This window comes from Gobius niger, assembly GCF_951799975.1.
Source record: "Gobius niger genome assembly, chromosome: 12".
Taxonomy (NCBI): domain Eukaryota; kingdom Metazoa; phylum Chordata; class Actinopteri; order Gobiiformes; family Gobiidae; genus Gobius; species Gobius niger.
The window spans coordinates 403501-547036 of NC_136863.1; the positions used below are offsets into that span (position 1 = coordinate 403501).

At 45.5% G+C, this 143536-nt stretch overlaps 5 protein-coding genes and 1 long non-coding RNA gene across 9 annotated transcripts in view; 5 read left to right on the forward strand and 1 right to left on the reverse strand.

The window, feature by feature from the left end:
- The window catches only part of LOC306971647 (poly(A) polymerase gamma-like), a gene marked incomplete at its 3' end in the record, with an annotated part of 19430 nt that extends 1572 nt beyond the window's left edge, over positions 1-17858 (forward strand). The window contains exons 2-9 of the mRNA XM_079567988.1: positions 3806-3964; positions 13109-13175; positions 13244-13325; positions 15440-15549; positions 15953-16006; positions 16072-16183; positions 16400-16489; positions 17716-17858. Coding sequence (XP_079424114.1) covers positions 3806-3964; positions 13109-13175; positions 13244-13325; positions 15440-15549; positions 15953-16006; positions 16072-16183; positions 16400-16489; positions 17716-17858 — 817 coding nt within the window. The remainder of the gene's footprint in view (positions 1-3805; positions 3965-13108; positions 13176-13243; positions 13326-15439; positions 15550-15952; positions 16007-16071; positions 16184-16399; positions 16490-17715) is intronic.
- Positions 17859-21269: 3411 nt separating this feature from the next.
- LOC306971646 (poly(A) polymerase gamma-like) lies at positions 21270-36412 on the forward strand. Its single transcript, XM_079567987.1, has 12 exons — positions 21270-21291; positions 22661-22770; positions 22841-22962; positions 24011-24165; positions 24232-24326; positions 25609-25805; positions 25883-26002; positions 35054-35157; positions 35893-35968; positions 36002-36032; positions 36102-36122; positions 36255-36412. The coding sequence occupies exons 2-12, from the start codon at positions 22671-22673 to the stop codon at positions 36407-36409; spliced, it is 1176 nt and encodes a 391-aa protein (XP_079424113.1). The 5' UTR covers positions 21270-21291; positions 22661-22670; the 3' UTR covers positions 36410-36412.
- Positions 36413-53836: 17424 nt separating this feature from the next.
- Positions 53837-118519, forward strand: LOC306971960 (uncharacterized protein; the record flags this gene model as incomplete). The annotated part of the gene is made up of 27 exons (XM_079568403.1): positions 53837-55807; positions 59823-59999; positions 61491-61667; positions 61731-61898; positions 63994-64040; positions 65224-65293; positions 65341-65750; positions 69038-69323; positions 73547-73627; positions 74472-74523; positions 74674-74773; positions 77200-77597; positions 77904-78212; positions 78807-79639; positions 79778-79954; positions 81738-81905; positions 82576-82622; positions 89397-89438; positions 93097-93236; positions 95858-96006; positions 101749-101840; positions 105699-105839; positions 111010-111114; positions 113260-113478; positions 113833-113901; positions 115804-115857; positions 117387-118519. Exons 1-27 carry the CDS (start codon positions 53910-53912, stop codon positions 118517-118519), a joined length of 7542 nt encoding a protein of 2513 aa, XP_079424529.1. The 5' UTR covers positions 53837-53909.
- LOC306971085 lies at positions 71732-72444 on the forward strand. The gene is made up of 3 exons (XR_013793437.1): positions 71732-71804; positions 71926-71996; positions 72382-72444. It is a non-coding gene; the product is annotated as an uncharacterized lncRNA (long non-coding RNA).
- A 4673-nt stretch (positions 118520-123192) lies between the features above and the next one.
- Positions 123193-128561, reverse strand: LOC306971961 (uncharacterized protein; the record flags this gene model as incomplete). The annotated part of the gene is made up of 3 exons (XM_079568404.1): positions 128521-128561; positions 126475-127629; positions 123193-124781 (listed from the first exon to the last, which is right to left on the reverse strand). Coding segments are annotated over exons 1-3 (2745 nt in total). The 5' UTR covers positions 128522-128561.
- An 8391-nt stretch (positions 128562-136952) lies between these two features.
- Positions 136953-143536, forward strand: part of LOC306971531 (stromal membrane-associated protein 1-like) — a 46982-nt gene continuing 40398 nt past the window's right edge. For all 4 annotated transcript variants that reach the window (XM_079567844.1, XM_079567845.1, XM_079567846.1 and 1 more), the window contains exon 1: positions 136953-137088. In XM_079567844.1, coding sequence (XP_079423970.1) covers positions 136971-137088 — 118 coding nt within the window. In that variant the 5' untranslated portion in view covers positions 136953-136970. The remainder of the gene's footprint in view (positions 137089-143536) is intronic.

The following is a 143536-nucleotide window of genomic DNA, read 5'->3' on the forward strand; positions in this document are numbered from 1 at the left end:
TTTTTTTCATCACTTTTTTTTGTCGGGCAGTCGTCTCATTTTTGTCAAAGTTTCGTCCATTTTTTTTCACTTTTTTTGTCAATTTTTGTCACTTTTTGTCAACATTTTCTCATTTTTTTGTAAATTTTTTCTCAATTTTTTTCTCATTTTTTTGTCAAATTTGTGTCATTTTTTGTCAATTTTTGTCATTTTTTCTACATTTTTTGTGACTTTTTCCCCCCAATTATTCGCATTTAGAATTTGACATTTTTTTGACATTTTTTTGTCAAATTCTTATCACTTTTTCGTCCATTTCTTCATCAATTTTTCCACAAATTTTTTTCACTTTTTTGTCAAATTTTTCTCCGTTTTTTGTCAATTTTTGCCATTTTTTTCTCACTTTTTTGTCAATTTTTTCGTCCATTTTTTTCACTTTTTGTCAAATTTTTGTCATTTTTCGTCAAATTATTCGCATTTTTTGGTCAAATTCTTATCACTTTTTCGTCCATTTCTTCTCAATTTTTCCACAAATTTTTCTCACTTTTTTGTCAAATTTTTCTCCGTTTTTTGTCAAATTTTTGTCATTTTTTTCTCACTTTTTTGTCCATTTTTTCGTCCATTTTTTTCTCACTTTTTTGTCAAATTTTTGTCAATATTTGTCAAATTTTTCTCCATTTTTTGTCAGATTTTTGTCATTTTTCGTCACTTCTTCGTCAAATTATTCGCATTTTTTTTAGTCAATTTCTTATCCCTTTTTCGTCCATTCATGTTTAATGTTGTTCCTCTGCTTCATGTTTCTGCTCCACATGAACAAAGCTCAGAGCTGATCCTTTAAACATGATCTGAGGCTCTTTCAGACGCTCAATACAAGTTTGGATGATTTTAGTCTCTCCTTTTCATTTTTATTTAGTCTGATTTTAGTCGACTCAAATATCTGGACATTTTAGTCACAGTTTTAGTCTCATGAGAAACTTTTAATTTAGTTTTAGTCCAATTTTAGTCACGAAAATATCACTTTGACTAAAATTAAGACTGAATATTTTAGTCGACGACATTAACACTGACGCTAACCCTACAGAACAAACAGCCTAAACAGATCTTTTTCCTCACATTGTCGTCACTTTTTGGACTTTTTTTCTCCATCAGTTCCTTGTTGGGTTTTCATCCTCGTTTTCATCTCATTTTGTTGTTATTTTGACACTTTGTGCTCTGTTCAGGCGGGTTATTCAAGGTTTGATCATTTCAAGGCCATCTCCACTTGCTCCTGCAGACACTTTACAGACTCCACTCGACCACATCTGGAAGGTTCTTCACACAAGGATGTTCCAGATTCTGATTCTGACACATTTATATTGAGCTTTGAGTCTTTCCATTCATAAATAGCTTATTGAGCAAATCTTTCAAACCAATATAAAATAATAATCACGATTATTTTTGTCATAATTGAAATCACGATTATTCAAACGATTATTTGTTGCCTTTAAAAAAAAAAAAGTGACAAAAATCCATAAAAAAAAGACAAAAATCCATCAAAAAAAGACAAAAATCCATCAAAAAAAGACAAAAATCCATCAAAAAAAGACAAAAATCCATCAAAAAAGACAAAAATCCATCAAAAAAAGACAAAAATCCATCAAAAAAAGACAAAAATCCATCAAAAAAGACAAAAATCCATCAAAAAAAAGACAAAAATCCATCAAAAAAGACAAAAATCCATTAAAAAAAAAAGACAAAAATCCATTAAAAAAAAGACAAAAATCCATCAAAAAAGTGACAAAAATCCATCAAAAAAAGACAAAAATCCATTAAAAAAAAAAAGACAAAAATCCATCAAAAAGTGACAAAATCCATTAAAAAAAAAGACAAAAATCCATAAAAAAAGACAAAAATCAATATAAACACATTTATTACCAAAGGGACTGGACAGAGATTGATTCTGCCTCTTTCATCGCTTTTTAGTTCTGTTTCGTAACGTTCATTGTGTCGACTTGTGTTTCTAGTATCACTTTTTAGGTTGGTTTTGCCAGACACTAAGGTTAGAGGTGTTAAAGATCTTTCACCTTTACTGATGACGGCCTGCAGAGGGCGCTGAAACATGTAAAGGTAGAAGATCTTTAACATCTCTAACCTTAGTGTCTGGGAAAACGAACCGAAAAAGTGATTTTAGTTTTGTTGTTGTTGCTTTTCCGGCACGTTTTTGTCTCATTTGTTGCCGCTTCGATGGTTTTTTTGTAGGACTGAAACTAATTGATTAATCGACAACTAATCGATTACTAAAATAGTTGTCAACTATTTCAGTAATCGATTAATCGTTTTCTAGTGAACACAGACTAAAATGGAGCAAAAATGACATGACGATTGTGTGTTTTGGATGAAAACCTACTTTGTTTTTAAAGTTCGGGTCTGCAGTGTTTTGTACATTGTAAATTTCATAAATATCCGTCGTTTGTCTCGTCCAATCAAAGCAGAATTAGCACAAAGAGCCTCCTGCAAATGTTTACTTTAAGTTTGCTCCATCCACGTGTCCTCAAGCGGCGCCACTTTAGCTTCATGTGGTCAAAGAATCGTAAACATTCAATTTCCATCACCTTTCAGAGCCAAGCGATTAATCGTGAAAATAATCGGTAGATGAATCGATTATCACAATAGTCGTGAGCTGCAGCCCTAGTTTTTTGTCACTTTTTCGTTGTTGCTTTTCCGGCGTGTTTTTATAACTTTTTTGTTGCTCTTTTGTGGCTTGTTTGGTCACATTGTAAGTTAGGGCGGCTCGATTATTGAAAAAATAATAATCACGATTATTTTTGTCATAATTGAAATCACGATTATTCAAACGATTATTTGTTGCCTTTAAAAAAAAAAGACAAAAGTCCAGCAAAAAAGTGACAAAAATCCAGCAAAAAAGTGACAAAAATCCAGCAGAAAAAAGACAAAAATCCAGAAAAAAAATGACAAAAATCCATCAAAAAAAGTGACAAAAATTCATCAAAAAAAGACAAAAATCCAGCAAAAAAATGACAAAAATCCATAAAAAAGTGACAAAAATCCATAAAAAAGTGACAAAAATCCAGCAGAAAAAAGACAAAAATCCATCAAAAAAGTGACAAAAATCCATCAAAAAAAGACAAAAATCCAGCAAAAAAAGACAAAAATCCAGCAAAAAAAGACAAAAATCCAGCAAAAAAAGACAAAAATCCAGCAAAAAAAAAAAAGACAAAAATCCAGCAAAAAAGTGACAAAATTAAAAATTTGAAGAAAAAAAAGCATTAAAAAAGTAAATAAATTGAAGAAAAAAAAATATAATCGATTTTTTGCGATTATGCTAATTTTGTAATCGTTTACTGTTGTAATCGAAATCGTAATCGAATTTCGATTAATTGCACAGCCCTACTGTAAGTTAAATCTCACTTTTTCTCGTTCATTTGTCGTGTTTTTCGTCCTCGTCGTCTCCGTGTTGACGCTCTGATCCAGGAGCTTGAGGAGAAAAGGTTCAGACAGAAGTTCAGAAGTTTATCTGCAGCTCAACAGTGAATTCCTAACGTTCCTCCAGCGCTGACCTTGTTTTGTTTTGGGCTCAGTTCATCGTATCAGGCTCTGTTTTTATGTAGCTGATTATTTACACTTTAGTTTCTTCTTCTGTCTTCGTGTATTAGGTTGAAATGGAACAGGGTCATTTTGATGCTCCAGGATTATGTTCTAACGCCGCTAAAGCAGGAACAAAAACAGTGGGAAGACGAGTGACAAAACGGGAAACTTCAGCAAATAAAATGTTGAGCAGTGTTATAATTTCACAGATTCCAAAGCTAACCCTCCTCCTTGTTGTGCCCAGTCCTGTGCCTAGTGGGCAGCAGCCTCCCAAACACTATGGCATCACCTCCGCCATCAGCCTGGCGCCGCCGCGGGACATCGACCACCAGTACACCAACAAACTGTGCGACGCCATGAAGCCTTTCGGGGTGTTCGAGGACGAGGAGGAGCTCAACCACAGGTGCTCTTTAAAGGAACAGGTTTTTCCATTCTGAGATCTGTGCTTACCTTAGACGAGTTCATGTGTACCTGTCTGGTCTTCACGCGTGTCCTCAGTCACGTAAACACAGACGGCCGTTAGCATTTAGCCTCTCCCCCTCTCCTCTATAGTGTTAGCATTTAGCCTCTCCCTCTCTCCTCTATAGCGTTAGCATTTAGCCTCTCCCTCTCTCCTCTATAGTGTTAGCATTTAGCCTCTCCCTCTCTCCTCTATAGCGTTAGCATTTAGCCTCTCTCTCTCTCCTCTATAGTGTTAGCATTTAGCCTCTCCCCCTCTCCTCTGTAGTGTTAGCATTTAGCCTCTCCCTCTCTCCACTATAGTGTTAGCATTCAGCCCCTCCCTCTCTCCTCTATAGCGTTAGCATTTAGCCTCTCCCCTCTCCTCTATAGCGTTAGCATTTAGCCTCTCCCTCTCTCCTCTATAGTGTTAGCATTTAGCCTCTCCCCCTCTCCTCTATAGTGTTAGCATTTAGCCTCTCCCTCTCTCCTCTATAGCGTTAGCATTTAGCCTCTCCCTCTCTCCTCTATAGTGTTAGCATTTAGCCTCTCCCTCTCTCCTCTATAGTGTTAGCATTTAGCCTCTCCCCCTCTCCTCTATAGTGTTAGCATTTAGCCTCTCCCTCTCTCCTCTATAGCGTTAGCATTTAGCCTCTCCCTCTCTCCTCTATAGTGTTAGCATTTAGCCTCTCCCTCTCTCCTCTATAGCGTTAGCATTTAGCCTCTCCCCCTCTCCTCTATAGTGTTAGCATTTAGCCTCTCCCCCTCTCCTCTATAGTGTTAGCATTTAGCCTCTCCCTCTCTCCTCTATAGTGTTAGCATTTAGCCTCTCCCTCTCTCCTCTATAGCGTTAGCATTTAGCCTCTCCCCCCTCCTCTATAGTGTTAGCATTTAGCCTCTCCCTCTCTCCTCTATAGTGTTAGCATTTAGCCTCTCCCTCTCTCCTCTATAGCGTTAGCATTTAGCCTCTCCCCCCTCCTCTATAGTGTTAGCATTTAGCCTCTCCCTCTCCCCCTCTATAGTGTTAGCATTTAGCCTCTCCCTCTCTCCTCTATAGCGTTAGCATTTAGCCTCTCCCTCTCTCCTCTATAGCGTTAGCATTTAGCCTCTCCCCCTCTCCTCTATAGTGTTAGCATTTAGCCTCTCCCCCTCTCCTCTATAGTGTTAGCATTTAGCCTCTCCCCCTCTCCTCTATAGTGTTAGCATTTAGCCTCTCTCCTCTATAGTGTTAGCATTTAGCCTCTCCCCCTCTCCTCTATAGTGTTAGCATTTAGCCTCTCCCTCTCTCCTCTATAGCGTTAGCATTTAGCCTCTCCCCCTCTCCTCTATAGTGTTAGCATTTAGCCTCTCCCTCTCTCCTCTATAGCGTTAGCATTTAGCCTCTCCCTCTCTCCTCTATAGCGTTAGCATTTAGCCTCTCCCTCTCTCCTCTATAGCGTTAGCATTTAGCCTCTCCCCCCTCCTCTATAGTGTTAGCATTTAGCCTCTCCCTCTCTCCTCTATAGCGTTAGCATTTAGCCTCTCCCTCTCTCCTCTATAGCGTTAGCATTTAGCCTCTCCCCCTCTCCTCTATAGTGTTAGCATTTAGCCTCTCCCCCTCTCCTCTATAGTGTTAGCATTTAGCCTCTCCCTCTCTCCTCTATAGCGTTAGCATTTAGCCTCTCCCTCTCTCCTCTATAGCGTTAGCATTTAGCCTCTCCCTCTCTCCTCTATAGTGTTAGCATTTAGCCTCTCCCTCTCTCCTCTATAGTGTTAGCATTTAGCCTCTCCCTCTCTCCTCTATAGTGTTAGCATTTAGCCTCTCTCCCTCTCCTCTATAGTGTTAGCATTTAGCCTCTCCCCCTCTCCTCTATAGTGTTAGCATTTAGCCTCTCCCTCTCTCCTCTATAGTGTTAGCATTAAGCCTCTCCCTCTCTCCTCTATAGCGTTAGCATTTAGCCTCTCCCTCTCTCCTCTATAGCGTTAGCATTTAGCCTCTCCCCCTCTCCTCTATAGTGTTAGCATTTAGCCTCTCCCCCTCTCCTCTATAGTGTTAGCATTTAGCCCCTCCCTCTCTCCTCTATAGTGTTAGCATTTAGCCTCTCTCCTCTATAGTGTTAGCATTTAGCCTCTCCCCCTCTCCTCTATAGTGTTAGCATTTAGCCTCTCCCTCTCTCCTCTATAGCGTTAGCATTTAGCCTCTCCCCCTCTCCTCTATAGTGTTAGCATTTAGCCTCTCCCTCTCTCCTCTATAGCGTTAGCATTTAGCCTCTCCCTCTCTCCTCTATAGCGTTAGCATTTAGCCTCTCCCTCTCTCCTCTATAGCGTTAGCATTTAGCCTCTCCCTCTCTCCTCTATAGCGTTAGCATTTAGCCTCTCCCCCCCTCCTCTATAGTGTTAGCATTTAGCCTCTCCCTCTCTCCTCTATAGCGTTAGCATTTAGCCTCTCCCCCCTCCTCTATAGTGTTAGCATTTAGCCTCTCCCTCTCTCCTCTATAGTGTTAGCATTTAGCCTCTCCCCTCTCCTGTATAGCGTTAGCATTTAGCCTCTCCCCCTCTCCTCTATAGCGTTAGCATTTAGCCTCTCCCCCTCTCCTCTATAGTGTTAGCATTTAGCCTCTCCCCCTCTCCTGTATAGCGTTAGCATTTAGCCTCTCCCCCTCTCCTCTATAGCGTTAGCATTTAGCCTCTCCCCCTCTCCTCTATAGTGTTAGCATTTAGCCTCTCCCCCCTCCTCTATAGTGTTAGCATTTAGCCTCTCCCTCTCTCCTCTATAGCGTTAGCATTTAGCCTCTCCCCCTCTCCTCTATAGTGTTAGCATTTAGCCTCTCCCCCTCTCCTCTATAGCGTTAGCATTTAGCCTCTCCCTCTCTCCTCTATAGTGTTAGCATTTAGCCTCTCCCCCTCTCCTCTATAGTGTTAGCATTTAGCCTCTCCCCCTCTCCTCTATAGCGTTAGCATTTAGCCTCTCCCTCTCTCCTCTATAGTGTTAGCATTTAGCCTCTCCCTCTCTCCTCTATAGTGTTAGCATTTAGCCTGTCCCCCTCTCCTCTATAGTGTTAGCATTTAGCCTCTCCCCCTCTCCTCTATAGTGTTAGCATTTAGCCTCTCCCCCTCTCCTCTATAGCGTTAGCATTTAGCCTCTCCCTCTCTCCTCTATAGTGTTAGCATTTAGCCTCTCCCTCTCTCCTCTATAGTGTTAGCATTCAGCCTCTCCCCCTCTCCTCTATAGCGTTAGCATTTAGCCTCTCCCCCTCTCCCCCTCTATAGCGTTAGCATTTAGCCTCTCCCCCTCTCCTCTATAGCGTTAGCATTTAGCCTCTCCCCCTCTCCTCTATAGTGTTAGCATTTAGCCTCTCCCTCTCTCCTCTATAGCGTTAGCATTTAGCCTCTCCCTCTCTCCTCTATAGTGTTAGCATTTAGCCTCTCCCCCTCTCCTCTATAGCGTTAGCATTTAGCCTCTCCCTCTCTCCTCTATAGCGTTAGCATTTAGCCCCTCCCTCTCTCCTCTATAGTGTTAGCATTTAGCCTCTCCCTCTCTCCTCTATAGTGTTAGCATTTAGCCTCTCCCCCTCTCCTCTATAGTGTTAGCATTCAGCCTCTCCCCCTCTCCTCTATAGCGTTAGCATTTAGCCTCTCCCTCTCTCCTCTATAGCGTTAGCATTTAGCCTCTCCCCCTCTCCTCTATAGTGTTAGCATTCAGCCTCTCCCTCTCTCCTCTATAGTGTTAGCATTTAGCCTCTCCCTCTCTCCTCTATAGTGTTAGCATTTAGCCTCTCCCCCTCTCCTCTATAGTGTTAGCATTTAGCCTCTCCCCCTCTCCTCTATAGCGTTAGCATTTAGCCTCTCCCCCTCTCCTCTATAGTGTTAGCATTTAGCCTCTCTCCTCTATAGTGTTAGCATTCAGCCCCTCCCTCTCTCCTCTATAGTGTTAGCATTTAGCCTCTCCCCCTCTCCTCTATAGCGTTAGCATTTAGCCTCTCCCCCTCTATAGCGTTAGCATTTAGCCTCTCCCCCTCTCCTCTATAGTGTTAGCATTTAGCCTCTCCCTCTCTCCTCTATAGCGTTAGCATTTAGCCTCTCCCTCTCTCCTCTATAGTGTTAGCATTTAGCCTCTCCCTCTCTCCTCTATAGTGTTAGCATTTAGCCTCTCCCTCTCTCCTCTATAGTGTTAGCATTTAGCCTCTCCTCCTCTCCTCTATAGCGTTAGCATTTAGCCTCTCCTCCTCTCCTCTATAGCGTTAGCATTTAGCCTGTCCCTCTCTCCTCTATAGCGTTAGCATTTAGCCTCTCCCCCTCTCCCCCTCTATAGCGTTAGCATTTAGCCTCTCCCCCTCTCCCCCTCTATAGCGTTAGCATTTAGCCTCTCCCCCTCTCCTCTATAGCGTTAGCATTTAGCCTCTCCCTCTCTCCTCTATAGTGTTAGCATTTAGCCTCTCCCCCTCTCCCCCTCTATAGCGTTAGCATTTAGCCTCTCCCCCTCTCCTCTATAGCGTTAGCATTTAGCCTCTCCCTCTCTCCTCTATAGCGTTAGCATTTAGCCTCTCCCCCTCTCCCCCTCTATAGCGTTAGCATTTAGCCTCTCCCTCTCTCCTCTATAGCGTTAGCATTTAGCCTCTCCCTCTCTCCTCTATAGCGTTAGCATTTAGCCTGTCCCCCTCTCCTCTGTAGCGTTAGCATTTAGCCTCTCCCTCTCTCCTCTATAGCGTTAGCATTTAGCCTCTCCCCCTCTCCTCTATAGCGTTAGCATTTAGCCTCTCCCCCTCTCCTCTATAGTGTTAGCATTTAGCCTCTCCCTCTCTCCTCTATAGTGTTAGCATTTAGCCTCTCCCCCTCTCCTCTATAGTGTTAGCATTTAGCCTGTCCCCCTCTCCTCTATAGTGTTAGCATTTAGCCTCTCCCCCTCTATAGCGTTAGCATTTAGCCTCTCCCCCCTCCTCTATAGTGTTAGCATTTAGCCTCTCCTCCTCTCCTCTATAGCGTTAGCATTTAGTCTCTCCCTCTCTCCTCTATAGTGTTAGCATTTAGCCTCTCCCCCTCTATAGCGTTAGCATTTAGTCTCTCCCTCTCTCCTCTATAGCGTTAGCATTTAGTCTCTCCCCCTCTCCTCTATAGCGTTAGCATTTAGCCTCTCCCTCTCTCCCCCTCTATAGCGTTAGCATTTAACCTCTCCCCCTCTCCTCTATAGCGTTAGCATTTAGCCTCTCCCCCTCTCCTCTATAGCGTTAGCATTTAGCCTCTCCCCCTCTCCTCTATAGCGTTAGCATTTAGCCTCTCCCCCTCTCCCCCTCTATAGCGTTAGCATTTAGCCTCTCCCCCTCTCCTCTATAGCGTTAGCATTTAGCCTCTCCCCCTCTCCTCTATAGTGTTAGCATTTAGCCTCTCCCCCTCTCCTCTATAGTGTTAGCATTTAGCCTCTCCCTCTCTCCTCTATAGTGTTAGCATTTAGCCTCTCCCTTTCTCCTCTATAGTGTTAGCATTTAGCCTCTCCCCCTCTCCTCTATAGCGTTAGCATTTAGCCTCTCCCCCTCTCCCCCTCTATAGCGTTAGCATTTAGCCTCTCCCCCTCTCCTCTATAGCGTTAGCATTTAGCCTCTCCCTTTCTCCTCTATAGCGTTAGCATTTAGCCTCTCCCCCTCTCCTCTATAGCGTTAGCATTTAGCCTCTCCCCCTCTCCTCTATAGCGTTAGCATTTAGCCTCTCCCCCTCTCCCCCTCTATAGCGTTAGCATTTAGCCTCTCCCTCTCTCCTCTATAGTGTTAGCATTTAGCCTCTCCCTCTCTCCTCTATAGTGTTAGCATTTAGCCTCTCCCCCTCTCCTCTATAGCGTTAGCATTTAGCCTCTCCCCCTCTCCTCTATAGTGTTAGCATTTAGCCTCTCCCTCTCTCCTCTATAGCGTTAGCATTTAGCCTCTCCCCCTCTCCTCTATAGTGTTAGCATTTAGCCTCTCCCCCTCTCCTCTATAGTGTTAGCATTTAGCCTCTCCCCCTCTCCTCTATAGTGTTAGCATTTAGCCTCTCCCCCTCTCCTCTATAGTGTTAGCATTTAGCCTCTCCCCCTCTCCTCTATAGTGTTAGCATTTAGCCTCTCCCCCTCTATAGCGTTAGCATTTAGCCTCTCCCCCTCTCCTCTATAGTGTTAGCATTTAGCCTCTCCCCCTCTCCTCTATAGTGTTAGCATTTAGCCTCTCCCCCTCTCCTCTATAGCGTTAGCATTTAGCCTCTCCCCCTCTCCTCTATAGTGTTAGCATTTAGCCTCTCCCTCTCTCCTCTATAGCGTTAGCATTTAGCCTCTCCCCCTCTCCTCTATAGTGTTAGCATTTAGCCTCTCCCCCTCTCCTCTATAGTGTTAGCATTTAGCCTCTCCCCCTCTCCTCTATAGTGTTAGCATTTAGCCTCTCCCCCTCTCCTCTATAGTGTTAGCATTTAGCCTCTCCCCCTCTCCTCTATAGTGTTAGCATTTAGCCTCTCCCCCTCTATAGCGTTAGCATTTAGCCTCTCCCCCTCTCCTCTATAGTGTTAGCATTTAGCCTCTCCCCCTCTCCTCTATAGCGTTAGCATTTAGCCTCTCCCTCTCTCCTCTATAGCGTTAGCATTTAGCCTCTCCCTCTCTCCTCTATAGCGTTAGCATTTAGCCTCTCCCTCTCTCCTCTATAGTGTTAGCATTTAGCCTCTCCCTCTCTCCTCTATAGCGTTAGCATTTAGCCTCTTCTCCTCTATAGCTCCAAACCAGGTGAAGATAGAAGCTACCGAGCTCTTCCACGTTTTCCCTATTTAAGGCGAGACACTTTAGGTGAAAGTATTGATGTTTCCCGCAGTGGTGGAAGTGGAGATTTGTATCTGTTTTCCTCCCTTTACATCTTAGTTTTCATGTCAGATATAAAAATGATGATGTTTATTTGATGATGTTTTGTCTGCGAGGTGGGGGCGACCCGGAAGTAGAAAGGCCGTCTTTCCCGCGGGTTTTCATTCATAAATATTGACAGATTTGACATCCACGTGTCCTGCTAAGGGGCCCCGTGATGACGCTTTCACCCAAATATGGTGTTTTTCCTCCTACGAGACGCTGGAGCGGAAAAGTGGAAGAACGGGCCGAGCATGCGCACTCGCTACAAAACTTCAGGGCTGGTTTTCTCTGAATGAGAGAAGCCGCACTCGGGCAGAGCCTGAGCCCTTATAGAAGCTCCCACAGACTCCACACTTTACAGGCTGAGACACAACAACATTCTGAAGCTTTTTTCAGAGGGATTTTTTAATCTCTAATTCCAAACCTGATTTATTCAGCTTTGAAACCAAAAAAACAGGCGGAATTAAAATTTGACAAAAAAACGACAAAAAATTGACAAAAAATTGACAAAAAATGACCAAAAAATGACAAAAAATTGACAAAAAATGACAAAAAATTGACAAAAAAATGACAAAAAATTGACAAAAAATTGACAAAAAATTGACAAAAAAATGACAAAAAATGACAAAAAATTGACAAAAAATGACAAAAAAAATGACTAAAAATTGACAAAAAAATGACAAAAAAATGACAAAAAATTGACAAAAAATGACAAAAAAATGACAAAAAAATGACAATAAAATAACAAACAAATTTACAAAAAAATGATGAAAAAACGATGAAAAAATGATGAACATGTGACAAAAAGTGACAAAAAATGCACTATTTGACCAAAAAAATTACAAAAATGAGTTGAAACCCCCCCCCCCAAAAATGATCTGATTTTTTACAGATTTTTTCACTGATGATTAGTTTATTGAAAAACTAAACAAAATATCCAAAATCCCCTCTGAAAAAATCTTAGTCACTAATATGTCAATAAAATAAAACCATTTAATCTGGATCAATTCATTATTTTGATTTCGTTGCCCAAAATATAGGCAATTTTGGCCATTTTAATGCTGAAAATGCCTTATTTTTATGTGAAAACATAAAATGACAGAAAAAATGCAACACATTTGTTTCTCATATTTATATCTGTGATGTTCAGCAAAAGCTTCAAATTGACGTCTCTACATTTATTTATTTCCCTTTTCTTCACCTGCAGTGTCTCGCCTTAAAGGGGCTAGATGCAAATTAGCCATTTTATACTCACTCCTGCCCCCTCAGGTCATATGTGTAACTGCAGCTTCTATATTAAGCTCGTGCTTGACGGCACTTCAGACCCGAAGTAACAGCTTTCTGAGTGACAGGATGTTAGAGGCAGTTGTGGTGAAGCCTGAGCTCATTCTACACATGAGGACATGGAGGAACGTGAAGGGGAGGGAAAATACATCATTTTAACATTTTTAAACTAGTCCCTTTAAATATGGTTACGCGAAGTGTTACATGATAAAGTATAATTACACTAAATTAAACAGTGTGGATTTATAAAAAGGTGGGACTATATTGTGAGGCGTAATAATACCGGGAGTAGTTTGGCGTCCGCGCAGTAATATCTTCACTTTAATGTGAACTTTTCTGGTACCCGGGTCGCCAAAATCTTGCTCTTTTAATGCACAGACCAGGACACACTGAAATGTACTCACAGATGACAAATATTTAAGGCACATGAGAAGGAAACCATATGTTTATATATGCACGTACTGTCCATGTACAGGTGTATATAAATATAGCAATGATGGTTCTATGTGGGGCAGCATCAGACGGCAGCAACAACCTGTCACCATTCCATTCCATACTTAAGAATGTACAATAAGACAGTTTTCCAAACCTGATTCTGTACCAAAGACTATGTAAACTTATTTCCTATGTGTTGATTATGGTCAGGTATCTATATCCAAATCCATGTGTTGATTATGGTTATGTATATCTTAATTGTCCCATAATGAGCTGGTCTCAGAGAACAAACCGGAATGTAAAAGAACGGCAGCTCTAAAGTTTATAAATACGTTTAAAGGGTCGGCTTAAATAAGCACTGTTTGCTTCAGCCGACTCCCTTTTGGGCATTATTGTGTTTCTTTTCTTTTCTAGGAACTTGGAATTGCTCAAATAAACTAAACTAAACTAAATGTGCGGACGCTGAAGTTCTCCTGTTTTGATTTTGCCGTGGTGTAAAAGCCCGTGTGGAGTTTGAAACTTTGGCGCCGTGACTTCACTAACCCGTGTTCTTCTCCTTCACAGACTCGCAGTTCTTGGGAAGTTAAATAACTTTGTGAAAGAGTGGATCGCAGAGATCAGTGAAGCCAAGGTTCGTTTCTGAAAGCCTGTTTTGTCTGTATCGTGTTCTTGTGTTTAATGAAGTTCCGATCTCTGCAGAACCTTCCTCCTTCAGCCATCAGCTGCGTGGGAGGAAAGATCTTCACGTTTGGGTCATATCGCCTCGGAGTCCACACGAAAGGTATTTCAATCCTCCTTTAGTCTGTTCTTCACACTTTAATACGGTTAGTTTAAATCTGAGTGAAAGTCTCGGCAGCGTCGTCTCCAAACGGAGCTGTTATTGTTGTTGAGCGTCTGACGGCCTGGACACTGTTATCAGATTATTCAGTTTTGAATGGGTTTATTCCCTGTTATTACACGGCTCTTCACAGCGTCAGTAGAAGCTCCGTTGATTTGACGTCTGAGTTGGTGCTTTCATATCACTCCGCACGTTCGTAGCAGCGACACTATCTGTCCCGTCACTGAGAGAGAAGTCGGGGAATCGTGAGTCTGACTTTCAACTTACCCAGAGATTCACCACCTCCTCCAACTGCACCTTCAGCTAAGTAGCTAGGCTAGCTGTTAGCCTAGCTGCTTCTAGCCTAGCAAAACGTTACCGAGCAACGTGCAAACTTTTGGGAACTATTTGTGGCGTCATTAAATAAACCTTTGACCTTCATAAAAGTGTACGAAGTTTATGTTGTGTGTGTTCAGTTGGAAAATGGACGAATAATAAGCGGGATAATGTAAAGAACGCTGGTCATTATCGGGAAAATAAGCACCGACAGGGAGAAACAAGACCAAGTCCGGTTCGCCCTGAAGGAGCTTATTTTCCCGATAGTGACCAGCGTTCTTTACATTATAGGGCTGTGCAATTAATCTAAATTCGATGACGATTTCGATTATTACACTAGACGATCATAAAAACAGCATAATGGAGAACAAAGGATTATTAAGGATGCCCTCCCGCTCGTCCCGCTCGTCCTGTGCGGTTTGTGTGACGCGTCTGAAACACCAGCCTGACAGAACTGTGAATAACATCTACTAATATGTCTTAAACCAAACTCTTAGATAAACCTCTGTTCAGAGCTCACCTTGTGCTGAAGGAACAGCTGTTCAGAAGCCTCCACATCCTTTACTCTGGTTTAGTTTAGTAGAAAGGTCTAAAACAGGAGCAGATCAAGGAGCTCAAACAAACTCTGATTACTTCATGATTGTTTCTGTTTCCTTCGTATTTCACTAAAGGCTCAGGCTTTGGTTTGACATAAAAACATTGTCGCTGTGTGATGATGTCATCAGGCCGCGCCGCTCTGTTGGACAGGTGTGAGGGCTGGCCAGCAGGGGGCAGGTGTGAGGGCTGGCCAGCAGGGGGCAGGTGTGATTTCAATTATTACTAAAATAATCGTGATTATTATTTTTTCTATAATCGAGCAGCCCTAATACATTATCCTTAACTTAAATGGCTGTTTTGTGGCTGTAATGAGAGCAGTGTTTCGGTTTGGCCACACGTGCACGAGCGTGGTTTGATGATGAAGAAACAACACTATGTTCTTCAGATATATTATTGTTAGGTAGTTTTAGGTCCTACTGTGTAGACCTGCACCGGCTTATGCAGAACACAGACCTGCCACATGTGTCTGATCATAAACTCTGGAAGTCCCTGATGAACATTAAACATGAATCTGAGGAAAATGAGAAGGTTAAATAATGGATTTTCTACAAGTCAGAGCTCACTTCAGTGACTGATGTGAAACCGATTAAACTCACAAACTCCATTTCCGTATTTCCGAAGTGCCAAAAGGCTTTGATGTAAATCTTCCTGTCGTCTCATCGCTCTGGTTAAACTCGCTCCAGTCTCTGTTTCTCTGAGGTTTTCCCCAAATAAACACGACAGCGTTGAGTCACCGAGCGCTAAACTCGCTCTAGTATAAAACAAACTCTGGAAAGGATTAGCGGAACGGATTTGGTAAAGACGCTCGTGATTCCAGTCCTGACAGGCAGGGGGCGCTGTCAGAGTAATGGTCGGGGAAACACTGATTAGAGACTTGGGGTTTGTTGAGTAAATGTTCCTTTAAGATCCCGACACATTTGGACGTTCAGAACAAGCGAGGTTCCGAAGCGGCGCCGTCAGAGCTGAAGCAGGAGGTCAAGTCGAGGTCACGCTTTAGGAACGTTGCTTTAAAAACCGCCGGAGAAGTTTAAAGTGTGAATCCAGAGGGAGTTATGTCTGGCCTGTTCTGGGTCCGGGTGAAAGAAGAAGATATGGGATTGTTGTAACGTGTTTTCTCGTGTTTTCTCATGTCTTCTCGTGTCCAGGAGCCGACATTGACGCTCTGTGTGTGGCGCCGCGTCACGTGGAGAGGACAGACTTTTTCCTGTCGTTCTTTGAGAAACTGAAGCAGCTGGAGGAGATCAAGGACCTGCGGGTGAGCCCTGGTTAAAGCAGTGATTCTTTAGTTCTAAGGATGTTTGTGGAGCTCTCGGTCTTTAATGTCACCTGTAAGGCTGCAGCTGATGGTTATTTTTCTATCGATTCATCTATAGATTATTTCTTCGATTAATCGATTAATTTTTTCATTTAAAATGAAGAACATTGATGTTTCCAAATGGCATGGCTTTCATTTATTTATTTACAACTATATTTTCCCAACTTTTAAAAATGGAAAATGGGCCCGTATTTACGTAATCGATGACGTCGACGCATCGTTGCACCCTTACTCTCCTGCACTGGGTCCGTGGAGTCGTGGACGCTGAGCTCGTGTTTCCAAACGACTCGATGGACCCGGTCCAGACGACAGTAGTTTGGTGTTAACCGTGTTTTCTCCTCAGGCGGTTGAAGACGCCTTCGTGCCTGTGATTAAGTTCAAGTTCGATGGGATCGAGGTAAACACTTTTATTTCCTGCTCTGGCTCCTGGTTTCAGATGAAAAGATCCTGTGTTTGTTTCAGATCGACCTGTTGTTCGCCCGACTCGCTCTCCAGTCCATCCCCGACAACCTGGACCTGAGAGGGGACTCTTTACTGAGGAACCTGGACATCCGCTGCATCCGGAGCCTCAACGGTAACTTTAATACTTCCAGAATACAGCTTTAATACTTTAAACCTCTGCTACAGTGTTTATCATCACTTGAAACCAAACCAAACAGTCTTTTACCCGGGTGTAACTCACTGCTCTGACCTGGAGCGGCTTCAGTTCGTCAGATCCAGGTTCAGGAACTCTCTGACCACCTGACCCGGGAGAACAACAGGCTCTCACTGCTCTGTGTTGTGTTCACAGGCTGCAGAGTGACGGATGAAATCCTGTATTTGGTGCCAAACAAAGAAAACTTCCGGCTGACGCTGCGGGCGATCAAACTCTGGGCCAAACGTGAGTCGAGAGGAAACGGTTCTTCAGCTTTTAGAGTCGTCAGGGTGAAGCTTCTGCTGTAGAAACATTATGAAAGGGGGGTATTCTGCAAAATGGACTTTTTCCAGCTTTCCATCATGTTATTCTGTCACTCCCTCATTAAAAACATGGCTGAAGTGTTGCCTTGGCACATTCACGTATTTCTGAGTAATCTGTAAAAACTCTGATGGCGGCCATTTTAGGGATAGGTTTGCCTGAGTCCTCCTAGGAACGCCCCCACCTCCTGGAGACGCCTCCGAGCTTTGGTCACCAGCCGAGTAACCAACCACTGCTCCTCAGCAGAACCCCCTCCCCACTGATGCCACAGACAGCGTGTGGAGGGGGCGTGTCTAAAGGCTCAGAGGTTCTTAAAGAGACAGAGGCCTATTTCAAGACATTCACTACAGCCATTTTGAGAGAGACATTTTATACAAGGCAGTTATTCTAATTTACTGCATTTACAGACCAACAGAAGGTTTGTCATCATTGTAGTGAGATATAGACTGGTGCTATGGGGCTGACAAAAGCAGAACACCCCCTCTTTAAAGCAGAACACCCCCTCTTTAAAGCAGAACACGCCCTCTTTAAAGCAGAACACCCCCTCTTTAACCTCTTAACTCCCGCCTGAACCGAGAGGATCTTTTTCCTCACGTCATCAGATTTTTTTTTTCCATCATTTTTTGTTGGGTTTTCAACTCATTTTTGTAACTTTTTTGTCATTTTTTTCTGTAAATTTTTTATCTCATGTTTGTCATTTTTTCGTCAAATTTTTATCAATTTTTTGTCTTTTTTTTTTTAACATTTTTGTTTTTTGTTAAATTTTTTAGCATTTTTTTGGTCAAATTTTCCTCCAATTTTTGACGTTTTTTGTCACATTTTTGTTGTTTTTTTGTTAATTTTTTTATCACATTTTTGTCACATTTTTCCTCCATTTTTATTTGATTTTTATTGTCATTTTTTGTAATTTTTTTTGCATTTTTTTAGGTCAAATTTTTATCCAATTTTTTGTAATTTTTGTTCACATTTTGTCACATTTCCATCATTGTTTTCGTCTCATTTTATAAAAGGCAGTTATTCTAATTTGAATGTGTTTTATGGTTCGATGTGACATCATTTAGTATCGGTATTGATCTTTTTCCGATAACGATACTAAAGCATGGATCAGGTATGGTGAAAGTCCCGGCTCTGATTCCCCGTCTCCTCCTCAGGCCGTGGGATCTACTCCAACATGCTGGGCTTCCTGGGGGGCGTGTCGTGGGCGATGCTGGTGGCCAGGACGTGTCAGCTTTACCCCAACGCCGTGGCCGCGACGCTCGTCCACAAGTTCTTCCTGGTCTTCTCCAAATGGTGAGACTTTTGTGTTGGTGACGGCCTGAGATGAAGCTAACCTGCGGTTCCTCTGTCTCGTTCCTCAGGGAGTGGCCGAACCCGGTGCTTTTGAAACAGCCCGAGGACAGTAACCTGAACTTACCGGTGTGGGACCCTCGAGTGAGTATAACGGGTAATTTACGGGTGTTCACGCGTCTTTGTCCTCACATGGTGTCTCTCCCAATAAACTCCTCCTCCTCGTGTGGTCATTTCCAAAGCCTGAAGATCTGTCCTTTTCACATTAAAGACATGGAAAGAAATGTCCCTCGTGCTGTTTTTGTCCGTGTGGTTTGGTGTAACGAGTTTTGGAAACTACACAGTTTGGAAACACTTTTAATGACCATGTCTGATTCTCACTGAAGGCCTGAGTCCTTCTTTTTGCTATTTTCAAATTCTGAAATCCAAAAATGAAGTCGTAGAATCAAAAACATCGGTTCAGACGTACATCAAGTTGGATGTCGGCCATTTTGGATGACCCCCATTATCCCGGTCCTAGGGCGTTTATCGGAATGAGCTCATTTTGGGGAAAATAACCGAGAAGTCGAACTGCAAAAGTTACTTTTCTCAGTTTTATGGTTTTTATGTGGAGAAGAATTTTGTGATTTTTTTTGTAAACAAAAAGTGTCTCCCATTCTTAATTATTGAATCGAGTTCAGAATGTGGAATCGTGAGAAAAACTTAGAGACTCCGAAGGTCAAATTAAAAGTCCTTTATAGGGCTTTTCCACCAAGGTGCTGGTTCTGGGCTGGTTCTGGTGCCGGGTTGGTTCCAGACTGACTTGGTTTTCCACCAAAATGAGAGCTGTGCCTGTTGTCATAGCAACGCTTTGGGAAGTCAACATCAAACATGGATAGTAACATCTTACTACAGCCACTTCTGGTTATAAAATACAGAAAAATAAGTTTATGTTTCAGTCACAGCAGCCGTTAACATTTTGGTTTCTTCTTTCTAACTCTTGTTTTAGCTAAAGAGCAAAACAACAGTTTCCTCCACAGAGACTGTTTCTCCAGGAAGTTCTAAGCACAAACTAACTGATATTGATTGTTTGTTGGAGGAGAGAGCCACGCCCCCAGCCGCTGACATCACTGGTGCTCGTTTCTTGGTCCAGCTTTTAATTGGTTCCCGACCGGCACCAGATTTTGGAACCAAGAGCCAGCGTTTTTTCAGTGGAAAACGAAAGAACCGGTTCTGAAACCGGAACTGGCCCAGAACCAGCACCGGCACCAGCCTGGTGGAAAAGGGCTATTAGTGAAGTTGAGCGCTTACTTACTTACTTACTTATTTATTTATTTAAGTAGGGACAGTACATATTAATGAACATATAAAATATGTAAATATGTCAGATTTTAGCCATAGGCTAATTTCCATCTGTTGTCCCTAGACAGGCTGATGTGAAACTTCACATTGAACATTTAACAATGACACACAACAAAGTCACAAGACAGTACAGGAACAGACGTGTTTCGATCCCACAGCAGGATCTTTATCAGGGCATCTGCCTTTAACCTCCCCTCCTCAGCCTCCCCGGTGAGGTCTGCTCTCCTGCTGGGGAGGAGGATCCGGCCGATGGTCGGACCTCGGATCCAGGAGGAACAATACGGTTTCCGTCCTGGTCGTGGCACACTTGACCAGCTCTATACCCTTCATCGGGGAGTTCGCCCAACCAGTCCACACGTGTCTTGTGGATCTGGAGAAACCGGTGCGTGTTGGTCTCCTCAGGGCTGCCCTTTGTCACCGGTTCTGTTCATTACTTTTATGGACAGAACTTCTCGGCGCAGCCAGGGGCCGGAGGGCGTCCGGTTTGGGAGCCTCAGAGTCTCATCTCTGCTGTTTGCGGATGATGTTGTTCTGTTGGACCTTCAGCTGCTCTGGTTTGCAGCCGAGTGTGTAGCGGCCGGGATGAGGATCAGCACCTCCACATCTGAGGCCATGGTTCTCATTAGGGTGGGTGGTTGGATGGGTAAAGCCGAACTGTAGAAAATGCACTCTGTTAAGGTTAGAGGTTAAACATAAAAGACAAAACATAAAAAGTGTTTCCAAACTTGTGACTAATGCTGTTAAATAAACGGTTTCCTTTAGATGTTAAGACGATGCTTTAGTTGTAGTTTCAGAGGAGCCTCTGCTTTGTCCTGGATGAAAACAGAACACCTTGTTAGTTCAGGGTTAATTAAACGTGCCTGTGCGTGTGGCGCCTGTGCCGTATTCCAGGTGAACCCCTCGGACAGATACCACCTCATGCCCATCATCACGCCCGCCTACCCCCAGCAGAACTCCACCTACAACGTGTCCACCTCCACGCGCACCATCATGAGCGAGGAGTTCAAATACGGTAGGTCCACCACGCCTTCGCCGCCGAGCCCAGCCCGGTTTCATTAAAACGTGTCTTTGTGGCAGGTCTGAGCGTCACCGACGAGATCCTCCAGGGCAAAGCCGAGTGGCCCAAACTGTTCGAGCCGCCCAGCTTCTTCCAGAAGTACAAGTGAGTCACCGAGGCATCGCTTTTTACATTTCAGTGTTTCCCATTGGTCTTTTTAGGAAAGAACATTGTCATGATTAATAATTGCTTTAAGCGGCTCTTAAAGCGAAGGGTTCGATCCAGATCTCGATTGTGAAAAGAGTTCAGCTCAAGCTGAAAGGAGAAAAGGCCCAGGAGCAGCGTGAATCCCCTGTCCCGTTTAGGGGATCACGCTGAAAACCGAATACGTGACCATGATGCTCCATGGGACTCCATGGAGCATCATGGTCAGGGTAAACTTACCAAGATCTATGTCATACTTGCTTTGAGCAGAAGTTCAGTGGGGGAAGCAAAGAATTAACTTGAATGTTGTGAGAAAGGGAGTTTAAAGAGGGGCTCGTTAGCGCCCCCTTCAGAGCACCTAATAAAAATGAACTTTGTTTGGTATCCACGTGTAGCACGAAAGGCTGTGATTCACATATGGTCATTTCCTTTGTCGTGTCTAAAGATGGTTTGTCTCATTCACAGACATTACATCGTCCTCAGCGCCAGCGCGTCCACAGAAGAAAACCACTTAGAATGGTGGGTGTGTTAAAGTGTAGATTAACTTTATTTGATCCTGGTGTTTGTAACGAAGCTTCTCGTCCAGGATCGGTTTGGTGGAGTCGAAGATCCGAGTGTTAGTGGGAAACCTGGAGAGAAACGAGTACATCAACCTGGCCCACGTCAATCCACAGTCTTTCCCCGGCTCCAAGGACACCCGCAGCGAGTGAGTCCCGCTATATACAGATATATATATATATATATATACACATATACACATATATATACACATATATATATACCTCAATCCACAGCTCCAAGGACACCCGCAGCGAGTGAGTCCCGCTATATACAGATATACACATATATATACATATATATATACCTCAATCCCCGGCTCCAAGGACACCCGCAGCGAGTGAGTCCCGCTCTGCACTCACACATGCACTGATCTTAGTTACCGGTGTTGGAGCCGCTCAGAGAGTAGCCGGGTTTAGGGGCGCTTCCCTCGGTCAGTCTGCGCAGACGCCTCGGCTCAGAGAGTGGCCGGGTTTAGAGGCGCTTCCCTCGGTCAGTCTGCGCAGACGCCTCGGCTCAGAGAGTGGCCGGGTTTAGAGGCGCTTCCCTCGGTCAGTCTGCGCAGACGCCTCGGCTCAGTTACCGGTGTTGGAGCCGCTCTAAAGCGCAGCAGAGCTGGGTCCGTTTTGAATCTCTCGAGACTGACTTTTGTGACTTTAGTGCTGTCGATTTGTCTCTCCACAATATTTCCGTGCTGAGGGACTTAATCACTATTTTACACCTGAAGCCACGTAAAAGCGTGGAAGGGCATCTACAGCCCCGCCCTCGCTGTGCAGCTGGTCAGACCTGGATAAGGACAGCGTTAGGGTCGTAGATATCGGCTACTTTCTGTCTGAGTTGAAGTGCATATGAGTGGTGTATATCAGTGTGACACCTGCTGCTCCACCGTCTCCACGCGCACAACTTCATGTGTGGATTTTCGCTGTTGCTACATTTTTCTCACGTCAGTCTTTGATTAGAAATCGCCGTGTTTTGGGAGCAACTAAAGCACTTGTGTAGCTCTGTCTAAATGTAGATTGTTATTGATAATAAGCCACGTTCATAATGTATATATTTTTTAATTACCGGTAATTCTTGCATTTTACGACCCAGCCGGCCAAAGTGGCCGACACAAAAAAAGTCTAGCGGAACCTCTGATAAAGATATACTGACATACAGATATATACCGATGTTTCCATATATACAGATACTGTATATACAGACGTATACAGACGTATACAGATGTACTGATGTATACAGATATGCACAGATCCTGTGAAGCCTCTAAATGTGTCCGTGTTGTGACGGTAAATCTCAGTCTCTGATGGTTCTGAAATCATGAGCAAAAGTCTGCAACATAAAACATACACAATAGGTACAAACCTGAGACAGAGGCTCATCATGAAGCTCTTTCCAAAGCAAAAAATGGGGTGTTTCTATCTCTTTCAGTTCCGGGGAAATCGGCCTTCGGCCAATCCCTGATATTGTAAAACACCCAAATATCGGTTTCTCGATACATCGGTCTGATCGATACATCGGTCTGATCGATACATCGGTCTGATCGATACATCGGTCTGATTGATACATCGGTCTGATTGATACATCGGTCTGATTGATACATCGGTCTGATCGATACATCGGTCTGATCGATATATCGGTCTGATCGATATATCGGTCTGATCGATGGCGTGAGAGCATCTGTAACCCAGGTCTAAACGTCTCCTTTACAGAAACGACTTCATGTCCATGTGGTTCATCGGGATCCTGTTTAAGAAAGTGGAGAACGCGGAGAGCGTGAACATCGACCTGACGTACGACATCCAGTCATTCACCGACACGGGTGAGACTCCGCCCCCTCTCACGCTCGCCGCTCTAACCTTTAACACTTCCTCACGGCGTTTCCTCTGCAGTTTACAGACAGGCCAATAACATCAACATGCTGAAGGACGGCATGAAGATCGAGGCCACGCACGTCAAGAAGAAGCAGCTGCACCAGTACCTGCCGGCCGAGCTGGTGCAGAAGAAGAAGAGGGTAAGACCAGCTTTCAATAACCCTCCAGTAAGGCCGGTTTACCCGAGTACTTCCTGTTGTTAACCTGAGTACTTCCTGTTTACCCGAGTCCTCCCTGTTTACCCGAGTCCTCCCTGTTAACCTGAGTCCTCCCTGTTTACCTGAGTACTTCCTGTTTACCCGAGTCCTCCCTGTTTACCTGAGTCCTCCCTGTTTACCCGAGTCCTCCCTGTTTACCTGAGTCCTCCCTGTTTACCTGAGTCCTCCCTGTTTACCTGAGTCCTCCCTGTTTACCTGAGTCCTCCCTGTTTACCTGAGTCCTCCCTGTTTACCTGAGTCCTCCCTGTTTACCTGAGTCCTCCCTGTTGTTTACCTGAGTCCTCCCTGTTTACCCGTGTACTTCCTGCTTACCTGAGTACTTCCTGTTTACCCGAGTCCTCCCTGTTTACCCGAGTCCTCCCTGTTTACCCGAGTCCTCCCTGTTTACCCGAGTCCTCCCTGTTTACCCGAGTCCTCCCTGTTTACCCGAGTCCTCCCTGTTTACCCGAGTCCTCCCTGTTTACCCGAGTCCTCCCTGTTATTAACCCGAGTCCTCCCTGTTTACCTGAGTCCTCCCTGTTATTAACCCGAGTACTTCCTGTTATTAGACCGAGTACTTCCTGTTATTAGACCGAGTACTTCCTGTTATTAGACCGAGTACTTCCTGTTATTAGACCGAGTACTTCCTGTTATTAACCTGAGTACTTCCTGTTATTAACCTGAGTCCTCCCTGTTGTTTACCCATGTACTTCCTGTTTACCCGTGTACTTCCTGCTTACCCGTGTACTTCCTGTTTACCCGTGTAATTCCTGTTTACCCGTGTACTTCCTGTTTACCCGTGTACTTCCTGTTCACCCATGTACTTCCTGTTTACCCGTGTACTTCCTGTTTACCCGTGTACTTCCTGTTTACCCGTGCACTTCCTGTTTACCCGTGCACTTCCTGTTTACCCATGTACTTCCTGTTTACCCATGTACTTCCTGTTTACCCATGTACTTCCTGTTTACCCGAGTACTTCCTGTCCCCTCAGAGCCTGGCGGAGCTGAGCCGCAGCTCTAACGGCAGCAGCTCGAAGCGCCTCTCTCTGGACAGCAGTCACTTGGACAGTTCCACAAACACAGACTCGGGGACGCCCATCAGCTCGCCGCCCGCCAAGACGCTCGCCAAGACGGACACGGACGACGGGTGAGGCTCCGACCTGGAGGAGCTCCTGTCGTTCTGGCTCAGTGTTTGATGAGAACTGTGTTTCAGAGCGACGCCTCCGAAGCAGCTGTTCCTAGAGGGCGCTCCCGCGGCGCCGTCTGAGGCCAAGGACCCGGCCACGCCCATCGCCGTCCTCGCGGCCGGTCAGTCTCTCCCGGAACTTTACAGACAGACATTTTGGTCTGTTTTTAAAGTATGAATGAATCCAGTGAATTAGATTTATCTCCCAGCCCTGCTTTACACGTTAGTTCCTCATATTTATGTCCGTCTCTACAGCAGAAGTTTGAAATGATTTTCCGTGTAGTAACCCTCATGAGCAGGAGGTGGCGCTGCTCACATATGGTTGCTGTATTAACCTCTTAACTCCCGCCTGAACCGAGAGGATCTCTTTCCTCACGTCATCAGATTTTTTTTTCCACCATTTTTTTGTTGGGTATTCAACTCATTTTTGTAACTTTATTGTCATATTTTGTCACATTTTTGTTATTTTTTTTGTCTTTTTTTCGTCCTTTTTTTAATCAATTTTTTGTCATTTTTTTGTCAAATTTTTATCACATTTTTGTCATTTTTTAAATCACATTTTTGTCATATTTTCGTCAATTTTGTATCACATTTTTCGTCATTTTTGTCAAGTTTTTGTCATTTTTTTTGTCGTTTTTTTCATCCATTTTTATCACATTTTTATCATTTTTTCGTCAATTTTTTATCACATTTTTTGTCACATTTTTGTTATTTTTTGTCATTTTTTTGTCATTTTTTCGTCAATTTTTTATTTTTCGTCAATATCTTTTGACATTTTTGCCACTCATTCATCAATTCTTAGCACATTTTCGTCACTTTTTTGTCACATTTTTGTCCTTTTTTTTATTTTTTTGTCATTTTTTTGTCAATTTTTTCGTCCATTTTTGTCATTTTTTTGTCAAATTTTTGTCATTTTTTAAATCAAATTTGTCATATTTTGTCATATTTTTGTCAATTTTTCATCACATTTTTTGTCATTTTTGTCACGTTTTTGTCAATTTTTTTGGTCATATTTTCGTCAATTTTTCATCACATTTTTTGTCATTTTTTGTCACATTTTTGTCATTTTTTTCCTAGTTTTTTCATCCATTTTTATCACATTTTTTGTCATTTTTTGTCACATTTTTGTTATTTTTTTGTGTTTTTTTCGTCAATTTTTATCAATTTTTTTGTCCTTTTTTCGTCAATTTTTTATTTTTTTGTCAATTTCTTGTGACATTTTTGCCACTCATTCATCAATTCGTAGCACATTTTCGTCACTTTTTTGTCACATCTTCATTGTTTTCGTCTCAGTTTTGTTATTATTGTCACAGCTTGTTTCCAGAAGCTTTTGGATTGGGGTAAAGCCTCAGGTGGGAGTTAAGGGGTTAAAGTGAGTAAAGTGGGTGTGGTCTCCTCCAGCAGACGCCTCTCCTCTGGCCGCCAGCGACGTTAAGCCCAACGCCACCAGCAGCCCCAAAGAGGAGGAGTCTAACGGTGCCGCGGGCGACGAGCCTGCGGGGGAGGAGCCAGCGCAGGAGGAGGAGGAGTCTGTGAACGGCGCCGCCAAACGACCGCACTCTCCCACGCCAGACGAGGTCAGCAAGAGGCACAAGGACGAGGTAACGGTAACCACCACGAGCCGCTGCAGCGTTCTGTGGCAGCTGCTCTTTAGCGCCCCCTGTCTGTGTCTCTGCAGGCCGTGTCCAACGACGACGCCGCGTTCAAAGAGCCGTATCCTCCCGCAGACTCCGCCCCCTCGGACGCCACGGGGTCAAAGCTCAAGCCCATTCCAACCATCGACACCTCGCGGACGCAGGTCACATGTCCTCATTATCTACACCAGGCTCCACGTATTACACCAGAAACTTAAAGGGATGTTTCATGTATACGTCACATACCAGAAACTTTAAAGATGTTTCATGTATACGTCACATACCAGAAACTTAAAGGGATGTTTCATGTATACGTCACATACCAGAAACTTAAAGGGATGTTTCATGTATACGCCACATACCAGAAACTTTAAAGATGTTTCATGTACACGTCACATACCAGAAACTTAAAGGGATGTTTCATGTATACGTCACATACCAGAAACTTAAAGGGATGTTTCATGTACACGTCACATACCAGAAACTTTAAAGGGATGTTTCATGTACACGTCACATACCAGAAACTTTAAAGGGATGTTTCATGTACACGTCACATACCAGACACTTAAAGGGATGTTTCATGTATACGTCACATACCAGAAACTTTAAAGATGTTTCATGTACACGTCACATACCAAAAACTTAAAGGGATGTTTCATGTATACGTCACATACCAGAAACTTAAAGGGATGTTTCATGTACACGTCACATACCAGAAACTTTAAAGGGATGTTTCATGTATACGTCACATACCAGAAACTTTAAAGGGATGTTTCATGTTTACGTCACATACCAGAAACTTAAAGGGATGTTTCATGTATACGTCACATACCAGAACTTTAAAGGGATGTTTCATGTATACGTCACATACCAGAAACTTTAAAGATGTTTCATGTATACGTCACATACCAGAAACTTTAAAGGGATGTTTCATGTACACGTCACATACCAGAAACTTAAAGGGATGTTTCATGTATACGTCACATACCAGAAACTTAAAGGGATGTTTCATGTATACGTCACATACCAGAAACTTAAAGGGATGTTTCATGTATACGTCACATACCAGAAACTTAAAGGGATGTTTCATGTATACGTCACATACCAGAAACTTAAAGGGATGTTTCATGTATACGTCACATACCAGAAACTTAAAGGGATGTTTCATGTATACGTCACATACCAGAAACTTAAAGGGATGTTTCATGTATACGTCACATACCAGAAACTTTAAAGGGATGTTTCATGTACACGTCACATACCAGAAACTTAAAGGGATGTTTCATGTATACGTCACATACCAGAAACTTAAAGGGATGTTTCATGTATATGTCACATACCAGAAACTTAAAGGGATGTTTCATGTACACGTCACATACCAGAAACTTTAAAGATGTTTCATGTATACGCCACATACCAGACACTTTAAAGATGTTTCATGTATACGTCACATACCAGAAACTTAAAGGGATGTTTCATGTACACGTCACATACCAGAAACTTTAAAGGGATGTTTCATGTATATGTCACATACCAGAAACTTTAAAGATGTTTCATGTATACGTCACATACCAGAAACTTAAAGGGATGTTTCATGTATACGTCACATACCAGAAACTTTAAAGGGATGTTTCATGTATACGTCACATACCAGAAACTTTAAAGGGATGTTTCATGTATACGTCACATACCAGAAACTTAAAGGGATGTTTCATGTATACGTCACATACCAGAAACTTAAAGGGATGTTTCATGTATACGTCACATACCAGAAACTTAAAGGGATGTTTCATGTATACGTCACATACCAGAAACTTTAAAGGGATGTTTCATGTATACGTCACATACCAGAAACTTTAAAGGGATGTTTCATGTATACGTCACATACCAGAAACTTAAAGGGATGTTTCATGTATACGTCACATACCAGAAACTTAAAGGGATGTTTCATGTATACGTCACATACCAGAAACTTAAAGGGATGTTTCATGTACACGTCACATACCAGAAACTTTAAGGATGTTTCATGTATATGTCACATACCAGAAACTTAAAGGGATGTTTCATGTACACGTCACATACCAGAAACTTAAAGGGATGTTTCATGTATACGTCACATACCAGAAACTTTAAAGATGTTTCATGTACACGTCACATACCAGAAACTTAAAGGGATGTTTCATGTATACGTCACATACCAGAAACTTAAAGGGATGTTTCATGTATACGTCACATACTAGAAACTTAAGGGGATGTTTCATGTATATGTCACATACCAGAAACTTTAAAGATGTTTCATGTATACGTCACATACCAGAAACTTTAAAGATGTTTCATGTATACGTCACATACCAGAAGCTTAAAGGGATGTTTCATGTATACGCCACATACCAGAAACTTAAAGGGATGTTTCATGTATACGCCACATACCAGAAACTTTAAAGGATGTTTCATGTATACGTCACATACCAGAAACTTTAAAGGGATGTTTCATGTATACGTCACATACCAGAAACTTAAAGGGATGTTTCATGTACATGTCACATACCAGAAACTTAAAGGGATGTTTCATGTATACGCCACATACCAGAAACTTTAAAGGGATGTTTCATGTATACGTCACATACCAGAAACTTTAAAGGGATGTTTCATGTACACGTCACATACCAGAAACTTTAAAGGGATGTTTCATGTATACGTCACATACCAGAAACTTAAAGGGATGTTTCATGTAAACGTCACATACCAGAAACTTAAAGGGATGTTTCATGTACATGTCACATACCAGAAACTTAAAGGGATGTTTCATGTATACGCCACATACCAGAAACTTTAAAGGGATGTTTCATGTATACGTCACATACCAGAAACTTTAAAGGGATGTTTCATGTACACGTCACATACCAGAAACTTTAAAGGGATGTTTCATGTATACGTCACATACCAGAAACTTTAAAGGGATGTTTCATGTACACGTCACATACCAGAAACTTAAAGGGATGTTTCATGTATACGTCACATACCAGAAACTTAAAGGGATGTTTCATGTATACGTCACATACCAGAAACTTAAAGGGATGTTTCATGTACATGTCACATACCAGAAACTTAAAGGGATGTTTCATGTATACGCCACATACCAGAAACTTTAAAGGGATGTTTCATGTACACGTCACATACCAGAAACTTTAAAGGGATGTTTCATGTACACGTCACATACCAGAAACTTAAAGGGATGTTTCATGTATACGTCACATACCAGAAACTTAAAGGGATGTTTCATGTACATGTCACATACCAGAAACTTAAAGGGATGTTTCATGTACATGTCACATACCAGAAACTTTAAAGGGATGTTTCATGTACACGTCACATACCAGAAACTTAAAGGGATGTTTCATGTATACGCCACATACCAGAAACTTTAAAGATGTTTCATGTATATGACACATACCAGAAACTTTAAAGGGATGTTTCATGTTTACGTCTCATACCAGAAACTTTAAAGATGTTTCATGTATATGACACATACCAGAAACTTTAAAGATGTTTCATGTACACGTCACATACCAGAAACTTAAAGGGATGTTTCATGTATACGTCACATACCAGAAACTTAAAGGGATGTTTCATGTATACGTCACATACCAGAAACTTAAGGGATGTTTCATGTATACGCCACATACCAGAAACTTTAAAGGGATGTTTCATGTATACGCCACATACCAGAAACTTAAAGGGATGTTTCATGTATACGTCACATACCAGAAACTTAAAGGGATGTTTCATGTATACGTCACATACCAGAAACTTAAAGGGATGTTTCATGTACACGTCACATACCAGAAACTTTAAAGATGTTTCATGTATACGTCACATACCAGAAACTTAAAGGGATGTTTCATGTACACGTCACATACCAGAAACTTTAAAGATGTTTCATGTATACGCCACATACCAGAAACTTAAAGGGATGTTTCATGTACACGTCACATACCAGAAACTTAAAGGGATGTTTCATGTACACGTCACATACCAGAAACTTAAAGGGATTTTTCATGTACACGTCACATACCAGAAACTTAAAGGGATGTTTCATGTATACGTCACATACCAGAAACTTAAAGGGATGTTTCATGTATACGTCACATACCAGAAACTTAAAGGGATGTTTCATGTACACGTCACATACCAGAAACTTTAAAGGATGTTTCATGTACACGTCACATACCAGAAACTTTAAAGGATGTTTCATGTACACGTCACATACCAGAAACTTAAAGGGATGTTTCATGTATATGTCACATACCAGAAACTTAAAGGGATGTTTCATGTATACGTCACATACCAGAAACTTAAAGGGATGTTTCATGTATACGTCACATACCAGAAACTTTAAAGATGTTTCATGTACACGTCACATACCAGAAACTTAAAGGGATGTTTCATGTATATGTCACATACCAGAAACTTAAAGGGATGTTTCATGTATATGTCACATACCAGAAACTTAAAGGGATGTTTCATGTACATGTCACATACCAGAAACTTAAAGGGATGTTTCATGTATACGTCACATACCAGAAACTTTAAAGATGTTTCATGTACACGTCACATACCAGAAACTTTAAAGGGATGTTTCATGTATATGTCACATACCAGAAACTTAAAGGGATGTTTCATGTATATGTCACATACCAGAAACTTAAAGGGATGTTTCATGTACACGTCACATACCAGAAACTTAAAGGGATGTTTCATGTATACGTCACATACCAGAAACTTAAAGGGATGTTTCATGTACACGTCACATACCAGAAACTTAAAGGGATGTTTCATGTACACGTCACATACCAGAAACTTAAAGGGATGTTTCTTGTATACGTCACATACCAGAAACTTTAAAGATGTTTCATGTATACGTCACATACCAGAAACTTTAAAGGGATGTTTCATGTATACGTCACATACCAGAAACTTGAAGGGATGTTTCATGTATACGTCACATACCAGAAACTTAAAGGGATGTTTCACGTATATGTCACATACCAGAAACTTAAAGGGATGTTTCATGTATATGTCACATACCAGAAACTTAAAGGGATGTTTCATGTATACGTCACATACCAGAAACTTAAAGGGATGTTTCATGTATACGTCACATACCAGAAACTTAAAGGGATGTTTCATGTACACGTCACATACCAGAAACTTAAAGGGATGCTTCATGTATACGTCACATACCAGAAACTTTAAAGATGTTTCATGTATACGTCACATACCAGAAACTTTAAAGGGATGTTTCATGTATACGTCACATACCAGAAACTTAAAGGGATGTTTCATGTATACGTCACATACCAGAAACTTAAAGGGATGTTTCATGTACACGTCACATACCAGAAACTTTAAAGATGTTTCATGTATACGCCACATACCAGAAACTTTAAAGATGTTTCATGTATACGTCACATACCAGAAACTTTAAAGGGATGTTTCATGTACACGTCACATACCAGAAACTTAAAGGGATGTTTCATGTATACGCCACATACCAGAAACTTTAAAGGGATGTTTCATGTACACGTCACATACCAGAAACTTTAAAGGGATGTTTCATGTACACGTCACATACCAGAAACTTAAAGGGATGTTTCATGTACACGTCACATACCAGAAACTTAAAGGGATGTTTCATGTACACGTCACATACCAGAAACTTTAAAGATGTTTCATGTACACATCACATACCAGAAACTTAAAGGGATGTTTCATGTATACGTCACATACCAGAAACTTTAAAGGGATAGTTCATGTATATGTCACATACCAGAAACTTAAAGGTATGTTTCATGTATACGTCACATACCAGAAACTTAAAGGGATGTTTCATGTATACGTCACATACCAGAAACTTAAAGGGATGTTTCATGTACACGTCACATACCAGAAACTTAAAGGGATGTTTCATGTACACGTCACATACCAGAAACTTTAAAGATGTTTCATGTACACGTCACATACCAGAAACTTAAAGGGATGTTTCATGTATACGTCACATACCAGAAACTTAAAGGGATGTTTCATGTTTACGTCACACACCAGAAACTTTAAAGATGTTTCATGTATACGTCACATACTAGAAACTTAAAGGGATGTTTCATGTATATGTCACATACCAGAAAATTTAAAGATGTTTCATGTATACGTCGCATACCAGAAACTTAAAGGGATGTTTCATGTATACGCCACATACCAGAAACTTAAAGGGATGTTTCATGTATACGCCACATACCAGAAACTTAAAGGGATGTTTCATGTATACGCCACATACCAGAAACTTAAAGGGATGTTTCATGTATACGTCACATACCAGAAACTTAAAGGGATGTTTCATGTACACGTCACATACCAGAAACTTAAAGGGATGTTTCATGTACACGTCACATACCAGAAACTTTAAAGGGATGTTTCATGTATACGTCACATACCAGAAACTTAAAGGGATGTTTCATGTACACGTCACATACCAGAAACTTTAAAGATGTTTCATGTATATGTCACATACCAGAAACTTAAAGGGATGTTTCATGTACACGTCACATACCAGAAACTTAAAGGGATGTTTCATGTACACGTCACATACCAGAAACTTTAAAGGGATGTTTCATGTATACGTCACATGCCAGAAACTTTAAAGGGATGTTTCATGTATACGTCACATACCAGAAACTTAAAGGGATGTTTCATGTATACGTCACATACCAGAAACTTAAAGGGATGTTTCATGTTTACGTCACATACCAGAAACTTTAAAGGGATGTTTCATGTATACGCCACATACCAGAAACTTTAAAGGGATGTTTCATGTATACGTCACATACCAGAAACTTAAAGGGATGTTTCCGGATGTTTGACATAAGGCTTCGCTTCCTCGGTGTCCAGAGTGCTGCTGATTTCTGGAGTTAGATTTAGTTTTTCCATTCATGCCGTTCTTATATTTGGAGAGTTTAGTGGCGCTAGTGCTAGGCCAGTGCTAGGCTAGAGCTAGGCTAGAGCTAGGCTAGAGCTAGGCCAGTGCTAGGCTAGAGCTAGGCTAGAGCTAGGCCAGTGCTAGGCCAGTGCTAGGCCAGTGCTAGGCCAGTGCTAGGCCAGTGCTAGGCCAGTGCTAGGCCAGTGCTAGGCTAGAGCTAGGCTAGAGCTAGGTCAGTGCTAAGCCAGTGCTAGGCCAGTGCTAGGCCAGTGCTAGGCCAGTGCTAGGCCAGTGCTAGGTCAGTGCTAGGCTAGAGCTAGGCCAGTGCTAGGCCAGTGCTAGGCTAGAGCTAGACCAGTGCTAGGCCAGTGCTAGGCCAGTGCTAGGCCAGTGCTAGGCCAATGCTAGGCCAGTGCTAGGCCAGTATTAGGCCAGTGCTAGGCGAGTGCTAGGCCAGTGCTTGGCCAGTGCTTGGCCAGAGCTAGGCCAGTGCTTGGCCAGTGCTAGGCCAGTGCTAGGCCAGTGCTAGGCCAGTGCTTGGCCAGTGCTTGGCCAGTGCTTGGCCAGAGCTAGGCGAGTGCTAGGCCAGTGCTAGGCCAGTGCTTGGCCAGAGCTAGGCCAGTGCTTGGCCAGTGCTAGGCGAGTGCTAGGCCAGTGCTTGGCCAGTGCTTGGCCAGTGCTAGGCCAGTGCTAGGCGAGTGCTAGGCCAGTGCTTGGCCAGAGCTAGGCCAGTGCTTGGCCAGTGCTAGGCCAGTGCTAGGCCAGTGCTAGGCCAGTGCTTGGCCAGAGCTAGGCCAGTGCTTGGCCAGTGCTAGGCGAGTGCTAGGCCAGTGCTTGGCCAGTGCTAGGCGAGTGCTAGGCCAGTGCTTGGCCAGAGCTAGGCCAGAGCTAGGCCAGTGCTAGGCCAGAGCTAGGCCAGTGCTTGGCCAGAGCTAGGCCAGAGCTAGGCCAGTGTTAGGCCAGTGCTAAGCCAGTGCTAGGCCAGAGCTAGGCCAGTGCTAGGCCAGTGCTTGGCCAGTGCTAGGCCAGTGCTTGGCCAGTGCTTGGCCAGTGCTTGGCCAGTGCTTGGCCAGAGCTAGGCCAGAGCTAGGCCAGTGCTAGGCCAGAGCTAGGCCAGAGCTTGGCCAGAGCTTGGCCAGTGCTAGGCCAGTGCTTGGCCAGTGCTTGGCCAGTGCTTGGCCAGTGCTTGGCCAGTGCTTGGCCAGTGCTTGGCCAGAGCTAGGCCAGAGCTAGGCCAGTGCTTGGCCAGAGCTAGGCCAGAGCTAGGCCAGTGTTAGGCCAGTGCTAAGCCAGTGCTAGGCCAGTGCTAGGCCAGTGCTAGGCCAGTGCTAGGCCAGAGCTAGGCCAGTGCTAGGCCAGAGCTAGGCCAGAGCTAGGCCAGTGCTAGGCCAGTGCTAGGCCAGTGCTAGGCCAGTGCTAGGCCAGAGCTAGGCCAGTGCTAGACCAGTGCTAGGCCAGTGCTAGGCCAGTGCTAGGCCAGTGCTAGGCCAGTGCTAGGCCAGTGCTAGGCCAGTGCTAGGCCAGAGCTAGGCCAGTGCTAGGCCAGTGCTAGGCCAGAGCTAGGCCAGTGCTAGACCAGTGCTAGGCCAGTGCTAGGCCAGTGCTAAGCCAGTGCTAGACCAGTGCTAGACCAGTGCTAGGTCAGTGCTAGGCCAGTGCTAGGCCAGTGCTAGCCCAGTGCTAGGCCAGTGCTAGGCCAGTGTTAGGCCTGTGCTAGGTCAGTGCTAGGCCAGTATTAGGCCAGTGCATGTCTATGGTAGCTAGTATCCTGCATTAAAAACCTCGTCCTCCAAACGTTGCCATGTCTGATTTGTAAAAAGCTCCTTAGTGAATTCCTCGTGTGGTGAAGCGGCCGCAGGTAAACAAACGACTGTAGATCCGGTCACCGAGCAGATCACTCCGCCGCCGCAGAGCTGCAACCAGGAAGCTGCTCAGATACAAGTTCTTTTAAAACACTGTTCAGTCACACAGACATGTATACGGTGAGTTGGTTTATAAGTGATGTGCCTCAGGTGCTCTGTGCTCGGGTCAGACTGTTTTTAATAAAGGCTACTAGTTACCATAGACGTGCACTAGCGCTGCAGCTAATGCAACGTTCAGGATGTTCTTCAGGAAAACAGCAGCTCTTCCTCCTTCGGGACTTTAACATTTCAAACATGTTTGTCTCACAGTAATGAGACTCTGACTTTAGAGAAGCTTCGACCTGATCTCTGACGGTTCCCGTTGTACATGTTTTCCTCAGAGGCTGCCCAGTATGGAGCTGCCCGACGCCTCGTCTCCTCTTCCGGCCAGTAACAGCTGCAGAGTCGTCAAGAACTCCATCAAGCTGGCTCTGAACCGCCACAAGTGAGACTCCGCCCCCTCTATGTGTTACTCCGCCCCCTCCACGTGTTACTCCGCCCCCTCCATGTGTTACTCCGCCCCCTCCATGTGTTACTCCGCCCCTCCACGTGTTACTCCGCCCCCTCCACATGTTACTCCGCCCCCTCCACGTGTTACTCCGCCTCCTCCACGTGTTACTCCGCCCCCTCCACATGTTACTCCGCCCCCTCCACATGTTACTCCCTCCCCCTCCACGTGTTACTCCGCCCCCTCCACGTGTTACTCCGCCCCCTCCATGTGTTACTCCGCCCCTCCACGTGTTACTCCGCCCCCTCCACATGTTACTCCGCCCCCTCCACCTGTTACTCCGCCTCCTCCACGTGTTACTCCGCCCCCTCCACGTGTTACTCCGCCCCCTCCACGTGTTACTCCGCCCCTCCACATGTTACTCCGCCCCCTCCACGTGTTACTCCGCCCCTCCACGTGTTACTCCGCCCCCTCCACATGTTACTCCGCCCCCTCCACATGTTACTCCGCCCCCTCCACATGTTACTCCGCCCCCTCCATGTGTTACTCCGCCCCTTCCACATGTTACTCCACCCCCTCCACATGTTACTCCGCCCCCTCCACATGTTACTCCGCCCCCTCCACATGTTACTCCGCCCCCTCCACATGTTACTCCGCCCCTTCCACATGTTACTCCGCCCCCTCCACATGTTACTCCCAGACCTTCTCCCTGACGTTCTCCTGTGTCCGCAGTGTGACGCCTCCGAAGCCCCCGGTCTTCGAGGTCAGCTCCTCCTCAGAGGCGGCGTCCGTGGCGTCCGTGGCGTCCGTGGCGGCGGCGTCTGTGGCGGCGGCGGAGGAGAAGGGCATGTCCATCCCGGTCATCGGCTCCAGTACGACCTCACCTTTGCTCCTCCTCCCCGGACGCTAAAGTAACGGTTTCTCCTTCTCTCTCTCGGCAGCGCACGTGTCCAAGCCCGCGGTGGCGCCCCCTGTGGGCAGCTCCATCCCCACGCTGGCGCCCCCCGTGGGCAGCTCCATCCCCACGCTGGCGCCCCCCGTGGGCAGCTCCATCCCCACGCTGGCGCCCCCCGTGGGCAGCTCCATCCCCGCGCTGGCGCCCCCTGTGGGCAGCTCCATCCCCACGCTGGTGAGCCGCGACCCGCTGAACGGCGCGGCGTCCAAGCGGGCGCTGTCGCCGCCGGCCGACGAGCAGGCCAAGCGTCTGAAGGAGACGGAGAAGACCCGCCTCCACGTCCAGTCCACCTGAAGCTGCTCCACCCAGAACTTTACACGCACTATCTCAGCGGGCGTCACCGCGGCGACCGGGGACGCCACGGGACGTCACCGCGGCGACCGGTGACCATCATGTTCCCCCGCAGGCCTTTTCTACTGGACAGACAGCGGTTCCTTTGGTTTTTGTACAGAACTTTGTCTTAAAAACATCGTGGTGTTTTGGAAAAGTCTTTTTGCTCTGATGTCGTTTTATCCGAAAAAAAAAAAAAAACTGTAAAAAATGTAACGATCTTTTTTTCCTCCTGAGCGTCTCCTGAGGCCACGCCCAGGGGGAGGAGCTTCTGTCACCTCTCAGACAGATGCCACGCCCAGGGGGAGGAGCTTCTGTCACCTCTCAGACAGATGCACGCCCAGGGGGAGGAGCTTCTGTCACCTCTCAGACAGATGCCACGCCCAGGGGGAGGAGCTTCTGTCACCTCTCAGACGCTGCAGGGGGCGCCGCTGAGGTCACGAGTTCAGACGCGAGTTTAGCGAGAGGCGTTTGGTTTCTCCATCAGGCCCGAGATAAACGAGAGGCGTTTGGTTTCTCCATCAGGCCCGAGATAAACGAGAGGCGTTTGGTTTCTCCATCAGGTCTGAGATAAACGAGAGGCGTTTGGTTTCTCCATCAGGCCTGAGATAAACGAGAGGCGTTTGGTTTCTCCGTCAGGTCTGAGATAAACGAGAGGCGTTTGGTTTCTCCGTCAGGCCTGAGATAAACGAGAGGCGTTTGGTTTCTCCGTCAGGCCTGAGATAAACGAGAGGCGTTTGGTTTCTCCGTCAGGCCTGAGATAAACGAGAGGCGTTTGGTTTCTCCGTCAGGTCTGAGATAAACGAGAGGCGTTTGGTTTCTCCATCAGGTCTGAGATAAACGAGAGGCGTTTGGTTTCTCCGTCAGGCCTGAGATAAACGAGAGGCGTTTGGTTTCTCCATCAGGCCCGAGATAAACGAGAGGCGTTTGGTTTCTCCGTCAGGCCTGAGATAAACGAGAGGCGTTTGGTTTCTCCGTCAGGCCTGAGATAAACGAGAGGCGTTTGGTTTCTCCATCAGGTCTGAGATAAACGAGAGGCGTTTGGTTTCTCCACCTCCCTGAGATAAACGAGAGGCGTTTGGTTTCTCCACCTCCCTGAGATAAACGAGAGGCGTTTGGTTTCTCCACCTCCCTGAGATAAACCGGCTCCTCTTTATTTTGCGAGACTAAAACGTTAATAATCTCGAAACCGTTTGTTTGTCTTGTGGTTTGTGAATCTGTCCTTGGCCGAGTTCTTCTTCTCTCAGACTGAGATGATCAGAATCATCGACTAAAGAGCGTTGTTTAAATCTCACCTCATGGACGGAGTTTCTCAAATCAAGGACAAACAAACGAACTTATTTGAGCGACTCTGAGTCAGGAGGAAATGAGGGAAACGTGTTTGGTTTGAGACGTTCAGTGATTTTCACTTTCAGACGTTTCTTCACAGAAGTCGTTCGTCTCGTTCGTCTTCGAGACAGTTTTCGCCTCGTCTCTGTTTGTGCAGGACAATGATTAAAGCTCTTGTTCTTCGCCGCCTCTCGCCGCCTCAGACGCCTCAGACTCAGGCGCCTCTCGCGCCTCTCGCGCCTCTCGCGCCTCTCGCGCCTCTCGCGCCTCAGACGCCTCTCGCGCCTCTCGCTCCCACAGAACTCGTCACCAGATTCTTCACCGTCGCCCTGAACACGAGGAGGAAACGCTCGTCCTCGTCTTCCTCTCGCGCCGCGTTAACACGAGCGTCTGATGAAAGCCTGATTCTGCGGCGGCTTGTCCTGGGGGCGTGGCTTGTCCTGGGGGCGTGGCTTGTCCTAGGGGCGTGGCTTGTCCTGGGGGCGTGGCTTGTCCTGGGGGCGTGGCTTGTCCTGGGGGCGTGGCTTATCGTCATCGTGGCTTGTCAGGCGTCAGCTTGTCCTGGGGGCGTCGCCGCCGCTGCGCCTCCTGTGGAGGTTCTTAAACGGCGCCTCTTTGAGGATCCGGAGACGACTCGACTTAGTTTCCTGTTTCCGTCAGAGTTTGAGGCCAGTGCGACGGAGCCGCGGCGCCTCCTGTCGCGGCGCCTCCTGTCGGTCTGTCGCGGCGCCTCCTGTCGCGGCGCCTCCTGTCGCGGCGCCTCCTGTCGCGGCGCCTCCTGTCGCGGCGCCTCCTGTCGCGGCGCCTCCTGTCGGCCGAGCGCGAGGTTCAGTCGAGGACCTTCTTTTCCGTGGTTCACGTTTCGGATCTTTTCTTTTTATTCCTTTTTACCCGGATCATCTGCTTCTGCCGGAGCCTCCGCTGACTGACAGGGGGCGGAGCCTCCGCTGACTGACAGGGGGCGGGGCCTCCAGGCCTTAAAGCCACGCCCCCACGGGAACCACGCCCAGCTCTTTCTTTGTACAGTTTGGACTAAAGGCATATTCTTCATCGAGGGGTTTTCTTATCACTTTATTTATATTTGCATATTTGTACCATGTGATCTTTTTTTAATGCCATCATAGCCGTAGGTTTGTATTTCATTCTCACCGTTAAACACAGAACAAAAAGAGTTGGTTTCTAAATTGTAACGAAAGGTATTTTTCTATGTGTTTATCGACTTCCTTTAACCGATCCGTAAAAAACATTAAACCCCTGAAAAAAAGTCTCTTTGTGTTTTTGTTACTGAAGGTTCAAGGTTTGTTTAGTCTGAGGAGCTGCAGCGGGAAACGGGTTTAATTTAGTGTTTAGTACTATATTACTGTAGTATTAAATACTATGTTAATGTAGTATTAAATACTACAGTAATGTAGTATTAAACACTATATTACTGCAGTACTGCTCAGTCACAGTATGTAGTATTTAATACTGCAGTAATGTAGTATTTAACAGTCAAAGTATGTAGTATTTAATACTACATTAATATAGTATTAAACACTACATTACTGCAGTACTGCACAGCCACAGTGTGTAGTATTAAATACTACATTACTGCAGTACTACAGTCACAGTACCATGTGTGCAGCTGCTAATCTAACACACTGCGGTTCCGCTGGTCGAGCTCCAGCCCGGAGTCTGAACCACTGAGACCATTTAAAGTCTCTGAACCTTTGTTTGACAATGTTTAATTTAATTATCCCATTTCAACCAAAAGTATTTAAATGTTGTCCTTGTTCTACTTCATGAACCTAAAAGTTTGCAGTTTCTCCAAAAGGTTCAGCACAAAAGAAAATGTCTCTAAAAAGTGAGTTTTCAGCTGTCGGGTTTGGACTGAAATGTTCCGTCCGTAATCACTGCTTTAAATGTGATTCATGTTGGATAATTATTAATTATATTCATGTCTAATAATTATATTATAGAAAAAAATGAACTGCGATTAATCACGATTAAAACAATCCATTGACAGCCTTAATATTTACACAATATTCTAATGTAAAGAGATTTTACATGAAGTTTTTACAAACTGAGCCACAATAATCCAAATCACAAACACTCAACCTGAGTCTGTGTCACATGTTACTGTCGCACTCATGAATGAACTTTTTCACAATACTTTTATTTTCCGAGTTTCTCTACACCGCGTTCCAGATGATTCTGAAAATCATTTTTCAGGGACAAAAAGGTAAAACGAAACTCATGGATGGTTTTGTGTCTCTTTAATCACTGACTTTAACCTCAGTCTGGGAGGATCAGGTTCAGGTTAAATCCAGTTAATGAAAAACTACTGAAAAAGGATGTTCCACTTTATTAAGCAGATCATCATTTTCAAGCAATAAGGGAAAGAAAAAGGATCTGCTGATGGAAAGCGTGAAATAGTTGAATGTCTTGGTCTCGGTGTGAAAACCTTTGATATTTCATGAAAGATGAAGCGTAATCATCGTTTTGTGGATGATTCAGACACACTCGGGTTTGTGCAGATAAAGGCACAATGAGGACGGTTTCTGCCAGACAAACACATCAGATTAAGAGAACAGCTGCTACAAAGCCGACCCTCCAGAGGCTGCAGTTTCCGGCCTCCCCTGAACTGTTCACTGAAGCTGAAGCAGAAACGGCTGCAGTGGCTCAGAAATACATGAGACTCATTTTCAAACAGTCTTGTTCACTGATGAGGCCGTGTGACCCTGGATGGTCAGATGGATGGAGGAGTGGATGGAGGTGAATGGCCTCCATGTCCCAACAAGGCTGTGACGTCAGTAAGGAGGGGGCGGAGTCATGAGGAGAGAGCTGGTCGGCCCCTTTAGGATCCCTGAAGGTGTGAAAATGACCTCTTTCTGACTGACCTCTGTCTTCTATGCTACAAAAAGAACAAGATCCTCTTCATCATGACACCATGTCCTGCTGTAAAGAAAACCTCTGCATCACTGGCTGCTATGGGCATAAAAGGAGAGAAACTCATGATGTGGACCCCCTCCTCCCCTGACCTCAGCCCTATTGAGAACCTTTGGAGCCTCAAGCAAAACATCTCTGAGGGTGGGAGGCAGTTTTCATTCAAACAGCAGCTCTGAGGTTATTCTAACATCCTGCAAACAAATCCAAGCAGAAACTGTCCAAAAACTCACAAGTTTAATGGATTACCTCGAGGCGAATCTGCCCTGATTACAAAATGATCCAACAGATATTGTGTAAAGTCCAAGAGCATCTCTTTCATAGATATAGGGCAGTAGGTCTGTGAGGAGCACGGCCGGTTAAAGCAGAGGTCAAGGATGAGCTCCTTAATAATATATCACATAGATGTAGATACTTTCCTTTGGAATGTTCTCATTGTCCTCGCAGTTGTTAAGCAGGTCAATCCTGACGATCTGGTTCATGTGGGAGGACGTCCAGGTAAGAACATCTCTCACAATGTCACACAAACATGTTAGTTTGAAATGAATGTTTATTATGATTATAAATCAGGATGTGTCTCTGACGTTTGTCCCTGAAAAGGTCGTTGATCCGTCAGTGACTTCACCTCATGTTTGTTTAAAGTCACTTATTTATTTAACCTCTTTAACCTCACGCTTAACCGAGCACATGTTCTCTCGTTCAGCTTTACCCAAATCTGACGCTTCCTTCATTCACCTGGAACTGACGTCATGTGTTTTTATTCACACGTCCTGTAATGTTTGAGACATGATGGAAACTGTTCTGTTAGTGATGCTTAAATCAAACCCTCAGCTCCTCCTGCTGGTCATGTGGCCTCACAGCTCCTCCTGCTGGTCATGTGACCTCAGCTCCTCCTGCTGGTCATGTGACCTCAGCTCCTCCTGCTGGTCATGTGGCCTCACAGCTCCTCCTGCTGGTCTTGTGACCTCAGCTCCTCCTGCTGGTCATGTGACCTCAGCTCCTCCTGCTGGTCATGTGACCTCAGCTCCCCCTGCTGGTCATGTGGCCTCAGCTCCCCCTGCTGGTCATGTGACCTCACAGCTCCCCCTGCTGGTCATGTGGCCTCACAGCTCCTCCTGCTGGTCATGTGACCTCACAGCTCCTCCTGCTGGTCATGTGGCCTCAGCTCCTCCTGCTGGTCATGTGACCTCAGCTCCTCCTGCTGGTCATGTGACCTCAGCTCCTCCTGCTGGTCATGTGACTCAGCTCCTCCTGCTGGTCATGTGACCTCAGCTCCTCCTGCTGGTCTTGTGGCCTCAGCTCCTCCTGCTGGTCATGTGACTCAGCTCCTCCTGCTGGTCATGTGACCTCAGCTCCTCCTGCTGGTCTTGTGACCTCAGCTCCTCCTGCTGGTCTTGTGGCCTCAGCTCCTCCTGCTGGTCATGTGGCCTCACAGCTCCTCCTGCTGGTCATGTGACCTCACAGCTCCTCCTGCTGGTCATGTGACCTCAGCTCCCCCTGCTGGTCATGTGGCCTCACAGCTCCTCCTGCTGGTCATGTGACCTCAGCTCCTCCTGCTGGTCATGTGGCCTCACAGCTCCTCCTGCTGGTCATGTGGCCTCACAGCTCCTCCTGCTGGTCATGTGGCCTCACAGCTCCTCCTGCTGGTCATGTGGCCTCACAGCTCCTCCTGCTGGTCATGTGACCTCACAGCTCCTCCTGCTGGTCATGTGACCTCAGCTCCTCCTGCTGGTCATGTGGCCTCACAGCTCCTCCTGCTGGTCATGTGACCTCAGCTCCTCCTGCTGGTCATGTGACCTCACAGCTCCTCCTGCTGGTCATGTGACCTCAGCTCCCCCTGCTGGTCATGTGACCTCAGCTCCCCCTGCTGGTCATGTGACCTCAGCTCCCCCTGCTGGTCATGTGGCCTCAGCTCCCCCTGCTGGTCATGTGACCTCAGCTCCTCCTGCTGGTCATGTGGCCTCAGCTCCTCCTGCTGGTCATGTGACCTCAGCTCCCCCTGCTGGTCATGTGACCTCAGCTCCCCCTGCTGGTCATGTGACCTCAGCTCCTCCTGCTGGTCATGTGACCTCAGCTCCCCCTGCTGGTCATGTGACCTCAGCTCCCCCTGCTGGTCATGTGACCTCAGCTCCCCCTGCTGGTCATGTGGCCTCAGCTCCCCCTGCTGGTCATGTGGCCTCACAGCACTTTGGATGAGCTCATGTCTAAAGGAAACGCCTTCAGGCTGAAACTTCTGTCTCTACGACGACAAAGCAACAACTACAGTAACTGAGGCTCCGCTCGTTTTCACTTGTTTGTTTTATGTTTGAAAGTCTGAATTTACGAGCTGCATTTGAACGCCTCGTGTAACGGCTCACTTCCTGTTTCCCTGAGCCTGGGGGGGACGTCCCGCTGCAGCACGGGGAGAACCCGGACCAGACGCAGCTTTCAGGCACGAGCCTCAGGGAAACGTCCAGGTCTGTGACTGAAAAAGTACTTTACTGTAGAAGTACTTTACGGTTCATGTACTTTACTGGTCATGTACTTTACGGTTCATGTACTTTACTGGTCATGTACTTTACGGTTCATGTACTTTACTGTTCATGTACTTTGTGGATCTGATGATACTCAGTCGTAAACAGGAAGCAGCCGTTAAAGGACCGGCCAGTGTGTTCTTACCTTAGACGAGTTGATGTGTACCTGTGTACCTGTGTGTGCGCTCAGTCACGCAAAAAGACCAAAGACGTTGTTAGCATGTGCCTCTCCCAGTGTGTTCCTATGGCTCCAAACGGGGTGAAGTCAGAAGTGACCGAGCTCCTCCACAAAGACCAGACGGGATGAAGAAACCCGTCAGTGAGAACAGATGAACTTTCCTTCAACCACAAAAACTAAACGTGGTCAAACCTTCATCGTGATCATTGTTTGTGTCGTAGTTTATCACTAAAACACACACAATGGTTAAAGAGCAGAAGAGCAGATGGTTTGGTGGTGAAAGATGATGTAACATGTGATGATCTCAGGTTAGGACTTGTTACTTCATAGATGTGTTTTTTTCTCCTCATATTATTCCTCACTCACTTATAAACAAACATAAATCAGATTAAAGTTTAAACATGTGAAGTATTTCCTCCCCTACACGTTCCTCCAGACAGATAGACTGAGCCCAGACCTGATCACCATAACGGCCTCTATAGGCTTGTTGCACAATGTGGCTACGCTAGTTCCTCTGAGCTGAAGCTGTGGGCGCTAGTACTTCCTGTTCGTGTTCATTTCCATTAGGATGAGCTCAGACCAGTGAGTTCCTGGTAGAAATATTTCCATAGACGAGACGTTTATGTTTGTGAGGATCAGGGAGTTTGTCTTGAAGCTAATTTAACCTCTTAACTCCCGCCTGAACCGAGAGGATCTTTTTTCCTCACGTCATCACATTTTTTTTTTCATTTTTTGGTCACTTTTTATTTTATTTTTTTCATTTTTTCGTCAAATTTTTATCACATTTTTGTCATTTTTCGTCAATTTCTTGTGACATTTTTGTGACATTTTTGCCACTTTTTGTCAATTTTTTGTCACATTTTTGCCATTTTTTTGTCACATTTTTATCAAATTTTTGCCATTTTTTTGTCACATTTTTATCACATTTTTGTCATTTTTTGTCAATTTTTTGTCAATTTCTTGTGACATTTTTGTGACATTTTTGCCACTTTTCCATCATTGTTTTCGTCGAGAAAATGTGCTCGGTTCAGGTGGGAGTTAAGGGGTTAATGCTTTACACAACTTGAAATAGTGCCTTTATATATATTTTCATAGCATGTTAGCCTTTAGCTTCAAGACAAACTCTCAATCCTTCATGATCACAGGCGTCTCCTCTGAACTCGTTACATCATGATTTGAACACAGTAAATGATCATCTACCGGGAACTCACCGCCCACAACGTAATCTTTAGAAAATATGATTATTATTCCAGGAAAAGAAAACAGACAGGAAGTCCTGGCGCTCACACCTTCAGGTCAGAGGAACTAGCATAGCCACACCGCGCAACAAGCCAATAATCACTCACACCGGGCTTAAAGGTACACTGCGTAACATTCTGAACTACACTGAAAAACAAAACGTGCTCCTCATGACCAGCTCAACACAGAACATGCTGTAAGGAGCAATAAAAGAATGGATTTGATGAGAACCTGACCTTTCGTCACATCTCCATGGAGACGAGCTGGAGACGTCCCCCCTCCCAGTAAAGTCTACAGTCACATCTGAGGGGGGGTGAGCCTCATAAATGTTCTGAGGTTTCAATGGTGCAAATATCTGTCAGAAAATAAATGTGTTCAATTGTATTTATTGGGTAAAGTTCTACGTGGAGAGGCTTTAACCCCTTAACTCCCGCCCGAACCGAGCACATTTTCTCCAGTTTGGCTTTACCCCAATCCAAAAGCTTCTGGTGTAAAAATGGCGACAAAACTGAGACGAAAACAAGGATGGAAATGTCACAAAAATGTCACAAGAAAATGATTTTTTTTTTTTACAAAAATGTGACAAAAAATTCATTAAAAATGTATGAAAAAAATGACAAAAAATTAAAATGTGGCAAAAAAAACAAAAAAAAAGTGACGAAAAATTTGGCAAAAATGTGATGACAAATTTACAAAAAAATGACAAAATGTGACAAAAATGTGATAAAGATTTGACAAAAAATTGAAGAAAAAAAATGACAAAAAAAATGACAAAAATGTGACAAAAAATTTATGAAAAAAATGACAACAAAAGTAAAATGTGACAAAAAAAACAACAAAAAAGTGACGAAAAATTTGGCGAAAATGTGACAAAAATTTAAAAAAAAATAGCAAAAAATTGAAGAAAAAAAAATGACCAAAATTTGACAAAAAAGTGATAAACATGAGTTGAATATCAGACAAAAAAATGATGGAAAAACAATGTGATGACGTGAGGAAAAAGATCCTCTCGGTTCAGGCGGGAGCTAAGAGGTTAATATAGAAGGTGCAGTTACACATGTGGCCTGAAGTGGCAGTAGTGAGTATAACATCACGTTACAGTATTATTTATTCCTCCATTGTTCTGACACATCCTGGCCCTTTGTCTCACCCACAGTTAGAAGAACCTTTAGATGTTTATTATTCTCCATCACCTCTTCAGAGTCACACATGTCGATAAACTTTAGATGTTTAGTATTTTTATTATCACACATTTTATATCCTGGTCTGTGGAAGAGCTTCGAACGTCAGCCCGTTTGGAGCCAGAGGAATACATGGCCACATCAGCCCCTCCCTCGGTGGTCTTTTATATACAGATGTTTTCTCCTGTAGGTGAAGCTGGAGCCATGGCCTCATCAGCCCCTCCCTCGGTGGTCACGGCCCTCACTCATGCTCTGAAGGATCTCGTTACTGAAGAAATGAGCGACTTCAAGCTCCACCTGAGGGACCGGACTCTGTTGGGGAAGCTTCAGGTCATCAGGAGAAGTAAACTAGAGAGAAAGTCCAGGGCTGAGATGGTGGAGGTCATGCTGGACACGTATGGGATCTACGCCTTCCAAGTCCTGAAGAAAGTCCTGAGGACCATGGGCAAAAACAACGAAGCCAAAGAGCTGAGTAAATGTCCCTATAAACCCGAGGGTAAGAATGAGCTGTTATTAGTTTTTATTTTCTCTTGATTTGAGAGTCACGATGTGGTTTTAGGGTCAGGGGTTAGAAGTGGGAGAAGGTTCGGGTCTGACATGTGTAACTGTGTTTGTTCCTCAGAAACCCTGAACATGTGTAACTGTGTGTGTTCCTCAGAAACCCTGAACATGAGTAACTGTGTGTGTTCCTCACAAACCCTGAACATGAGTAACTGTGTGTGTTCCTCACAAACCCTGAACATGAGTAACTGTGTGTGTTCCTCAGAAACTCTGAACATGAGTAACTGTGTGTGTTCCTCACAAACCCTGAACATGAGTAACTGTGTGTGTTCCTCACAAACCCTGAACATGAGTAACTGTGTGTGTTCCTCACAAACCCTGAACATGAGTAACTGTGTGTGTTCCTCAGAAACTCTGAACATGAGTAACTGTGTGTGTTCCTCACAAACCCTGAACATGAGTAACTGTGTGTGTTCCTCAGAAACCCTGAACATGAGTAACTGTGTGTGTTCCTCAGAAACCCTGAACATGAGTAACTGTGTGTGTTCCTCAGAAACCCTGAACATGAGTAACTGTGTGTGTTCCTCAGAAACCCTGAACATGTGTAACTGTGTGTGTTCCTCACAAACCCTGAACATGAGTAACTGTGTGTGTTCCTCAGAAACCCTGAACATGTGTAACTGTGTGTGTTCCTCACAAACCCTGAACATGAGTAACTGTGTGTGTTCCTCACAAACCCTGAACATGAGTAACTGTGTGTGTCCTCAGAAACCCTGAACATGACAAAGTGCATTCTCTCCTCTTTGCAATGGTCGTCACTTTTTATTTCCCATATGTATTTTCGCCATTTTTGAATTACTTTTTTGCTGGATTTTTGTCTTTTTTTTTGTTGGATTTTTGTCACTTTTTTATGGATTTTTGTCTTTTTTTTTTTGTTTGTCACTTTTTTGCTGGATTTTTGTCATTTTTTTGCTGGATTTTTGTCTTTTTTTTTGCTGGATTTTTGTCTTTTTTTTGCTGGATTTTTGTCATTTTTTGTTGGATTTTTGTCTTTTTTTTTGCTGGATTTTTGTCTTTTTTTTGCTGGATTTTTGTCATTTTTTGGCTGGATTTTTTTCTTTTTTTTGCTGGATTTTTGTCTTTTTTTGTTGGATTTTTGTCTTTTTTTGTTGGATTTTTGTCACTTTTTTGCTGGATTTTTGTCTTTTTTTGTTGGATTTTTGTCTTTTTTTGCTGGATTTTTGTCTTTTTTTTTGCTGGATTTTTGTCTTTTTTTTGCTGGATTTTTGTCTTTTTTTGCTGGATTTTTGTCTTTTTTTGTTGGATTTTTGTCTTTTTTTGTTGGATTTTTGTCATTTTTTGTTGGATTTTTGTCTTTTTTTGCTGGATTTTTGTCTTTTTTTTGCTGGATTTTTGTCTTTTTTTTGCTGGATTTTTGTCATTTTTTGTTGGATTTTTGTCTTTTTTTTTGCTGGATTTTTGTCACTTTTTTGGCTGGATTTTTGTCACTTTTTTGGCTGGATTTTTTTCTTTTTTTTGCTGGATTTTTGTCTTTTTTTGCTGGATTTTTGTCTTTTTTTGTTGGATTTTTGTCTTTTTTTGTTGGATTTTTGTCACTTTTTTGTTGGATTTTTGTCTTTTTTTGCTGGATTTTTGTCTTTTTTTTTGCTGGATTTTTGTCTTTTTTTTGCTGGATTTTTGTCATTTTTTGTTGGATTTTTGTCTTTTTTTTTGCTGGATTTTTGTCACTTTTTTGGCTGGATTTTTTTCTTTTTTTTGCTGGATTTTTGTCTTTTTTTGCTGGATTTTTGTCTTTTTTTGTTGGATTTTTGTCTTTTTTTGCTGGATTTTTGTCACTTTTTTGGCTGGATTTTTGTCACTTTTTTGGCTGGATTTTTGTCACTTTTTTGGCTGGATTTTTTTCTTTTTTTTGCTGGATTTTTGTCTTTTTTTGCTGGATTTTTGTCTTTTTTTGTTGGATTTTTGTCTTTTTTTGTTGGATTTTTGTCACTTTTTTGCTGGATTTTTGTCTTTTTTTGCTGGATTTTTGTCTTTTTTTTGCTGGATTTTTGTCTTTTTTTGTTGGATTTTTGTCTTTTTTTGTTGGATTTTTGTCTTTTTTTGCTGGATTTTTGTCTTTTTTTTGCTGGATTTTTGTCTTTTTTTGTGTGTGTTCCTCAGAAACCCTGAACATGAGTAACTGTGTGTGTTCCTCAGAAACCCTGAACATGTGTAACTGTGTGTGTTCCTCAGAAACCCTGAACATGAGTAACTGTGTGTGTTCCTCAGAAACCCTGAACATGAGTAACTGTGTGTGTTCCTCAGAAACCCTGAACATGAGTAACTGTGTGTGTTCCTCAGAAACCCTGAACATGTGTAACTGTGTGTGTTCCTCAGAAACCCTGAACATGTGTAACTGTGTGTGTTCCTCAGAAACCCTGAACATGTGTAACTGTGTGTGTTCCTCAGAAACCCTGAACATGAGTATCTGTGTGTGTTCCTCAGAAACCCTGAACATGAGTAACTGTGTGTGTTCCTCAGAAACCCTGAACATGTGTAACTGTGTGTGTTCCTCAGAAACCCTGAACATGAGTAACTGTGTGTGTTCCTCAGAAACCCTGAACATGTGTAACTGTGTGTGTTCCTCAGAAACCCTGAACATGTGTAACTGTGTGTGTTCCTCAGAAACCCTGAACATGTGTAACTGTGTGTGTTCCTCAGAAACCCTGAACATGAGTAACTGTGTGTGTTCCTCAGAAACCCTGAACATGAGTAACTGTGTGTGTTCCTCACAAACCCTGAACATGAGTAACTGTGTGTGTCCTCAGAAACCCTGAACATGAGTAACTGTGTGTGTTCCTCACAAACCCTGAACATGTGTAACTGTGTGTGTCCTCAGAAACCCTGAACATGTGTAACTGTGTGTGTTCCTCAGAAACCCTGAACATGACAAAGTGCATTCTCTCCTCTTTGCAATGGTCGTCACTTTTTATTTCCCATATGTATTTTCGCCATTTTTGAATTACTTTTTTGCTGGATTTTTGTCTTATTTTTTGTTGGATTTTTGTCACTTTTTTATGGATTTTTGTCTTTTTTTTTTTGTTTGTCACTTTTTTGCTGGATTTTTGTCATTTTTTTGCTGGATTTTTGTCTTTTTTTTTGCTGGATTTTTGTCTTTTTTTTGCTGGATTTTTGTCATTTTTTGTTGGATTTTTGTCTTTTTTTTTGCTGGATTTTTGTCTTTTTTTTGCTGGATTTTTGTCATTTTTTGTTGGATTTTTGTCTTTTTTTTGCTGGATTTTTGTCACTTTTTTGGCTGGATTTTTTTCTTTTTTTTGCTGGATTTTTGTCTTTTTTTGTTGGATTTTTGTCTTTTTTTGTTGGATTTTTGTCACTTTTTTGCTGGATTTTTGTCTTTTTTTGCTGGATTTTAGTCTTTTTTTTTGCTGGATTTTTGTCTTTTTTTTGCTGGATTTTTGTCTTTTTTTGCTGGATTTTTGTCTTTTTTTGTTGGATTTTTGTCTTTTTTTGTTGGATTTTTGTCATTTTTTGTTGGATTTTTGTCTTTTTTTGCTGGATTTTTGTCTTTTTTTTTGCTGGATTTTTGTCTTTTTTTTGCTGGATTTTTGTCATTTTTTGTTGGATTTTTGTCTTTTTTTTTGCTGGATTTTTGTCACTTTTTTGGCTGGATTTTTGTCACTTTTTTGGCTGGATTTTTGTCACTTTTTTGGCTGGATTTTTTTCTTTTTTTTGCTGGATTTTTGTCTTTTTTTGCTGGATTTTTGTCTTTTTTTGTTGGATTTTTGTCTTTTTTTGTTGGATTTTTGTCACTTTTTTGCTGGATTTTTGTCTTTTTTTGCTGGATTTTTGTCTTTTTTTTGCTGGATTTTTGTCTTTTTTTGTTGGATTTTTGTCTTTTTTTGTTGGATTTTTGTCTTTTTTTGCTGGATTTTTGTCTTTTTTTTGCTGGATTTTTGTCTTTTTTTGTGTGTGTTCCTCAGAAACCCTGAACATGAGTAACTGTGTGTGTTCCTCAGAAACCCTGAACATGTGTAACTGTGTGTGTTCCTCAGAAACCCTGAACATGAGTAACTGTGTGTGTTCCTCAGAAACCCTGAACATGAGTAACTGTGTGTGTTCCTCAGAAACCCTGAACATGAGTAACTGTGTGTGTTCCTCAGAAACCCTGAACATGTGTAACTGTGTGTGTTCCTCAGAAACCCTGAACATGAGTAACTGTGTGTGTTCCTCAGAAACCCTGAACATGTGTAACTGTGTGTGTTCCTCAGAAACCCTGAACATGTGTAACTGTGTGTGTTCCTCAGAAACCCTGAACATGTGTAACTGTGTGTGTTCCTCAGAAACCCTGAACATGTGTAACTGTGTGTGTCCTCAGAAACCCTGAACATGTGTAACTGTGTGTGTCCTCAGAAACCCTGAACATGAGTAACTGTGTGTGTTCCTCAGAAACCCTGAACATGACAAAGTGCATTCTCTCCTCTTTGCAATGGTCGTCACTTTTTATTTCCCTTATGTATTTTCGCCATTTTTGAATTACTTTTTTGCCGGATTTTTGTCTTTTTTTTGCCAGATTTTTGTCTTTTTTTTGCTAGATTTTTGTCTTTTTTTTGTTGGATTTTTGTCTTTTTTTTTCTGGATTTTTGTCTTTTTTCTGCTGGATTTTTGTCTTTTTTTTGCTGGATTTTTGTCTTTTTTTTGCTGGATTTTTGTCTTTTTTTGCTGGATTTTTGTCTTTTTTTTCTGGATTTTTGTCTTTTTTCTGCTGGATTTTTGTCTTTTTTTTGCTGGATTTTTTTTTTTTTTTGCTGGATTTTTGTCTTTTTTTTGCTGGATTTTTGTCTTTTTTTGCTGGATTTTTGTCTTTTTTTGTTGGATTTTTGTCTTTTTTTGTTGGATTTTTGTCTTTTTTTTGCTGGATTTTTGTCTTTTTTTTGTGTGTTCCTCAGAAACCCTGAACATGAGTAACTGTGTGTTCCTCAGAAACCCTGAACATGAGTAACTGTGTGTGTTCCTCAGAAACCCTGAACATGAGTAACTGTGTGTGTTCCTCAGAAACCCTGAACATGTGTAACTGTGTGTGTTCCTCAGAAACCCTGAACATGTGTAACTGTGTGTGTTCCTCAGAAACCCTGAACATGAGTAACTGTGTGTGTTCCTCACAAACCCTGAACATGACAAAGTGCATTCTCTCCTCTTTGCAATGGTCGTCACTTTTTATTTCCCTTATGTATTTTCGCCATTTTTTTAATTACTTTTTTTCTGGATTTTTGTCTTTTTTTTTTGGATTTTTGTCTTTTTTTTGCTGGATTATTTTTCTTTTTTTGCCGGATTTTTGTCACTTTTTTTGCTGGATTTTTGTCACTTTTTTTGCTGGATTTTTGTCACTTTTTTTGCTGGATTTTTGTCTTTTTTTGCTGCATTTTTTTTCTTTTTTTGGTGGATTTTTGTCATTTTTTTCTGGATTTTTGTCTTTTTTTGCTGCATTTTTTTTCTTTTTTTGGTGGATTTTTGTCTTTTTTTTGCTGGATGTTTGTCATTTTTTTCTGGATTTTTGTCTTTTTTTTGCTGGATTATTTTTCTTTTTTTGCCGGATTTTTGTCACTTTTTTGCTGGATTTTTTTTTTTTTGCTGGATTTTTGTCTTTTTTGCTGGATTTTTGTCTTTTTTGCTGGATTTTTTTTTTTTTGCTGGATTTTTGTCTTTTTTGCTGGATTTTTGTCACTTTTTTTGCTGGATTTTTGTCTTTTTTTGTGTGTGTTCCTCAGAAACCCTGAACATGTGTAACTGTGTGTGTTCCTCAGAAACCCTGAACATGAGTAACTGTGTGTGTTCCTCAGAAACCCTGAACATGTGTAACTGTGTGTGTTCCTCAGAAACCCTGAACATGAGTAACTGTGTGTGTTCCTCAGAAACCCTGAACATGAGTAACTGTGTGTGTTCCTCAGAAACCCTGAACATGAGTAACTGTGTGTGTTCCTCACAAACCCTGAACATGTGTATCTGTGTGTGTTCCTCAGAAACCCTGAACATGTGTAACTGTGTGTGTTCCTCACAAACCCTGAACATGAGTAACTGTGTGTGTTCCTCAGAAACCCTGAACATGTGTAACTGTGTGTGTCCTCAGAAACCCTGAACATGTGTAACTGTGTGTGTTCCTCAGAAACCCTGAACATGAGTAACTGTGTGTGTTCCTCAGAAACCCTGAACATGAGTAACTGTGTGTGTTCCTCAGAAACCCTGAACATGTGTAACTGTGTGTGTTCCTCAGAAACCCTGAACATGTGTAACTGTGTGTGTTCCTCAGAAACCCTGAACATGACAAAGTGCATTCTCTCCTCTTTGCAATGGTCGTCACTTTTTATTTCCCTTATGTGTTTTCGCCATTTTTTTTAATTACTTTTTTGCTGGATTTTTGTCACTTTTTTGCTGGATTTTTGTCTTTTTTTGCTGGATTTTTGTCATTTTTTGCTGGATTTTTGTCTTTTTTTGCTGGATTTTTGTCATTTTTTGCTGGATTTTTATTTATTTTTTTGCTGGATTTTTGTCATTTTTTGCTGGATTTTTGTCACTTTTTTGCTGGATTTTTGTATTTTTTTTGCTGGATTTTTGTCACTTTTTTTGCTGGATTTTTGTCTTTTTTTGCTGGATTTTTGTCTTTTTTTGCTGGATTTGTCTTTTTTTGTGTGTGTTCCTCAGAAACCCTGAACATATGTAACTGTGTGTGTTCCCCAGAAACCCTGAACATGAGTAACTGTGTGTTCCCCAGAAACCCTGAACATGAGTAACTGTGTGTGTTCCTCAGAAACCCTGAACATGAGTAACTGTGTGTGTCCTCAGAAACCCTGAACATGAGTAACTGTGTGTGTTCCTCAGAAACCCTGAACATGTGTAACTGTGTGTGTTCCTCAGAAACCCTGAACATGAGTAACTGTGTGTGGATTTTGTCTTTTTTTGCTGGATTTTTGTCTTTTTTTTGCTGGATTTTTGTCTTTTTTTTGCTGGATTTTTGTCACTTTTTTGCTGGATTTTTGTCACTTTTTTGCTGGATTTTTGTCTTTTTTTTGCTGGATTTTTGTCACTTTTTTGCTGGATTTTTGTCTTTTTTTTGCTGGATTTTTGTCTTTTTTTTGCTGGATTTTTGTCTTTTTTTTGCTGGATTTTTGTCCTTTTTTTGCTGGATTTTTGTCACTTTTTTGCTGGATTTTTGTCACTTTTTTGCTGGATTTTTGTCTTTTTTTTGCTGGATTTTTGTCTTTTTTTTTGCTGGATTTTTGTCTGTTTTTTGTGTGTGTTCCTCAGAAACCCTGAACATGAGTAACTGTGTGTGTTCCTCAGAAACCCTGAACATGAGTAACTGTGTGTGTTCCTCAGAAACCCTGAACATGAGTAACTGTGTGTGTTCCTCAGAAACCCTGAACATGTGTAAGAACAACATGAAGTCGAAGCTGATGAAGAGGTTCCAGAATCTGTCTGAGGGACTGAGCAGGAACCAGATGGAGTTCAGTGACGGCTACACTGAGCTCTTCATCACTGAGGGAGACTCCGGGCGGGTCAATGAGGAGCACGAGGTCAGGAAGATGCTCCGAGACTCCAGGAGGTCAGGCCAGGAGAAGACCGTCCCCTGTCAGGACATCTTCAAAGGCACTGAGCAGAGAGGAGAGCCCAGAGTGGTGCTGACGAAGGGCGTGGCCGGCGTGGGGAAGACGGTGCTGACTCAGAAGTTCAGCCTGGACTGGGCTGAAGGTGAAGCCCACCAGGACGTGGAGCTGCTGCTGCACCTCACCTTCAGAGAGCTCCATGAGCTCAGAGGCTTGACGTTCAGCCTGGTGGAGCTGCTGTACGACTGCTTCAGCGAAACCGAAGATCTCTTCAGCTTCAACGGGCTCCAGCTGCTCCTCATCCTGGACGGTCTGGACGAGTACTGGACTCCTCTGGACTTCAGGAGCACCCGAGGCCTGACGGAGCCCACAGAGAGCGCCTCAGTGGAGGAGCTGCTGGTGAACCTCATCAGGGGGAACCTGCTTCCCTCCGCTCGCCTCTGGATCACCACACGCCCCGCGGCGGCCAATCAGATCCCGGCGGAGTGCGTCTCCATGGTGACGGAGGTGCGAGGCTTCAGCGACCCACAGAAGGAGCTGTACTTCAGGAAGAGGTTCACAGACGAGGCCTCCAAAGTCATCTCCCACATCAGGACGTCACGGAGCCTCTTCATCATGTGCCACCTCCCGGTCATCTGCTGGATCATCTCTGATGTTCTGCTCCATCTGATGAACACAAACACTGGAGATCTTCCAACAACCCTCACAGAGATGTACGTCCACTTCCTGGTGGTCCAAGCCAAAGTCCAGAACAACAAGTACAAAGGCCGACGAGAGAAGGTGAATCCCTGGACTCAGGAGACCAGGGAGATGGTGAAGGCTCTGGGAAAACTGGCCTTTGAGAAGCTGATGAACGGAAAGCTGATCTTCTACGAGAGTGACCTGAGCGAGTGTGGGCTGGACTCTGAGAAGATCGAACAGTCCGGAGTCTTCACACAGGTGTTCAGAGAGGAGCCAGGCCAAGGAGAGACCGCGGTCTACTGCTTCATCCATCTGAGCGTGCAGGAGTTCCTGGCTGCGCTTCACGTCCATCAGACCTTCTACAGCTCGGGAGAGAACCTGCTGTCACCACCACACTCCTCAGAGAGTCCACACCCAACCCCAGAGGAGGCCTTACCGGGTCTGAAGACACCTGAGTTAGATACAGATGACTCTGACTCAGACTCCTCCTCAGAGGAGACTTTACAGAGTCTGAAGAGACCTAAGTTAGATGCAGATGACCCTGATCTAACCCCAGAGGAGACCTTCTACCGCTCTGCTGTGGACCCTGATCTGACCCCAGAGGAGACCTTCTACCGCTCTGCTGTGGACCCTGATCTAACCCCGGAGGAGACCTTCTACCGCTCTGCTGTGGACCCTGATCTAACCCCAGAGGAGACCTTCTACCGCTCTGCTGTGGACCCTGATCTGACCCCAGAGGAGACCTTCTACCGCTCTGCTGTGGACCAGGCATCGCACAGTCCAAACGGACACCTGGACCTGTTCCTGCGCTTCCTCCTGGGGCTGTCTCTGCCGACCAATCAGCAGCTGCTGGACGGTCTGCTGACGGAAACAGGAAGTGACCAGACCAATCAGAGGACAGTGAAGTACATGAGAGAGATGCTGGATGAGGAGGGCGTGTCTGCAGAGCGGAGGCTGAACCTGCTGCACGGTCTGAGCGAGCTGAACGACCGCAGTCTGCTGGAGCAGGTCCAGAAGGTCATGAGAGGAGGAGGTCTCTCTGACAGGACCATGTCTCCTGCTGACTGGTCCGCCCTGTCCTTCCTCCTGCTGTCCTCGGAATCAGACCTGGAGAACTTTGACCTCAGGAAATACCAGGCCTCAGAGTACGCTCTCCTGGCTCTGCTGCCGGTGGTGCAGGCCTCCACCAGAGTCACGTGAGTTTAACTCCTGTCACTGTCTCTCTGTCTCCTGTGTCTCCTTCTCCTGTCTGACTGTCTCTTCTCTCCTCAGTCTGTCCGGCTGTGGTCTGACCTCTCTCAGCTGTGGTCCTGATGGTCCTCTGTCCTCAGTGACGTCTCTTCTGTCCTCAGTGACGTCTCCTCTGTCTCCTCTGTCTCCTCTGTCTCCTCTGTCCTCAGTGACGTCTCTTCTGTCCTCAGTGACGTCTCCTCTGTCCTCAGTGATGTCTCCTTTGTCTCCTCTGTCCTCAGTCTGTCCGGCTGTGGTCTGACCTCTCTCAGCTGTGGTCCTGATGGTCCTCTGTCCTCAGTGACGTCTCCTCTGTCCTCAGTGATGTCTCTTCTGTCCTCAGTCTGTCCGGCTGTGGTCTGACCTCGGACAGCTGTGGTCCTGGTGGTTCTCTGGCCTCAGTGATGTCTCTTCTGTCCTCAGTCTGTCCGGCTGTGGTCTGACCTCTCTCAGCTGTGGTCCTGGTGGTTCTCTGGCCTCAGTGATGTCTCCTCTGTCCTCAGTGACGTCTCCTCTGTCCTCAGTGACGTCTCCTCTGTCCTCAGTGACGTCTCCTCTGTCCTCAGTGACGTCTCCTCTTTCTCCTCTGTCCTCAGTCTGTCCGGCTGTGGTCTGACCTCTCTCAGCTGTGGTCCTGATGGTCCTCTGGCCTCAGTGATGTCTCCTCTGTCCTCAGTGACGTCTCCTCTGTCCTCAGTGACGTCTCCTCTGTCCTCAGTGACGTCTCCTCTGTCCTCAGTGACGTCTCCTCTGTCCTCAGTGACGTCTCCTCTGTCCTCAGTGACGTCTCCTCTGTCCTCAGTGACGTCTCCTCTGTCCTCAGTGACGTCTCCTCTGTCCTCAGTGACGTCTCCTCTGTCCTCAGTGACGTCTCCTCTGTCTCCTCTGTCCTCAGTCTGTCCGGTTGTGGTCTGACCTCTGACTGCTGTGGTCCTGGTGGTTCTCTGGCCTCAGTCCTCAGCTCCTCCAGTCTGATTCTCCTGGACCTCAGCTTTAACCCCCTCCAGGACTCAGGAGTGGAGCTTCTGTGTGAGGGACTGAAGAGCGCCCCCTGCAGGCTGGACACTCTCAGGTGAGTCTCAGAACAGCCACGGCGGTGCAGCTCCCACACACTCTACAGGCTCAGACTCAACTTTCACAACAGGATTTTTCCAGATTCAGCTTTGAACCAGGAAACAAAGAGGAATCATTCCTTTTGTCTTAATCTCACTCGATGGAGTTTTCATGTTTTTTATTCAGTGTGTTTGTTTTAAAGTCGGGTTAACTGTTCAAATGACGACTGTAATTGTTTTATTAGGCCGAGCAACGAGGGACTCATTAAAACCGTTAACGGGGGACGAAAACGCAAGAATTCACGTAGCAAACGTGAACCGATATGCAAGCAACAGGGGTCAAAACGTAGTGCTCCGCAAGCTCTAATTTTGGGTGGGGTTCGCGAGAGAGAATAATAAAAGTTGGCTCTGTGGCGCCCCCTCAAACAGGCAGTTTACATTGACCCAATGGAGGAGCGGTCGCAAAAAAAATCATGGTACAAAAGTGACATTGGCCAAGGACATAGACCACGTCAGGACATGTCAAAAATGATATTATGACCCCGCCCTAAATGCTACAGGAAGTCGGCCATCTTGGCCCGAACCTCAAACCTTCAAAATCGTACCTCTTGAACTTCTGGCCCCTGATCCCAGAGTTTTCGATGGAAAGCCTCCAATTTTGGCCAACATGTCCCAAACCCATGTGGCTTTCAAAATCATTATCATTATTTCAATTTTTTTTTTATTATTGGGCGTGGTCCTGACCAGGCCGCAACTGAGAGGCCATTTTCAGCAAATTTCAAAGCCTCATATCTTTCACAGACTTGGCCGGATTGGAACGGACCCAATCCGGCGCGCGTGCACATTCCCCACCTGGACCTAGTGGTGTGCACACGCAGACGCTATCGCCAAAAAGTCCTTTAAATGTCTTTTAAGTGGCTTGTAAGTTGCCCGCCCATCCTCCGTGAATATAGCCAGAGGTCTGCACTGTAATGCAACTTAAAGGGACTTTCGCATATAATGCACTGTAATGCAACTTAAAGGGACTTTCACATATAATGCACTGTAATGCAACTTAAAGGGACTTTCGCATATAATGCAGTATAATGCAACTAAATGGAGATTTTCACAATAAAAGCACTATTATGCAATTATGATTTTTTTTCACAATTTTTGCAATTTCTGCATTAGTAGCCTACGATTCCACAATCAATCACAATTGCACAGCAATTGCAAAATGTTCTAGTTATGTTATGAAATTAGCTTGTGAAGCTACAGTCTGGTACGGTCATCTTTGCTCTCGAGTATTATGTAATTGTACACTGTCCTGATAGATAGACAAACAAACAAACAAACAAACAAACAAACAAACAAACAAACAAACAAACAAACAAACAAACAAACAAACAAACAAACAAACAAACAAACAAACAAACAAGCAGTGACCCCAGGTTGGGTGTGAGGCACATGTTTGGGGAAGAGGGAGAGAGTGTGGTCCCAAGGGACAAGATCAAGCATTGTGGTTAAAAGGGACGAGAGCGATCGGGGCGGTCAAAATGAGCGAGTTCGATCATGGGGCTCACAAGGGCCTAGAGTGGTCAGGGGGGCTCGCAAGGACCTCGTGTGATGAGGAGTGGTCGCAAGGGACCAAAGCAAACAGAGGTGGTCGTAAGGCATGAGAGCGAGCGGAGGTGGTCGTAAGGCATGAGAGCGAGCGGGGTGGTCGCAAGGGGGGAGTGCGCCAGGGGCGAGGGCCTTTATCGCCGCGCGGCTTTAATATTTGTATTAATTTCAGCACAGTAAATATAACTGTTGTAAATGCAGTTTTTAAAATGAGCTCATGGCAAACGTGTCCCTGAAAATGATGCATCAGTGATTCTCTTCTATTTTCTACCATTCACTCATTTCTTTTGATAAATAGTGAACGTAAATTGAAAGTAAATAAAGTTTATTTGTAAAACTCTTCCCACAGATAAAAGTCAGTGCTGTGCAGACAGAGGTGAATAAAATAACATCAATAACAAAAGGAAAGAAGTCTTTAAAGTCTTTTTAAAAGAGTCCACAGAGCGGCGCTCATGGAGGGACTGGGGGCTCAGCCTGAGACTCCAGGTCTCCTCGGGTTTTAAACTGAGGTCTTCAGGAGACCCTGACCTGAACCCTGAGGTCCTGACACGCCCGGACAGTCAGGACTAACATCTGAAAGCCGATGGAGACGTGAAGGACGGACAATCTGAAGATTCACACCAGTGAAAACAGAATTACAATAATGAGTACGAGTCGAGCGCGTGGATGATCCATTTAAGATCTGATTTTGACAACATTTTCCTCACTTTGGAGATACTTCTCATCAAATGTGATAAAGCAGTTTTTGTTCAGCTGACGAGAGTGACCCTCAAAGACATGGATCAAAGCCCAGAGCACCAGGGGCTCTTCAGGGGGGTCTTCAGGGGGTCTTCAGGGGGCTCTTCAGGGGGCTCTTCAGGGGGGTCTTCAGGGGGGTCTTCAGGGGGTCTTCAGGGGGTCTTCAGGGGCTCTTCAGGGGGGTTTCTTATCAGCAGCAATGACCAGAGCTTCTGCTTTGTTCACATTTACCTGAAGGTAAGAACCAGTTGTTGATGTAAGATTCACAAACACAGATGAAACGTGAGACTCTGAGTCACTGAAGGAGCAATAACTGAAAATAAGACACATTTTCAAAACCACGAATCAATGGAGAGGCGTCAACAGAAACAAAGCCGGCCCCAGAACAGAGCCCTGAGGAACCATTTACATATGAAGCACTTATGAAGCGAACCATTGGAAAACAGAAAAGTCCATCTGCCAATCAGTAATCCTCTGTCCTCAGTGACGTCTCCTCTGTCCTCAGTGACGTCTCCTCTGTCCTCAGTGACGTCTCCTCTGTCCTCAGTGACGTCTCCTCTGTCCTCAGTGACGTCTCCTCTGTCCTCAGTCTGTCCGGCTGTGGTCTGACCTCTGACAGCTGTGGTCCTGGTGGTCCTCTGGCCTCAGTGCTCGGCTCCTCCAGTCTGACTCTCCTGGACCTCAGTAACAATGACCTCCAGGACTCCGGAGTGGAGCTGCTGTGTGAGGGACTGAAGAGCGCCCCCTGCAGGCTGGACACGCTCAGGTGAGTCGGTAACACTTTCCCACCTGCTCCTGAGCTCCTCCTTTTTTTTCCTCACTTTTTTTATTGGGCAGTCGTCTCATTTTTCGTCAAAGTTTTCTCACTTTTTTGTCACATTTCCGTCCTCAGTTTTGTTGCTATTTTCACACATTTTTTCCAGAAGCTTTTGGATTGGGGTAAAGCTGGAGAAAATGTGCTCGGTTCAGGTGGGAGTTAAAGGAACAGGCCACCGTTTTTACATACTGAGATATGTTCTTACCTAACCTTAGTCGAGTTAATATATCCCCGTCTGGTCTTTGTCCGTGCGCTCACACATACGCAGCCTCTCCCACATGTCACATAGCTCCGAAAAAGCTCACGATAGAAGCTACCAAGCTCTTCCATGTGTTCCCTATTTAAATAAAGTTACGTGAAGTGTTTTCATGCCAAGTATATTTACACAGAAATGATACAAGGAGCACAAGTAGAAAGACTTCCTAAAGAACTCATAAAGACTTCCCCCGCTCACTTCCGTCAATAACCTTTAGGAGTTACTGCGCGGACGTTGTGCTCCTCGAATCATTTCTGTGTAAATATACTTCGCATGAAAATACTTCACGTAACTTTATTTAAATAGGGAACACGTGGAAGAGCTTGGTAGCTTCTATCGTGAGCTTTTTTGGAGCTATGTGACATGTGGGAGAGGCTGCGTATGTGTGAGCGCACGGACAAAGACCAGACGGGGATATATTAACTCCACTACGGTTAGGTAAGAACATGTCTCAGTATGTAAAAACGCTGGCCTATTCCTTTAAGGGGTTAATATTGCCTGCAGTTCACAAACCATCCACCAGGGGGTGCTGCAGCGCCCTCGGCACCCTCGGTTCCCACGGCCTTGGACTAAGTCACTAAGTGGGTGTGGCTTCACTCAGAAGGCGTCTTAGGCAACGCCCACAAATGACCAGAGGATCAAAGAACAACTGACCTCCATCACAGACGTCCCCACCCCCCCCCCCCCCCCACGAGGGGGGGGGGGGGGGTGTCTGTGTGGTCAGAGAGGGTCAGTGACGTCTCCTCTGTCTCCTCTGTCCTCAGTGACGTCTCCTCTGTCCTCAGTGACGTCTCCTCTGTCCTCAGTGACGTCTCCTCTGTCCTCAGTGACGTCTCCTCTGTCTCCTCTGTCCTCAGTGACGTCTCCTCTGTCCTCAGTGACGTCTCCTCTGTCTCCTCTGTCCTCAGTGACGTCTCCTCTGTCTCCTCTCTCCTCAGTGACGTCTCCTCTGTCCTCAGTGACGTCTCCTCTGTCTCCTCTGTCCTCAGTGACGTCTCCTCTCTCCTCAGTGACGTCTCCTCTGTCTCCTCTGTCCTCAGTGACGTCTCCTCTGTCCTCAGTGACGTCTCCTCTCTCCTCAGTGACGTCTCCTCTGTCTCCTCTGTCCTCAGTGACGTCTCCTCTGTCCTCAGTGACGTCTCCTCTGTCCTCAGTGACGTCTCCTCTGTCTCCTCTGTCCTCAGCCTGACCCTCTGTGGTCTGACCTCTCTCTGCTGTGGTCCTGGTGGTCCTCTGTCCTCAGTCCTCGGCTCCTCCAGTCTGACTCTCCTGGACCTCAGTAACAATGACCTCCAGGACTCAGGGGTGGAGCTGCTGTGTGAGGGACTGAAGAGCGCCCCCTGCAGGCTGGACACTCTCAGGTGACGCGCTCCCATCATGCACTCTGTCTCCGTCACATTATTTCACTCTTGACTTGTCTTCAGGCTGTCTGGATGCATGGTCTCCGAGAGGGGCGGGGCTTCTCTGGCCGCCGCTCTGAGCTCCGCCCCCTTCCATCTGACAGAGTTAGACCTGAGATACAACAATCCAGGATCCTCCACCGAGAAGCTGAGCGCTCTACAGGCCTCACAGCGCCCCCTACAGACACTCAGGTGAGTCTACAGGCCTCACAGCGCCCCCTGCAGGCCTCACAGCGCCCCCTACAGACACTCAGGTGAGTCTACAGGCCTCACAGCGCCCTCTGCAGGCCTCACAGCGCCCCCTGCAGGCCTCACAGCGCCCCCTACAGGCCTCACAGCGCCCCCTGCAGACGCTCAGGTGAGTCTACAGGCCTCACAGCGCCCCCTACAGACGATCAGGTGAGACTACAGGCCTCACAGCGCCCCCTACAGACGCTCAGGTGAGTCTACAGGCCTCACAGCGCCCCCTACAGACGCTCAGGTGAGTCTACAGGCCTCACAGCGCCCCCTGCAGACGCTCAGGTGAGTCTACAGGCCTCACAGCGCCCCCTGCAGACACTCAGGTGAGACTACAGGCCTCACAGCGCCCCCTACAGGCCTCACAGCGCCCCCTACAGGCCTCACAGCGCCCCCTACAGGCCTCACAGCGCCCCCTACAGGCCTCACAGCGCCCCCTGCAGACACTCAGGTGAGTCTACAGGCCTCACAGCGCCCCCTACAGGCCTCACAGCGCCCCCTACAGGCCTCACAGCGCCCCCTACAGGCCTCACAGCGCCCCCTGCAGACGCTCAGGTGAGTCTACAGACCTCACAGCGCCCCCTACAGACACTCAGGTGAGTCTACAGGCCTCACAGCGCCCCCTACAGGCCTCACAGCGCCCCCTACAGGCCTCACAGCGCCCCCTACAGGCCTCACAGCGCCCCCTACAGACACTCATGTGAGTCTACAGGCCTCACAGCGCCCCCTGCAGACACTCAGGTGAGTCTACAGGCCTCACAGCGCCCCCTGCAGACACTCAGGTGAGACTACAGGCCTCACAGCGCCCCCTGCAGACACTCAGGTGAGACTACAGGCCTCACAGCGCCCCCTGCAGACACTCATGTGAGTCTACAGGCCTCACAGCGCCCCCTACAGACGCTCAGGTGAGTCTACAGGCCTCACAGCGCCCCCTACAGACGCTCAGGTGAGTCTACAGGCCTCACAGCGCCCCCTACAGGCCTCACAGCGCCCCCTGCAGACACTCATGTGAGTCTACAGGCCTCACAGCGCCCCCTACAGACGCTCAGGTGAGTCTACAGGCCTCACAGCGCCCCCTACAGGCCTCACAGCGCCCCCTACAGGCCTCACAGCGCCCCCTACAGACGCTCAGGTGAGTCTACAGGCCTCACAGCGCCCCCTGCAGACACTCAGGTGAGACTACAGGCCTCACAGCGCCCCCTACAGGCCTCACAGCGCCCCCTACAGGCCTCACAGCGCCCCCTATAGACGCTCAGGTGAGTCTACAGGCCTCACAGCGCCCCCTGCAGACACTCAGGTGAGACTACAGGCCTCACAGCGCCCCCTACAGACGCTCAGGTGAGACTACAGGCCTCACAGCGCCCCCTACAGACGCTCAGGTGAGTCTACAGGCCTCACAGCGCCCCCTATAGACGCTCAGGTGAGTCTACAGGCCTCACAGCGCCCCCTGCAGACACTCAGGTGAGACTACAGGCCTCACAGCGCCCCCTGCAGACACTCAGGTGAGACTACAGGCCTCACAGCGCCCCCTACAGGCCTCACAGCGCCCCCTACAGACACTCAGGTGAGTCTACAGGCCTCACAGCGCCCCCTACAGACACTCAGGTGAGTCTACAGGCCTCACAGCGCCCCCTACAGACGCTCAGGTGAGTCTACAGGCCTCACAGCGCCCCCTACAGACGCTCAGGTGAGTCTGCAGGCCTCACAGCGCCCCCTGCAGACGCTCAGGTGAGTCTACAGGCCTCACAGCGCCCCCTACAGGCCTCACAGCGCCCCCTGCAGACACTCAGGTGAGTCTACAGGCCTCACAGCGCCCCCTACAGACGCTCAGGTGAGTCTACAGGCCTCACAGCGCCCCCTGCAGACGCTCAGGTGAGTCTACAGGCCTCACAGCGCCCCCTACAGACGCTCAGGTGAGTCTACAGGCCTCACAGCGCCCCCTGCAGACGCTCAGGTGAGTCTACAGGCCTCACAGCGCCCCCTGCAGACGCTCAGGTGAGTCTACAGGCCTCATGTCTCCTGCTCTGGCTCACTCTGGTCTTCTGTTCAGGCTGGATCCTGCTGGAGAGAAGTTCATGGTCCCAGGTCTGAGGAAATGTGAGTATGAAGAGTGTGGGTTATGAGGATGATGTTCCAGAGTGTGGGTTATGAGGATGATGTTCCAGAGTGTGGGTTATGAGGATGATGTTCCAGAGTGTGGGTTATGAGGATGATGTTCCAGAGTGTGGGTTATGAGGATGATGTTCCAGAGTGTGGGTTATGAGGATGGGTTGTTCCGATGTACGATATCATGGTCCATCGTGATGGATGAGCAACATCTCGATGTAGAGCCACCATCGTGATGCCACGCCCCCTCCTGTCAGAAACACGCCCCCTCCTGTCAGAGACACGCCCCTCCTGTCAGAAACACGCCCCCTCCTGTCTCTCTCTCTCTCTCTCTCTCTCTCTCTCTCTCTCTCTCTCTCCTCTCTCTCCTCTCTCTCCTCTCTCCTCTCTCTCCTCTCTCTCTCTCTCCTCTCTCTCCTCTCTCTCCTCCTCTCCTCTCTCTCCTCTCTCCTCTCTCTCCTCTCTCTCTCTCTCTCTCTCTCTCTCTCTCTCTCTCTCTCTCTCTCTCTCTCTCTCTCCTCTCTCTCTCTCTCTCTCTCTGAAAGCAGCTTCGCGTGGTCTCGCTTTGCTTCATACGAAAACTAAACAGTTTTAAAATGTGAGATGGCTCTCACTTCGGAGCTCGCTGAGCGCGCATGGGTTTAGATTATTCTCACGAAGGACTGAGAGAGGAGAGAGAGAGGAGAGAGAGAGGAGAGAGAGAGGAGAGAGAGGAGAGAAAGAGGAGAGAAAGAGGAAAGAGAGAGGAGAGAAAGAGGCGGTGCAGGAGTTACGAGGTTACAGCTCACGGACCGGGCGACGCCTGGAGCGGCTTCAAAAACGTATACGCTACGACGCAAACGTGTAAATATTGTCCCGTTCACTGTTTCTGAAACATTACGTTAAAACTGAGCAAATGCAAATGATAAGCTCTGATTTACATTTGTATCAGTGTGATGAGAGTCTGGTATTGAGGAGTTAAGGCTCTGAATAAGTCGTTCTCTCAGACTTTACACACGAGTTTTAACACGTTTCTTTTGCTAAAGTCGTGTCCGTGACTCTGCTCAGATCAGGTTTAGTTTGGATCCATTTATCTGCAATCTCACATGTTCCTTAAAAATCATATAACATAAATAATATGCAGCTTCTTTATGGGCTTGTGTAAATGTCTGTAAAAATGTGTGTTGTGCTGCAGACGCCTGTGAGGTCTCTCTGGATCCGAACTCTCTGAACAACATCTCCTTCTGTCTGAGGACCTCCGCTCCGTGACTCAGGTGGAGGAGGCTCAGTCGTATCCAGATCACGTGGACAGGTTCTCAGACTGGCCTCAGGTGCTGAGCTCCTCCGGCCTGAGGGGGCGCTGTTACTGGGAGGTGGACTGGAGCGCGAGGAGGGGGGGGTGTGTGATCGCGGTGAGTTACAGAGGAACCGGAGGAACCAGAGGAACCGGCCTCAGGGGGCGGGACAGCGCGTTCGGGTTCAACCATGGCTCCTGGTGTCTGATGATGGATGGAGGAGACCACTACGTCACTCACAACGGCAGCAGCACGTTCCTCCCAGGGAAAGAGGGCGTGTCCTCGGGCAGAGTGGGCGTGTTCCTGGACTGGGAGGGCGGAGCTCTGACCTTCTATGACGTCACTGATGGAGGACACGCCCACCGCGACTCCGTCAGCTCCGCCTTCACTGAGGAGCTGTTCCCTGGGTTTCGACTGATCGATCCAGGCGACTCTGTGACTGTGGTGGATCTGACCAATCAGAGACCGGCTCAGCACGACCTCTGACCTCTGCACCGTCATAACCAGTCCAAAAGTACTGATACTGTGGTTTAACCCCTTAACTCCCGCCTGAACCGAGCACAGTTTCTCCAGTTTGGCTTTACCCCAATCCAAAAGCTTCTGGAAAAACGGTGTGAAAATAGCAACGAAACTGAGACGAAAACAATGATGGAAATGTGAGAAAAAAGTGAGAAAAAAGTGAGAAAATATTACAAAAAAACGACAAAAAAATGACAAAAAAGTGACAAAAAAGTGACAAAAAAGTGAGAAAAAAGTGAGAAAATATTACAAAAAAACGACAAAAAAATGACAAAAAAGTGACAAAAAAGTGACAAAAAAGTGACAAAAAAGTGACAAAAAATGACAAAAAAATGACAAAAAAATGACAAAAAAAGTGACAAAAAAGTGACAAAAAAGTGACAAAAAAATACAAAAAAATGACAAAAAAATGACAAAAAAATGACAAAAAAGTGACAAAAAAGTGACAAAAAAGTGACAAAAAGTGACAAAAAATGACAAAAAATGACAAAAAATGACAAAAAAATGACAAAAAAATGACAAAAAAAGTGACAAAAAAGTGACCAAAAATGACAAAAAAATGACAAAAAAAAAATGTGACAAAAAAAATGACAAAAAATGACAAAAAAAGTGACAAAAAAGTGACAAAAAATGACAAAAAAATGACAAAAAAATGTGACAAAAAATGACAAAAAAATGACAATAAATTTACTAAAATGAGTAGAATACCCCCCCCCCCAAAAATGGAAAAAAACCTGACGTGAGGAAAAAGATCCATTTAGTTTTGCAGGTCTTTCAAATGAGGCGTTACACTGGCCTACAGGATTTGGGTAAAGCTGAACTGGAGAAAATGCTCTCGGTTCAGGCGGGAGTTAAGAGGTTAAAACACGTCCATGGTGACGATGAAGCACAGGCGCCTCCTGCTGGCAGCTTTAGGAATAACTGTAAATAAGTGGGATTATTTGAACATTATTTGAACAAATACGTTTTTATAAACGTTATTTAAAAATGTATTAACCTGATGATTAGGCTCCGCCCACTGAGCCGGCCAATCCAGTTCTTGCTGGTTTTGGGGTAAATGCGTCAGTAGAATCTTTTTCACACGTTCTGGTTCTGATGATCTTGGACTTTTTCTTGTTCAGTAATAAATGTTTTTATAAACGCTCTGTGTGTCGTCGTGGCTCAGTGGTTAGTGCTCGTGCTGCACAGCGAGAAGGTCCCGGGTTCGATTCCCACCTGGACGGGCCTTTCTGTGGGGTTATATGTTCTCTCTGTGTCTAAAAACATGTACAATAGGCCAGGGTGAATGAGAGTGTGTGTGAGCGTGCACGTGGGGGACGGCGGGTGGAAATGAGCCGGCTGGTTTACATGCATGAGACACATGTATGTTCATTAACCTCTTAACTCCCGCCTGCACCGAGAGATCTTTTTCCTCACGTCAGCAGATTTCTTTTCCATCATTTTTTTGTTGGGTTTTCAACTCATTTTTGTAACTTTTTTGTCACATTTTTGCCACTTTTTCATCACGTTTTCGTCAAGTTTTGCTATTTTCACAGCTTTTTCCAGAAGCTTTTGGATTGGGGTAAAGCCAAACTGGAGAAAATGTGCTCGGTTCAGGTGGGAGTAAGGGGTTAACATCTGCTGTCCCGACCAAATAAATTAATTAAAAAGAATTAATAAATAAAAAAATTTAAAAACGACTTTAGTGTTAAAACAAACCTCCCACTAACGTTTTATTAAACTACATTTTTTACACTTTTTAGACACAAAGAATAAATGATTTATTGTCAGGAAAATAAAGCCAGTGTTTTCACTCAAAGGAACTTTGGATTATTACAACACTGCAGCAGATTGTTTTTGATTCTTTAAGATGTTGGTGGTTTTGTGAAGTCTGAAAATGAATGAACAAAAGAAAAACATACAAACATAGAACACGACTGTCACAGGTCATGAAGGATTTAAACAGGTCTTCTTTTCATCACGAAGTCACTTTTAAAAGTAAATTCACACTGTAGATCAGGGGGAGGAACGTTTGCTCCGTGCAGGCCCTCCGACTGTCGCTCGAAGTGAAGCATAACTTCCTGCACATGCCCGTGTTGTACATCATGTATGTTGTACATCATGTATGACATCATGTATGTTGTACATCATGTATGACCTAAACGGGTCTTCAGACATTTGAACGGGATTGTAAATATTTGTTATATTTCTAGAGCATTTTAACCTCTTAAGCCCAACTGAACCGAGCACATTTTCTTCAACTTGGCTTTACCCAAATCTCAAAGCAAAAAAGAGGCAAAAGAGCGACAAAAACACTACACTACAGAAACAACACAAAATGAGATGAAAAAACGACACTAGCACAACAACAGAAATACAACATCACGACAAACACACTTAAAAATACCACAAAATAGCAGTGACACAAAAGACTTAGGCTTTCAAATGAGGCTGTGAACTCTCAGGTCGGCCAGAGCAATGGAAGACCAGGACATTTTTAGTCTTGATCAGGTCACGTGCTAAGTAAATCCAGAAGAAGAAGCTACAACAGACGTGAGCGGAGGACCCATCCTATGAACTGTGGCATAAGGTGTTTAAATCTTTATTATTTTAGAAGGAGAAACAGGTGGACATTAAACTTCTTTCTTAGCTGTGGGTCTGTGGACTCTGTTTCAGGAGGTCCTTCATTCACCTGTATCACCTAAAGGTCACCATGAACACGAGGCTCTGAACTGTGGGTCTGTAGATCCTTCATTCACCTGTGACTGACTTCATGTGTGTTTATTCACATGTCCTTGTAATGTTCTAGACATGATGGAAACTGTTCTGTTAGTGATGCTTAATCAAACCCACAGCTCCCCCTGCTGGCCATGTGGCCTCACAGCTCCCCTGCTGGCCGTGTGGCCTCAGCTCCCCTGCTGGCCGTGTGGCCTCACAGCTCCCCTGGCTGGCCGTGTGGCCTCACAGCACTTTGGATGAGCTCATGTCTCAAAGGAAACGCCTTCAGGCTGAAACAGTTCTGTCTCTAAGACGACAAAGCAACAAACCACAGTTCACTGAGGCTCAGCTCGTCGGGGTTTTACTCGTGTTTACAGATTTATTTGACTTTATTTTATGTTTTAAAAATAAACATCCAGATTTACGAGCTGCATTTGAACGTGCCTTGGCCAACCTTTTCCTGTGCGTCTGTACTGGACTGAAAACTTCCTGTTTCAGAATCCGTTATCACCGGAGAGAGCTGTCAGGAGGTCCCTCAGGAGTTCCTTCAGGAGGTCCTTCAGGAGGGTCTGCAGTCAGGAGGTCTGCAGCCAGGAGGTCCTTCAGGAGGTCTGCAGTCAGGAGGTCCCTCAGGAGGTCCTTCAGGAGGTCCTTCAGGAGGTCTGCAGTCAGGAGGTCCCTCAGGAGGTCCCCCAGGAGGTCTGCAGTCAGGAGGTCCTTCAGGAGGTCTGCAGTCAGGAGGTCCTTCAGGAGGTCCTTCAGGAGGTCCTTTAGGAGGTCTGCAGTCAGGAGGTCCCCCAGGAGGTCCTTCAGGAGGTCAGGTAGGAAACACTCCCAGGTCTCTGATCTTTTAACAGAAGCGATGCTCTGTTTGTGAACCATGTTTCCCTCCATAGAACCTTTATCATCAGTTTAATCACTTAACAACATCGGGCTGTGATATTTTCTCATGGGTGTTGTTTTGATTGATTTCATGGTGTACGTGTGTGATTGTTGATTCATTTGTTACTTTGAAGTTTCCTTCCCGATGAAGGAAACTTGTTTCTTTGATATCCCACATTATTCTGTTTACCTTTGAGGACAAAGACAAACATGGGCAGTTTTATTGTTGACAAGAGAAGCAGACGTAGGGAGAGCAGTTCTATCAGAGTGAACAGTAGGACTGAGGTCAAACGTGAGGACAAAGGGTCAAATATTTAAAACAATCTTCAATTAAATAAAAATACTTTTGCAAAGTATTTTTATATATGATGTTCCTAAAGAATTATGTACATGTTTTCATCTAATGATTGTAAGGTCCACACAGGCTTTTTTAGTCATGTGGTGTGAGTAATGTCTCCATGGTAACGCTGAGGGGAGGGGCTGACTCAGCACAAACACAAACACCTGTCCCAGGACTGTAGGACTGTGACTTTGTAAATAAAGAGTTGTGTGATCAGCGCTGACTGTACACAGAGCGCTGACCGAGGCGAAGCAGCGACAGGGGTGCCCAGTTACTGACCCACTTTAAATATCTCTGGATCCCACCATCAAATTCAATTTAAAAAACTACAAACAAATTCGACCTTTTATTCCAACAGAAGCAGCAGAGTCAGACCTCCACTGTGATGTTCTCCTGTGATGTTCACGGCCTGGTCCTTTGCTGGAGCCGCTGCGCTTAAACCCACTCAGCAGTTATACAAGGCAGCTGTAAAGGATCAAAAAAACCCCAGTCTTTTAATAAACACATATACATTTTTACGTTTTGAAAATCTAAAATGTTTTAAAATGAACTGCCTTGTTTATAGAACGCTACATGACCAGGCCCCGCCTCCTCAAAGGGAATTTATTAAAAAAAAAGAACTTGTGAGACCAGCACTCGATCAGCAGTCTGTGAGGGTCAGGGGGGGCTGTGAGGGTCAGGGGGGGCTGTGAGGTCCAGGGGGGGCTGTGAGGGTCAGGGGGGCTGTGAGGGTCAGGGGGGGCTGTGAGGGTCAGGGGGGGCTGTGAGGGTCAGGGGGGGCTGTGAGGGACATGTGTGAGGTCCAGTTCCGGAGGTGTTTCCATTAAGGCTTGTTCTTTTCTGCCAACAAAGGTGTGACCATTAAGAGGCATTAGGCAGGAACGTGTTTTAAACATAGACTGTAAAAAATAATGGACGTCTCCTCCTCACTCCTCCCCGTTTACCAGAATGACCACGGCCGTGGGGCAATTCATGGCGGATTTACAGACTCCGCCTCCCCAGCTCTGACGAAGCATGTTCCTAAAAAGGACATACGGGCGGGATTTTCACCGTAGACTCGGCCCTTGCGTGACGTGTAGCTCGCGCTGCTCCAATGCTAACAGTCCGAGCCTCGTTAAGTACCAGATTTCAAAAAATTCATATTACGAAAACCAGCCTGGTTTCATATAGTGTTATTAACCCAGCGTTATCTCAGGAGGAAGATCAGCCTCGTCTAGTGTTGAAACAATTGAAACCAGGCTTTAAAGTAGTTTTTAACGTGTCTAAAGTCCAATGCTTTTCAATGGGGGCCTAGCGGCGATATGGAGGTACTGCAGCAACGGCGGAGCAATGGCGGCCCCCACGTTTGTGGTCAAAAAGCAGGGCAGCCAGCGGCCATTGGTTTTGAATACTCGCAGGTACAGGTGTGTGAGTGGGCGGGACGAGGGGAGTGGCCTATGAAAGAGACGTTGCCTGTTTGGTCTGTAATGCACTGCTGTGTGTTGTGGCTTATGTGTTTTATATGTTGTATGTTCTTGTTTTTTATGGGACTGCGGATGGAAATGAGCCTTGAGCTAAATATTCACAGCACTATCGTCTGTTCATTAATCTATAAATGAGATGAGATCACGCATATACATCCCCCACAGTCTCACCCGTTTCCTTCACTGTGAAACCGGGAGATTAGGGGGAGAAATGAGTGAGCGGGAGACAGGGTTGAGAATCGGGAGGCTCTTAGATTTGGGCAAAGCCAAACTGGAGAATACGTGCTCGGTTCAGGTGGGGGTGAAGAGGTAACGCTGCATGAACATGAATCCATCTGCTGTACAAGAAATCATCACCATGTCACAGCTCTGTCTCCTCACCAGACGCCGAGCGAGACCAGTGTGGGCGGTGTGACCAGTGTGACCAGTGTGACCAGTGTGACCAGTGTGACCAGTGTTGACGGTGTGACCAGTGTGACCAGTGTGACCAGTGTGACCAGTGTGGACCATGGACAGGGGCTCAGAGGAAGCACAGCCTGCAGCTCACAGAGGACAGACGGATGCTCAGCGCTCAGCCCAGGTAAGAGACGGGTTAGTTTTCTGTCCGTGGTTTTCAAACTGCTCATTAGTTTGGTTTGGTTTGGTTTGGTTCAGGTCTGTGGTTTTCAAACTGCTCATTAGTTTGGTTTTGTTTTGTTCAGGTCTCAGGCTCCAGTGTCGGGGCCATGAAGACCGACGGCTCCAAACCAGAGGGTTCCAAACTGTGGTGCGCGTTCCCCGTCCTCTACAACACTCACACTGTCGCTCTTTTGTCGTGTTTTCATCCTCGTTTTCGTCTCGTTGTTTTCTGCTATTTGGCCTTTTTTTTCCCGAGAAGTTTTTAGATTTGGGTAAAGCCAAACTGGAGAGAATGTGTTGTTGTTGTTGTTGCTGATTTTGTTGTTGATTTCAGCTATTTTGGACATTTTTCCTAGTTTCTTTTGGGGGTGGAGATGTGTCTGTCTCTGGAGAAGGTTTTATGTCTTTGATTTAAGCTTAGGAAATTTGGAGCAAAAACAAAGTGTGTGAGGTTGTTTTTGTGGAGTGTAGATGGATTCATTTCCTTCAGGACAATAATAAAGTGTGATTTGAAGAGTGACTTCAGTCTGTGTTTTCAGGTCTGGATCTGAGTCTCTGAAGAGTGACTGCTCTAAAGACGAAGGCCTGCTGTTCAGAAAAGAGCAGTAAGTCATTTTATTTTATATGTATGAAAATCAGAGAGTCAGACCTTCAAAATAAAATCAAATATATTGTTCCTTCATTGACTTAAAGCTCTGGAGCTACAGCACTTTAGTGTTGAAGCTCCACAGCAGGAGTTTTTACATTGGGGTAAAAATCCACATGACAAAATTATTACAGACCCCTGAGGATTTTCACTCAACTGGTATAAACATGTAGGAGTTCTGCAAAATATAAAGTAAATGGAGTTAAAAACCTTGTGCCCGGCGACTGAGTCAGTCTGTGTTTTCAGGTCTGGATTTGAGTCTCTGAAGAGTGACTGCTCTAAAGACGAAGGCCTGCTGTTCAGAAAAGAGCAGTAAGTAAGTTTATTTTATATGTATGAAAAGAGGAGAGTCAGACCTTCAAAATAAAATAAAATATGTTGCTCCTTCTCTGAAAGTACAAGCACATCCTTGTGTTGATTCTCCCACTACAGGAGCTTTTTTCATGTGTTTAAAATGGTGTAAAAATCTAAATGACAAAATTATTTTAGACCAAAAAATTCATCCCGGAGGAAATTTCACTGAATTGGTTTAAAAAATGTGTGAGTTCTGCAAAAAATAAAGTAAATGGAGTGAAAAACCTTGTGCCCGGCAGTGTTTATTTCGTCAACTAAAATATTTAGTCTTAATTTTAGTCAAAGTGATATTTTTGTGACTAAAATTGGACTAAAACTAAATGAAAAGTTTCTCATGAGACTAAAACTGTGACTAAAATGTCCAGATGTTTGAGTCGACTGAAATCAGACTAAATAAAAATGAAAAGGAGAGACTAAAATCATCCAAACTTGTATTGAGCGTCTGAAAGAGCCTCAGATCATGTTTAAAGGATCAGCTCTGAGCTTTGTTCATGTGGAGCAGAAACATGAAGCAGAGGAACAACATTAAACATGATTAGAATCAATATTATCAATGCAAAGTCCACTCAATTTACTTGCAATTTTAGTCGACTAAAACTGGACTAAAATTGAAATACATTTTCGTCAAAAGACTAAAACTAAATTAAAATATGTTGTCAAAATGAACACTGGTGCCCGGTGTCTGAGTCAGTCTGTGTTTTCAGGTCTGGATCTGAGTCTCTGAAGAGTGACTGCTCTAAAGACGAGGGCCTGCTGTTCCGCCTCGAGGCAGGACCAGGCTCACGGTAAGACCTGGACTCGAGGATCATCTACAGGAACAATACTTTATCTCCAAAGTCAGAAAAATGAGCCATATCAAGAAAACATCACTCCTTAGTCTTTATTTGTGCTGACGGAAAAGATGCTGAAGTATTTCCTGGACCAACAGCTGAGGGCGCTGCGGGGCCCAACATGTCCCATATTGCTTTTTGTTCACGCCCATTTTTCGGTTTTGCTTTGAACAGCTGGCAGAGATGATGGGGAGTGGAGGTGATGAGTTTTGAGGGATTTGAAGCTGTCAGTGCAGTTTTAAACTCTAGGCTCTGTACAACCTGTCAAAGGAATCACAGCACAGAAGCAGGAACCGAACCCAGGGGGAGACGGTCCTGCAGGTGGAGACCACAGGGGGAGATGGTCCTGCAGGTGGAGACCCCAGGGGGAGATGGTCCTGCAGGTGGAGAACACAGGGGGAGATAGTCCTGCAGGTGGAGAACCCAGGGGGAGATGGTCCTGCAGGTGGAGAACACAGGGGGAGATGGTCCTGCAGGTGGAGACCCCAGGGGGAGATGGTCCTGCAGGTGGAGAACACAGGGGGAGACGGTCCTGCAGGTGAACACAGGGGGAGATGGTCCTGCAGGTGGAGAACACAGGGGGAGATGGTCCTGCAGGTGGAGACCCCAGGGGGAGATGGTCCTGCAGGTGGAGTGACTTCATGAGTCTGTGCCCTCAGGTCTGGAGTCAGAGCTGTGTCCATGAAGACGAGAGAGCCCCGAACCTTCAGACCAGGACCAGGACCAGGATCTGCGTCACAGTAAGAGGAACATGGGCTCTCAGACTCTCACATCTCACTCACTGCTGTCTGTCCTTCAGGGAGCAGGGCCTCCAGGACCTCAGTCAGACTCAGCTGGACGCGATCTTCATGGTGAGTCCCTCCTCTGCTCCTCAGACCATCATAGAGTCTTAGGACCATATGGAGTCTGAGGATCATGATGGAGGTTTCATGGGCGTCTGGTTTAAACACAAAGTCTGGTCTCCTGGATTTACAGCTGAGGATTTCTGTCCTTGTTTCCAGCGTCTGGAGAAGAAGATCTTGGATTTTGTCAAGCAGCAGCTGCAGACGTTCCACAGGCTCCTGACCTCAGAGATCATCTCAGAGGCAGAGGAGCAGAGCAGCTCAGAGGCAGAGGAGCAGAGCAGCTCAGAGGCAGAGGAGCAGAGCAGAGAGGCTGTGCTGAACATCACTCTGGACTTCCTGAGGAGGATGGACCAGGAGGCGCTGGCCCAGCGTCTGAGCAGTAAGAGTTTCATGTCTGCACTGATTATGTAGAATCAGACAGAGCTTCTCTCTGGTCCTGAGTCTCTGGTCCTCAGTCTGTGGTCCTCAGACTGTGGTCCTCAGTCTGTGGTCCTCAGTCTGTGGTCCTCAGTCTGTGGTCCTCAGTCTGTGGTCCTCAGTCTAAGGTCCTCAGTCTGTGGTCCTCAGTCTAAGGTCCTCAGTCTCTGGTCCTCAGTCTCTGGTCCTCAGTCTCTGGTCCTCAGTCTGTGGTCCTCAGTCTGAGGTCCTCAGTCTGTGGTCCTCAGTCTGTGGTCCTCAGTCTGTGGTCCTCAGTCTGTGGTCCTCAGTCTCTGGTCCTCAGTCTCTGGTCCTCAGTCTCTGGTCCTCAGTCTGTGGTCCTTAGTCTCTGGTCCTCAGTCTCTGGTCCTCAGTCTAAGGTCCTCAGTCTGTGGTCCTCAGTCTAAGGTCCTCAGTCTCTGGTCCTCAGTCTCTGGTCCTCAGTCTCTGGTCCTCAGTCTGTGGTCCTCAGTCTGTGGTCCTCAGTCTGAGGTCCTCAGTCTCTGGTCCTCAGTCTATGGTCCTCAGTCTGTGGTCCTCAGTCTCTGGTCCTCAGTCTAAGGTCCTCAGTCTCTGGTCCTCAGTCTGTGGTCCTCAGTCTGTGGTCCTCAGTCTCTGGTCCTCAGTCTCTGGTCCTCAGTCTATGGTCCTCAGTCTGTGGTCCTCAGTCTCTGGTCCTCAGTCTGTGGTCCTCAGTCTGTGGTCCTCAGTCTGTGGTCCTCAGTCTGTGGTCCTCAGTCTCTGGTCCTCAGTCTCTGGTACTCAGTCTGTGGTCCTCAGTCTCTGGTCCTCAGTCTGTGGTCCTCAGTCTGTGGTCCTCAGTCTATGGTCCTCAGTCTTTGGTCCTCAGTCTCTGGTCCTCAGTCTTTGGTCCTCAGTCTGTGGTCCTCAGTCTGTGGTCCTCAGTCTGTGGTCCTCAGTCTGTGGTCCTCAGTCTGTGGTCCTCAGTCTTTGGTCCTCAGTCTGTGGTCCTCAGTCTCTGGTCCTCAGTCTGTGGTCCTCAGTCTCTGGTCCTCAGTCTGTGGTCCTCAGTCTATGGTCCTCAGTCTTTGGTCCTCAGTCTCTGGTCCTCAGTCTGTGGTCCTCAGTCTGTGGTCCTCAGTCTGTGGTCCTCAGTCTCTGGTCCTCAGTCTGTGGTCCTCAGTCTTTGGTCCTCAGTCTCTGGTCCTCAGTCTATGGTCCTCAGTCTTTGGTCCTCAGTCTCTGGTCCTCAGTCTGTGGTCCTCAGTCTGTGGTCCTCAGTCTCTGGTCCTCAGTCTGTGGTCCTCAGTCTCTGGTCCTCAGTCTTTGGTCCTCAGTCTCTGGTCCTCAGTCTGTGGTCCTCAGTCTGTGGTCCTCAGTCTGTGGTCCTCAGTCTGTGGTCCTCAGTCTGTGGTCCTCTGTCTGTGGTCCTCAGTCTCTGGTCCTCAGTCTCTGGTCCTCAGTCTGTGGTCCTCAGTCTGTGGTCCTCAGTCTGTGGTCCTCAGTCTGTGGTCCTCAGTCTCTGGTCCTCAGTCTCTGGTCCTCAGTCTGTGGTCCTCAGTCTGTGGTCCTCAGTCTCTGGTCCTCAGTCTCTGGTCCTCAGTCTCTGGTCCTCAGTCTGTGGTCCTCAGTCTGTGGTCCTCAGTCTGTGGTCCTCAGTCTTTGGTCCTCAGTCTCTGGTCCTCAGTCTCTGGTCCTCAGTCTCTGGTCCTCAGTCTCTGGTCCTCAGTCTGTGGTCCTCAGTCTGTGGTCCTCAGTCTTTGGTCCTCAGTCTGTGGTCCTCAGTCTCTGGTCCTCAGTCTCTGGTCCTCAGTCTCTGGTCCTCAGTCTGTGGTCCTCAGTCTCTGGTCCTCAGTCTCTGGTCCTCAGTCTCTGGTCCTCAGTCTCTGGTCCTCAGTCTCTGGTCCTCAGTCAGTGGTCCTCAGTCTTTGGTCCTCAGTCTCTGGTCCTCAGTCTCTGGTCTTCAGTCTGTGGTCCTCAGTCTCTTGTCCTCAGTCTCTGGTCCTCAGTCTCTGGTCCTCAGTCTGTGGTCCTCAGTCTCTGGTCCTCAGACTGAGGACCAGAGACTGAGGTCCTCAGTCTGAGGACCTCAGTCTCTGGTCCTCAGTCTTTGGTCCTCAGTGTTTGGTCCTCAGTCTCTGGTCCTCAGTCTGAGGTCCTCAGTCTCTGGTCCTCAGTCTCTGGTCCTCAGTCTCTGGTCCTCAGTCTCTGGTCCTCAGTCTCTGGTCCTCAGTCTGTGGTCCTCAGTCTGAGTGAACCCCTGTGAGGTCCTCACTCAGGCTCTGTCTCTCTGTCTCGTTTCAGAAGGCTCTGTGAGCGTCTGCAGAGAAGAACTGAAGTCTCACCTGAAGCACAGGTTCAGTCAGGTGTTTGAAGGCGTGGCTAAAGCAGGAGACTCCGCCCCTCTGCAGAAGATCTATACAGAACTCTACATCATAGAGGGCGGGGCCTCAGAGGTCAACCAGGAGCACGAGGTCATCCACATGGAGAGCCTGTCCAGGAGACGAGCAGAGCGTCCCATCACCTGTGAGGACATGTTTAAGAAGCTCCCAGCGTCTGAGCCAATCAGAGCGGTGCTGACTGTGGGCGTGGCCGGCGTGGGGAAGACGGTCCTCACTCAGAAGTTCAGTCTGGACTGGGCTGAAGACAGAGCTCACCAGGACGTCCAGCTGCTGCTGCCCTTCACCTTCAGAGAGCTCAATGTGCTGAAGGACCGGAGCTTCAGCCTGGAGGAGCTGCTCCATCACTTCTTCAGCCAAACCAAACATCTCCACAGCTTTAAAGAGCTGCAGCTGCTCTTCATCCTGGACGGTCTGGACGAGTGCAGACTTCCTCTGGACTTCAGGAGCACCCGCGGCCTGACTGAGCCCACAGAGAGCGCCTCAGTGGAGGAGCTGCTGGTGAACCTCATCAGGGGGAGCCTGCTTCCCTCCGCTCGCCTCTGGATAACCACACGCCCCGCGGCGGCCAATCAGATCCCTGCGGAGTGCGTCTCCATGGTGACGGAGGTGCGAGGCTTCACCGACCCACAGAAGGAGCTGTACTTCAGGAAGAGGTTCACAGACAAGGCCCCCAAAGTCATCTCCCACATCAGGAGCGTCCCCAGCCTCTTCATCATGTGCAACATCCCCATCTTCTCCTGGATCCTCTCCACGGTTTTACAGAAGATTCTGGAGCAAACGGCGAAACCAGAGCTGCCCAAGACTCTCACCCAGATGTACGTGCACTTCCTGGTGGTCCAGGCCAAAGTCAAGAACATCAAGTATCACGAGGGAACAGGAGCCGACCTTCCCTGGACTCAGGAGACCAGGGAGATGGTGAAGTCTCTGGGAAAACTGGCCTTTGAGCAGCTGCTGAAGAGAAACCTGATCTTCTACGAGTCAGACCTGAGCGAGTGTGGGCTGGACGCTGCAGCCGCCTCAGTGTACTCCGGAGTCTTCACACAGGTGTTCAGAGAGGAGCCAGGCCTGTACCAGGACATGGTCTACTGCTTCATCCATCTGAGCGTGCACGAGTTCCTGGCTGCGCTTCACGTCCATCAGACCTTCTTCAGCTCTGGAGAGAACCTGCTGTCCACACAACAGACCTCTGACCCTGAGGAGAACCTGCTGTCCACACAACAGTCCTCTGACCCTGAGGAGAACCTGCTGTCAGCACCACGCTCCTCTGACCCTGAGGAGAACCTGCTGTCAGCACCACGCTCCTCTGACCCTGAGGAGAACCTGCTGTCCCCACACTCCTCTGACCCTGAGGAGAACCTGCTGTCCACACAACAGACCTCTGACCCCGGGGAGAACCTGCTGTCAGCACCACACTCCTCTGACCCTGAGGAGAACCTGCTGTCAGCACCACACTCCTCTGAAAGCCCTAAGTCAAGTATGACACACTCACCCAAACAATTGTCCAAGAAGTCACCTCAGTCAGCACCAACAGGAGCCAAACGAACTGCAGCAGATCCAGAGGACAACCCTCCACACTCTACTGGGAGCTCTGACCACAAGAGGAACCGGCCATCACTACCACACATCTCCAAGACTCCAGACCCTGATCTAACCCCAGAGGAGACCTTCTACCGCTCTGCTGTGGACCCTGATCTAACCCCAGAGGAGACCTTCTACCGCTCTGCTGTGGACCCTGATCTGACCCCAGAGGAGACCTTCTACCGCTCTGCTGTGGATCCTGATCTGACCCCAGAGGAGACCTTCTACCGCTCTGCTGTGGATCCTGATCTGACCCCAGAGGAGACCTTCTACCGCTCTGCTCCAGACCCTGATCTGACCCCAGAGGAGACCTTCTACCGCTCTGCTGTGGACCAGGCCTTGCACAGTCCAAACGGACACCTGGACCTGTTCCTGCGCTTCCTCCTGGGGCTGTCTCTGCCGACCAATCAGCAGCTGCTCCACGGTCTGCTGACTGAAACAGGAAGTGATCAGACCAATCAGAGGACAGTGAAGTACATCAAACAGAAGCTGGATGAAGAAGGCGTGTCTGCAGAGCGGAGCCTGAACCTGCTGCACTGTCTGAGCGAGCTGAACGACCGCAGTCTGCTGGAGGAGATCCAGAAGGTCACGAGAGGAGGAGGTCCCTCTGACAGACTCATGTCTCCAGCTCAGTGGTCAGCTGTTTCCTTCCTGCTCCTGTCCTCAGACTCAGACCTGGAGAACTTTGACCTCAGGAAGTACTCTCCCTCAGAGGAGGGTCTCCAGGGTCTGCTGCCGGTCGTCAGAGCCTCCACCAAAGCCACGTGAGTCCAGACGAGTTCAGCCCAGGGACCTTTGGGGCATTTCACCCTCCAGACCTTCCCCATCTCTTCTCTGATCCTTCACCCTGATCCTGTCTCCTCTGTCCTCAGTGACGTCTCCTCTGTCTCCTCTGTCCTCAGCCTGACCCTCTGTGGTCTGACCTCTCTCTGCTGTGGTCCTGGTGGTCCTCTGGCCTCAGTGCTCGGCTCCTCCAGTCTGACTCTCCTGGACCTCAGTAACAATGACCTCCAGGACTCAGGAGTGGAGCTGCTGTGTGAGGGACTGAAGAGCGCCCCCTGCAGGCTGGACACGCTCAGGTGAGTCCACATCAGAGGAAACTGAGAGAATCATTTAAATGTGGTTGGAAAAATCTCCCAGTGAAAACAGTATTTTTTTCCCCCCAAAAATAAATATAGTAAAAATCTAAATCTGCTGTTTGGATGAAAACTGCCTCCCACCCTCATAGACGTTTTTCTTGAGGCTCCAAAGGTTCTCAATAGGGCTGAGGTCAGGGGAGGAGGGGGTCCACATCATGAGTTTCTCTCCTTTTATGCCCATAGCAGCCAGTGATGCAGAGGTTTTCTTTACAGCATAGAAGAAAGTGGTCATTTTCACACCTTCAGGGATCCTAAAGGGACTGACCAGCTCTCTCCCCATGACTCTGACTCCGCCCCCTCTTTACTGACGTCACAGCCTTGTTGGGACATGGTGGTCATTCACCTCCATCCATCTGACCATCCAGGGTCACACGGCCTCATCAGTGAACAAGACTGTGTGTAAATGAGTCTCATGTATTTCTGAGCCACTGCAGCCGTTTCTGCTTCAGCTTCAATGAACAGTTTAGGGGAGGCCGGAGAGAAGGTTTATGCACAACTGCAGCCTCTGGAGGGTCGGCTTTGTAGCTGCTGTTCTCTTAATCTGATGTGTTTGTCTGGCAGAAACCGTCCTCATTGTGCCTTTATCTGCACAAACCCGAGTGTGTCTGAATCAGCCACAAAACGATGATTACGCTTAATCTTTACTGAAATATCGAAGGTTTTCATACCGAGACCAAGACATTCAACTATTTCACACTTTTCATCAGCAGAAAGATCATTTTTCTTTCCCTTATTGCTTGAACCGATCCGTCTGTCCATCTCACGCTCCATCCGTCCCTCACTGAGAACAAGACCCCGAGATACTTGAACTCCTCCACTTAAGGCGAGGACTCCCCACCGACCTGAAGAGGGGAGGCTCCTTTTCCCGCTGGAAAAACATGGTGTTCTCCACAAGGTCCTGATATAATGAAGCCAACAGAACAACATCATCTGCAAACAGCAGAGACGAGATCCTGAGGCTCCCAAACCGGACGCCCATGTCTCCAGCCTCCCTCGGAATCTCACCCAGGTGGAGCTGACAGAGGGATCTACCAGACGTTCCTAGCAGATCCTCACAACAGCCGGAGATCTGCACAGCTGCAAAGTCGATCGTCAACGCTCTGGTGCCACGTGCACTTGTGGACACCCTTGTGCTCGAACATGTTATGGACAAACTGTACCTCGCACAGAAGTCCAATAACAGAACACACTCGTGTTCAGATCAGAGAGAATCACCTTCGTCCAGGTCTCCCTGTCGCTGCCCACGTGGGGCCCCCCAGTAGAAGAATGGAGCCGGGTACTCGGCAAAGATGTTGGGCCCGTCGGCCAAAGGTGAGAGACCTGTCCCCGACCCGAAGGCGTAGGGACACGACCCTCTTGTTTACTAGGGTGAACCCGCGGCGGCTGAGCTGGGGGGCAACAAGCAAGCCTCCCCCAGCCCGCCGCTCCTTATGGGCCAGTCCAGCCTCTCTCCAGGACCTGGGACCCGGAACCAAGCTGTGCGTGGAGGTGAGGCCGACTATATATAGCCGGTGTCTCTCAACCTCCCGCACAAGCTCGGGCAATGCTTAGTTTACCTGCTTGACTAGTTTCTCATGAAGTCATGAAGTCTTAGTCTGACCCGTCACGTAGGACCTGGTTGCCATGGGAGACCCTGCCAGGGGAGGCTCTCAGGATCATTCGGGCACTCGAACAGCCCCACCACGTTAAGGTATCAGAGTAACCTGTAACGCTGTGTCTTTAGGCTGTCTGGATGTATGGTGTCAGAGAGGGGCGGGGCTTCTCTGGCCGCCGCTCTGAGCTCCGCCTTCTTACATCTAAGAGAGTTAGACCTGAGGTACAACCATCCAGGATCCTCCACCGAGAAGCTGAGCGCTCTACAGGCCTCACAGCGCCCCCTGCAGACGCTCAGGTGAGTCTACAGACACTCAGGTGAGTCTACAGGCCTCACAGCGCCCCCTGCAGACGCTCAGGTGAGTCTACAGGCCTCACAGCGCCCCCTACAGACACTCAGGTGAGTCTACAGGCCTCACAGCGCCCCCTACGGGCCTCACAGCGCCCCCTGCAGACGCTCAGGTGAGTCTACAGGCCTCACAGCGCCCCCTACAGACACTCAGGTGAGTCTACAGGCCTCACAGCGCCCCCTACAGACGCTCAGGTGAGTCTACAGGCCTCACAGCGCCCCCTACAGACACTCAGGTGAGTCTACAGGCCTCACAGCGCCCCCTACAGACGCTCAGGTGAGTCTACAGGCCTCACAGCGCCCCCTACAGACGCTCAGGTGAGACTACAGGCCTCACAGCGCCCCCTGCAGACGCTCAGGTGAGTCTACAGGCCTCACAGCGCCCCCTACAGACACTCAGGTGAGTCTACAGGCCTCACAGCGCCCCCTGCAGACGCTCAGGTGAGTCTACAGGCCTCACAGCGCCCCCTACAGACGCTCAGGTGAGTCTACAGGCCTCACAGCGCCCCCTGCAGACGCTCAGGTGAGTCTACAGGCCTCACAGCGCCCCCTGCAGACGCTCAGGTGAGTCTACAGGCCTCATGTCTCCTGCTCTGGCTCACTCTGGTCTTCTGTTCAGGGTGGATCCTGCTGGAGAGAAGTTCATGGTCCCAGGTCTGAGGAAATGTGAGTATGAAGAGTGTGGGTTATGAGGATGATGTTCCTGTGTGGGTTATGAGGATGATGTCCCAGTGTCATGTGTGTTGTTGTGCTGCAGACGCCTGTGAGGTCTCTCTGGATCCTACCACAGCGTACAGGTATCTCCTTCTGTCTGAGGACCTTCGCTCTGTGGCTCGTGTGAAGAAGGACGAGGCTCCGTCGTATCCAGATCACGTGGACCGGTTCACCGTCTACCCTCAGGTGCTGAGCTCCTCCGGCCTGAGGGGGCGCTGTTACTGGGAGGTGGACTGGAGCGTGAGGGAGCGGCGCTGTGGGATAGCGGTGAGTTACAGAGGAACCCGAGGAACCGGAGGAACCGGAGGAGACGAGGGCGAGAGCGGGTTCGGATACAACGACCAATCCTGGAGTCTGCTGATCAGAGGGGGCGGAGTCTGCTTCGTCCATCACAACAACAACGGCACAGAGCTCCCGGGCAAAGTGGGCGTGTCCTCAGGCAGAGTGGGCGTGTTCTTGGACTGGGAGGGCGGAGCTCTGTCCTTCTATGACGTCACGGATGGAGGACACGCCCACATCTACACCTTCAGCTCCGCCTTCACTGTGGAGCTGTTTCCTGGGTTCTACCTGGGGGATCCAGGCGACTCTGTGACTGTGGTGGATCTGACCAATCAGAGAGCGGCACAACACGACCTCTGACCTCTGCACCGTCACGATATAACGAGTCCAAAAGTACTAATACTGTGGTTTTACTCTGACACTGCAGTATAAAGTACTCAGACGTTTGCTGCAGATGGACTTATGAAAAACCTGAGCATTAAAGTGTGTCTGGCCTTAACCTCTGACCCCACCGCTTTAACCCCTTAACTCCCGCCTGAACCGAGCACTTTTTCTACAGTTTGGCTTTACCCCAATCCAAAAGCTTCTGGAAAAAAGCTGTGAAAATAGCATCGAAACTGAGACGAAAACAATGACAAAAAAGTGACGAAAAAGGGACGAAAAATGGATGAAAAAATGGCAAAAATGTTACATAAAAGTGGCGAGAAATTTGGCAAAAATGTGACAAAAATTTGATAAAAAATTTACGAAAAAATGACCATAATTGTGACAAAAAATTGAAAAAAGAAATGACCAAAAAAATGACAAAATGTGACAAAAAAATTACAAAAATTTGAAAAAAAATTGACAAAATAAATAGACAAAAATTTTACCAAAAAAATGACAAAAATGTGACAAAAAAAATGAAAAAAATTGACAAAAAAATGAAAAAAAAATGAAAAGAAATGTGATAAAAAAAGTTACAAAAATGAGTTGAAAACCCAACAAAAAAATGATGAAAAAAAAATGTGATGACGTGAGGAAACAGATCCTCTTGGTTCAGGCGGGAGTTAAACCTGAGTGCATTTTCTCCAGTTTGAGATGAGCAGGCGGGGGTTAAGAGGTTAAAGTGGGCGTATCCTGCCACTTTGATATTGTCGGTTTTATCCTTTAAAACGATGTCTGTCTCTGGAGGCCGGCGAGGTGTGAGGTGAGAGTCTGGGACAGCGGTGCTACACGCCCGGAGAAGCTCGCCTCGTGCTCTGGAGCTGGGGGGCAGTGAAGGAGGATCATCATAAACATCACGTCTTCTCTAGTGTTGATCAGGAGCATTAAACTGAACACCATTGTCAGGCGTGAGTAGAATCTCACACGCTGCACAATGTTCCAGTTCAGGCACTGATCATCCTGTACTTTTCATTGTTCATAAATAAATATTTTCATGAGTAGCGAGCAGTAGTAGAAAGTGATTTATTTGTCATTGTACAAGCGTCACAACGAAAAAGTGTTCAGGTGTTAGTCCTGAGCCGCTGTGACTGAGCCGCGCTGCCATTGTGGGCCGACCCGACCCGGAGGAAGCCTGGCCGGCTGCCTTCAGGCTCCTCTGAAGAAGCACCAAGAGCCCCCACAGCTGCAGCACAGAGGAAACAAAAGGGAGGTATCCAGGCGAGACTCACAGCTAAACCACACATGCCTTTATTGTTCTGGCTAATGGACGTTCAGAGGAGATGGTGAAAGACTGTTTTGGAGCGGAGGGAGCTGCGCAGGAGGGAGGAGGAGGAGCTGACCAGTGCAGGACACCACGCTCTGAAACAGGGACAAACCCAGGAGGCGCTGCAGCGTTTTAGAGGATCAGAGTCTCAGAAGAAGACATGTGTAGGTCTCAGATGGTTTAGCTGATAACCCAGTTTATTGTTTACTTTCAAAAACTGCTTCTTCAGGATCAGTTTCAACTTTTTACAGCAAAGAATCCACCGAACCTCATACGACAAAAACATGACAAAAACACGACAAAAACACGACAAAAACACGACAAAAACACGACAAAAAACAAAAACGACTTTAGTGTCAAAGATCCACAGTTTGGGAGACGAACATTTTATTAGCTCCATTACAGATTAAATTATTTCAACTTTTCAGACACAAAGAATAGGAAACATTTGCAGGAAAATAACCCACTTTTTATGAAAGTGTTTTCACTAAACTTTAGGATCATTTCAACAGTGCAGTGGATTCATCTCATTTCTTTAAGACGTCGGTCTGAGGTCTGAAAGCAGATTTCCTCTTAAATGAAATGCAGAGTTTGGGATGGACAAAGCACAAAGGTTCATGAGCAGAAACTTCTAACACAGGACCAGACTGACGACACTGAGACCCAGGAGCCTTCATCAGTCCCTCCAGGATCTCACTGCAGTTTTTGTGATTGTTGCTGAAATGCCTGATTTCGCGAGGAATTTTCTTCCTGCTGAAAACAATATAATTTCACATCAGTTATAACCGGAGACTCTGGAGAAAAACAAAAGAGTTAAAATATCAGTTATATTTATAGTTACACCATGTTTCACTGACGTGTTAGCTGAATGGTCTTCGCGACCCCCTCTGCTGCTCCAGGGCGACCGAGACCACCACCCCCTCCCCCCCCATTGAAAGCAGACTGGGCGAGATGTTGCATATCGATGTATGACATATATATTGTTTCCACAAAGTGAGAGCTGTGGAATGAAATGTCAAAAACAAGTAGTTTTATAGAAAACTCACTCTAAAATGTTAATACTAACAAACAAACAAAGCTCCGTAATCACACATTTAAATAAAAACTGGAATAAAAACTGCCTTGAAAATAAAAGGTCGATCTTTGTAAATAAAGACCTGGAGATTTCCTATTACTTTAATGCTGACCTGACCAGCAGAGGGAGACAGAGGCCAACTGTCTCCTACTTCATCTACAGCGAGAGAAGAAGAGAAACAAATGCACTGCAGCATTTCCCCAGCAGGGGGCGCACTGCACTTTCTCACCACTGTTTGTGAACCTCACAGTGATCACCTGTTCCTTTCATGTCACAACAAACCAGATGTTCTAGTGTGAACTTCAGGTGCTCTGGAGGTGCTCTGGAGGAGCTCTGGAGGAGCTCTGGAGGTGCTCTGGAGGTGCTCTAGAGGAGCTCTGGAGGTGCTCTGGAGGAGCTCTGGAGGAGCTCTGGAGGTGCTCTGGAGGTGCTCTGGAGGTGCTCTAGAGGAGCTCTGGAGGTGCTCTAGAGGAGCTCTGGAGGTGCTCTGGAGGAGCTCTGGAGGAGCTCTGGAGGTGCTCTGGAGGTGCTCTGGAGGTGCTCTAGAGGAGCTCTGGAGGTGCTCTGGAGGAGCTCTGGAGGTGCTCTGGAGGAGCTCTGGAGGTGCTCTGGAGGTGCTCTAGAGGAGCTCTGGAGGTGCTCTAGAGGAGCTCTGGAGGTGCTCTGGAGGAGCTCTGGAGGAGCTCTGGAGGAGCTCTGGAGGTGCTCTGGAGGAGCTCTGGAGGAGCTCTGGAGGTGCTCTGGAGGAGCTCTGGAGGAGCTCTGGAGGTGCTCTGGAGGAGCTCTGGAGGAGCTCTGGAGGTGCTCTGGAGGAGCTCTGGAGGGGCTCTGGAGGTGCTCTGGAGGTGCTCTGGAGGAGCTCTGGAGGGGCTCTGGAGGGGCTCTGGAGGAGCTCTGGAGGTGCTCTGGAGGAGCTCTGGAGGTGCTCTGGAGGAGCTCTGGAGGTGCTCTGGAGGTGCTCTGGAGGTGCTCTGGAGGTGCTCTGGAGGTGCTTTGGAGGTGCTCTGGAGGAGCTCTGGAGGTGCTCTGGAGGTGCTCTGGAGGTGCTTTGGAGGTGCTCTGGAGGAGCTCTGGAGGTGCTCTGGAGGAGCTCTGGAGGTGCTCTGGAGGTGCTCTGGAGGTGCTCTGGAGGTGCTCTGGAGGTGCTTTGGAGGTGCTCTGGAGGTGCTTTGGAGGTGCTCTGGAGGTGCTCTGGAGATGCTCTGGAGGTGCTCTGGAGGTGCTCCCTGCGCTCCCCTAGTTAGAACCTTAAGATCATGAATCCACAAATGCTGTCATTGTCACAAACCTCTGCTTCTTCACTACTCGGTGGTAGATTACGTTTTGCCGCCACATATGAAGTGAAGTTATATCCATAAAACCATTATTTTCTTTTCCTGCACATTCTAGTTATTCAGTGTGTTTGTATTTTTTTTTAATAAAATATGACACATTAAAAAATAATCATGATTAAAGTTAAGTTTCCCATTTTACCCATATTCAACCCATTACATTTTTAGTTAGTTAGTTAGTTAATTTATTTTCTTCGGTCATTATGAACATTTAAATCACATGTTTTCCAAAGATCTTAGACATTATACAATAAGAAAACACATACATTAAGAATTTAATCTAAATGATGCCTGAGCGACAGGGGTTTAGGCTGAAGCCAAGACTTATTCTGCCTAAAACCCTTTTACAAACTGTGACTCTGTGTCCAAAGAGACTCATTATACACTTTCTCTAACACCAACCATGGAAACACTTAAGCACAAAACTTACACTTCAACAAACAAAAATTATGCTTTGTTTCCTCGATCGACTTCTCTTCTAATGGTTTTCATTCAAGTGTTCTATACTTCTCTATCATGTTTGACTTATACATTTTCTTAAATGCTTTAATAGTTTTGGAGCCTTAAGTTGAATAAACCGTTCCATAGATCAACGCCTTTAACTGATAAACTCCTCCTCTTAGTTTTACTGTGCGCCAGAGGTTTCTGTAGCAGATCAGTTCCTCTAAGGTTGTTTATAGATTCTCTAGTTTGAAACATCTCCTGTAGACTCTGAGGGAGCCTGAGAATTGAACATTGAATAATCATATTCAAAGTTTAATCATCAAACATGCTCTAACATGCTGCAAAATACATGGATCGAATATTCATATTTTGTAAAGCTTGAGCTGATTCTTGTTGGTAATAATTGGAATGAGTTTAGTGTTTATTGTTTATTGTTTATTGAAAGGATCCCCATTAGCGCAGTCATGCTGTCGCTATTCTTCCTGGGGTCCCACTAGGAAGAATAGCGACAGAGAAACATCGTGTCATTGTACCTTTTGGCAGGGCTGTAGTGATGAAGGGGCCTCTGGGCATCTGCTGAGAGGCCCCAGTTTGAAAGGGGCCCAGAAATATCATTCTTTAACAGCAGTAAATAGACCAGATAAAATTATTATTTATGATCTAAAATGCACCAGATTGCAGGAAATCATATCTGAATTCTAAAATAAACCCCCCCTTCTGAGTGCCCTCCCACACTTTCAATAGGTTGTGATGGTCATGTGGGCGGAGCCAAAGCCCCTCTGATCCACATGCAGCTCCTGATGTGCTCAGTCATGTAAAACGTAGACTTGTTTTTGGATTAGAACTTAATACGATCACGAGACACTGTCGCCATGAAAAGGCCCCCCGGCTCAGACCAAAGTCTCTCTCCACAGGCGGGTGAAAAGTTGGCAGCCCTGGTCTTTAATCACTTTAATCACAAAACAAATACAAACTAAAAAGTCTCGCTTTAACCTCTAAACCCCCACACGACCCGAGCACGTTTTCTCCAGCTCGACTTTACCCAAATCTAAAGTTTTCTTTAAAAAAAAAGCGCCAAAAACAACGACAAAAGTGAGGCTGAAATGAGACGTCCCGATCACGTGTGTCGGTCTTAGCTTTCAAATGAGGCTGAGGAGCTTTCAGATTGGGGTAAAGCAGACGCGATCGGTTCAGGCGGGGGTGAAGAGGTTAATGAAAACTTCGACGTTCGTGAAATAAATAAATAGAAAGACTTCACCTGGCACCTGCTGACGTCACGCGCCGTGTCGCAGTGACGGACGTGCCCTCGCCCCGCCCCCGCGCGTGAGCCCCGCGCTCTGATTGGCCCGTTCAGGCAGCAGGGGGGGCGGGACTCGGGGGGGAATTCCCCAGGAAACCTCCTCTTTTCTCTCAGAGCGAACTTTCCTCCCGAGTCTCAGACACTTTTCAAACTTTCCTCTCTTTTCCCCGCGGACTTTCCTCCGGACCCGGACCCGAGTCTGCGCCCGGACCCGGACCCGAGTCTGCGCCATGGACGGTGAGTCACGACGCAGTGGTCACGCTCTGGTCACGCTGTTACTTCCGCGCTGTCCGGAGTCTCCAAAAACCCCGACTCTTTACAGCGACAGCTTTTACGCACGGCTTTTACGCACGGCCTTTAGCGCCAAACACGGGGCTCCGGACGGAACCAGCGCGGCTTTAAATGTGCGCAAACCCGCGCGTTGCGCCCGAGAAACGCGGCGCAGACGCGGCTTTACAGGAAAAGGCGGAAACTTCCTCTTTTGGCGCAGTGACAGTTGCTTTATTGGCCCTGGATGAGCGTTCAGACTCTGTGGTGACGCTTTGGGCTGTTCTGGCTGTTGATGTTTTTGTGCTGGTTTATCCCCCCCCCCGTGCCCCCCCCGCAGTCCTCGCGCCCTCCATCCCGGGACACGAGCTGCACCATCACAGTGAGTCTCATTAAAGTCAAGTCCAAACACGTCGCTCTTCCTGCTTCCTCATTCGGCCGCGTGCACGTGTGTTTCTGACATTTCACAAGTTTCAAGTCCCTTTTTTTTTAACCTCTTGCCTCCCGCCTTCACCGAGTGCAGCTTTGCCCAAATCTAAAAGCCCTGTATTTGAAAGCTAAGACCTGCAGCGCTGACGGGAAGTGTTGCCTGAAGCTGTGGAGCCGCATTCCTGATGCATCGTCTCGTTTTTGTGACGTTTTCGTGGCTCTGTTTGTGTTTTCTTGTCTCTCTTTCTAACCTCTAAACCCCCACCGGAGCCGAGCACAGTTTCACCAGTTCAGCTTTACCCAAATCTAAAAGCTTCTTGGAAAAAAGTGTCAAGAAATATCGGTGAAAACGCACTGAAAAAGATCCTTGTGGATGAGTTTGTAGGTCTTAGCTTTCAAATGAGGCGTCACTGTTGCTCCAGTGCAGAAGCTTTTAGATTTGGGTAAAGCTGAACTGGAGCTGAAGGTTTATTGTGTGTTTAATAGTAGTAGTAGTAGTTAGTAGTTAGTAGTTAGTAGTTGGTAGTTAGTAGTTGGTAGTTGGTAGTTAGTAAGTAGTAGTTAGTAAGTAGTAGTAGTAGTAGTAGTAGTAGTAGTTAGTAGTTAGTAAGTAGTAGTAGTAGTAGTAGTAGTAGTAGTAGTTAGTAGTTGGTAGTTGGTAGTTGGTAGTTAGTAAGTAGTAGTAGTAGTAGTAGTAGTAGTAGTAGTAGTTAGTAGTTAGTAGTTAGTAAGTAGTAGTAGTAGTAGTAGTAGTAGTAATACATAGTTTTTATAAAAGGCTTTACATTTCATTCTTCAGTCGCTACTAATGTAGCCACAGCTGCCCTGGGGTGGACTGACAGAAGTGAGGCAGCCACGGCACGGTAGCGCAGCGGTTAGCGCTCACGCCTCACAGCAAGAAGGTCCCGGGTTTGATTCCCACCTGGACGGGGCCGTTCTGTGTGGAGTTTGCATGCTCTCTCCGTAGGTTCCTCCGGGTACTACCACTAAAAACATGTACAATAGGTTCCCCTCTGAAGCCAGGAGTCCACCGAAAAAGAGATTCTTCATCTCAGTGGGACGATCCTGGTTAAATAAAGGTCAAAAGGTTCTGCACTGGAGCAACAGTGACGCCTCATTTGAAAGCTAAGACCTACAAACTCATCCACAAGGATCTTTTTCATTGCGTTTTCAGCCATATTTCTTGACACTTTTTTCAAAGAAGCTTTTAGATTTGGGTAAAGCTGAGCTGGTGAACCTGTGCTCGGCCCAGGTGGGGGTTTAGAGGTTAAAGAGAGACAAGAAAACACAAACAGAGCCACTAAAACGAGACAAAAACGAGACGATGCATCAGGAATGCGGCTCCACAGCTTCAGGCAGTGCTGCAGGTCTTAGCTTTCAAATACAGGGCTTTTAGATTTGGGTGAAGCTGCACTCGGTGAAGGCGGGAGGCAGGTGGTTAAAATAAATAAATAAATGACCAGTCTGCACCATCGGCCCCTCCCACCACCACGGTCTCCAGGCCCAGTCCTGACCGGGCCCTTCAGGTCTGACCAGGACTTCCCAAAGGCCTTTAAACCAGTGCTTTTAGATTTGGGTAAAGCCGCGCTGGAGCCTGCCCTCTGCTCAGTGAGGTCGGTTTAGTGGAAGCGTCACAGAGACAGAAATGTGACTGAGCGGGTTTGAGGTTTGAGACGACATGGATCAGACGGAGCTGGAGTCCCTGAGTCCTGGTTCTTCAGGAAAAAACAGACATTAAACTTTAAACATTAAACTTTAAACATTAAACTTTAAACATTAAACATTAAACTTTAAACATTCAACATTAAACCATCTAAAGCTCTGAAACAAGCGGAGCTGGGTCTGTTTGGAGATTTCCCAAATCCATTTGAATGAATGAGTGTTTATACAGATCATAAACAAAACATGAACAACAGAACAGCCGTGACGGAGGCGGGAGCTCATTCACAGCTGAGGAGAGAGAGGGGGAGGAGCACTTACTTAGCCCCGCCCCTTTGTAGTACTCTCAGTGTCTTGTTCTATTTACTCACCAGGCTTCCTTATAACAAACCTGTGAGCTCAACATCTGGTTTACCACAGCTGCACATGAAAGCCAGATGTTTTCTTCAGATACAGACCTCTGTGTCGATGCTTTAACTGATGTTTGATTCACTGTGAGTGATGTTGGGTTCAGTCGACCTGGGAGACGTGTGGAACATCTGGAAGCCTGGGGGGAATGCAGTGAGTGGTGGTGGGAGGGGCCGATGGCGCAGACTGGTCGCCTCGCTTCCGTCAGTCTGTCCCAGGGCAGCTGTGGCAACAATAGCAACTTCACCACCACCGAGTCTGGAGTGAAGGAATAGTGCAAAGTAAAGCGTGTTTGAGTGTCCAGAAAAGCACTTATTATTATTATTATTATTATTATAAACATGACCCTAACCGTCGTTTCACTCACTGATCTTACACACTTTTAGAAACTAGAGGGTCTTAGCTTTCAAATGAGGATCACACGGGTCTATGGGCTGTTTCACTTTGAGATCTGGATATAAATAATGGGAAACTCTGAGGAAAAAGATCCGTTCAGATGAGTTCTGTAGGTCTTAGCTTTCAAATTATGCCTTTCTGTGGCCTATAGGCTGTGAGCTTTTAGATTTGGGTAAAGCTGAACTGGAGAAACTGCTCAGTTATGAATGAAACTGTCTGAAAACCTGAAGCTTCTGAAACATTTACTCCCAGTGGAAAAAGTAACTGTGGTTTTTACTCGAGTAAGAGTCAGATACTTCATTATAGTTTTACTCAAGTAGAAGTAAAAAGTACTGTCTGACAAAACTACTCTGTACGAGCCCCGTCACCGTAGTTACCGCAGCAGGATGAAACACAGGCCGTTTGTGAGGGTGTGAGGGTGACCTGTTGTACATGTTTTGTGTCAGTGGCAGAGCCTGAGGTCCTGTTGTACATGTTTTGTGTCAGTGGCAGAGCCTGAGGTCCTGTTGTACATGTTTTGTGTCAGTGGCAGAGCCTGAGGTCCTGTTGTACATGTTTTGTGTCAGTGGCAGAGCCTGAGGTCCTGTTGTACATGTTTTGTGTCAGTGGCAGAGCCTGAGGTCCTGTTGTACATGTTTTGTGTCAGTGGCAGAGCCTGAGGTCCTGTTGTACATGTTTTGTGTCGGTGGCAGAGCCTGAGGTCCTGTTGTACATGTTTTGTGTCAGTGGCAGAGCCTGAGGTCCTGTTGTACATGTTTTGTGTCAGTGGCAGAGCCTGAGGTCCTGTTGTACATGTTTTGTATCAGTGGCAGAGCCTGAGGTGCTGTTGTACATGTTTTGTGGCAGAGCCTGAGGTCCTGTTGTACATGTTTTGTGGCAGAGCCTGAGGTCCTGTTGTACATGTTTTGTGTCAGAGCCTGAGGTCCTGTTGTACATGTTTTGTGTCAGTGGCAGAGCCTGAGGTCCTGTTGTACATGTTTTGTGTCAGTGGCAGAGCCTGAGGTCCTGTTGTACATGTTTTGTGTCAGTGGCAGAGCCTGAGGTCCTGTTGTGCATGTTTTGTGTCAGTGGCAGAGCCTGAGGTCCCGTTGTACATGTTTTGTGTCCGTGGCAGAGCCTGAGGTCCTGTTGTACATGTTTTGTGTCAGTGGCAGAGCCTGAGGTGCAGATCTTTGAGCAGCCGAAGCAGCGCGGGATGAGGTTCAGGTACGCGGTGGAAGGACGGAGCGCGGGGAGTATCCCGGGAGAGAGGAGCTCCGAGAACAACCGCACCTACCCCAGTATACAGGTACCACCCACGTATACAGGTACCACCCATATATACAGGTACCACCCACTTATACAGGTACCACCCCTATATACAGGTACCACCCACTTATACAGGTACCACCTCCTATACAGGTACCACCCACTTATACAGGTACCACCCATATATACAGGTACCACCCATTTATACAGGTACCACCCATTTATACAGGTACCACCCACTTATACAGGTACCACCTCCTATACAGGTACCACCCATTTATACAGGTACCACCCATATATACAGGTACCACCCATTTATACAGGTACCACCCATATATACAGGTACCACCCATATATACAGGTACCACCCACTTATACAGGTACCACCTCCTATACAGGTACCACCCATTTATACAGGTACCACCCACTTATACAGGTACCACCCACTTATACAGGTACCACCCATATATACAGGTACCACCCATATATACAGGTACCACCCACTTATACAGGTACCACCTCCTATACAGGTACCACCCATTTATACAGGTACCACCCACTTATACAGGTACCACCCACTTATACAGGTACCACCCATATATACAGGTACCACCCATATATACAGGTACCACCCACTTATACAGGTACCACCTCCTATACAGGTACCACCCACTTATACAGGTACCACCCATATATACAGGTACCACCCACTTATACAGGTACCACCTCCTATACAGGTACCACCCATTTATACAGGTACCACCCACTTATACAGGTACCACCCACTTATACAGGTACCACCCATATATACAGGTACCACCTCCTATACAGGTACCACCCACTTATACAGGTACCACCCACTTATACAGGTACCACCCACTTATACAGGTACCACCCACTTATACAGGTACCACCCATTTATACAGGTACCACCCATTTATACAGGTACCACCCATATATACAGGTACCACACATATATACAGGTACCACACATATATACAGGTACCACTCACAAATATATATACAGAGCCTCTCGTAAGTATTCATACACCTTGAACTTCTGCACATTTTGTCATGTTTACAGCCCTAAACATAAAGATTTTATTTTTATTTTTTTACTGAACGTTCACACACAAGTAACAGACGACTGTGAAGTGAAAGCAAAATGATACATGATTCTGTTATTTTTCAAAAAAGTGAAAAGTGAAAAGTGAAAAGTGGGGCGTGCATAAGTATCATACAGCATATTCTGAGTGCATTAAATTGCCTTTAAAACATTCCTAATGACTCCAGAATGTTCACACCTTGGCCTAACGGTTAAATAGAGGCACCTGTGTGTGATCTACTCTCAGTATAATTACAGCTGTTCTTTTAGGCCCTCAGAGCTGTGGTCACTAAACAACATCATGAAGGTCCAGGAGCACCAGAGAGGTCAGGGATAAAGCTGTGGAGAAGTTTAAAGCAGCCTTAAGTTACACAAAGATTTCCCAAGATTTAAACATCTCCCGGAGCAACTGTTCAATCCATCATTCAGAAATGGAAAGAGTAAAGCACCACTGCAGACTTACCAAGACACGGCTGTTCACCTAAACTAACAAACTGAACAAGGAGACACTGGTGAGAAATACAACCAAGTGCCCCAAGATAACTCTGGAGGAGCTGTGAAGTCCTGCCGCTGAGCTGGGGGAATCTGGACATGGGACAACTATAAGTCGTATCTACACAAATCTGGCCTTCATGGACGAGTGGAAGAAGAAAGCCGTTATTGAAAGGAGAACATAAGAAATCCTGTTTGAAGTTTGTAGAAGTCATATGGAGGACACAGCTCCATGTGGAAGAAGGAGCTTTGGTCAGATGAGACAAACGTTATGTATGGAGCAAACCTGACACTGCTCATGGTCCTGAGTGCACCATCCCCAGTGTCAGATATACGGGGGGGGAGCATCATGCTGTGGGGCTGCTTTTCCTCAGCGGGGACTGGGGAGACTGTAAGAATAGTTGGGAACATGGATGGAGCCAAATACAGAGACATTTTGGAGGAAAACCTGCTGGAGTCACAAGAGAACTGAGGCTGGGGCGGAGATTCACCTTCAGCAGGACAATGACCCGAAACACAAAGATAAATCTACAATGGAATGGTTCAATAAAAACATATTAATGTGTTAGAATGGCCCAGTCAAAGTCCTGACCTAAATCCTATTGAAAATCTGTGGAAAGATCTGAAAACTGCTGTTCACAAACGCTCTCCTTCTAATGTGACAGAGCTGGAGTTGTTTTGTAAAGAGGAATGGGCTCAAATGTCAGTCTCTACATGAGCTAATCTTGTAGAGTCAAACCCCAAAAGACAAAAGGGGGTCCCACAAAGTATTCATTCATGCTGTATGATACTTATGCACGCCCCACTTTTCACTTTTCTATTTTTTGAAAAATAACAGAATCATGTATCATTTTGCTTTCACTTCACAGTCGTCTGTTACTTGTGTGTGAACGTTCAGTAAAACAATCAAAATAAAATCTCTATGTTTAGGGTTGTAAACATGACAAAAGTCTGAGTCCTTCAGTGGGGCTTCAGAGGAGTTTCAGAGGAGCTTCAGAGGAGCTTCAGAGGAGCTTGAGGAGCCTCTGCGTCAGTAACAGAAGACTGTGCTCGTGTTCCCTCAGATCCTGAACTTCGTGGGGAAGGGGAAGGTCCGCGTGTCTCTGGTGACGAAGAGCGAGCCGTACAGGCCACACCCCCACGACCTGGTGGGCAAAGACTGTAAGGACGGGTTCTACGAGACGGAGTTCGGCCCCGAGCGCCGGGTCATCGCGTGAGTCTCTCTCTCATTGACCACACGGGGGTCCACTCTCTCTCACTGACCACACGGAGGTCCACTCTCTCTCACTGACCACACGAGGGTCCACTCTCTCTCACTGACCACACGGGGGTCCACTCTCTCTCACTGACCACACGAGGGTCCACTCTCTCTCTCTGACCACACGGGGGTCCACTCTCTCTCTCTCACTGACCACACGAGGGTCCACTCTCTCTCTCTCACTGACCACACGGAGGTCCACTCTCTCTCTCTCACTGACCACACGAGGGTCCACTCTCTCTCACTGACCACACGAGGGTCCACTCTCTCTCTCTCACTGACCACACGGAGGTCCACTCTCTCTCTCTCACTGACCACACGGGGGTCCACTCTCTCTCTCTGACCACGAGGGTCCACTCTCTCTCACTGACCACACGAGGGTCCACTCTCTCTCTCTGACCACACGGGGGTCCACTCTCTCTCTCTCACTGACCACACGAGGGTCCACTCTCTCTCTCTCACTGACCACACGGAGGTCCACTCTCTCTCTCTCACTGACCACACGGAGGTCCACTCTCTCACTGACCACACGGGGGTCCACTCTCTCTCACTGACCACACGGAGGTCCACTCACTCTCACTGACCACACGGAGGTCCACTCACTCTCACTGACCACACGGAGGTCCACTCTCTCTCACTGACCACACGGAGGTCCAGGTGTCTTTGGTGTGAACTCTCTCTGCAGATTAAGTAGCCATGTGCTCAGACGATCCAATCACAGAACAGCCTGAAGGCGAGACACTGCAGGTGAACAGGGGAAAAACAAATAAACGTAGAGACGTCAATGTGAAGCTTCTGCTGAACATCACAGATATAAATATGAGAAAAAAATGTGTTGCATTTTTTCTGTCATTTTATGTTTTCACATAAAAATAAGGCATTTTGAGCTTTAAAATGGCCAAAATTGCCAATAATTTGAGCAACGAAATCAAAATAATGAATTGATCCAGATTAAATGTTATGGTTTTATTTTATTGACATATTAGAAACTAAGATTTTTTCAGAGGGATTTTGGATATTTTGTTTAGTTTTTCAATAAACTAATCATCAGTGAAAAAATCTGTAAAAACTCAAATTCCGCCTGTTTTTTTGGTTTCAAAGCTGAATAAATCAGGCTAGGAATTAGATATTAAAAAATCCCTCTGAAAAAACCTTCAAAATGTTGTTGTGTCTCAGCCTGTAAAGTGTGGAGTCTGTGGGAGCTTCTATAAGGGCTCAGGCTCTGCCCGAGTGCGGCTTCTCTCATTCAGAGAAAACCAGCCCTGAAGTTTTGTAGCGAGTGCGCATGCTCGGCCCGTTCTTCCACTTTTCCGCTCCAGCGTCTCGTAGGAGGAAAAACACCATATTTGGGTGAAAGCGTCATCACGGGGCCCCTTAGCAGGACACGTGGATGTCAAATCTGTCAATATTTATGAATGAAAACCCGCGGGAAAGACGGCCTTTCTACTTCCGGGTCGCCCCCACCTCGCAGACAAAACATCATCAAATAAACATCAGCATTTTTATATCTGACATGAAAACTAAGATGTAAAGGGAGGAAAACAGATACAAATCTCCACTTCCACCACTGCGGGAAACATCAATACTTTCACCTAAAGTGTCTCGCCTTAAAGCAACAGTGTTTCCTCCTGAGAGCTGCACCTGAGCTTAGACGAGTTCATCCGTCCCCGTCTGGTCTTTGTGCTGGGGGAGGGGCGTGGCCGTTTGGAGCCATAGGAATACACTGGGAGAGGCCAAATGCTAACTACATCTTTGGTCGTTTTGCTTGACTGAGGGCACACAAAGACCAGACAGGTACACATGAACTCGTCTAAGCTAAAGGAAACACTGAACTGTTTCTTTAAAGCTGAAGCTGTTAAACTTGCTGCTGTCGCTTCAGAACCGAAACTTGAAGCAAAATGTTGAATTTAGGACAAATATTATAAATACAGATGAACCGATCCTGAGGGTTTGAGTATCGGCCGATATTCAGTATTAACCGATACCAGAGACTCCAGAGTGAGGCCGTTTTACTCTTAACGGTGTCATTTAAAGGTGATTTATCAAAGCACATGTTTTTCATAGATATTTCATTTCATATTCACCTTATTCTGGAAGTTCCCGTTGGCTCCGCCCTGAACTGTGGTCCCGCCCCTTTTCTCCATTTAAACTTCGGACCCAAATGAACGTCATGCATGAGCTCAATATAGAAGCTGCAGTTCCGCACACGACCTGAGGTGGCAGCAGTGAGTATAACATGACCAACTTGCATCTAGTTCCTTTAAATTATATCGATCTTAAGGCGAGACGCTGCAGGTGAACAGGGAAAAAATGTATATTTACAGATGTCAATGTGAAACTTGTGCTGTCAATCACTGGCATAAATGTCATTTTATCTTTTCATAAGAACAAGGTGTTTATGCCTAAAAATGCCCCAAATTTCCCATCTTTTCGGCAACAAAATCTGAATAATGGACAGAGCTACATTCAAATTCATGGTTTCATTTTATTGATGAATGAGTTTCCAAGACTTTCTCAGAGGGGATTCAGGATTTCTTGTTTAGTTTTAAAATAAGCTGTTTTTTTAGTGGAAAAATGTGTAAAAATGTAATTTTCGCTTCATTTTCTGACATTCAAAACTCAATAAATGGGGCTTAAGGGATTAAATAATAAAAAATCCTTCTGAAAAAATCTTCCAAATCTTGTTCAGTCCAAGGCTGTAAAATGTGAAGTCTTTAGGTCCGACTGACGTGGACATAGTGTCGCCACAATGACAGAAACATGTGTTTGGAGAAAAAGGCCCTTAAAATTGTGTTCTCCCATATAAGTCTATGGGGGAACATTGAATCAGCGCAATATTTAAACATGTTATTGTGAAGATTAGGCATGTTTTCTGTTTCCGGGTGAAAGTTTATATGTTCAGAGACAGATTTGGCCCAAAACCTGAAAACTGAAAACATTGAGTTTTGCCTGTAGTGTCTCCCCTTAAATATCCATATATCGTCCTAATACAGAAGATTATTGGTATTATTACAGAGAATCTAATGAATAATAGATTAGAATCATTTCTTCGGTTTTATCGGATCGGTATCGGATCGGTATCGGCCGCAGATCGAGGGGTCACTAAGGGACAGAAGGATTTATCTTCAGGAGGATTTCCCTGAATGATGTTCCAGCTGTGGAAACTGTGATCAAAGGGGGCTCAGTCATGTGTGTGCTGTTGGCGTGTGATTTGCATGTTATTGGCGTGTTATTTGCGTGTTATCTCTGCTGTGACGTGAGCCGTGTTTCCCGGCGGTCACGTTTTCCTCAGACACAGGTCTCTCAGACGTGAGGCTTTAGGATCACGGACATGTACGATACGATACGATACGATACGATATACTTTATTAATCCCGAAGGAAATTCAGTTTATCAGCTGCACAATCAAGTCACACATACAAACATCAGATTTAAAATAACAGTGCAGAGAATAAATATAATAATAATTTAGAAGTATAAAAATGTAGAGGTACTATAAAAAACATTTCACTCCCATTTAGCCCCTCCCCCCCAAGGATTTGTTATACAGCCTGATCGCTCTGGGCAAGAAGGATCTCCTGAGCCTGTCCTTTGAGCAGGAGAGCGAGAGCCGCCTCTCACTGAAGGAGCTCCTCTGCCTCATCACCAGCTCATGCAGGGGGGGGTCTCTGTAGTCCATCACAGAGAGCAGCCTCTCACTGAAGGAGCTCCTCTGCTTCATCAGGGGGTGGTCTCTGTGGTCCATCACAGAGAGCAGCCTCTCACTGAAGGAGCTCCTCTGCTTCATCAGGGGGTGGTCTCTGTGGTCCATCACAGAGAGCCGCCTCTCACTGAAGGAGCTCCTCTGCTTCATCAGGAGGGGTCTCTGTTGTCCATCACAGAGAGCAGCTTCTCCAGGGTTCTCTTCTCCGAGATTGACACTACAGAGTCCTGATCGGCCCCAATCACAGAGGAGGCCTTTCTGATTAGTTTGTCCAGTCTCTGAGTGTCCCTCTCTCTGATGTTTCCCCCCCAACACACAACACCATAGAAGAGAGCACTGGACACTACTGTGTGTGTGTTGTAACTCCATGTTCCGCACTGAGGCTTTAAATCCAGGAGTCTCTCGGTCTCCTCACTTTGCAAACTCACAGACGGTCACTTTAAGGTCATGAGCGGAGCAGACGAAGAGGAGACTTTCCCTGCTCTGTGTGTGTTTGTGATGATGTTTGTGTGTGTGTGTGTGTGTGTGTGTGTGTTTGTGATGATGTTTGTGTGTGTGTGTGTGTGTGTGTGTGTGTGTGTGTGTGTGTGTGTGTGTGTGTGTGTGTGTGTGTGTGTTTGTGATGATGTGTGTGAGGAGGTTCTCGTGTGGGAATCCCCCCAGTGACATCATCCTCACCCTGTCTGTGAGGCTCATTTGCATATTGCTCATTTGCATATCCCCGCGGTGAGCCTGGCGGCGTGAGTCCCTGACGCTCCTTCAGACGTCGCTCCTTCAGACTCAGACTTCACTACAGGAGGTTTTTACTGAACTGAACTCAGAGACAAAAGTTTATTCCAAATCCCTAAAAAGCACGTTTAAAGCTGGACCTGAACCGGGTTTAGATCTGATGTTTCAGCGGCAGCGCCTCGTGTGAGACGAGGAGCGAGGCGAGATCTGAGCCTCGTCTCTCACTAAAAACAACTGAACCTCAGAGAAGAGCAATCACACGAGGATCACCTGCACACCTGCACACTAAGACAAATACAGCTCTGACTTCTACAGAAAACTGTAAATGCACAAATCACCTTCAGTGTTTTATTGGAGTCTGTGTGGACTGATGGTCACGGGTGGATGAATGAGTGAATGAATGAATGAATGAATGAATGAATGAATGAATATTTGTGTTTTATATTGTACATCTGTAGCTCACCTCGGGCTGCAGGTGGAAACTGAAGCTAAATCTGGTGCAAAAGACCTTTTACTGAATGTTTTTTGCACATTGTCCCTGAAATAAACGAATAAACTAAAGTTATACTTGGTCTGTGACTTCTCTTCAGGCTGAAGCATCTCCGACGTGTCACTGATCAGCTGTTCTTCAATTCTAATTCAACCAGTTTAATCGGTTTATATTGAACATGGGCAGACACTCAAACCCCCAGTATCAGTTTGTGTGACGTACCTATTGTACATGTTTTTAGCGGTAGGGGAAACCGGAGTACCCGGAGGAAACCTGCTCAGACACGGGGAGAACCTGCTCCTCACAGAAAGGCCCCGTCCTGGTGGGAATCGAACCCGGGACCTTCCAGCTGTGAAGCGGAGGCGCTAACCGCTGCGCCCGTAGATCCAACATGGCCGACAGAGGAAGCTCCTGTTTCCTCCACGCCGTGTGTTCGTGTCTGCGGTTCCACTCCCGGCTTCTGTAACTATGGGCCTGAGGCGGAGCTCAGCCCCACATTAACCCCATGTCTCCAGTTCGGTTTGACCCAAATCTAAAGCTCCTGTTTTAGTTTTGTTGTGTGTATTGTTCCTGCTGACCCTCTGATCAGGGGTCAGGGGTCAGGGATAGGATTGTTATTGTCACACATACTTTTAGAACCTCGAAGGTCTTGGCTTTCAAATGTGGACCACAGTGGCCACAGGAGCTCTGCGGTCCCTGAGCTCTGAGATCTGGACATAAATACTGACTCTGAGCTTAAATCTGCTTTATAATAACAGACCTGTTCCTCCTGCAGGTTCCAGAACCTGGGGATCCAGTGCGTCCGGAGGCGAGAAGTGAAAGACTCCATCATGAAGAGGATCAACCGCGGGATCAACCCCTTCAGCGGTCAGTCCCAGGCCGGGCTTAGTCCGGGTTTACTCCGGGTTTAGTCCTGGTTTAGTCCGGGTTTAGTCCGGGTTTAGTCCGGGTTTTAAAAGACTGCTTTAAAAACCGTTCCATGTGACTCGTCTAAACACTTTGACACAGATGTTTGAAGTGTCTGTTTTCGCTCGTCCTCGTCATGTCAGTGAAACCCTTTATAATCCCACACACACCGACACACACATGCTTGTGCTGCCGTCTTAGTGAGGACATACCCAGACCCTAACCCTAAAGCCACATAAGTGAGGAGCACCCAACATGTCCTCACTCTGTTAAAAACTGAAACTGGTCCTCACACTGTCGTAATTACAAGACCACACACACACACACACACACACACTGTACCAGGCGTTCCACTTCCTCATTCTCGGCCGGCGTTGCTCAATCGCCGGAGCTGCAGGGAGTTCTGGGAGGAGGGCGTGGCCGGGGGCTTCCCCAGACGCCGCACCAGACACGCTCGGTCTGCGGCGAGTTTGGAGACTGTGGATCCTGAAGCTCCGATCCTGAAGCTAAAGATTCATTTCCCTCCTTAATCCCCGCTTTAACCGGCGCATTTTCTTCAGTTTTACCCAAATCTAAAAGCTTCTCGACTGGAGCTCACAGACTCTAGGCCAGAGCGACGCCTCATTTGAAAGCTAAGACCTACAAAACTCATCCAGACTCCCCCTTGTTTCACGTTTTAGTCGTTTTTGTTGCAGTTTGATCACATTTTCGTCACAAACATGTAAAAAAAACAACTAAAAACGTGATAAAAACAAAAGGACGAGACGTGACAGTCGTGACGAGGAGGAAGATCCGTTTTGTAGGTCTTAGCTTTCAAATGAGGCGTTACTCTCATGTCGTCATCTGCAAAAGTGACTTTGTGGACAAGAAGAATTCACAAAGTCATGTTTAATATAAAGAGGAGCGGCCCTAACATGGAGCCCTGAGGAACACCACGCTGTTTCTCTGTTTCTTGTATTGATCTGGAAACCTGACACCGGTGACTCAAACACTAAAGTTTACTAAAGTGAAAGTGTGAGAAGCAGAAGTGCGACTGCAGCGACTTTAAGGAAACGGAAAAACGCCAGAGTCGAGTTTTTGACCAAATACAGGAAAAGGATTGACTCCATTTTAAACCCGGGTTCAGCCGTGAAGAGACAATCACTTTTACTGCCAGGGTTAGGAACTGTTTCACACCCGTATGATGGCGGCCATTTTAGGGATAGGTTTGCCTGAGTCCTCCTAGGAACGCCCCCACCTCCTGGAGACGCCTCCGAGCTTTGGTCACCAGCCGAGTAACCAACCACTGCTCCTCAGCAGAACCCCCTCCCCACTGATGCCACAGACAGCGTGTGGAGGGGGCGTGTCTAAAGGCTCAGAGGTTCTTAAAGAGACAGAGGCCTATTTCAAGACATTCACTACAGCCATTTTGAGAGAGACATTTTATACAAGGCAGTTATTCTAATTGGCTTGTTGCACGGTGTGGCTATGCTAGCTCCTCGGACCTGAAGTTGTGAGCGCCAGTACTTCCTGTCTTTATTCTTTTCCTGGAATAATAATCACATTTTCTAAAGATTACGTTGTGGGCAGTGAGTTCCTGGTCGATGATCATTTACTGTGTGTTCAAACCTTGATGTAGCGAGCTCAGAGGAGACGCCTGTGATCATAAAGGACTGATAGTTTGTCTTGAAGCTAAAGGCTAGCATGCTATAAAAGAATTGAATAAACAGCACTATTTCAAATTGTATAATGCATGAAATGAATGTTAGCCTTTAGCTCCAAGACAAACTTACTGATCCTTATGAACAAAGACGTCTCCTCTACGGAAATATTCACACTCGTTCACCTGCGGTAAGTGATCGTCTACCAGGAACTCACTGTCCACCACAGAGTAGGAAATACGATGAATCGAACGAGTCTAAGCTAATCTTAATGGAAATGAATACGAACAGGAAGTGCTAGCACCCACAACCTCAGCTCAGAGGAACTAGCGTAGCCACATTGTGCAACCAGCCAATTTACTGCATTTACAGACCAACAGAAGGTTTGTCATCATTGTAGTGTGATATAGACTGGTGCTATGTGGCTGAAAAAAGCAGAATACCCCCCTTCAAAGCAGAATACCCCCTCTTTAAAGCAGAACACCCCCTTTAAAGCAGAATATCCCCCTTTAAAGCAGAACACCCCCCTTTAAGAACAGCAGTGTGAGTGTGTTCATCTGTGACCTGACCCAGACACCTCCGGGTCCTGCAGAGATGAATGCTCTGCAGGCCATGCTTGTCCCGGTCTGGAGACCAGTGGTTCCCAACGTTTTTGGTCTTTCGTACCCCTTGGGCCTTTCAGTGGTCAACCGTGTACCCCCTACCTTAAGGGTGTTGCAGTTTATTTAGAAAGTAATTATTTAAAAGTGGTGTTTTTAAAGAAAAAGGACAATGTTGCCGTCAAAATAAACCTACAATTCTCCCAAAGCAACTGAAAAATATAGTTTATGTTACATTTTCCCCATTTTTCAATCTGAAATAGTTCCGAGTACCCCCTGCTAGGTCCTCGAGTACCCCCAGGGGTCCCCGTACCCCTGGTTGGGAAACACTGCTGTAGACGACGACATCATCCAAAGCCCCATGTGTGGATTCTGCTTTGGTTCATTTCTCTGGGACCACCACACGTAGAAGCTCCGTGAGCTCCAGACAACTGGCACCTGCCCCCCCACACACTCACACCTGCCCCCCCCCCCCCCCCACACACACACCTGCCCCCCCACACTCACACCTGCCCCCCTCCCCCACACACCTGCTGCGCCCACAGACCCCGTTCTCGTCTGCGGCTGCTCTCGGTGTGGTCGACCTTTTCTCCGTCTCCCCTTGAAGCCCCCGCTGCTCGTGCGACGGTCGGACAGAAGAGCCTGATTAAAGTTCAGAGTCTGTCGTGGGGGGGGGGGGGGGGGGCGTCTGCTGTGGGGGGGCCCGTCTGCTGCAGGCGCCTCTGTGGGTCACGGAAACCTCTGCGGGGGCTGTGAAAGCATCGCGAGGTGTTCATGGGCACGTGCTGCAGGACGCAGCGTGATGCGTTCAGGGACAGCCACAGACCGGGGGTTTCTCTGCGCCCACAGACACACGGGGGGGTCACGGCACCGGAGCCTCCACTCTTAAAGGAACAGGCCGGTGTTTTTCCACACTGAGATATGTTCTTACCTGAGCTGTGACGAGTTCTTTAGGACCTGTCTGATCTTCAGTCACGTAAACACAGCGCAGACGGCGTTAGCATTTAGCCTCTCCCTCTCTCCTCTATAGCTCCAAAACAGGTCAAGATAGAAGCTACCAAGCTCTTCCACGTTTTCCCTATTTAAATATGGTTACGTGAAGTGTTCCACTACAAAGTATAATTACACACAATTAAACAATGTGGATTTTCTAAGCGGATAAAAGGGGGAACTATATTGTAAGGCGTAATAATACCAGGAGTGATTTGGCATCCGCACAGTAAAGTGAAGATTACTGCGCGGATTTCGCCGTCTGTGTTTACGTGACTGAAGATCAGACAGGTCCTAAAGAACTCGTCACAGCTCAGGTAAGAACATATCTCAGTATGGAAAAACGGTGTTCTGTTCCTTTAAAGGGACAGGACACGGTTTTACTGAGATCTGTTCTTACAGGAGCCTCCACTCTTAAAGGGACAGGACACGGTTTTGATATAATAATATAGTATATATATATAATATAATACATATATATAATCTGTGTGTGTTCAGTTCCTCGGGAGCAGCAGCTGCAGACAGAGGAATAATATAATAATATAATATAATAATATAATATAATAGATATATATAATGTGTGTGTTCAGTTCCTCGGGAGCAGCAGCTGCAGACAGAGGAATACGACCTGAACGTGGTTCGACTTTGTGTCCAAGTTTATTTACAAGACGAGAGCGGACAATTCAGCCGAGCGTTAGCTCCCATCGTCACCAACCCCATCTACGACAACCGTGAGTTACTACAGATACTACTACTACATATATTGCTACTACTACTACTGCAGATACTACTACTACTACTACTACTACTACTACTACTACTACTACTACTACTGCAGATACTACTACAGATACTACTACTACTACTGCTACTACTATCACTACTACAGATACTACTACAGATACTACTACAGATACTACTACTGACGGTAGGAGCAGTTATAACTGTTACACATGTATAACTGTTGTAAAGTGTGTGGATCTGCCGCCTGTTCCTCCAGAGACAGAAACAGGAAGTAGTTTTAAAAACTCTGACCAAGAAGCAGCAGCGTTTCCATGGAGAACTTCCTCTTCAGGTCATGTGACCTGTGTCCCAACGACAGCAGCAACCGCCAAACACTCAGGAGGTCAAACACTCAGGAGGTCAAACACTCAGGAGGTCAAACACTCAGGAGGTCAAACACACTCAGGAGGTCAAACACACTCAGGAGGTCAAACACACTCAGGAGGTCAAACACACTCAGGAGGTCAAACACACTCAGGAGGTCAAACACACTCAGGAGGTCAAACACTCAGGAGGTCAAACACTCAGGAGGTCAAACACTCAGGAGGTCAAACACTCAGGAGGTCAAACACACTCAGGAGGTCAAACACACTCAGGAGGTCAAACACTCAGGAGGTCAAACACTCAGGAGGTCAAACACACTCAGGAGGTCAAACACACTCAGGAGGCCAAACACTCAGGAGGTCAAACACTCAGGAGGTCAAACACTCAGGAGGTCAAACACTCAGGAGGTCAAACACTCAGGAGGTCAAACACTCAGGAGGTCAAACACTCAGGAGGTCAAACACACTCAGGAGGTCAAACACACTCAGGAGGTCAAACACTCAGGAGGTCAAACACTCAGGAGGTCAAACACACTCAGGAGGTCAAACACACTCAGGAGGCCAAACACTCAGGAGGTCAAACACTCAGGAGGTCAAACACACTCAGGAGGCCAAACACTCAGGAGGTCAAACACACTCAGGAGGCCAAACACTCAGGAGGTCAAACACACTCAGGAGGTCAAACACACTCAGGAGGTCAAACACACTCAGGAGGCCAAACACACTCAGGAGGCCAAACACTCAGGAGGTCAAACACTCAGGAGGTCAAACACACTCAGGAGGTCAAACACACTCAGGAGGCCAAACACTCAGGAGGTCAAACACTCAGGAGGTCAAACACACTCAGGAGGTCAAACACACTCAGGAGGTCAAACACACAGGAGGTCAAACACTCAGGAGGTCAAACACTCAGGAGGTCAAACACACTCAGGAGGTCAAACACTCAGGAGGTCAAACACACTCAGGAGGTCAAACACTCAGGAGGTCAAACACACTCAGGAGGTCAAACACTCAGGAGGTCAAACACACTCAGGAGGTCAAACACTCAGGAGGTCAAACACACTCAGGAGGTCAAACACTCAGGAGGTCAAACACACTCAGGAGGTCAAACACACTCAGGAGGTCAAACACACTCAGGAGGTCAAACACACTCAGGAGGTCAAACACTCAGGAGGTCAAACACTCAGGAGGCCAAACACACTCAGGAGGTCAAACACACTCAGGAGGCCAAACACTCAGGAGGCCAAACACTCAGGAGGTCAAACACACTCAGGAGGTCAAACACTCAGGAGGCCAAACACTCAGGAGGTCAAACACTCAGGAGGTCAAACACTCAGGAGGCCAAACACACTCAGGAGGTCAAACACACTCAGGAGGCCAAACACTCAGGAGGCCAAACACTCAGGAGGCCAAACACTCAGGAGGCCAAACACACTCAGGAGGTCAAACACTCAGGAGGTCAAACACACTCAGGAGGTCAAACACACTCAGGAGGTCAAACACTCAGGAGGTCAAACACACTCAGGAGGTCAAACACACTCAGGAGGTAAAACACACTCAGGAGGTAAAACACACTAAGGAGGTCAAACACTCAGGAGGTCAAACACACTCAGGAGGTCAAACACACTCAGGAGGTCAAACACTCAGGAGGTCAAACACACTCAGGAGGTCAAACACACTCAGGAGGTCAAACACTCAGGAGGTCAAACACTCAGGAGGTCAAACACACTCAGGAGGTCAAACACACTAAGGAGGTCAAACACACAGGAGGTCAAACACACTCAGGAGGTCAAACACTGAGGAGGTCAAACACTCAGGAGGTCAAACACTCAGGAGGTCAAACACACTCAGGAGGTCAAACACACTCAGGAGGTCAAACACACTCAGGAGGTCAAACACTCAGGAGGTCAAACACACTCAGGAGGTCAAACACACTCAGGAGGTCAAACACTCAGGAGGTCAAACACACTCAGGAGGTCAAACACACTCAGGAGGTCAAACACACTCAGGAGGTCAAACACTCAGGAGGTCAAACACACTCAGGAGGTCAAACACACTCAGGAGGTCAAACACTCAGGAGGTCAAACACACTCAGGAGGTCAAACACACTCAGGAGGTCAAACACTCAGGAGGTCAAACACACTCAGGAGGTCAAACACACTCAGGAGGTCAAACACTCAGGAGGTCAAACACACTCAGGAGGTCAAACACACTCAGGAGGTCAAACACACTCAGGAGGTCAAACACTCAGGAGGTCAAACACACTCAGGAGGTCAAACACTCAGGAGGTCAAACACACTCAGGAGGTCAAACACTCAGGAGGCCAAACACTCAGGAGGTCAAACACTCAGGAGGTCAAACACACTCAGGAGGTCAAACACACTCAGGAGGTCAAACACTCAGGAGGTCAAACACACTCAGGAGGTCAAACACACTCAGGAGGTCAAACACACTCAGGAGGTCAAACACTCAGGAGGTCAAACACACTCAGGAGGTCAAACACTCAGGAGGTCAAACACACTCAGGAGGTCAAACACTCAGGAGGCCAAACACTCAGGAGGTCAAACACTCAGGAGGTCAAACACACTCAGGAGGTCAAACACACTCAGGAGGTCAAACACACTCAGGAGGTCAAACACTCAGGAGGTCAAACACACTCAGGAGGTCAAACACACTCAGGAGGTCAAACACACTCAGGAGGTCAAACACACTCAGGAGGTCAAACACTCAGGAGGTCAAACACTCAGGAGGTCAAACACACACAGGAGGTCAAACACACTCAGGAGGTCAAACACTCAGGAGGTCAAACACACTCAGGAGGTCAAACACACTCAGGAGGTCAAACACACTCAGGAGGTCAAACACACTCAGGAGGTCAAACACTCAGGAGGTCAAACACTCAGGAGGTCAAACACACACAGGAGGTCAAACACTCAGGAGGTCAAACACTCAGGAGGTCAAACACACTCAGGAGGTCAAACACACTCAGGAGGTCAAACACTCAGGAGGTCAAACACACTCAGGAGGTCAAACACACTCAGGAGGTCAAACACACTCAGGAGGTCAAACACTCAGGAGGTCAAACACACTCAGGAGGTCAAACACACTCAGGAGGTCAAACACTCAGGAGGTCAAACACTCAGGAGGTCAAACACACACAGGAGGTCAAACACACTCAGGAGGTCAAACACTCAGGAGGTCAAACACACTCAGGAGGTCAAACACACTCAGGAGGTCAAACACACTCAGGAGGTCAAACACACTCAGGAGGTCAAACACTCAGGAGGTCAAACACTCAGGAGGTCAAACACACTCAGGAGGTCAAACACACAGGAGGTCAAACACTCAGGAGGTCAAACACACAGGAGGTCAAACACTCAGGAGGTCAAACACACTCAGGAGGTCAAACACACAGGAGGTCAAACATTCAGGAGGTCAAACACACACAGGAGGTCAAACACACTCAGGAGGTCAAACACACTCAGGAGGTCAAACACACTCAGGAGGTCAAACACTCAGGAGGTCAAACACACTCAGGAGGTCAAACACACTCAGGAGGTCAAACACTCAGGAGGTCAAACACTCAGGAGGTCAAACACTCAGGAGGTCAAACACACTCAGGAGGTCAAACACACTCAGGAGGTCAAACACACTCAGGAGGTCAAACACACTCAGGAGGTCAAACACACTCAGGAGGTCAAACACTCAGGAGGTCAAACACTCAGGAGGTCAAACACACTCAGGAGGTCAAACACTCAGGTGGTCAAACACACTCAAGAGGTCAAACACACTCAGGAGGTCAAACACTCAGGAGGTCAAACACTCAGGAGGTCAAACACTCAGGAGGTCAAACACACTCAGGAGGTCAAACACACTCAGGAGGTCAAACACACTCAGGAGGTCAAACACACTCAGGAGGTCAAACACACTCAGGAGGTCAAACACACTCAGGAGGTCAAACACTCAGGAGGTCAAACACTCAGGAAGTCAAACACTCAGGAGGTCAAACACTCAGGAGGTCAAACACACTCAGGAGGTCAAACACTCATCAGGTCAAACACACTCAGGAGGTCAAACACTCAGGAGGTCAAACACTCAGGAGGTCAAACACTCAGGAGGTCAAACACACTCAGGAGGTCAAACACTCATCAGGTCAAACACACTCAGGAGGTCAAACACTCAGGAGGTCAAACACTCAGGAGGTCAAACACTCAGGAGGTCAAACACACTCAGGAGGTCAAACACTCAGGAGGTCAAACACACTCAGGAGGTCAAACACTCAGGAGGTCAAACACTCAGGAGGTCAAACACACTCAGGAGGTCAAACACTCATCAGGTCAAACACACTCAGGAGGTCAAACACTCAGGAGGTCAAACACATCTGTACTTTAGTGTGAGCCTCAGGAGGTCACAGTGCTGGTATAGGAGGAGCAGGACCCCACTCCCCATGTTGCTGCTGACGTATGAAAGATCTAAATAGTCCCCGCCCCTTTTCTCCTATATGTTAACCTGGGGCTGGAGTCCAGATTAAATCAGTCACTACACGAAAACAAAGCCGTTTTCAGGCCGAGCAGAGAAACGCTGTCGACATGTCGCTGTAAATGAACATTTTACACAAATCAATCGACTAAACATCAGATTTGAGCTGAGAATATTTTCCCTCGTTCTCCGTTAAACGAACGGGCTTCTCGCTCGACCGGAAGTGTCTGGAAAACGAGGCGCCGAGACAACGCAAAAAGTGGCAAAAGTGGGCGGGGCGGAATAAGGTGAATATAAATGTTCTGTGGTTTCCCAGGTTCCCCGAACACGGCGGAGCTGCGGATCTGCAGAGTGAACAGGAACAGTGGAGGGGTCAAAGGTCAAGACGAGATCTTCCTGCTCTGCGACAAGGTTCAGAAAGGTACGAGTGTGTGACTGCCCCCTGCTGGCCTCTTTTTAAAACACACGTGTGACTGCCCACTGCTGGCCTCTCGCCCTGTAACACATTTAAAACACACGTGTGACTGCCCCCTGCTGGCCTCTCGCCCTGTAACACATTTAAAACACACGTGTGACTGCCCCCTGCTGGCCTCTCGCCCTGTAACACATTTAAAACACACGTGTGACTGCCCCCTGCTGGCCTCTCGCCCTGTAACACATTTAAAACACACGTGTGACTGCCCCCTGCTGGCCTCTCGCCCTGTAACACATTTAAAACACACGTGTGACTGCCCCCTGCTGGCCTCTCGCCCTGTAACACATTTAAAACACACGTGTGACTGCCCCCTGCTGGCCTCTCGCCCTGTAACACATTTAAAACACACGTGTGACTGCCCCCTGCTGGCCTCTCGCCCTGTAACACATTTAAAACACACGTGTGACTGCCCCCTGCTGGCCTCTCGCCCTGTAACACATTTAAAACACACGTGTGACTGCCCCCTGCTGGCCTCTCGCCCTGTCACACATTTAAAACACACGTGTGACTGCCCCCTGCTGGCCTCTCGCCCTGTAACACATTTAAAACACACGTGTGACTGCCCCCTGCTGGCCTCTCGCCCTGTAACACATTTAAAACACACGTGTGACTGCCCCCTGCTGGCCTCTCGCCCTGTAACACATTTAAAACACACGTGTGACTGCCCCCTGCTGGCCTCTCGCCCTGTCACACATTTAAAACACACGTGTGACTGCCCCCTGCTGGCCTCTCGCCCTGTAACACATTTAAAACACACGTGTGACTGCCCCCTGCTGGCCTCTCGCCCTGTAACACATTTAAAACACACGTGTGACTGCCCCCTGCTGGCCTCTCGCCCTTTCACACATTTAAAACACACGTGTGACTGCCCCCTGCTGGCCTCTCGCCCTGTAACACATTTAAAACACACGTGTGACTGCCCCCTGCTGGCCTCTCGCCCTGTAACACATTTAAAACACACGTGTGACTGCCCCCTGCTGGCCTCTCGCCCTGTAACACATTTAAAACACACTTGTGACTGCCCCCTGCTGGCCTCTCGCCCTGTAACACATTTAAAACACACGTGTGACTGCCCCCTGCTGGCCTCTCGCCCTGTAACACATTTAAAACACACGTGTGACTGCCCCCTGCTGGCCTCTCGCCCTGTAACACATTTAAAACACACGTGTGACCGCCCCCTGCTGGCCTCTCGCCCTGTAACACATTTAAAACACACGTGTGACTGCCCCCTGCTGGCCTCTCGCCCTGTAACACATTTAAAACACATGTGTGACTGCCCCCTGCTGGCCTCTTGCCCTGTAACACATTTAAAACACACGTGTGACCGCCCCCTGCTGGCCTCTCGTCCTGTAACACATTTAAAACACACGTGTGACTGCCCCCTGCTGGCCTCTCGCCCTGTAACACATTTAAAACACACGTGTGACTGCCCCCTGCTGGCCTCTCGCCCTGTAACACATTTAAAACACACGTGTGACTGCCCCCTGCTGGTCTCTCGCCCTGTAACACATCCCGTATACTTTTATCACCTGTCCTGGGACGACAGATGAAAAATAGCCTCGTGGCTAATTCTGACATATTTACAGAAATGTTCATTAACATGCACTGACCCTGAAAGAAATAGAATAAATAATAATAATAATAAAAAAATGTTTTAATGCAACACTGCTGCCCCCTACAGGAAGTTTCAGGCTTTACACTATTGTTTGATTGTCAGTGCAGGTTTAAAGGCTAACGGAGAGTTGACTTTTTCACTTTGTGATGCGGCCATTACCTGGTTTTAGGTTTTTCAATTTATTTATAATAATCCACCCTATCTCCTCCCTCTCTCTCCTCTCCTCCCCCTCCTCCCCCTCCTCTCTCCCTCCCCCTCCTCTCCCTCCTCCCTCTCCTCCCTCTCTTCCCTCCCTCTCCTCCCCCTCCTCTCCTCCTCCCCCTCCTCTCTCCCTCCATCTCTCCTCTCCTCCCTCCTCTCCTCCCTCCCCTCGCTCCTCTCTCTCTCACCTCCTCCCTCTCCTCTCCTCTCCTCTCCTCCCTCCCCTTCCTCCCTCCCTCCCTCTCCTCCCTCTCCTCCCCCCCCCTCCCTCTCAGATGACATCGAGGTGCGCTTCTTCTCCCCGGACGGGTGGGAGGCCAAAGGCTCGTTTTCGCAGGCGGACGTCCACAGACAGGTGGCGATAGTGTTCAAAACGCCGGCGTTTTATAACCCGTCCATCACGGAGTCGGTGACGGTGCAGATGCAGCTGCGGCGGCCGTCGGACCAGGAGGTCAGCGAGGCCATCGACTTCAGATACCTGCCCGACGACAAAGGTGAGGCTCATCCTGGACCTTCTGAACCTAAACGTGCTCCTCTCCTCAGATCCATAAGAACTAACTCCTCCTGTAACTCCTCCTGAACCTAAACGTGCTCCTCTCCTCAGATCCATAAGAACTAACTCCTCCTGTAACTCCTCCTGAACCTAAACCTGTTCCTCTCCTCAGATCCATAAGAACTAACTCCTCCTGTGACTCCTCCTGAACCTAAACCTGTTCCTCTCCTCAGATCCATAAGAACTAACTCCTCCTGTAACTCCTCCTGAACCTAAACGTGCTCCTCTCCTCAGATCCATAAGAACTAACTCCTCCTGTAACTCCTCCTGAACCTAAACCTGTTCCTCTCCTCAGACCCGTACGGCTACAACGAGAAGAAGCGCAAGCGGCACGACCTGATGAAGTTTGCTCTTCAGCCACAAGGTGAGTCCGTTTAAGGGTCGAAAAACTGATGACATGCATAAAGATGTGTTTAAACAAGTTATACAACATTTAAAGGAGGGTATTCTGCAAAATGGACTTTTCCAAGCTTTCCATCATGTTATTCTGTCCCTCCCTCATTAAAAACATGGCTGAAGTGTTGCCTTGGCACATTCACGTATTTCTGAGTAATCTGTAAAAACTCTGATGGCGGCCATTTTAGGGATAGGTTTGCCTGAGTCCTCCTAGGAACGCCCCCACCTCCTGGAGACGCCTCCGAGCTTTGGTCACCAGCCGAGTAACCAACCACTGCTCCTCAGCAGAACCCCCTCCCCACTGATGCCACAGACAGCGTGTGGAGGGGGCGTGTCTAAAGGCTCAGAGGTTCTTAAAGAGACAGAGGCCTATTTCAAGACATTCACTACAGCCATTTTGAGAGAGACGTTTTATACAAGGCAGTTATTCTAATTTACTGCATTTACAGACCAACAGGAGGTTTGTCATCATTGTAGTGTGATATAGACTGGTGCTATGGGGCTGAAAAAAGCACAATACCCCCCTCTTTAACCTCTTAACTCCCGCCTGAACCGAGAGGATCTTTTTCCTCACGTCATCAGATTTCATCCCTTTTTGTTGGGTATTCAAGTCATTTTTTTTTTAACTTTATTGTAATTTTTTTGGTCATTTTTTGTCACATTTTTGTCACATGTTTGTCACTTTTTGTCAATTTTTTGTCATTTTTTTTCAATTTTTTGTCATTTTTTCGTAAATTTTTTGTCACATTTTTGTCAATTTTTTGTCAATTTTTTGTCATTTTTTTGTCAATTTTTTGTCATTTTTTCGTAAATTTTTTGTCAAATTTTTGTCATTTTTTTGTCATTTTGAAAGAGCAATTTTATACAAGGCAGTTATTCTAATTTACTGCATTTACAGACCAGCAGAAGGTTTGTCATCATTGTAGTGTGATATAGACTGGTGCTATGGGACTGAAGAAAGCAGAACACCCCCTCTTTAAAAGTATTTAAATGTATTTTTTAATGTATTTGCAGCTTCTCTGGATAAAAAAGTTTTTTCTAAAATTTAAAATCTTAGTCTTTCTCCACTGAACATTTCATCTGTAACTGTCTGATGCTGAATCAGAGGGCAGAGCTCGTGTCAACACAAAACAGTTGTCGCTTCAGTGCCGGATGTTTTTAAACCAATATCTGATATTTTTCAGATGGTAATTTGACATTTGTTGCAGTTGCACCACCTGACATTAGAAACTAGTTTCAAATTAATTTGTCTTTTATGTGGATTCTTGCATTAGCTTTAGCATTTGTTAGCATGGGTAAACATTTACCTTTAAAACTAATTAAAAACCTTTAATATTTACATTGGTTGTACCACCTGACACCGAAAGTGTGACATTTTACCTTAGAGTCGGAAAAAAGCTTTTTTTTTCTCAATTCTTGATAGACATTTTCAAACCTTTTCACTTGTTCTTCTGGCTGATGTCATTTCCTCTTTTACAACTGTTCATTTCAAAATAAAAGCCCTGTTTTGTCGGACAAACGTTTTTTAGTTTTCTCAAAAGCTTTAAAACTATTAATATTCACTTATTTTAAAGATTTAATATACAATTATACGTACATGATGTTTTATTTTTAATTTGTTACCCTGAAAATACCATTTACAGAAGCTTTATTAGTCTAATCATTTGCTCGGACGGTTTGAGGTGTGAAAACAACAAAATATTTATTCTTGAAATGTGGTGAAAATGCGTTTAAGGTTTTATAGAATAAAGTGATACATGTAATGAAAAGATCTCATTATTTTTAGAAGAAACACAATAACCTGCACGTCATGTCATTGACCCGAACGCCACAGGATGAAAGTGTGAATCCTGAGTCTGTGTCGTTTCAGTGAATCCTCTGGGTTTGAGACCAATGGCATCGACATCCAAGAACTTCCGCAAAGGTAAGAACGGATTTTAACGATCGAGAACCATCGGGAATCTGTTAAAATGTGCTGCTAAACAGATCGATTATAAATAAAGCAGGAACATCCTCCTCTTCTAATAGTTGTTCTGATAGTTATTCTGATTAATCGTTAATCTGTGGTAGTTGTATATTTAAAAAACATTTATTCATATTTTAGGATTCATGATTTTAATGTTTGTGTGTGTTCTGCTCTTCCTCTTTCGGGATTAATGGTTATATCTAATCTAATATTTATGATTTGTGTTTAACAAATCATTTATGATATTTATTTATCAATAAATATCATAAATGAAGAACATTAATTTTGAATATCAATATCATTAAATTTCATTAAATAATATAATGGAAAATCCTTAAATGTCATTAAATAATATTCAATATCAATACATACCATTAACATTTTTAAACATAACATCATTAAATATCATTAATATCATAAATATCATTCATATTAATAATATTCAATAACATTAAAATTGAATATTAGAAAATAAAATTCAATATCAACATCATTACACATCACTACATAATATTAATGTAATTGATTATCAATAAATATAGAATAACAGATGTAATTGAATATCATTAATTATTAAATATCAGTGAATATCATCAAATATCAATGTCATTACATATCATTGCATAATATTAATGTAATAGAATATCATTAAATATCACTAAATATTCTATATCAATACATATCAACATATATAAATATAATTAATATCATTAAATATCATAAATATCAATAAACATTCATTTAATGACATATTGAATGTAATTAAATATAATTCATATTAGTAATATTCATTAAATAACATTAATATAATGGAATATTATTAAATAACATTCAATATCAATAAATATAATTGAATATCATTGAATATCATTAAATATCCTTAATATCATTAAATATCAATAAATATAATTTAATATCATTGAATATCATTAAATATCATTAATATCATTAAATATCAATACATATAATTTAATATATCAAAACAAAGAAAATGTGACTTAGGCACTCGTTTCAAAGTGGAGAGTTTATTACGCCAAAGGTTTTTTGAGTTGAAACACGCTGGAACCTCGAAGAGCACTGATCCTCAATTACTAGCATAGAACCTTTTGTCCTATAATTTAATACAATTGAATATCATTAGTATCATTGAATATCATTTATATCAATACATTTCATTACATAATATTAATATAATTAAATATCAATAAATATTGAATAAAGTATATATAATTGAAAATCATTAATTATTAAATATCAGTGAATATCAAAAATCAGCATCATTACACATCTTTACATGATGTTAATATAATTGAATATCGATAAATATCATTAATTAAATAAAATAACATTTAATATCAGTACAAATAATTAATATAATTTAATATCTGTGAATATAATTTATTTAATGTAATGTATAATGTAATTTAAGAGCATTTATTGGCATTAAATGTCAGGAATATCATAATGATCTGTGCTCTGTGTTTCAGACATGTTCATGCAGCGGCTGCAGCAGCAGCCCCCTCAGCCACCTCAGCTCTTCTCCCCCTCCTTCCCACTGCCGTCCCCCTGGTCAGGCTCCTCCTCCAACATCCCCATGGACTCAGTCACCGTCAGCCCCACGCCACGCCAGGCGAGCCCCGCCCTCCACCAGGCCAGAGGAAGTCCCGCCCTCCAGCAGACCAGAGGAAACCCCGCCCTCCAGCAGACCAGAGGAAGCCCCGCCCTCCAGCAGACCAGAGGGAACCTCCCACAGCTGTCTGCGCAGGATCTGCAAATCCTGGAGCAGAACCAGGCGCAGACGCAGCCGCTGTACCACCTCCTGGCACAACCCCGCGAGGTGATGATGCCCAACCACAGCCTCCAGCGCCACGTGATGACCCCGGACAGCGGCGTCCCGCGCCAACGCGACGTCCTTCTGCCCGACAACAGCGGCCAAAGCCAGGCCCAGAGCCAGCCGCGCCAGATGCCCTGGCCAGACTTTGGCACCAGCTTTAACGGTGCGGTGCCAGGCGGGGGGGGCGGGGCTGTGCCAGGTGGAGGGGGCGGGGCAGTGCCAGGTGGAGGGGGCGGGGCGGGTGACGGCGGCTTTAACTTCTTAGAGCAGTTGGAAAGCGATAACTTACTGCAGAACCTGGGCTTCACCTTGAAGCAGGAGCCGATGGCGTTAGGGGTGATGTCCTCGCCCGGGCACGGGGGGGGCACAGTGGGCATGATGTCCTCGCCCGGGCACGGGGGGGGCACAGTGGGCATGATGTCTTCGCCCGGGCAGGGGGGTGGCACAGTGGGCATGATGTCCTCGCCCGGGCACGGGGGGGGCACAGTGGGGATGATGTCCTCGCCCGGGCAGGGGGGGGGCACAGTGGGCATGATGTCTTCGCCCGGGCAGGGGGGTGGCACAGTGGGCATGATGTCCTCGCCCGGGCACGGGGGGGGCACCTACACTAACCTGCTGCCAGCACCGCGTAACGGGGCGATGGGACTGGACGGGGGGCAGTTCCCGGAGGGGGGGCAGTACCCGGACGTGGGGCAGTTCCCGGACGGGGGGCAGTACCCGAACAGTGGTGCACAGACGGGATCTCAGCACTATGCCAACCTGGAGGAGTGGCTGAAGAACAGCTAAAGAAAAACATGTACACCGGGGTCAGAGCCGTCTGAACTCACTCTGGATTTAACTGGGCAGATCCTGTTTGTTTAGAGCGCCCTCTGCTGGCAGCAGGGTTATTACACCTGCAAAACCAATACACAAGTCTCCACTTAAGCCAACGACAGGCTGACGAACCCACGGAGCTGCTCAGGGCGGCCTTTATGGACTTTACAAACAGAGGCGACAAAGTGAAAACTCCCCTTTAAGGCACTGCTGGGTCAGAATCCTCTGCAGATTAAAAAACAACAAAAGATAGAAATAAGTTTTACTGAAGTCCGTGACGTGTTAATGATGTTTATTAGAGACTCTACTATGGGCCGTAAGCACAGACCGAGTGAGTCCTGTTTGTTCCTCTGGAGATTGGCCGAGTCTGGCTCTATTATAATAGTATATATTATAATATATATAAATATATATAATATAATTATAGACTGATGTTCCAAACGTTGCATTACAGATCAAGACTTCTCTGTGTTTAACTAAAGTTGAGCTGCAGAAAAGTAGCCCTGAGTTTGCATTAGTGAATAAGTGAGCGCTCTCTCGTCTCTTTGAGACCTGAGGCCAGAATGTACTCGAGTAAAAGACGTGGTCGAGACTCTGTTTCCGTTTTTAAACGTCTGTCATGAGGCCTGAGTTTGCATTACTGTTCTGTTTTATGTGACAAAAGCAGGAGAATATGGGTGAGTTGAGTTGCTGGTTCTGTCAAAAACCGTCTATGATTCTGAAGTTTCTGTTTCACTGGAGGAAGTTTGGATTGAGTGAATGTATCTGCTGTTTTGTCCAGTAGGGGGCGCTGGGTGTTGTATATAATAATGTGTACAAAATGTCTCTGTATGAACAGTTTCTGAAATGGGAGGTACTGACTCCGCGGATCACAGCAGTGACATCAGATCATCCAAACATCTGCACGATTATTTAAGGATCTGTTTTATTTTCTGGTTCAACTGTAAATAAAACCCAATGATTGTTCTGTGAGTTGTGATTATTGTTCTGTGAGTTGTGATTATTGTCCTGTGAGTTGTGATTATTGCAGTGGATCTTCAGCGGCTCGGGAGGAGCTTCAGGTTTCTCCCACAGACTCTGCGTTTGCCTAACAAGGCCCTGTATGCTTTTGCACTTCAATGTCTCTTACTGACGAAGCTGCACTTGGACGTGAAAGAGAAGGAAAGCGACAGCTGCTTTTACACATTTTCTGCTGAATCATTTTCTGTCTGGGCAGATTGGCCTGATGAAGGTTTGGGCTGTCCGGGGATCGGGATCAGTGCCCGACCTGGACCTAATGGTGTGCACACGCAGCCGCTATCGCCAAAAATGTCTTCGCCTTTAAAGTGGCTTGTAAGTGTCTTGTAAGTGACTTGTAAGTGGCTTGTAAGTGGCTTGTAAGTGGCTTGTAAGTGGCCCGCCCATCCTCCGTGAAAATAGCCAGAGTTCTTTGCCTGGGAGTATGTTGGACATGAATTTACTCTAATTACAAAAATGATTCAATATATTATTATTTTATCCTGTGTTTTGCAAATACACATCTGCGGTCTTTCATAAGATTAATGCAAAATCGGCGGTCATGTTCTCTCAGCCTGTGTGGCATCATTGGCAGACTGCTGGGTTCCCATCCGTAAGGCTGCTGGATCGATCCCAACCTTGACTTTTTTTTTCCTTCTTTCTTTTCACTCTGCACTTACTGGGAAGAACATGAATCACTGCCTATGGTTCCACCCTCAATAAAAACAACGCCTCTCCTCCAGTGGGGTGTTGGGACCTAATTTCGGCCCGTCAATTTAGAGAATCCTCGCCCTCGTCAGGGCTATGTTTGTGTGGATTTATAGCTCAGTGATCGCGTGGTCGTCTGAGGTGAAGGAGGGAGCTAGTCCACACACAGCCTCCACACTTTTTTAATGCTTTCTCCTTTTACATGGGCCGCTGCACACTTGTCAAAGTTTAAAACACATGAGCGCGGGGTGTTTCATAAGTTATGTTTTCAGGTCGGCTGGTATTTGCTGTCCCTGTGTAGTGTCATAGCTAGAGTGTTAGTTTCCCAACCGTGAGATTGCTGGATTAATTCTGACCTTGACTTTTTTTGGACTCTTCACCAAATGGATATAACATGAATCAACGCCTATGTTCCCACTCGCTTAAAAAACGTGGAAAGAACACTTCCAGAATATAACAACTAAAGACAAAGAAATTGTGGGATCGTAGGGAAACAACTGAGGCAACACTGGGGACAATGTTGAAAACAGTTGAAAACATGTATGGGGGGACACATGAACTGAACTGACCACTCTCCTCCAGTGGTGTACTGGGAACCAATTTCTTTTTTTTTTTTCAATATTTTTTTTTTCAAATTAAACAGACAAACAGGCTCAGATGCAGTTATTGACAGTTGTTTACAGTCATATTTAGTACAGCAGTAGGAGGAAAGGTTGCTATTTCAGGAACACAATTGGTCTACTGTATTTTAGTTTTTTCAAAATGACTTAAAAATAGGTTCCAAGAACGGAGAAACGTGTTCATTTGACTAGTACGGAGTTTTTCCATCTGTATTATATACCATGTCAGTGACCCATACCTGAAAGGAAGGCGGAGTGGGAGACTTCCATTCCTTCAGTATCAGTCTCTTGGCGACTATCAATCCCAGGTCCAGTGGTTGCCGCGTTATAGTTGGAATTGTCCTTGTTATTTGTGAGCAGCCAAAAATAGCAAGTCCGGGCTCAGGCTGGAGGGGCCTCTGATATGAGAACCAGTCAAATATTTTGGACCAAAAGTTTGTCAAGGAAGAGCAGGCCCAAAAAGTATGGGACAGTGCACCCTCTGACATATTACACCTGTCAAACACTAGGGAAACAGATGGATATATTCTATGTAATCTAACTTTGGAATAGTGTAAGCGATGGACAATCTTAAATTGAATTAATTGGTGCCCACTGTTTATAGAACAGGAGTGAATATTAGACAAACAGGTGTTCCACATGGATTCAGACAGTTCCACACCTAGTTCCTCTCTCCAAGTGTCCCTAGTTTTCACAGTGTGCGCTATAATACAATCATCAAATAGACGTACAGTTCTCGAAATGAGACACTTGGAGAAAGGAGGACTCTTACAAATATCATAAATTTCATGCTCCAGGGGCAGATTTTGAAAATCTTCAATTTTTGATTGGATGTAATGTCTGACCTTTAAATACCGAAAGAAATGGGAATTAGAGAGATTATATTTTTCTTTCAGTTGGTTGAATGATGCAAATTTACCATCAATGTACAGATTATTAACTGTGACCAAGCCCTTCTTCCTCCAATCATGGTACGATATGTCATGCCAGGGAGGCAGAAAACAATGGTTAAAACATATAGGTGTATGTATGTACCGATGTATTCGGGAGTTTAAGAAAGCTCCTAACCTGGTTTAAAACTCTTACTGATTGTTTTACCACAAAGCATAAATTCTTATAGGATCCAGGCTTTTCAAACTTATAAAATAACATAGCTGGCAATGAAGAATTATTTATAGAGTTGGCCTCCATCTTAAGCCATAAAGGGGTTGTAGGTGTCTGATTATCAAGGGATCCCTGCTGCCAGAACATTAAGGCCCTAACATTGGCTGCCCAGTAATAGTGTTTAAATACAGGCAGGCCCAACCCTCCCTCTAACCTAGACTTCTGCAAGTGCGCCTTTGAAATTCTTGCATTTTTGCTATTCCAAATATAGGACAGGACAATTGAGTCCAAGTCTTTAAAAAAGGCCGCGGTGAGATAGATGGGGAGATTTTGACATTTTTAACAAAGATATCTCATTTTCAGGGCAATATTCCAGAAGTCATCTTTTTTTGAATCTCAGACTTTTGAAGCAACATATTCAAACTTTGTTTTTTTAATTTGATTATTTTACAGGTGGATTATCATCATTTTGGCTTCAAGAAGTCTCAAATGAAGCAAAAATAATGACACAAAACAGTATTGAAGTCGGAATGTTTAATTCAAATTTGAAAATATGTTAATATTATATAATATATATTATATATACATATATATATATATATATATATACATATATATATATATATATATATATATATATATATATATATATATATAATATACAGCTTTATGTAACTTTATGTTTGCCAGATTAGATGACGACAGATTAAAACAGATTTACATCATGACCACATGACCGAGCACGGCCTCAGGTCCAGACGCTGAAAGTGAAAGTCGGATTTCTTAAAAAGTTTCAAAAATCATTAATCATAATAATACATTTTATTTGTAACACAATTTTCATTCAGTGAATCTCAGAGGCGACAAGAAAACACACACATTTAAAAACATCAACAATTAAAAGCTTTCTTTAAAAAGAATGTTGTGGACAGAACCTTCCACACAATCCTCCTTTGTCCGTCTCTGGAGCCGGAGAATTTGCATTTCATAATATAGATTCTGTTGTCGTCTTGTTGGACCTGTTTTTTCATCATCTTTAAAATAGAGCAGAAAAGTCTGTTTGAACAAAATGATGGAAAATTCATTTAGGATGCACATGGGACCACAGATGGAAAAAACAAATAGCAATAACCATGCGGGATACGGAGTTTGAAGATGACGACAGAACCTTCCAGGCCACAGGCACTTGTACCTCATCCTGTACCCCATCTGCTGGTTTTAGAACTTCCGAGCTATAATGGCAGTTACAAGTAGAGGAAACGAACAATAAGTCACCCATTGAAGCACTGCAGACATTTTTGACGGGTCCTCTTCCCCTAACATTTTCTGTATGAGTTCACTGAGCTCTTTCTCTTGCCCTTTCAGCATTGCTTCTTTTCTCTTTTCATCTGTCTCTTTACTCATTTGGTTCTCATGCTCTTTTAACTTTTCATTAATCATTGTCACATTATTCTTTTTTTTACATATACACCTCACCAAATCATTGATGTTTTTCCTGTGCTGCTCCAGCTTTTGCTTCTCTTGCTTTTGGAATTCTTGTTCAGCTTCTCTTCTGGCCTCGTTTTCAGCCTTGCTTTTACTGTCTTCTATTTCCCTCTTATGGTTGTTCTCTAACTCCCTCATTTTCTCTTCCTCTTGTTGTTTCCTGAGCTTGTCTTCTTCTTGTCGCTGCTCTTGATCTGCTCTCTTTTGTCTGTCATATTCATCCTTGAGGTTTTGAAGTTTTAGATTCTTCTCTTCATCATCCTCTTTTCTTTGTCGCCACCACTCCTGCCTTTCGTTTTCCCACTTCTCTATCTTCTTCTCCATCTTTCTCCAGCTCTTCTGGAGTTTTTGGACAATTGCATCTTTAGACTTTGATTCCAATTTAATTTTTTCCTCCAGCTCTTTTTGTTGTCGTTCCCATTGCTGGCGCTGACGTTCCTCCCGTTCCCTCCACTTTCGCTCTTCTTCGTTTCTCTCTTCCTGTTCTTTCTTACGCAGCTCCCCTTCCTTTACAATCTTTTCCTCCTTTTCTCTGAGCTCCTGTTCCCTCTTTTTTATTTCAGTCTCCGTTTGTTCTTTTTGTTTATCCATTTCCTGTTTAATCTCTTCCATTTTCTGCAGGTATTTTGTCTCCATTTCCTCCCTCTCTCTCCTCATCTCCTCCTCCCTCTCCCTCATGATTCTCTCCATCTCTTTCCTGATCGTGGCCTCTGCGTTCTGGAACATGTCGTTGTTGTAGCAGCCGCCTCCGTTCTCCTGCACCATGAGGTTGATCTTTTTTATCAGCTCTTTCACCTGAGAAACATTTTCTGTATCGTTGTTATTGAACACGTGGAAGCGGTTTGCGTGGTCAGAGAGGAGCTTCTTCAGGGAGCTGCAGTTGCTCTGCTCTAAGAACGTTTCAAAAGAACCTTTCAGACCATCTCCGTATGTGAAAAGAATCATTGTGAATTTCTGTGACTCTTTCCCAAATGCTTTCTTTATGAGCTCGATTACCTCCTGTTCCTGTGTTGAAAACCGTCCGATCTGCAGCACCAGCAGAATGACGTGTGGCCCCGGAGCCAAGAGACTGACACATTTAGTCATTTCATCCATGATTTCCTCATGGTGTATTCTGTCATCAAACAAACCCGGAGTGTCCACCACAACCACGCGCTGCCCGTCCACTTCAGCCTCTGCTTTGGCACAGCTCTGAGTCACAGATGAGAAATTCAAGTAGGCCTCGAATTCAGGTCTCCCCAGGATGGTGTTTCCAGAGGAGCTCTTTCCACAGCCAGTTTTTCCCAGCAGTGTAATCCTCAGACAGTCCGACGCTTCAGAACCTGCAAAAACATCCAGATGTTAAAGGATGAAGGTGAACTAATGAATCCATCAAATCAATCAATCAATGGCTTTGTATCGGCCAACAGAACAAACATGGAAAAGATCCACCCAACTCTAAACTCCATCAGAAAGAAAACACCTGAAAGCCACAAACATCATTTGGGGAACACAAATGTGGGGTGACATGCTGCCTCTTCGACACCTCTCACTCCGACATCGAGGTCTAATTGTCTCAAACTCCTCCCCAGCTCCTAAAAAGGGCATAAGGGCGGGATCTTCACTGTAGACTCGGCTGGTTTGTGAGGTGTAGCTCGGTCACAGCCGCGCAGCTCCAACGCTAACAGGCCGTCATTACTACCAGATTTAGACTTTTCTTTTTTTTTTAGAAAACCAGCTTGGTCCGTTTTATTGCACCCAGTGTTTTCACAGGAGGAGCATCTATTGCTTTAACCTGTTCAGGACCCGCCGTCCCTGATCCGGGACTGACTCCAGGTCCATTGACTTGCATACATTATTTAGGCAAATTATATTTCGACCAATATAAACATGTGGCACCGATATTTAAACAGGCACTTCTCCCCAAAACATCTATTTCAGTCCTAAAGCACCATCACATCAATCAAAACATTCATTAAGGACAGAAAATTTTTAAAAAAACATGAAAATCGAGCATTAAAATTAAGCATTTCTTATCCATATTAAATTATTTGTGGTCCAATCATAGGTCGACTGGATTTTTTTGGTCCAAAATACTCAAGTAAAATATAATTCAACAAATATTTCAACAAAATACTCTTCGGAAAATTTGGCTCATTATTTTCAATTTCCACGGTCAGAAATTACCTATAAATACTCCATAAAAGAGAGAATCTTCTTGTAAACAAACTTTTTGGCAATTCCAGTTCTGTTCCCTTAATCCTAATGACTATTCTCTTCAAAAGGAGCCGTTTCCCACATGCTGAGCACCAGTAGGGTCAACACTGTACTCAATGTGGAGTGTGTGCTATGAAGTATATTTTCAGGAAAGACATTTCAGTTTTTGTGTAATTTTCGATATATAAAAAAGCTATATCTTTATACATTTTATAACTAAAGAACCTTTTTACATGTTTTTGTCACAATGTCCTAAATTCTAAATGTACAAAGAAGCTGCTTCTTGTCCTGATTCCTATGATGGTTCACATCAATGTGGACAAAGTCTGTAGTTTTCACAGTAATTTTAATATGGAGAGGTGACTGTTTAGTTTAGCCAGGCGAGAGGACATCAAAATAGGTGGTCCTTCACAGGTTTATGAATGGGGGGTAACTAGGTCACTTTGTTTTGGATGAAATACATTTGTATTTTTTGCTCAGGTTTTTTTGTACAGACCAAGATGGTGATCCATCACTACGTGGTCGGCATTGATGTTGTTATTTCTGTGTTTCTGTTGTTTTTTCTGTGTTTCTGTTGTTATTTCTGTGTTTCTGAATATGCGGCTTCTGTCCGTGTGGCCGCGCCGGCTGCTGTCCGTGGTCCCATGTTCGCTCTCAGCTCTGTGTTTTATCCCCGTGTGTGTGTGGTCTCTCTGCAGGTTTGAAATCCTCCCATGTAAACCAGGCTTTTCTAACTTACAGGACGTTTGTCTCAAAGCGTCGCGGCCGATGATGAGCATCACGTTGACCTTTGTTAAAGTATTTATAACTTGGACTCACCGCTGACGTGAACCTGTGGTGTTTGAGCCGTGACCATCCTTCTATAGCCTTGGATCAGTGTCTTTGTTGTGTAACTGTCAGGTTTATTCTTAGCCCTTAATTTCTCCACAGAATCCAACAGCAGAGCCACCTGGTGCTGCCCCCTGGTGTTGAAAGTCAGATGTCCTCCTCCAAAGTGCTGACACTGCTCCTGGAGGTCTCTGCTCACTGGAGCAGAAGGCTCTGAGTCCACAGTGAAGAGGACCATCGTGAAGGGACAGACAGCAGAGCTGAACATTTCCTGGATGTTCCTCAGCTCAGACTTGTCTTCGTCTGTAAAATGACCCAGAGGTAGAACCAGGAGGAAGGCCTGGACGCCCTGAGGACCACAGAGGGACAGACACTGCTCCATCACCTCCTCCACAGGTTTATCAGACCCAGACAGAGAAGGCAGCTCCAGCACTGACACCCACCGCCCACACCTCTCCACCAGGTGCTTCTTGCATGGCTCTTGGCTCAGACGCTCACTGCTCTGTCCTGTTATGGACTCTAACACGGAGCTCTTCTCTGCTCCAGCTCTTCCAAACAGAACCAGGTTCAGGGTCTTCTCTTCAGGGTACTTCTCTCTGTTCTTTTTAAATATTTGACTGATTCTTGTATTCAGCTCTTGGCGTTTGAATTGTGTTTGGTTCAGATCATCTTCAGTGTCATTAATGTAAAGATATCTGTATTTACATTTGATGATCATGTCCCTGACATGTCGGTCATGAACCCGCGGATCTGTATTCGGGACATAAGGAAACACTTTCTTCATGATCCCTGGTCTTTCTGCTTGTCCCGTGGAGATGAGCACCATTGACTGGCTGAAGGCCTTGTCACTGCAGCTCTCCAGGACTGACTGGAGTCTGTCTTTGTGTTCCTCGGAGAATTGTTCAGGCTGTAGAACCAGCAGGAACACACGAGGCCCCCTCTGCGTTTTAGTGGAGTCTATCAGCTCCTCTCTGTTGTTTTCATGCAGATCTGGAGTCATGAGCACAGTGAGTGGCTGCTTATCCATCTTTCCTTTGTAAGTGTGAACGTTTTCAGGTTCAATCTCTGTATTTATCAACAGGAGTTTCCCCACAAAGTTCTTCAGACTCAAGCTGTTTCCCAGAAGAATCACATTCAGCCCAGACACTGGAACGACAAAAAACATTCTGAGATTGTATCCACATGAAGACAAAGACAAAACGCTTCTAATTTCAGAAAGATTCTCTATAAACACGGAGCCAGTCCTGTCTGCTGTGATTCCTCCACCAGGCCTGTGTGAGGCGCTGTGGCAGAGGAAACAGAACAAGACAGAGATAGTGATGTACTGTAAATGTTTGAAACTATGAATCTGTTTCATTTTTACTTTTTATATTTCACAGAGTTAATTCTTCAGATAAAACGAACTAAAGAAAAGCCTGTCAGTGACTGGACTTTTACTGTCAGTCCAAAAGGTTATTCTACTGTCACCTGTGGCTTATTCCAAAGATGGATGGATCACGGACGCTGTGATGTCATCGTTTAGTAAAAGTTGCGTAAACAGCAATGTGAGACCGGGTTTGGACCTGCAAAAGGCCGGTTTCATCTGGATGATACTGGATTGATCAAATGTGTTTGCGATTAGACTGACCTTGACTTTGAGTGGACAGATCCTGAACCATGAGGAGACATTCCTTACACCAGGCGTCTCCAACCTGTTTTACCCAATAAGCTACTTTTAAATACAGGGCCTCGGGAAAGTACTACTACACTTTTACAATGTTTTACTGAACGTTCACACATAGGTAGCAGACAGTGGGCATAAGGATCAGCAGTTTTCTGAGTTATTAAATTGCCTTTAGAACATTCCTACACGCCCACTTTTCACTTTTCTATTTTTTTGAAAAATAATAGAATAATTTGTGTAACAAATATGCAAACGCTGAAGCATTAGATTTAAAAACAACTCACTTTCTCAGTACTCGAGTGATATTTTTCTTCAAGTACTTTTTCCTCTTTAAAAATATTGAAACTTACATGATTTTATCTGCAGTAACTTACTGTAGGGTGGATTGACTTCATAGCTGCTTCTGCGCTCCCTGTGGGAATCAGAAGATTCTCCTCCAGAGCAGGACCTCACTGAGCTCCTGGAGCAGCTCTCACCTGCAACACAAGAACGTCCCAGAGGTCTTCAACTGTGTCTCCAGCCTCTGCCTACAAACGCTCCAGCAGCAAACGCTCCAGCAGCAAACGCTCCAGCAGCAAACGCTCCAAACGCTCCAGCAGCAAACGCTCCAGCAACAAACGCTCCAAACGCTCCAGCAGCAAACGCTCCAAACGCTCCAGCAACAAACGCTCCAAACGCTCCAGCAGCAAACGCTCCAAACGCTCCAGCAGCAAACGCTCCAGCAGCAAACGCTCAGCAGCAAACGCTCCAAACGCTCCAGCAACAAACGCTCCAAACGCTCCAGCAGCAAACGCTCCAAACGCTCCAGCAGCAAACGCTCCAGCAGCAAACGCTCCAGCAGCAAACGCTCCAAACGCTCCAGCAACAAACGCTCCAAACGCTCCAGCAACAAACGCTCCAGCAGCAAACGCTCCAAACGCTCCAGCAGCAAACGCTCCAGCAGCAAACGCTCCAGCAGCAAACGCTCCAGCAGCAAACGCTCCAAACGCTCCAGCAGCAAACGCTCCAGCAACAAACGCTCCAGCAGCAAACGCTCCAGCAGCAAACGCTCCAGCAGCAAACGCTCCAAACGCTCCAGCAGCAAACGCTCCAGCAGCAAACGCTCCAGCAGCAAACGCTCCAGCAGCAAACGCTCCAAACGCTCCAGCAGCAAACGCTCCAAACGCTCCAGCAGCAAACGCTCCAGCAGCAAACGCTCCAGCAGCAAACGCTCCAGCAGCAAACGCTCCAGCAGCAGATTATTGTGCAGGTTCTGGGCCGTACTGTGGACTTAACTCCTATAGGTTTATTATCATCATCAACTAAACTACAGTGGGAGGAAAAAGTAAGTACACCCTCTGGAACTAATATAAATATATATATATATATATATATATATATATATATAATATATATATATATATAAATATAAATATATATATATATATATATATATATATATATATATATATTATATATATATATATATATATATATATATTTATATTTATATATATATATATATATATATATATATATATATGTATGTATATATATATATATATATATATATATATATATATACATATATGAGATACAACACCAATGCTCCGGCAACGGGGAGCCAGGACACCAGGTCAGAGGGGAGTTAACACCAGCCCTCCCAATGGAGATTGGGTACGAAGCCCCAATAAGCGCAATCACGCTGAACGAGGCAGCGACTGACCTGAAAAATAAGATCATGGCAAAAATGTCCAGCAGGAAACCCCGAAGCCAATTACAGAGGCTGAGAGAAGTACTGTCAGAGAGTCTCCTAGAAGATGTGAATGCAGCTCTGAGAGCAATTCCTACATCAACCATCACTGAAACCAATGAGCTGATATACTCCACAGCAGCAGTGATCCTAGAGACGCTTGGCTATCGTAAGAGCAACCATGAGATGAAAAACCCACCATGGAAAAGAAGGCTGGAGGAAAACATCAAGGCAGCACGGAGGGAAGTGAGTCAATTGACAGAGGCCTTGAAAAGTGCAATGAAAAAGCAAGTACCCAAAAGGTACAGCCAGATGCCCATACCTGAAGCATTGGAAACTGCCAAACAAAGGCTCCAAGCCTTGGCCAGCCGCCTAAAGAGGTACACGAGGTACACGAGGTACACGAGGTACACGAGAGACAACGAAGAGGTACACGAGGTACACGAGGTACACGAGGTACACGAGAGACAACGAAGCCAGACGAGTAAATCGTCTGTTCGCAACTCAACCAGCGAAAGTGTAGCTCAGTGGCAGGGTAACAATAACAGAGCAGACCCACCAAGGCTGGAAACTGAACAGTACTGGAAAGGTATATGGGAGAAGGAGGCAGCACACAACAGTGATGCACAGTGGCTGGTGGCTCTGAGAGAGGACCACAGAGAGGACCACAGAGAGGACCACAGAGAGGACCACAGAGAGGACCACAGCAACCTCCCTGAACAGAATCCAGTTACCATCACAGTGGCAGACGTCCAAGAAAGAGCCTCAGGTATGAAAAATTGGACAGCACCAGGCCCTGACATGATACACGCTACTGACGTGATACACGCCTACTGACATGATACACGCCTACTGGCTTAAGAAACTCACGGCTCCATGAGCGCTTGGCAGCACAGATGAAGCAGCTGCTGAGGGATGGGAATCACCCTGAATGGTTAACCGAAGGGCACAATCCTGATCCTGAAGGATCCCTCAAAGGGTACAGTCCCATCCAACTATCGGCCAATAACCTGCCTCTCTCATGTCCGGCACCAGAGCGGCTAAGATAAGTAAGCACATGGATCAATACATGAGCACAGCTCAGAAGGGAATCGGTAAAGATACCAGAGGTGCCAAACACCAGCTCCTGGTCGACAGAACAGTCGCTCGAGACTGCAGAACCCGACACACTAACCTGAGCACTGCCTGGATTGATTACAAGAAAGCCTAGGACTCAATGCCACATACTTGGATCATTGAATGCCTGGAGCTCTACAACATCAACAGGACTCTAAGAGCCTTCATTGCAAACTCTATGAGGTTGTGGAAAACCACCCTTGAAGCCAATGGTGAGCCACAAGGAGACGCCCTGTCCCCACTGCTGTTCTGCATAGGTCTGAACCCCCTCAGCCAAATAATCAACAAGACTGGCTATGGATACGACTCAGGAACGGGGCCACCATCAGTCACCTCCTCTACATGGATGACCTCAAGCTGTAGCTAAGAATGAGCGAGACATCGACTCACTGATCCACCCGCATATACAGTGCAGACACTGGGATGTCATTGGGACTAAAGAAATGTGGTCGGATGGTGACTCAGAGAGGGAAGGTCGTCCACACAGAAGGTCTCACTCCCAGAAGGAACAATAGCAGACATTGAGGACAGTTACAAGTACCTCGGAATCCCACAAGCAAATGGCAACCTCGAACCTCGGCCAAATACCTCCAACGAGTAAGGCAGGTCCTACGAAGCAGCTCAATGGCAAGAACAAGTCCCTACGCCCTGCCAGTAATCAGACCCTGCAGGAATAATAAGCTGCCAAAGGATGAGATACAGACCACAGATGTTAAGACGCGAAAGCTCCTAACCATGCACGGAGGGTTCACCCCAAATCCAGCACCCTGAGACTGTTCGCTCGCCGTAAGGAAGGAGGGTCCACCCCAAATCCAGCACCCTGAGACTGTACGCTCGCCGTAAGGAAGGAGGGTCCACCCCAAATCCAGCACCCTGAGACTGTACGCTCGCCGTAAGGAAGGAGGCCGAGGACTAGTGAGTGTGAGAGCCACTATCCAGGATGAAACATCCAAGATCCATAAGTACATCAAGGACAAGGCTCCGACAGATGACGTGCTCAGTGAATGTCTCAGACAATGGGGAACAGAAGATGAGGTGCTGGAGGTCCCGTCATGGGAGGACAAGCCCCTACACGGCAGGTACCACCCAAACATAACTGAAGTGGCCCCTACACGGCAGGTACCACCCAAACATAACTGAAGTGGCCCCTACACGGCAGGTACCACCAAACATAACTGAAGCCCCTACACGGCAGGTACCACCCAAACATAACCGAAGTGGCTGATATTCAGACAGAGCCGGACTAAAGGACAGAGGCTCATCATGGCTGCACAGGAGCCTCGAGCACCAGAGCAATAGAGGCCCAGATCTACCACACCAGACAAGAGCCCAGGTGTAAGAACATAACTGCAGGTGTAAGAACATAACTGCAGGTGTAAGAACATAACTGCAGGTGTAAGAACATAACTGCAGGTGTAAGAACATAACTGCAGGTGTAAGAACATAACTGCAGGTGTAAGAACATAACTGCAGGTGTAAGATGCTGCAGGTGTAAGAACATAAGTGCAGGTGTAAGAACATAACTGCAGGTGTAAGAACATAAGTGCAGGTGTAAGAACATAACTGCAGGTGTAAGAACATAAGTGCAGGTGTAAGAACATAACTGCAGGTGTAAGAACATAACTGCAGGTGTAAGAACAGAACTGCAGGTGTAAGAACATAACTGCAGGTGTAAGAACATAACTGCAGGTGTAAGAACATAACTGCAGGTGTAAGATGCTGCAGGGAAAGCTTACATGGAGCCATAACCAAGTGGCTGGTATAGTGTACAGGAACATCTGTGCAGAGTCTGGGCTGGAAACCCCAAGGTCAAAGTGGGAAACACCTCCAAAGGTGGTGGAGAACGACCGAGCCAAGATCCTGTGGGACGTCCAGATCCAGACGGACAGAAGGTGATGAACCAACCGGACATTGTGGTGGTGACAAAGAGCAGAGGAGCCGCTGTGGTCGACATAGCAACACCAAGACTTCAACATCAGGAACAAGGAACAGGAGAAACTAGAGAAACACCAGGGGCTCAGAGAAGAGCTGGAGGAAACCTGGAGGGTGAAGCATCAGTGGTGCCCGTGGTCGTTGGGGCACTCGGGGCAGTGACCCCCAAACTGGAGGAGCGGCTCCAGCAGATCCCAGGAAATACATCAGACATCTCGGTCCAGAAAAGTGCAGTTCTAGGAACAGCAAAGATACTGCGCAGAACCCTCAAGCTCCCAGGCCTCTGGTAGAGGACCCGAGCAGGAGGAGAAAGAGAGACCACCCGCGGAGGGTGAGGAAGAGTTTTTTTTTTCTCCATATATATATATATATATAAATATATATATATATATATTAGTTTCACTCAGTTTTTTTCTCTCCATATATATATATATATAAATATATATATATATATATATATTTATATATATATATATATATATATATATAAATATATATATATATATATATTTATATATATATATATTAGTTTCACAGTTTAAGTTGAATAAAAGAAATGGATGCAGTTTTTCATGATATTCTAATGATATGACGCCTGTAAACTCCTGGGCCCAGCACGCCTTGGCATCTGACTGAAAAACCTGCTCCGCTTGTTAAACCCGTCCCGTTTCTGATTTCTCACATACTCACATACAGGAGGAGTGTATGATTATACATACTCACATACAAGAGGAGAGTATGATTATACATACTCACATACAAGAGGAGTGTATGATTATACATACTCACATACAAGAGGAGTGTGTGATTATACATACTCACATACAAGAGGAGTGTATGATTATACATACTCACATACAAGAGGAGTGTATGATTATACATATTCACATACAAGAGGAGTGTGTGATTATACCCTGAGCAGAGTCATGACCGTCTCTCAGGTCTCAGAGTCAGACTCTGTACTTGTGAGAGACTCAGAGAACGGACTCGGCTTTTTCAGCGTTTGGAACGAGTGAACTCAATGACATCACAGGAAGTATCTCCCGAACCCGGGACTGTGAGCTTTAATAACATTAAATCACCTCGTATGAGACAAAATAAAATGTGTTCATTTTAGTCAATTTCACATTATGTATTTATACATAAATAAGGCTTTATGTGTAAAGTAATTAAAAATATATATCTTATGTGCAAACTGAAATAAAAAAAATAGGTCAAATATAAATTTAAAAAAACTGAAACTGTTTCTGAAGTTTCCATACAAATATGTGTCCACAGTGCCCCCCTAATAAAACAATGTCAAAATAAAATGCATTAGTCCTCAATAACCTGTTCATGACTTTTAGACTTAAAATGTATCTATTGCTGATGGTTGTGAGAAAATGAAAGTATGACCAAAGTTGTTTCAACACTTGCTCAGAAACCCTTGAACAGGAGACACAGGGTCACATCGCCGTGTCCCATAAAAGACTTAACAAAAAGGGAAAGAGGAACAGGATGGAGAAAACGGACAGGACATGACCTGAACCGAGTACCTTTTCTCCAGTTTGGCTTTACTCATGTGCTAAAGCTTCATGAAACAAAAACACCACTAAAAAGTCATTATAAAGCAGCAAAAAAGACACTGTCACAACACGACAAAAAAAAATAACACTGAGTTTTGTAGGTCTTAGCTTTCAAATGAGGCCGAACTGGAGAAAGAGGTTAATAAAGCCACAAACAGCAGCTCATAAGTCATAAGAAGCTCATAAGAGATTCTCATCTGAAAGAGTTTGAAAACACAAATGTCTTGAATAGAATCACAGCTGAACTCACCGTCTGCCATTTCTGTTCAATGTCTTTCTCCTTTTGTCGGAGAACCAAACATGGAGCTGTTTTTGAGTCCGTCCAGGGCAGGGGGCAGGGTCCAGGTGCGACTGAAGTCCGTCCAGGGCAGGGTCCAGGCTCCAGGTGCGACTGAAGTCCGTCCAGGGCAAGGTCTGGGCTCCAGGTGCGACTGAAGTTTACAACACGGAAGCATAAGGTCAATTTACGTTAGTTACTCACTGGCGCCCTCTTCTGCCATCACATCGCACTGCAGCCTGCCTGACATCTTTATCCTAACATCCTGCAAAGAAATCCAAGCAGAAACTGTCCAAAAACTCTCAAGTTTAATGGATTTAAGAATGTGTGAAGCTGCTCAAAGAAGCTCCTATGGTAAAATATAACTTGACCTGTTAATATGTTTTTGATTTCAGTAAATATGACCTCCTAATCCTGCAAATTCAACAAATGACCATTTTCAGTTAATTACAAGCTTTAAAATGTATTGAAACGATGACTTGCATAATAATTTGGAACAGTGGATTGAGTTTTTTACTATATTTATTTTTGAAAAAAATACTGTTTTTTCAACCACATTTAAATGATCCTCGACCAGTGAAAGACTTTCATTTGAGTTGACAGTTTAGGAAATCAGAGGAAAATGTCATTTGCATAATAATTTGGAACGCAGTGTTCACATTTTTCTCTGTATAATGCATCAATTAAGAGCAGGGTTCTCAGTATTGTCAATTTATTTATTTTTTTTCTGACAAATACTTTATCAGATACCGAGAGGGCACATTAGCGCATTCCAAAAACCCTAAAACTAAGACCCTCGGGAAAAAACGTATAAAACAAACAAACATAAAGGCAGTAGCAACACCGTAAACTTAGATGTAGGGAGACAAAAGGGGCGGGGCGGTCGGCGAGGGCCGCTAATCGCCGCTTGCGGCTATATTTTATTCATTGTTTCTCAGTTTTCCCCATTTTACCGTAACCGAGTGGGGGTTCATTTTCTGCAGTTCAGCTTTACCCAAATCTAAAATCTTAGACCTACAAAACTGATCCAAACAAATCGCTTTGTTGCCTTGTAGTCGTCACTTTTGACACTTTTTGTTTCCTCCATTGCATTTTTGCCTGTTTTTTGTTTTTGTCACTTTTTGTGCTTTCTTAATGCTGCTTTGTTGCTTTTTTCAAGAAGCTTTTAGATTTGGGTAAAGCCAAACAGGAGAATGGGGTCAAGAGGTTAAGAAGAAATCTGCCTAAACTTAACCTCTTCACTCCCACCTGAACGGATCCCATTTCATCCAGTTTGGCTTTACCCTAATCAGAAAGATTCTTGGGACAAAAGCACCGAAACAGCCACAAAAATGAGAAGAAAACAAGGATGTAAACACGACAAAGATGTGACAAAATAAAACAAAAAAATGACAAAAATTCAACAAAAAAATGACAAAAAATCAACTAAAATGTGACAAAAATTCAACAAAAAAATGACAAAAAATCAACTAAATTGTGACACAAACTCAACAAAAAAATGACAAAAATAAAAAAAATCAACAAAAATGTGACAAAATCTCAACAAAAAAATGACAAAAATTCAACAAAAATTCAACAAAAATTTGACAAAAATGTGACAAAAATTCAACAAAAAAATGAGAAAAACTCCAAAAAAAACAACAACATACAAAAGGACACCACACAGCAACAATGCGAAGAAACAGATCAGTGTTGTGGGTCTTAGCTTTCAAATGAGGTGCTACACAGGCTTATATAATGGCCAAAGAGGTTTAGGCGGGGGGTAAGAGGTTAAACTGTGATTATACCAAACAAAACAAACATCAGGGAAAAATGACCTTTGTTTGTTTTTGTTTATTTTGCGTTTATTTTACAGACAAATGTTCCCTTTTATTTCCCCTGACGTTCAAATGGAGTAAAGCCCGGGTTCCCTTTGCCCCGCTCTCCCCCACATGTTGGTTTGTTTCTAATCCCCCGTCAATGCTGCGGATTCCCAGGGCCCTGAACGCCTCTCGGTGATGCGCGCTCTCCTCCAGCCTCCACGGTCTTTCTCCGGGGGATGTCCTGACTCCTGCCCGCTGCAGCACCGGGAGCCGCGGACACGGTCACCGGGAGGACACAGCGGGGGGAGCACACACACCGGGGGGAGGAGGACACGCACCGGGGGGAGGAGGACACACGCACCGGGGGGAGGAGGACACGCACCGGGGGGACACAGGCACGATGGCCACGCGCTCCGAGCGGGAGAAGGCGCAGAAGCTGAACGAGCAGCACCAGGCCGTTCTGTCCCGGCTGCTGCGCGAGGACGACAACAAGCTGTGCGCGGACTGCGAGGCCAAAGGTGGGACCGGGGACAGAGGGGGGGGACCGGGGGGACCGGGGGGGGGGGGGGGGGGGGGGGGGGGGGGGACAGCGGGAAACACCGGGGGGAGGGGGAGACTTTACGCACGGGTTTAGTGTAATCAGACTCGAGTGTCAGTGAACAGAAGGACTGAATAATATACTGAGACCGAGGCACCTGTCAAAGTAAACACAGGAGAGACACTTCCGGTTCAAGCCTTCACAGTAAAAGCTCAGTGTCTTTGGGATCAGATCAGATCAGACCGGCTCCACCTCTTACCACCCGCCTAAACCTCTTTGGCCACAATATAGGCCTGTGTAGCACCTCATTTGAAAGCTAAGACCCACAGAACTGATCTTTTTCTTCGCGTTGTTGCTGTGTGGTGTCACCTTTTTAATGTTTTTTTTTTTTGTCACTTTTTGTTGAATTTTTGTCATTTTTTTGTCACATTTTTGTCATTTTTTGTTGAATTTTTGTTGATTTTTGTTGATTTTTGTTGATTTTTTGTCATTTTTTTGTCACATTTTTGTCATTTTTTGTTGAATTTTTGTTGAATTTTTGTTGAATTTTTGTTGAATTTTTGTTGAATTTTTGTTGAATTTTTGTTGAATTTTTGTCACATTTTTGTCACATTTTTGTCACATTTTTGTTGAATTTTTTCACTTTTTTGTTGAATTTTTGTTGAATTTTTGTTGAATTTTTGTTGAATTTTTGTTGAATTTTTTCACTTTTTTGTTGAATTTTTTCACTTTTTTGTTGAATTTTTGTCATTTTTTGTTGCGTTTACATCCTTGTTTTCTTCTCATTTTTTGTGGCTGTTTTGGTGCTTTCTGATTCGGGTAAAGCCAAACTGGAGTAAATGGATCCGTTCAGGCGGGAGTTAAGAGGTTAAAGTCTGGCTCTGCTTTTAACCTCTTAACCCCCGCCTGAACCCGGCACATTACCTCATATTTGGCTTTACTCAAATCTAAAAACCTCTTGATCAAAGTGTCAAAAAAGCGACAAAACAAACATTTAGATCCGTTTTCTGGGTCATTTCTCGTAGACTGATGTTTGTGCTTCGTCCCTGATCAAAGAAAGAAAGAAAAATATTTATAAATCCTGTGATGAAAAACTTTCCAAATGTTGTAAAGTTTGAGCCTAAAGTGGAGACAGAAAACGGCCTTGAAAATAAAGTTTCTCTGAAGGTCTTTTATTGTGAAGTCCCTCCCCTTCCTGTTCCTGTCTCTGCGGTGTGAAGTCCCTCCCCTTCCTGTTCCTGTCTCTGCGGTGTGAAGTCCCTCCCCTTCCTGTTCCTGTCTCTGCGGTCTGAGCGCAGGATCGTGTTGTGTCCGTGACTGATTCCTTTATTCATGAGCGGAAAAAGAGTTCCTTTAATCATGGACTCAAACTCCCGTCTCCTCCAGATCCACCCAGTTCAATCCAGTTTCTAAACCCTCCAGTTCCACTTTACCCAAATCTAAAAGCCTCTGGGAAAAAGTGTCGAGGACAAAGATCTGTTTACATGAGTTTTGAAGGTCTTAGCTTTCAAATGAGCTGACTCTCTGGCCTCATGGATTGGGGTAAAGCTGCCCTGGGTTAAAGCGGCTTCACATGTGTGAGTCTGTGAGTAAAACATGTATATTAGGGTAACAGCTGAGACAGACGTGTTTTACAGTGTGAGCTGTGTGAGTAAAACATGTATATTAGGGTAACAGCTGAGACAGACGTGTTTTACAGTGTGAGCTGTGAGAGTAAAACATGTATATTAGAGTAACAGCTGAGACAGACGTGTTTTACAGTGTGAGTCTGTGAGTAAAACATGTATATTAGAGTAACAGCTGAGACAGACGTGTTTTACAGTGTGAGTCTGTGAGAGTAAAACATGTATATTAGAGTAACAGCTGAGACAGACGTGTTTTACAGTGTGAGTCTGTGAGAGTAAAACATGTATATTAGGGTAACAGCTGAGACAGACGTGTTTTACAGTGTGAGTCTGTGAGAGTAAAACATGTATATTAGAGTAACAGCTGAGACAGACGTGTTTTACAGTGTGAGTCTGTGAGAGTAAAACATGTATATTAGAGTAACAGCTGAGACAGACGTGTTTTACAGTGTGATTCTGAGAGTAAAACATGTATATTAGAGTAACAGCTGAGACAGACGTGTTTTACAGTGTGAGTCTGTGAGTAAAACATGTATATTAGAGTAACAGCTGAGACAGACGTGTTTTACAGTGTGAGTCTGTGAGAGTAAAACATGTATATTAGAGTAACAGCTGAGACAGACGTGTTTTACAGTGTGAGCTGTGAGAGTAAAACATGTATATTAGAGTAACAGCTGAGACAGACGTGTTTTACAGTGTGAGCTGTGAGAGTAAAACATGTATATTAGGGTAACAGCTGAGACAGACGTGTTTTACAGTGTGAGTCTGTGAGTAAAACATGTATATTAGAGTAACAGCTGAGACAGACGTGTTTTACAGTGTGAGTGTGTGAGAGTAAAACATGTATATTAGAGTAACAGCAGAGACAGAAGTGTTTTACAGTGTGAGTGTGTGAGAGTAAAACATGTATATTAGAGTAACAGCAGAGACAGAAGTGTTTTACAGTGTGAGTGTGTGAGAGTAAAACATGTATATTAGGGTAACAGCTGAGACAGACGTGTTTTACAGTGTGAGTCTGTGAGTAAAACATGTATATTAGAGTAACAGCTGAGACAGACGTGTTTTACAGTGTGAGTGTGTGAGAGTAAAACATGTATATTAGGGTAACAGCTGAGACAGACGTGTTTTACAGTGTGAGTTTGTGAGAGTAAAACATGTATATTAGAGTAACAGCTGAGACAGACGTGTTTTACAGTGTGAGTCTGTGAGAGTAAAACATGTATATTAGGGTAACAGCTGAGACAGACGTGTTTTACAGTGTGAGTCTGAGAGTAAAACATGTATATTAGAGTAACAGCTGAGACAGAAGTGTTTTACAGTGTGAGTCTGAGAGTAAAACATGTATATTAGAGTAACAGCTGAGACAGACGTGTTTTACAGTGTGAGTGTGTGAGAGTAAAACATGTATATTAGGGTAACAGCTGAGACAGACGTGTTTTACAGTGTGAGTCTGAGAGAGTAAAACATGTATATTAGAGTAACAGCTGAGACAGACATGTTTTACAGTGTGAGCTGTGAGAGTAAAACATGTATATTAGGGTAACAGCTGAGACAGACATGTTTTACAGTGTGAGCTGTGAGAGTAAAACATGTATATTAGGGTAACAGCTGAGACAGACGTGTTTTACAGTGTGAGTCTGTGAGTAAAACATGTATATTAGGGTAACAGCTGAGACAGAAGTGTTTTACAGTGTGAGTCTGTGAGAGTAAAACATGTATATTAGAGTAACAGCTGAGACAGACGTGTTTTACAGTGTGAGTCTGTGAGAGTAAAACATGTATATTAGAGTAACAGCTGAGACAGACGTGTTTTACAGTGTGAGTCTGTGAGAGTAAAACATGTATATTAGAGTAACAGCTGAGACAGACGTGTTTTACAGTGTGAGTCTGTGAGAGTAAAACATGTATATTAGAGTAACAGCTGAGACAGACGTGTTTTACAGTGTGAGTCTGTGAGAGTAAAACATGTATATTAGAGTAACAGCTGAGACAGAAGTGTTTTACAGTGTGAGCTGTGAGAGTAAAACATGTATATTAGAGTAACAGCTGAGACAGACGTGTTTTACAGTGTGAGTCTGTGAGAGTAAAACATGTATATTAGAGTAACAGCTGAGACAGACGTGTTTTACAGTGTGAGTCTGTGAGAGTAAAACATGTATATTAGAGTAACAGCTGAGACAGACGTGTTTTACAGTGTGAGTCTGTGAGTAAAACATGTATATTAGAGTAACAGCTGAGACAGATGTGTTTTACAGTGTGAGTCTGTGAGTAAAACATGTATATTAGAGTAACAGCTGAGACAGACGTGTTTTACAGTGTGAGCTGTGAGAGTAAAACATGTATATTAGGGTAACAGCTGAGACAGACGTGTTTTACAGTGTGAGTCTGTGAGAGTAAAACATGTATATTAGAGTAACAGCTGAGACAGACGTGTTTTACAGTGTGAGTCTGTGAGAGTAAAACATGTATATTAGGGTAACAGCTGAGACAGACGTGTTTTACAGTGTGAGTCTGTGAGTAAAACATGTATATTAGAGTAACAGCTGAGACAGAAGTGTTTTACAGTGTGAGTCTGTGAGAGTAAAACATGTATATTAGAGTAACAGCTGAGACAGAAGTGTTTTACAGTGTGAGTCTGTGAGAGTAAAACATGTATATTAGGGTAACAGCTGAGACAGACGTGTTTTACAGTGTGAGTCTGTGAGTAAAACATGTATATTAGGGTAACAGCTGAGACAGACGTGTTTTACAGTGTGAGTCTGTGAGAGTAAAACATGTATATTAGGGTAACAGCTGAGACAGACGTGTTTTACAGTGTGAGCTGTGAGAGTAAAACATGTATATTAGAGTAACAGCTGAGACAGACGTGTTTTACAGTGTGAGTCTGTGAGAGTAAAACATGTATATTAGAGTAACAGCTGAGACAGACGTGTTTTACAGTGTGAGTCTGTGAGAGTAAAACATGTATATTAGAGTAACAGCTGAGACAGACGTGTTTTACAGTGTGAGTCTGTGAGAGTAAAACATGTATATTAGAGTAACAGCTGAGACAGACGTGTTTTACAGTGTGAGTCTGAGAGTAAAACATGTATATTAGAGTAACAGCTGAGACAGACGTGTTTTACAGTGTGAGTCTGTGAGAGTAAAACATGTATATTAGGGTAACAGCTGAGACAGACGTGTTTTACAGTGTGAGTCTGTGAGAGTAAAACATGTATATTAGAGTAACAGCTGAGACAGACGTGTTTTACAGTGTGAGCTGTGAGAGTAAAACATGTATATTAGAGTAACAGCTGAGACAGACGTGTTTTACAGTGTGAGTCTGTGAGAGTAAAACATGTATATTAGAGTAACAGCTGAGACAGACGTGTTTTACAGTGTGAGTCTGAGAGAGTAAAACATGTATATTAGAGTAACAGCTGAGACAGACGTGTTTTACAGTGTGAGCTGTGAGAGTAAAACATGTATATTAGAGTAACAGCTGAGACAGACGTGTTTTACAGTGTGAGTGTGTGAGAGTAAAACATGTATATTAGGGTAACAGCTGAGACAGACGTGTTTTACAGTGTGAGCTGTGAGAGTAAAACATGTATATTAGAGTAACAGCTGAGACAGACGTGTTTTACAGTGTGAGTCTGAGAGAGTAAAACATGTATATTAGAGTAACAGCTGAGACAGACATGTTTTACAGTGTGAGCTGTGAGAGTAAAACATGTATATTAGGGTAACAGCTGAGACAGACGTGTTTTACAGTGTGAGTCTGAGAGAGTAAAACATGTATATTAGAGTAACAGCTGAGACAGACATGTTTTACAGTGTGAGCTGTGAGAGTAAAACATGTATATTAGGGTAACAGCTGAGACAGACATGTTTTACAGTGTGAGCTGTGAGAGTAAAACATGTATATTAGGGTAACAGCTGAGACAGACGTGTTTTACAGTGTGAGTCTGTGAGTAAAACATGTATATTAGGGTAACAGCTGAGACAGAAGTGTTTTACAGTGTGAGTCTGTGAGAGTAAAACATGTATATTAGAGTAACAGCTGAGACAGACGTGTTTTACAGTGTGAGTGTGTGAGAGTAAAACATGTATATTAGAGTAACAGCTGAGACAGACGTGTTTTACAGTGTGAGCTGTGAGAGTAAAACATGTATATTAGGGTAACAGCTGAGACAGACGTGTTTTACAGTGTGAGTCTGTGAGTAAAACATGTATATTAGAGTAACAGCTGAGACAGACGTGTTTTACAGTGTGAGTCTGTGAGAGTAAAACATGTATATTAGAGTAACAGCTGAGACAGACGTGTTTTACAGTGTGAGTCTGTGAGAGTAAAACATGTATATTAGGGTAACAGCTGAGACAGACGTGTTTTACAGTGTGAGTCTGAGAGTAAAACATGTATATTAGGGTAACAGCTGAGACAGACGTGTTTTACAGTGTGAGTGTGTGAGAGTAAAACATGTATATTAGAGTAACAGCTGAGACAGACGTGTTTTACAGTGTGAGTCTGTGAGAGTAAAACATGTATATTAGGGTAACAGCTGAGACAGACGTGTTTTACAGTGTGAGTCTGAGAGAGTAAAACATGTATATTAGGGTAACAGCTGAGACAGATGTGTTTTACAGTGTGAGCTGTGAGAGTAAAACATGTATATTAGAGTAACAGCTGAGACAGACGTGTTTTACAGTGTGAGCTGTGAGAGTAAAACATGTATATTAGAGTAACAGCTGAGACAGACGTGTTTTTACAGTGTGAGTCTGTGAGAGTAAAACATGTATATTAGGGTAACAGCTGAGACAGAC

Coding starts and splice junctions, on each gene's coding strand:
- LOC306971646 (XM_079567987.1), top strand. CDS start 22,671: ATGTCCATGTGGTTCATCGGGATCCTGTTTAAGAAAGTGGAGAACGCG. Junction 24,327..25,608: donor CATCGCCGTCCTCGCGGCCG/GTCAGTCTCTCC, acceptor CTCCTCCAGCAG/ACGCCTCTCCTCTGGCCGCC. Junction 25,806..25,882: donor GCAAGAGGCACAAGGACGAG/GTAACGGTAACC, acceptor GTGTCTCTGCAG/GCCGTGTCCAACGACGACGC.